At 37.7% G+C, this 108,074-nt stretch overlaps 2 protein-coding genes and 1 non-coding gene across 5 annotated transcripts; all 3 read right to left on the reverse strand.

Moving 5' to 3' along the window:
* Positions 1 to 2,044: 2,044 nt before the first annotated feature.
* On the reverse strand, positions 2,045 to 68,873 carry LOC134747271 (torso-like protein). Of its 3 annotated transcripts, XM_063681891.1 has the most exons (8): positions 68,417 to 68,873; positions 10,846 to 10,964; positions 10,453 to 10,677; positions 8,423 to 8,545; positions 7,662 to 7,836; positions 5,904 to 6,038; positions 3,645 to 3,779; positions 2,045 to 2,437 (listed from the first exon to the last, which is right to left on the reverse strand). In XM_063681891.1, the coding sequence occupies exons 2-8, from the start codon at positions 10,941 to 10,943 to the stop codon at positions 2,177 to 2,179; spliced, it is 1,152 nt and encodes a 383-aa protein (XP_063537961.1). In that variant the 5' UTR covers positions 10,944 to 10,964; positions 68,417 to 68,873; the 3' UTR covers positions 2,045 to 2,176. The 3 variants fall into 3 exon arrangements, with proteins under 3 accessions (XP_063537961.1, XP_063537960.1, XP_063537959.1); XM_063681890.1 differs by lacking the exon at positions 5,904 to 6,038 and having other exon boundaries at positions 2,046 to 2,437; positions 68,417 to 68,872; XM_063681889.1 differs by lacking the exon at positions 3,645 to 3,779 and having other exon boundaries at positions 2,047 to 2,437; positions 68,417 to 68,865.
* On the reverse strand, positions 11,972 to 12,086 carry Trnal-caa (transfer RNA leucine (anticodon CAA)). The gene is made up of 2 exons: positions 12,049 to 12,086; positions 11,972 to 12,016 (listed from the first exon to the last, which is right to left on the reverse strand). It is a non-coding gene; the product is annotated as a tRNA-Leu (tRNA).
* Positions 24,292 to 76,176, reverse strand: LOC134747167 (uncharacterized). The gene is made up of 5 exons (XM_063681746.1): positions 76,085 to 76,176; positions 75,069 to 75,112; positions 73,174 to 74,547; positions 71,310 to 73,068; positions 24,292 to 24,309 (listed from the first exon to the last, which is right to left on the reverse strand). Exons 1-4 carry the CDS (start codon positions 76,097 to 76,099, stop codon positions 71,364 to 71,366), a joined length of 3,138 nt encoding a protein of 1,045 aa, XP_063537816.1. The 5' UTR covers positions 76,100 to 76,176; the 3' UTR covers positions 24,292 to 24,309; positions 71,310 to 71,363.
* Between the last annotated feature and the right edge of the window lie 31,898 nt (positions 76,177 to 108,074).

A 108,074-nucleotide genomic window follows, 5' to 3' on the forward strand; every position in this document is an offset into this window, starting at 1 on the left:
CAATAATATGTTATCCTTCGAAGGCCGCAAAAATATGTGACCCGCTGTTATGGCTACAAATAAGATCGTATCAGATATTTTTGCGGCCTTCTCTGTGTAACATTTTATTGCGGTGACTGTACTACTCACTTTCGATGTCACTACGGAGATATTACTTATATTAAACCTAAATGAGTGTAAAGCATGAAAATTAAACAATTTTTCGGTCAAAATCAATTTATTCCTTTAACTTTTTAATTAATTACCAAAAAATATTTACATCCGTTCCTTACTGCACTAATTAAATAGTAATTATACGTAAAAATAAATGCATTCTCAAGTTTGATCCCGCATTGCGTTACAACACTAAATTGCACGATTTGCTATCTTAGTCTATCTTTTGGACGAATGTGAGAAGGAGTTCTGATTCTCCTAACTATTAATAATTTCAAGTATAACTTGTGATGAACGTTATATGTTAACAAAAATCTTTCTAGGTAACTTTTTACATTTATGATTGCATGTCACATGACTTTAAAATATTTAAATCGCAAAATTGTTGAATATAGTAGGTACGTCACTCGTTCGTCACACGTCAGAATCATTACAAAAATATAATAGAATGACTATAAGTGTTACATACCTGCTGTAAAATTTAAATAGGTATTAGAAGAATCTATGTCAGGTTGAATATGTTTAATATACCAAGTTATTGTTCTACCATGCAAATAAGAAATAAATTAAGTGATGTTTTGTCAAGCTGTAGTGCATTACCTTTTGGTAAGTATTCGCAACTATAAAGTTACAAATATCAATTTGCAGGCACATTTTACAATTATTCTATAATGTCTTCACCTACAAACTTGAGCAAAAGCTCCATAGCAATATTGAGATGTAGTGCATAACTATTTTCTATCGTATTTTCACGGAAACGTACGAACGTGTCTTGCTATTTCAGTCAGTCTCGGTACAAAAAGTACTGACATTGACTGAAGTAGCACGACAAATACGAACATTTCCGAGAAAATACGATGGAAAACAATTATGCACTACATCTGTATTTCAAATCGACCAAAACATTATAATTAACTTATAGGTATTTCGTATTTTGTATTTAGAATGGCTTAATAGTGTTTTACTTATTCGAAATTGATTTGACAAAATTAAATTACTTACAATAACTAAAAATTAGTTAATAAGTAGTTCGTTCAATTCACTGCGTCTACATTGTCATTTTTATATCTATAATCACATTTAATATTATATCTAATTTGTTATTATATGTAATGCTAGGAAAAATTATAATTTCATAAATATATCGTTCAATATAGTCATTATTTGGTAAATTCGAGATTTGATCACAAAATAGGAAGATAAGATTTTAAATTTTATTCCAAGCACAATTACGTTTAAATTTACGTCCAATGAAAAAAATGTTGCACTTAATCATGAAATGGCAGTTAATATGATGAGCTAGCAGAATTCCCTTTCTTAGCAAATTGCGCTAAAATGGAAAATGAGCATACATATACTGTCTTCGCAATAACAAGACAAAATTGTATGTAAAATTAATATAAATTGCATAATTCCATTTTCAATTTGGCCGGAAGGTTTTTAGCACCAATTTAATATTGAATTATTTCTATTTATTGCATACGTATTAAAATACATCGTTCATTGTCTTACAGTTAAAACCGTTTAACATTGTTTAAAAAAATATATAATTCACATTGGTACATTTTATTGATTTTGTTAAAAATAATAAAAGGGTGGATACGTTGATACATAAAATTTAATTATAAAAAATAAAATAAAACACCTGCCACTAAGGCAAAAAATATTAATGATTAAAAATAACATGTAATAGGATAAAAAAATAAAATTAAAAATATGTATCAAAAATAATAGAAGAAATTAAATTATTTTCAGAAAATACCTACCTACACTACCTACACACACACCTACTAAGTAGGTATATAAATTATAAACTGGAATCGAACCAGCGTCCTCTGTTATCGCGGCAGGTGCCTGTGCCTTAGTTTATGACATTTATTTCAGGTTGAAAATATGTATCTCGAAATAGTAATTCATTCAGTATAATGTGTGCGTAGGAATAAATGGCTTTTTCAAAAATCAAACCAAACTAAACGACTTTAACTGCAAACAATATTTTATAATAACCTAAAAATACCATTCATCACATATTACTCTCCCACAATTTCAAATAATTGTCTATGACCTCCTCGAACCACCGTTTCTTCCTGACGTCTTTGAACGCAGGGGATAACGTCTTCAGTTCCAACTGCAATAAGGCCTCGTTGCCCAGCAACGAGTCCAGGTTGCGGAGGAGGGACGGCTCGCCGTGCAGTTTGAGCAGACTGGGGTACGAGAATATGTAGTAGTGCACCCGGAGGCGCTTCATGGCCCAGTTTTCAACTGTTTTGTTGCCGCTGGCCACCTGGAAAAATAAGTTTTCGAATTTAAACTATATACATACATACATACATACATATAATCACGCCTATTTCCCGACTATATAGTTTTGTTTAAATTTACTTTTGCTAAAACTTTCGCATGGGATAAACTTTTTATTTTGAAGAACGATTAGGTACCTAAACAAAGCCCTTAGGTTTCTTTTATCAATATAAAACATAAACATCAAGGAATATTTAAGTGATATTATATTCATAATCATAATATTCAGTCTTTTTAGAATTTTAAACACGATTACTTACTGGGCAAAGTTGCGTCATCTATCTAAGTTCAATTATATATAATTATGCGTCATCAATAAATGACGAAAAAATAATGCAGATGTAAGAGTCGATAACAATGGAATGATAAGATAAATTCATTAGATAAATAAAAAGTATAATGCTTAGTTTAGTCAATGGCAATGAAAAAAATTAAGACACATTTTTCAATGACGATAGGTAAATGATAAATGCAAACCGAAAATATGATTGGTCGTTTCATTTGTTTGATAGAATTTATTACTCAGTTCTCTCATAGGTCAGATTTAGCCAACTGGCTGATAAAGCAAAATATATAACACATAAGAATTTCCTCTCTCCTGGTTCGAAAGAAACAAGCAAGACAACATAATTCATGCTAGCATTGTCGTAGCAGTTATTATGCTTGACGCCTACATACTTTTTCTAACAGAATTCTATTAAACAAATGAAAACAGGCGTGAGATCTAGCAACTTTGCCAACGGATGTTTGCATGTAGGCGATAAGCTAAGCTTCATATGTAGGTAAGTACTCTGAAATGTAGGCCAACTTCTAAATTTTGTATGATAGCTGAATAATTTACTAAACAAACACACACAATCTTCAAAATTAGCAGTGTTGTTATTGGATTTATTCCTTATTAGAATTTGGATAAAAGAAGTTGAACGGTAGGTACTCCACCAAACATAAACCGTATGTTACATTGGAAAACTCATTTGTCACTCTCATTTCTACTTGTTTGTCAAATGCAACATACCATTATTATTTTTATTTATTTATTTTATTTGAAAATATGTTTACATGCCCTTACAGATAAATTATAATGCGAGGGTTAAAATACTGCCGCGTTATTTTTGGTTAATTTTACGTCAACCCTTATTTTAAAAACAATGTGGGTAAAGTTGCAAGCTCTGACGAATGATGACGGTTACCTTGATCTGTCCAATATGCTTGGCATGCCAAGGCGAAAAGTAGCCCTCAAGCTCCTTCGCAGTGATATCCGCCACGCCTTTGAGTTTAAGTCTCTCTTTTATCATAGAGTATGCCGTTCTAGAGAACACAAACACCTGGAGTGAGAGCATAGACAAGATTCACGATTTTTATTTTATAAAAGTTTCAAATTTGGAACGTGTACTCCGTTAGTGGGCAAAGTTGGACTGAAACTTCTTTTCGTGTTTCTTTGGTTTGTAAATAACTAAGTTTAGGCCGAAGTATTGTGTAATAGGTATATTATATCCAACTACATCATTCATTACTTTTACCAAATTTTACCTAAGAATAATATTCGAATTTAATCATAAACAATAAAAATAGGGACGACTATTGTCTGTAAGATAGCAAAAAAAAGATAGCAAAAATAAACAGTTACCTATTTGGTTTGGTTTGATTCTTATTTAGGTTGATACTTTTTAGGGTTCCGTACCCAAAGGGTAAAAACGGGACCCTATTACTAAGACTCCGCTGTCCGTCTGTCTGTCACCAGGCTGTATCTCATGGACCGTGATAGCTAAACAGTTGAAATTTTGACAGATGATGTATTTCTGTTGCCGCTATAACAACAAATACTAACAAGTACGGAACCCTCGGTGCGCGAGTCCGACTCGCACTTGGCCGGTTTTTTTTATTGCTTATATGAGTAATATTTCCTCTTTCATTTAATTTTTACCTTTAATTAGGAATACAGAGAGGCGAGAACGGCAAGCGAGCTGCGATGAATTGCTGATTGCAATGGTAAGAAGTAATGATGAATGTCCTTTAATGTAAAAGTGGTGTGGCATGTGATGGGTAGATATATAGTTTGAAATATTTGAATGGCCAGGCTCGAAAATGGTCAGAAAATGATGAACACGGAAAAGAAGTTTTGATGACGCTCATGATGGAAAGCATCAAAGAAATGATGATGATCCATATTTTAAAACACTTGAAGGAAAATTCTATCGTAACTATTATCATAGAGTAACTTATACTAGAGCGGTACTGTCATAGTAAATTTTGTAACCACTGTAAATTCACTGCCATCTATCGACATAAAACTAAAAATGAAGATTTATAAAAATACGTTAAAATATATTTAAATATGGATAAATGATTTTTTTATTTGCATTAATTATTTTTATATGATTTTGCCTATGTTCTTTCACTGATATGCGTTAAAATAATAAATAACAAACGAAACCGTCAACGCCATCTATACGAGAGTAGGCCAAAACTAGTGGTGCCATCTGATCGAGAATCAAATTCTCGTGATTTTAGAGGCACGTTTTTTCCTTAGACTGTATCCATCTATTACGGAGTTATATCTATCTTTTGTTAAAATAAAAGCACCAAAGGTTGCTTTTCCAACTTAGTATGACACCCAGGGACCGGACAACCCTTTCCGCGATAAAACCCTTTCAATGGGCGACACTTAAACACGGCTAACACATTGAAAGACTTTCCCTTTTGAACTGCAAGCCCATTCATACCCCTACCTTTGACTAACCCTTACCGAAAAGCTAACCAAAAATAAGGCTAGCCCTTAATAAGGGTTACCCTTATCTTTAAGCGGTTTTTATAAAGGTTTCCCTTTGCGTAAAAGAGACAGGATTAGTATATATCTACGGTAGTGTATGAAAAGGAAAGAAAATACGTGCCTAGTCAAAGAACGCCGCCGTCGCCGCCGACGATCGCTCGGATTCGAAGTAATGTGTGCTTTATGAACAAGGTAAACGACTTAAATTAGCACGCTTATATGCTAAAAGTGAAGCCCTTTATAAGGCTAATCCTTATAAGCAATATGCAAGGTGTTGGTGAGCGGATGATAAGGGTTTTGTAAGGGTATTTGGGCTACCGATTACTCAAATGTGGTAGCTTTATATAAGGGTTTTTAAAAGCAAAACAAAGGGTTTCGTCTGGCAAAGGGTATGGTGAGTTAAGCCTTATGCAATACCCTTATAAAACCCCGATAAGGGATAGCGGGCCGGTCCCTGATGACACCATCAATCAAGTAAATTAACTACAGCGCCATCTTATACTACCAGTAGGAACTATCAACAGATGTACTAATAGTTCTGCTACTCGCCGCACGATGGCGCTGCTGGTCATTGTTACTTATCAGCCACACAGATGGCGCTACTGAGTCTGAACAGTTCAGAAAGTGTCCGATAGAATTTTCCATTATTTCAAGTGCATGTGACAGCGTCCGTCCAAACCTTGACCGCGCCGATGTGTTCAGCAAAAAACGGCGAGAAGAAATTGTTGATCTCCGCCGGCGGGATGTTAGTGACGCCTTTGGACTTCACACGGTCTTTGATACGGGAGTACACGCTCCGTGAGAACACGAATACCTGGGCATAGTGATAAAAAGGTGAGAAGCTAAAGTATTAAGCACACTTTATAAATACAAGTTTGCATTACAAAAACTGGTTCCGTAATTTTCTTCATGGCGAATACTTTGAACTTCTCACTACACGATTATACGAGTAGCTAAAAAATTGTATTCCCGTTGCCAGGGAGGTTTTGGGATTATACTGAGCAACTTCTACTATGGGACCAACCACGAAATCGCGAAAAAAAAATTTACCTTCCCATAGAAAATGGACCAGCCAGAATGTATGAAACGGCCAAATTTTTTTTCGCAGTTTCGGGGTCGGTCCCATTGTAAAAGTTGCTAAGTATAATCCCAAAACCTCCCTGGCAACGGGAATGCACTTAATTTTTAGCCTCCGTGTATAAGTATGTTTTATTGACATAAAATGTGGTATTTTCTATAAAAAGGGACCTTATTGTCGATGGCGCTTACGCCATAATAAAAGATGCTCCGATGTAAATACAACGCCGCGCGACGCTGTGCGGCGTAAGCGCCATCGACAATAATGTCCCTTTTCTTAGAAAATGCTCCAAATAGTTAGGTACTACTAAGTATTCCTCCAAATTGTAGCTTACACTTTGGATTTTTTTGATAAAGCCAGGCAGTCGACTTTTGTGAAAATATAATAAAAATCGCTGTATTTTTGTTTTACTATGGTATCTGAAGCTATAGAAAATAGACGAGGCAGAATGGTAGGTCACTTGATAAGACACGACACTTTCTTTAACACTATATTAGAAGGCAAGATAGAAGCGAGAAGAGGCCGCGGAAAACCACGAGCAAGCTACACACAACAACTGAAAGCGAAAGCAAATGTCGTGTCTTACAGGGACCTAAAGAACCTGGCCGAGGACCGAGAAAACTGGCGCATACTCCACCGACAAGAGCCATGCTCTTAAATTATGATGATGATCTGAAGCTACATAAACTAATTTCAGACCTAGATATACCTTATCCTATTGTAAGCACCTGCACCTACTAAGTCTAGCTAGTCGTTTTAAAATGAGAGCGTAACTACGTTTGTATGGAGAGCCGAGCTTGCCGGAGCCTTAAGAGCCCGCATTAAACTCGGTCGAAAATGCAAAGACGCGTTTAAGGATTGCAAAATGTTGTGGCCGTCAACTCAAATAGATGTCGCTAAAGGAATTAGGTTGTTATTACCGTTAGACACTAGCTATCCCAAAAAGTATGGGTGTCGAAGATGGTTTTAAGGATGACTCACGCTAGACCGGACCGGGGCCGGGCCGGAGCTTCGTTTTCTATGGAAAGCACCACGTGATCACCGATCAGCCGTCATAGAAAATGACGTGTTGGACGCCTCGACCCTAACCCGGCCCGGTCTAGTGTAAGTCATCCTTTAATCTTCAGCTACAAAATTTTGCATTTTTTTACACGTCTTTCATTCCTTTTTCTAATGGCGTTATTCATAAACGCGCTACTGGCCTGAATTAGCTATGAATCGTTTGTCTTTATCTATCATTTTGACTTATGTTATTTGTAAGAAAGGGACAAAACATAATTTAACTAAATTAGGCCCGTAAAGTTTTATGAATAAGGGGTAAGTCTTTAGTAATCATAATCAATATCAGTGATATCAGACCTGATACAGCGAGTTGCCCGTTATGTAGCTTGATATGTAATGCGAGCCATATTTCCTGATGAAGTCCGCGATGGAGACCGTGTCCCCGATGGTGGAGTCCTGGATCGCGTCGAAGACCACGTCCTCGACCGGTACGTTGGTGGGTAGGTCACTTAACTTGGCTGTTTCTCGGTATCTGGAAAATGATAGAATTACATTAAAAGAACATAGTGAAAATAAAGTGTCACGAAATGGCCCCATCTCAGCATGCGGTGGCGGTGGTGATGTGTGTTTTATAGAGAACTAGCCCGACGGCTTCGCACGGGTGCAATACTGATGTATTATACATATAAACCTTCCTCTTGAATCACTCTATCTATTAAAAAAAACCGCATCAAAATCCGTTGCGTAGTTTTAAAGATCTAAGCATACATAGGGACAGACAGCAGGAAGCGACTTTGTTTTATACTATGTAGTGATGTAAGGTCACACTTGGAGTTGCAAGTATCCTAGGGTACGGAGACTGCGGCATCAGGCGGGCCGTATGCTTGTTTGCCACCAACGAAGTATAAAAAAACTCCGGTCGACTATTTTTGCGCCAAAGTATGTAGGTAGATACAGGTAATGGATGTTGGCAAGAACTCTTTTGAAGATTTTTTTCTAACTAATTGTCGTAAATTGGATAGATGCCTTAAATATGATGGTATTACGTACCCTGTTTAGTACCTTAACTTTGGGAGTTAGGACTGAAAGGATACTTAGACAAGGGGCAAGCTTAGTACCTGGAGACCCTGACGAGCACGTAGCAGTGGTCGCCAGTGATGAAAGAGGAGTTGATACCCAGGTTCCTCGCCATGATGTCCGTCGGCCAGCCCGCTGTGAACGCTCGCCATGGTCGCTCTAACCTGGAACCAATATAAATTTAAATTTATTTGTGACACTATAAATATTACTACACAGAAGAAAGTCAAAGAAATGCTGCTGCTGTGGTGCTGATTTTTTATCCAAAACATTTTTTGTACAAATTAGGTGAGGTCTCTTGTCACTATGAGTAGGTGATAAAATAAATAAATTTAATATAAATAAATAAATATTATACGGACATTCTTACACAAATTGTCTAAGTCCCACGGTAAGCTCAAGAAGGCTTGTGTTGTGGGTACTCAAACAACGATATATATAAATACTTAAATACATAGAAAACATCCATGACTCAGGAACAAATATCTGTGCTCATCACACAAATAAATGCCCTTACCGGGATTCGAACCCAGCCAGCACCAGCGCAGCGGGCCAGGACCAGGGGTTTTTTAAGGTAATACTTAAAAAAACATAACGATAAAGTATTGTTAGTATTTAGTAGATTCCCTAAGTTTGAAAACCGAAAGGCAAAAAAGCCGAGAAAATGCTAAGAAAAATGACTCGTTTTAATTTACTGCACCAGCCGATTACCTAAGCTGTGCTACTTCCAAAACTGAGGTCTTGAGTTCGAACCTCCGCCTCCGCTCTCGTTCCAGAATTTCTCAGCACCTACCTACGACATATTATATTTTACCCAGCGCGCATTATTTATAACTAAAATAAAAATAATTACAGACATATACCTTATCCTAATGTAAGTACAAAGTTTCAGAGCAAACTAGGTACTCGTTTTAAAATGAGTGTGACTACGTTTGTATGGAAAACCGAGCTTGCCCGGGGACCTATTATAAGAGAAACATTGCTATCCATTGAAATCAACTGCAATCAACGGTCCTTCAACCTCAAACATAATAAAATTGCAAACCGAATTCACAGAATTTCACAACGACACAAATCAATAGCAATCATTACAAAAGGATCGATTGATTCAGTTTACATTTTCACAACATTCACCTTCGTTCCAGAAGGGCTTAATTTACTTGTTATATACAAGCACAATGACGTTATGCATTTCCTATTTTATCGACGCTAATGTTTTTTATTCGATTTAGTAATGATAATGAGTTCCTTTCAACGACTTATGGAAGCGTTATAAACGAGAATCTATATTGTACATAAATCGACAAAGCAGTACGTAGATGTTTATGAAATAACTAAATCCTGTTTGATATTAATAACAACAGTAAATAATACTAGTTAGTGTTCCTATGTTCTAATAAATAGCTAGACTATTAACGATCATCGGTGAACCTTATGTGTTTGCAATAAGGTATAGGAATTGTCAATTTAACTGTGTTTACGATGGTTCAATAGGAAGTCTTAGTTAGGAAACAAACCGCTAGTTGTTATGGTTACCTCAATAGTTTACCTCATAAATAGGATGAGACATGACATAGAAGTGCAGCGCGTGTAATAATAACAGTGCACAGTGCACAGTGAAGTGAATGATAATCTTCGAGAAAACCTGGGTGAATTGGGACCTAATTAACTTACCTCATCGAAATCATAAATATGATACAGTTAAGTATCGGTTCATCAACAGTGCTAGCGGTTTCAAAGAAGAAATGTCAACGATAAAAAATATTTATAGAATAGAATAGAATATATTTATTTGCTTGAATACGTAACAATTAGATCTTATAAAATAGTTAGAAACAGTATTCAGTCGACACAACATCAACATGCAAAATATTTACAAAATGGTACATTAAGGTACATTTACTAATTACTAACATGCAATCATTAAAACAATATCATATTAAAACAATGTCAATGAGATTAAATTGAAAAAAAAGAGAGCAATGGTAGATTAGTCAAAAATAAAATAAAATAAATATATATATTAATGCATATATATATATATATTAATGCATAAATGCTTAAACCTTACCTCTCAAAGCTAAAATCCCTAAAGTACGCCTGCAGCAACTGCTTCAGGTTATCGCAGAACTCCATATGGAAGTCTCCGTCGAACAGCGTCTTGGCCTGCCGCGGCTTCGGCGCCACGGACAGACGCTCCACATCTCGAAACACGCTGACGGTGGGCTCTCGGAACACCCAGCCTTCCGTGTCGTTGCGGGGGACCACTCGCATGCAGATGCTGAGATAGCCATATCTGAAACGTGACGTTTTGAGGACAATCTATGAAGTTTGCTGAATCTTATAAATAATATATTGGCTGCCCTGCCGACGCCGAACTCGGAGTAGCGTGACGGCGCAAAAGACCGCTAGCCATAAGTTCGATACCTACCTCATTTATCGTTACCTCATAATTGTGGGTTACCTCATAAATATATTGATGGCCTTGCCGACGCCGAGCTCGGAGTCCAGCGTGCCGGCGCAAAGGGCTACCGCCAGCAGCGCGGTGAGGCCCCGCAACATGCCACACGACGATGGGACCGCCTGCAAAAAACAAATAACAGTACATATTATAATTGTTTGTGTCACATCACGCCCCCTGAAGTAGTAAGGTGAGACGCAAAAGGCTTAGGTCACTTAGGCCCACTTGCACCATTCCACTGACCCGGGGTTAACCGGTTAAACCTGGAGTTACCATGGTTACAAATACAATTTGACACTGGGTTAACGGTTTAACCGCTTAACCACGGGTTAGTAGAATGGTGCAAGTGGGCCTTATTGTGACAAGTTCTGTACCTAAAAGATGACCCATATAGTTGTAGGTAGGTAGATATTACTTCGAGTGTGTTTTTACATAAGCGCTATTATTGCACGAATAGGTACAAAATTACAGATAATCTATTCAAATTGTTATACCTAAGAAATCTCAAATAGCCTAACCTATTTTATGTACTTACTTATTATGAGGCATAGGCAAGCATTGTAGAAATTACTTGATGTTTCAGATATAAAAAGCCATAATTAATGGAGAAAAAACATTACAACCACAATATTCGACAACAAAATATTCAGTGGTTAATTTATTTGTTTTTTAAATACCTAATGATTTTTACAACTAAACTGACATTATTGTAAAAATTTGATGAAGAAAAATTGCCTCCGGCGGGGAATCGAACCCCGGTCTCCCGCGTGACAGGCGGGGATACTAACCACTATACGAGGATTACGTCATAGGGGGTTGAAAATAAGGGGCAGCGACCTTGGTAGTTTGTTTCGTAATTTAGTACTGTTTGCAGTATTAAGTATAGACTGTTTCCGTAAAGGAATATTAGGACCTCTAATAATTTATTAAAGAAGATGATAACAATGCTGGATAGCCAAGAAATTATATCTTTAAAAATGTACAAAGTACAAGAATATACTTACACATTTCGAAACAGAAAAAAAAAACAACCAAATAATACAAATATAAGAAATCATGCCATTTAAAAAGCAACTAGCTGGACATAATTATAAAACGCAAAAACAAAAATTAAAAAAGTAAAAAGTATTGTCAGAAGTGGGATTCGAACCCACGCCCTCAAAGAGGACCAGAACAGCTCATACCCGTACAACAGGCAAGGTAAACCTTGAGTCTGGCGCCTTAGACCGCTCGGCCATCCTGACAGTTGCAGTAGAGCTCGAAATTAGCCAACACGTTCGCGCGCACTAGTTTATACGTCGTTGCGATAGGTAGCGTTAGTAGTATATGAAACTGATTAGTCGAGTAGCGCCGTTGAACTTTTTTGCTGTTTGTATTGAATGATGTAATTTTATAATTCGTTCTCATATCACGTTTATCTGATATGAAGGGTACACGGAAAGAACATGTCTAGTCACTTTAGTAACATTTTGAGTAATCGCGGTTTTAAATGTAATAACCTTAGTAAGATAAGTTAATCATTAAATTTAGATTAAGGTACTAACATTGAAAATGAGTGCATCATTTCGCCGTTAAACGCAAGTTTGGCGAACCTAGTATAAGTTAAAAATGTGTTATACTTTTTTGAAAAAAAAAAAAAAAAAATTTGGAACCATGTCAGGACGTATGGTAATTCCGTGACCCGGTCTTTTTTAACGAAAAATAAAGTGTTACAAATATTATACAGTGGTACCAAAAGACATAACTAATAGTTTATTAGGAGCTCTACATTTTGAGATGAAAATCTCATTTTCCGAAAAAAGTGACTAGACATGTTCTTTCCGTGTACGCTTCATACGGACTAGAAATACTAAGTGTGAAAATATTCAATAGAATATTTTTGTTCGAAAATATACTGCTCTGCTGTGTACTAAACAAAACCACAAACGAAACATTTTCGTCATAATATTTTGACCACAGTGAAATACTTTAAATCGGGTTTCATGAGATAAAATCTGTAGGAAATGCTTTAACTACTTGCAGACTTCATAATGAAGCTTTTTACTTCATAATGAAGGTGTTAAAGTTTATTTATTTTTGCTATTTTATTAGCAAAGAGAATTTATAGGATAGAGGGGTATTGTCATAGTAAATTTTGTAGTCACAGTAAATTTGCTGCCATCTATCGACACACGATTTTTAAAACTAAAAATATCAAAAAAAAAAAAATATAAAAATATAGATATGGATAATTGATTTTTTTATTTGTATTTATTATTTCTACATATATTTGTCCCATGATACACTGATATGTGTTAAAATTGTTAAATAACAAACGAAACCGTTAACGCCATCTAGCCGAGAATAGGCCAAAGGTTGGTATTGGTGGTAGCGCCATCTGTGCGAGAATCAAATTTTCTTGATTTCCGAGGCACGTTTTTTCCTTAGACTGTATTCATCTTATACGGAGTTTTCAACTAATCATGATGCTGTCCCTGTCACATTACTATATTAATATAACAGCCAGTGTGGGAGCACCATCAGGTCCCTTTTTGTTTGATACGACACATTTGAGCCGGACACAGCAGTTGCAACTGCACAAATGCAACCTAACCCCACCGGCGCCAGAATCGATTGTTCACTTGAACCAATCAAATTGTCATCTGATTATAAATTGGCTAAGTGCGAGCCGGACTCGCTCACTCGATACACTTACTTTAAATATAACGTTTGTAGAATAATATATTGGTTTTCTATTAGTTACATTGTTTTATAGCTATGATATCTAAAACATTACATAATCGTTAAAACATGTGTTCACGCTTGCAATAGGAACCTAACTGTAAAATAATAATAAAACAGGTGGATTAATTGTGATATCTTACAGGTAATTGGCATTATAGTGTAATATTTACTTATTATTTATTTATATACTTTAGTTAAATCATTGCTCGGTGCAGAGCAAGGGCCTGACACTCTTTGATAGAGAAAGATAGTCTTATTGCGATTCCTATAAGAGGAAGGAGAAAATAGCGCCATGCTTTGTCCTTATCACCGACCGGGTAGCATCATAGGTAGGAGGCGATGGCAAAACACCGAAATTAATAAGAGTGAAAGAGAAAAAATCCTATGCTGCCTAATTTTTATATGAATATTCTTTCTCTTACCCCCGGTCACTCGGTGGCGCGTCTATAACTACTTGTATATACTATGTCTATGGTGCAGAGCAATATGTTGTCTGACATTGACACAAAATTTTATTTCGCATATTTGGCAATCCTAATACTTTAGTTCCGGCACAGATAAAACATTAAAAAATAAACGTTGGAACAGTCCTTGGCCTACAATGCAGATAGCAACTTTTAGAGGATATAGGTAACCAAACGGAGACGCCTTGTCTGTAATTTTCTGTACAAAAAAGTAGCTGCAGGCCGATTTTTCGGGGGAGGGGAACGTCAAATGTACGTAACATAAAAATAGCCATGTCAGATAAACGTCAGTCCATACATTGTACATGACCATTGGCCGACTATTTTCGACAGAGGTTATATATTATCCTCTAAGTAGCAACTAACCAAATTGAAACCAAATCGTTTAAAAATCCAAGCAATCAGACGATCGATGATTATTGATAATTACCAGTACCAGTTAGCCTGGGATAAGTATAATTTCATTGTCATTGACTAGCTAGATATGAGTAAGCGATAGAACATGAAATGAACGCGCCAATGACAACAGCTACCTAACTGATATGATTATAATTAAAAAAAAACCGACTTCAATGGGGGATGCCGCTGAAAGTTCACTTATTGTTGATGGTGCACTCTTAGATTCCAGACAATGAAATGAAAAGGACAGCATCTTTTGCCTAATTATGTAGAAAAGGAGGTAAAATGACCCACTTTTTTAGTAGCATTTCGTTTTTGTAAGGGTCGCAGTTCTAATCTAACCTAACCTACTTTTCTGATAGCATTTCGTTTCTGTAAGGGTCACAGTTCTAATCTAACCTACTTTTCTGATAGCAGTTCTGTTCTTTGAGAATCGCAGTTCAAAACCCACCCACCCACCTAACCCACTTTTCTAGTATCATTTCCGGGTCCGGGTCTGGGTCCGGATCCGAGTACGGGTCCGTGTCCGGCTGTCCGGGTCCAAGTTTGGGTCAGAGTTCGGTCCGGGTCCGAGTTAAGGTCCATGTTCAGACCCGGGTCCGGGTCCAAGTTTAGGTCTGGGTCCATAAGGAAGAAAACAAATCGCCAAACGTGAACTATGTGTCATTGAAGAGTTCCATTCTGATCATCATCAGCAGTTCCACTTCATAATGTCACTTTTTTAAATGTAAATGCTGGATTTGTTGATGAAAATACAAAAATCACTATATGTATGCCTTTCACATTTGAGGAGTTCCCTTGGTTCCTCGTAGGTCTCATCATCAGATTTCGAGCTTGACAAAAATATGTCTTAAAAACTTAAGTAGCTTAATAAACATAAAGAAGAGGACAAATCGCCAAACGTAAACTATGCGTCATTAAAGAGTTCCATTCTGATCATCATCAGCAGTTCCACTTCATCAAATGTCACTTTTTAAAATGGAAGTGCTGGATTTGTTGATAAAAATACAAAAATCACTATATGTATGCCTTTCACATTTGAGGAGTTCCCTCATTCCTCATGGATCCCATCATCAGAACTCGAACTTGACAAAAATGTTTCTTAAAAACTTAAGTAGCTTAACAAACATAAAGAAGAGGACAAATCGCCAAACGTAAACTGCGTCATTAAAGAGTTCCATTCTGATAATCATCAGCAGTTCCACTTCATCAAATGTCACTTTTTAAATGTAAGTGCTTGATTTGTTGATGAAAATACTAAAATCACTATATGTATGCCTTTAATATTTGAGGAGTTCCCTCGATTCCTCATGGATCCCATCATCAGAACTGCTTTTTGACAAAAACGGGACCAATCTGTATGAATATACTTATAATCAAAAAAATATTTTTTAAAATCGGTCCAGAAATGACGGAGTTATGGAGTAACAAACATAAAAAAAAACAACCGAATTGACAACCTCCTCCTTTGAAATCTTGAAGTCGGTTAAAAAATGATATCGTTTTGATGTCAGGTGCATGTTCGAATTGGCGTGTTAGTTATCGTGCATTTCTGTCAATCATTCGTGATTTTCTATCAATCAATCGCGTTATTAACTCGGAATAAATTCGCCTTTGTTCTTCTCCAAGTCTGTTCATTATATATATGTATACCTACATATTCTGTGCAAATTATTTGTTATGGTAGAAATTTTGATTGATGTCACGGATAGATATTTAGTTCCAATATATTATTTAAATTATAGGGTAATTTAATTAGGTCGTAGATAGACAAACTGCCTTAAAATGTCTGAAGATCCCATCAAGATGTATTTGATAATAAACTGTTTCAGTCAAGTTTTCAGTGTATTTCAGTTTATAACTGTTTAGAAGTTTAGTTCCGGCACAGATTGAACAGCGAGTAAATAATGGCGACAGATTACTGACTCGAATGCTGAATGGCCGGTGACCACAGCCCTTGGCCTACTTGCAGATAGCAACAAATCTAATTATAGAAACGCGACTAAACGTTTACAAACTTTATTGTAACTAAACATAGATAGTATAAATATTTACTAATAAAAATGTTATCATAGGTCTTATTCTCAAATCTCAACCCCAGGTGCAAAATGGTGTTTTTTATACAAGTTTGACGCCAATGTCTGTCTGTCTGTGTCAGTCCTTCGGTGATTCCTAGGCCGTAACGTTCAAAAAAATAGCACACATTGAATATAAGTTCCGACGCAAAAGGGCGTATCGTACACGAAGTTGGGAGTTACGCCCAAATGTCTTAGGACAATTTTTTAAGTGGTGGATACTGCAAAATGCGTTGGAAAATTGAGTTCAACCACCATTTTTTCGTAGGGCGTAACGGACATCTTTTTTTCAAGTTATCGAGACGTTAAATATACCATTCGATAGAGAAAAAAAATCTGAGAATAACTGCATTCATAACACATTTTCGCCATTTTGTCCCTTACGCCCTTTGAGCCTACGGTAGTCGATATGTCTGCGGTATAATTGCCGCGACTCATACTAAATTTATGAAAAGAGTCATGGCAATTAGACGCAACCGCAGACATATTCTCAGAGAATGACCTGAATAAACCCTAACCTATTTATTCGCAAAAGTTAGGAAACCCGTTCTTAATTTAGTTTCTTAGTAATAGACACAAATTGGTTATAAGATTTTGACAGACGTGTATGAATAATGCCATAGTCGCTTTAACGCTGCGTCTCACTCGCGAACGCGAAGCGAAGCGGCGGGCCCAAGGCGTTCGCGTTCGAACGAGATCGATCGCCCACGTAGGACACTTCTATAGGTATCAAAGGATTGATTCACCCCGCGCCGCGTCGCGCCGCGCGCAGTACGCTGCGTAAGATTGTACACGCTTATCTCGAAGTCCCGCTTACCTATGATTAAGCCATTTAGTCGTTTACACGATCCACTGCTGATGCACCATGAAGTGAGCCAAGGCTCGCATTCGTTGCGCTGAATAAATCACGTAATTGGGCAACCATTACCAATATTACCATCCAGCCGCATTTCGATTTTTAAAACAGCATTATGTATGACATTTATACAACATTTATACGTCATTATGACGTCGCTGACGTATAAATGTTTTTTTGACAGAAAATGCGAACTATATCAGTCATGGGCGTAGCCAGCATTTTTTAAGGAGTGGGGCAGGTACGGTTGAAACAGCTCGAATGTTTTCGATCTACAGGAGAGTGAGGGTTAGGGGAAAGAGGAGCGGATAAATAGTACTATGCCTTATGGGAAACGGTCGAAGAGATAGTTCAGATCCGGAAACCGCCATCAACTTTTAGTATGTTGTTGGGCATGGTATTGGGTCTCCAAAACTTGAAAATGACCAATTTAGATTTTTTTATACTTTAATGCAGTTGTTCTGGCAAATACCTATATTTTGGTACAATTTTTTTTTCATTTTTGGTCTGATTTTGATTTTTTGATATCTGTGTATGGCTTGAGACATCTTTAATATTGTAATACATCGCTTTAACGTCCGACTTTTGGTTTGGTTGTAAAACCCAAATAATCGAATTTTTCTTTTTCATTTCTTTTGTAAATTGCTCTTAAACTACTACAGTGTAGAAATTAAATATAGAATATTTAATTGGCTTTCATTTAATACCCCACATGTGTATGTGCAATGCAGTTTGGGAGCAATATGGAATATTCGCAAAGAGGCGGGAGTCATTCCGCTGAAGTAGATGGCCGGCACCGCTGTCTCCTGGCAGTTTTGGAAACCCAATACTAAATAACATAGTAAAAGTTGAAAGCGGTTTCCGGAACTGAACTATTTATATTCCCATAAGGCAAATCATATTACGATTGAAAGATTTTTTTTTCGAGTCGATACTTTTACGGAGTATTTCAATTATTAGTTTTAGTGTACGTAGGCTGTTTTGTTTCGAACCCTGGTTTATTTTTATTGGTAAACCAGGGGTTGAGTGCAGTAGTAACAGAAAAACATTTTTCCTTACTATCTTGTAGTTGTGAGAATAGCACAAGACTAGGGTAGATTTAATAATTAATAGGTACTAACAAGGAAGAAAAAAGCCTGTAAATAATCTAACTTCAGGCCTGTCCAGACGGAGACAATTTTTCCCTAATCTGATTAAATTGTCCGGTCAAATCAGGCCGTGCGGATGCAAACGCCAATTTGGCTTGCCGATTATGACCGATATTACCGATAAAATGGGGTGCGGACGCAGGAAAACCAATTTGTGACGCTAATATTTGGGGGGCATTTTTTAATCGATTAAATATTTTTTATTTTTTAAATATTTGAGCGTTCTAAATTGAACAAATGCCCCCAAACGCGAATACTAGCGTCATAAATTGGTATTCTTGTGTATGCACCTCAATTTTTTCAGTAATATCGGTCATAATCGGTGGTCGAAATCAGCGAGCCATATTGGCGTTTGTGTCCGCACCATCTGATTTCATCAGACAATTTAATCAGATTGGCGAAAAATTGCTCCCGTCTGGACTGGCCTTAACTTTGTCCGGAATTCGCAAATAACTCTAATAGACAAAAAACTATAAAAGACACGATCTCTGCATGCGCGCTCGATTCGCGGAGTAATTTTTAAATTACCTAAATTAATATTTAATTTTCTGGTTAGAGACCAGAAGCGGTCAGAGATCAGGGTGGGGCAACTGCCCCACCTTGCCCCACCGTGGCTACGCCCATGATATCAGTCGCTCAACTTCCAACGGTAAATCCATCTGTCAGATTATGCTATTTTGGTATTAATAAAAGGTAATAGGGTAGATATTTGCTGAGAGGGTCGAATGGATTTACCCGAGTTTGAAGTTAAGCGACACATAGTTCCCTATTCTGTAATTCTGTAAAATATAAGCGCAACTTTACTGTATGTAAGTCGTTGTCTTTGTCCTACGAAAAACGTGCAGTATTTACGTAACTCCAAGTCCCAAATTGGACTATCGTATTTATTCAGCCCAGAAAACTTACCAACATTATCAAAAATCTGACGAAAAAAATCTGCCTGTTTCAAAGATTTGCACGATCCACCGACGTTATCCAAGATGTAAGCCAAGGCTAACAGTTACTAGCTGAATGAACAACGATAATATAGCAACCGTTTACAATAATTACAATCGGGTGCCGCGCTCGTGCCGTCAGTTGCCGTGAGTTACACATTCATTCATACATACATTACATACATATAATCACGCCTATTTCCCGGAGGGGAGGCAGAGACCACGGATTTCCACTTGCTACCGATCCTACCTCTTTCGCTTCCTTCACTTTCATAATATTCCTCATACACGCTCGCCGGTTTAGGGTGCTTTTGACCTGGCCTTTCTTCAGGATTTCCCCGATCTGATCAGAAAAAGTCCGCTGAGGTCTACCCTTTCCAACTCCCGCTTCCACTTCTCCCTTATACACTTTCTTTATTAGCCTTCTTTCACCTATTCATTGCACGTGTCCAAACCATCACAACATACCTTTCTAAACTTTTGTCACTATACATTTCGACGGTATGGAAATTTCAAATATCGTAAGGGACATATGGCCGTATGTCCCTTACGACATTTGAAAATATCCATCGTCGATCTTCGTTTAGTCCATACTTAGTTATTTAGTGGCATTTGTAAAGCTTGATATACCCTGAGGCAAACGAGCAGACGAGTCGTCTGATGTTAAGTTATTACCGTCGCCCATGGACACCTGCAATATCAGAGGGGTCACAAATAAAGTTGGTCAAACCAAATTGTCAGTAAATAAGAACAAAAAATACTATATTCATCCTTTGCTTTTGGGTGCTAGTACTAGTGTAAGACAAAGATAGATTCTCACTGTCAATGTTTGAAATGAGACAGTCCTTTGACAAACTATAAATTAAATGCTGAATTCATTTCGTTTTATTAACCCCCGACGCAAAAAAGAGGGGTGTTATCTGTTACGCCAATGTCTGTCTGTCTGTCTGTGGCACCGTAGCTCGCAAACGTATGGACCGATTCAGATGCGGGTTTTTTTACGTGAAAGCGAGTTTCCTTGCGGTGGTTCTTAGCTGTTTGATAAAAATCGATCCAGCAGTTTAAAGAGTATCAGCTCTTTTCCAAAATTATGTAAAGATTATATGTAATAGTATTTTTGGTATAAAATGGATGTTTTTGGTATAATGTGTAGGGTTTTTAATTTAATAGTCATTACAACCAGCCAACAGGAACAGCAACCAGATGCAAACAGCAACGAGATGTGAGTCAAGGGCCTCGGCACGGCAGTCGCAAAATGAATGAACATAGTGGTTGGTTAAGTTGGGCAACCGTTTACAATCGGGTGCCTCTGCCTCGTACTTGAACGGATGTCATTCATGTTCCTTGGTATTTGGTGTATGCTAGCATTTATAAAGGCCAACATTTATGGTTGCTCAGTAAGACAGGCTAGGCTAAATGCGGATACGGTTTTTAGTCAAAAGTCCTTGCTTTGATTTACTGTTTAAAAGACTTCGGTAAGGGATTAAATTGCGCTCGGGGACAATTCTCATAGGACAAGTGGAAAAAGAGAACCAAGACAACGTGCCAAGACTTTCACTGGATAAAAGTTTTATCATAAAAGCCGTGGCCTGGCGGATACGGTTTAGTTGTCATACTATTCATATGCCTTACGGGAAACGATCGAAGAGATAGTTCAAAGCCGATAGTCGCTACCAATTTTTAACTAAAGACCAATTCGAGTTTTAGTTATTCGATCTGTTTCCGATATGATACTGATCTGTCAGTGTCAAAAGTAACGTTTTTGGATGAAGAAAAGACACTTTTGACACTGACAAATCATATCGGAAACAGATCGAATAACTAAAACTCGAATTGGCTTGATAGTATGTTGTTGGATGTGGTCTTGAGACCCCAAAACAAGACAGTTGCGCAGCCGCAGGTAGACTGCGGGCGGCCCCCATTTTGTATGCGGAATGATACCGAGCGAGAAATTTCCCCATATAAAATGGGGAATGTTACCGGGAACGGCACAACTCTTGCAGAGTAATACTGAGTACTGACGTCATCAAAATGGTTCCCGCCTCGTTGCGAATACTGTATATAGTGCGTATTGCACCCACATTATGTATTGCACATATACACGTGTGGGGTATTAAATGAAAGCAGATACCTCATTTGAGTCCTACATTAAAGAAATCAAAATGTTGTAAAAAAAGCACTGTTATTTGGGTTTTACAACCAAATCAACCAAAAAGTTGGTTCATACCAAAAAGATAATCTTTTGAATTAATCTTTATTGATAATCATTTACCAACAAAGTAGCAGTAATAAACTTTCCTATTAAACCACTTAGAAACAATTACCGTCCGATTCGCGTTATCTAACCGTAAACACAAAAAGCGACTAACCAGCTGATTTAGAAGCAGTTTGTTTTTTTATAGCTGCATTATTATGACAGCTCGTGTCGGTAACTACACTGTAGTGGGTAATCGGTACGAGGTTGGGTCATGAATTAGATCCATCGATAAAATAACTATAGCTTTTATAATTATTTGCAATTATTTGTCAGATTATTTTATTAATTGTCTGTAAAAAAGTTGTGATTGGAGTAAGCATCATTATAAGTAGCGGATGAAACGACATGCCAAATGTATAAGCCACCCTGGAATATTTACTTTTCAAAATAGAGATATATATATCTCTACAGTTCGCGTATCAGAGTGACTATGCGTCAAAAGTATTGTAATAGCTTAACCATGGAGACTATATAAAGGAGTCAAATCTCTATATATGAAAAGTGTCCATCAAAAAACAGTAATTAGGCGGCGCCACCATACACCAAAATACTACCGAAAACAACCTACGTAATTTGGTCGGGTTATTTGTTGCCTTATATGGTTCATGTTATACTCATGTCCCAGAGCCTAACTAGCGCCACCGGAGAGATTAGGAACTATTATTTAAAGCTGAAAGCGGTCACTTTTGCAACAATTCTGCCATAAGAGATTGGCATCCTTTCTATACCATCCATAAGCTTAACAAATAGAAAGATGTCCATTGTCTCTACATGTAAAACAATTGCACATACTTTTGAACGCGTTATATAATGTGCATAACTATTTGGAAAAGTAAGTAAGTAAGTAAATACACTTTATTGCACCACAAAAGAAAAGTCAATAACATATTTACAAAGTAAATAAAGAAAAAAAAAGTATTCGTGGGTGGAGATATTTTGGTGTGTTGGGTGATCCGCTACTTTTGATGCTGACCATATCACCATACATAGTTTTATACCCCTTACGTACACTACTATGTATAGTACTAGTATATCTTGTGATACAATGAGTTGACAATGGTGCTTGCAAAAGGACGCTCGAGTTGACCCAGCCTTGCCCTCGAGAAACAAATTGGATTACGGCCGGTTTGCTCCGGCGCGGGGCGCTCTCCGGTACACAGTGTAATGATTAAATCAACTCTCAATAATGATACTAGACTGCGGGCCAGGAGCATACGAGTATATCGTCAGTCATCGCCTCCCGGCTGACACTTTGTCAGATGATAGTTTAGATGCTATCAGGGATTGAAAAAAATAGTCAGCCGGTTGTATCGCGGTGGAAACACCGTCAGTTAATGATGATGAATTTTTTTTTCAGTCATCGCCTCCCGATTGATATTGTGTCAGATGATATTTTCTTTATTTAAAATAGCATCTAAACTATCATCTGACAAAGTATCAAACGGGAGGCGATGACAAAATGTCTTTTTTTTTACGTGATTCGGTGGCTGCCACTCCTCAACCCACCAACGGAGCGGCAGCTGACGTCCACGAGGGTTTATCATTTATAGCCCTTAACCACTATACGAGTAATCGCCCGGGAGGCGATTGGTCATGGAAATCTGTTCCTGGCTCGCGGTCTATACGTATTCCTTTTATCACTGCTAATAAGTAATAACATACATAACAAGTTTGTACTTACGGACAACTCGAGGATTCGAAGGAGATTACAGGGATTCGAGGAGGAGGAGGCCCATCAACGGTGTATGAACGGTAGACGGTTAGACATCTATAGTTTGTCAAAGGACTGTTTCATTTCAAACATAGACAGAATCATACTATCTTTGTCTTACACTAGTACTAGCACCCGAAAGAAAAGGATGAGTATAGTTTTTTTTGTTCTTATTTACTGACAAGATTGACCAACTATATAAAAAAATTGCAATTGACGCACTCTTTTGGTTGGGCGCAAGAGGACGCACGATTCTGATCACTGAGGCCCTACTGACGAAAATCGAATTTTCGTTATCTGCCTCTCTATCGCTCTTGCATATTCGAGCGATAGAGAGGCAGATGAAGAAATTTCGTTATTTTCACCCTCACCATAGTAGGTACCCGAAATGTTAGTTGACATCAAACTAAGTGAAGATTATCAGTGACTTAATATACTCGGTTAACAAACAAGTAATAGAGCGTTCTGAGTATGTAAATTTCTTCCTTCTTCTAATTAGTTTTATATTTAGATGAAGAAAGTTCACAGAAAGTTTAAAAATCAACTAAAACAGGTTAACACAACAAGTTGTGCAGCAGGAAGGCGCGGGCGCAGGGTGCCCTGATTTAGGAACGCCGTTATGTAACTATACTTTCAAACTTTCTATAACTATAACTACTGTTTGATTTTATCCAGGCTATTTAAATGACTCAAAGTAGGTAAGTACATATAGGTATATACAGGTGCATATATAAAAATTACAATACAATACAAAACACATATATACCTACAAATTTGTAAATACTTGAAATATATCGAAAATACCATACTTTATCCAAAAGTAACAATATTCGCTCAGAGTGCTCAACCCAATCGCAGTTTAAGCAAATGGCAATCAAACTTTAATAATCTAATTAACCTCAATCATAGCTTCTTCATTTTAAAGGGCGTAACCGCCATAGCTCACCATAGAACTTGTGCCCTTTTAAGTAAGGGGAATCTCAAGAGCACTCGAAAGCATAATGCATTAGCAGGAACGCATTAAGATCAGTACTCACTGTACTCAGAAGCATAAACAATTTGATCGTTCATTGAATGGTTTTTCAAAATGTTTAAATGCTTTTGCAAAATGTTTCAAATTTTGCACAATATTTCCCGCCCGGATAACACAGAATAATATTTTTTATGCAAGTGAACAAGGTTATTTTGTACGAACCCCGATATGTCTGATTTTCTAAGTCTTTTAGGCGGACCAGTCGTGGTCATCGTTGTGATCAGCATTGATGATGATGACCCGGAAGCCAGTGCCCTCTACAATACTCTACATGGCAACGCAAGTTACGTTCCTTCTATTTATAGAGGCAACAATTCCACTCCGGCCACTCCGGTGCATCTGGGGGTAGCGATAGCATGTAACGGCTTCTAGGATAGTAAATGAAACATAGGATTAGCTCTCCACTGGGTAATTTTGCTCCAACAGATATACACACATTAAAACTATATCATAACTTCATTTAAAAGTGTTACAAGTAGTTATGTGCCGTTACCGGGAATATTTCCGAGGTGAGTATTTTCTCAGTAACATTCCCGGTAATATTCCCAAGAATCGGTAATTTACGAAAATATTCAAATTTTGTGCAAAAAATCAACATAGGTTTACTTTTTAAGTAAATTTCCAATACTACTGGGAATATTCCCAATATTACTCGGTATTTTCCCAATCTTACTTGGAAGTATTCCCCTTGACTGGGCATACTCAAAACCAGTTACTATTCTCAATCAATCTCATCATAAAGTAATAATACATTGTAATTGTCAAAGGACATTCATAAATTATGCAAATAAACTGCACAATCTTGTTTGACAAAATACCGGCTTTATTTTATCTTAGTTAGGTATCATTTCAATTTCAATTATAAACGGTCAAGTCTCGTTATGTAATTAAAATTTGAAAAACCGTGTCAATAATTAATACTAATCAATTAACAAAATGATTCCGGTTACACGAAATCCGATTGTAGTGATTGCAATTTAATTAAATAAATAATTTAAATAGAAATAGTGGTGGCAATTGCCAAAAATTAATAGGTAACTGATTCGTATCGGGGTGTGGACTCATTTAATTGATTAGGTATATTATTCTGCCAAATCTGGCATGATGAATTCCGGATACAAACCGGTTTTTTAGTAGCTGTTACGCCTGTTATGCTATTACTATGAGTTTTTGCCGTTAGATATGGGGCAAAATAGTATACCTACCTAGTCCTTCGTTTTAGAAGTCCGTAGTAAAAACTGGTCTATGGAAAAGTTCTATCGCAACGCTTATAGAATAGTAAAAAAATAGAAAAGTGCATACTATAAGTACATATAATTTGCAATGAATAATTTTGCTAAGGGTGATATGCCATACCTGTCCAATGTATTTGTCCAATGTCATTGTGTCTCACTTTCTCATTAAGCAAAATGTGAGACGCAATACACATTAGACAAACAAATTGAATAGGTGGAATACGATCGTTATGCGTGCTCCGCTTAAAATATAAAATAATTTTGCTATCCGTACACAAAGATGTTCTCGAGCCGGATTTGACGCGTTAGCATTTAAGTCCTAATTGGATCCCGTGTAAACACGCTTCAAAGGGATAAAAATATACCATAAAGACCTCATTTGTCATAATAGGGGCACTGTGAAATCATTTTTAATTGGGTAGTAAATAAATTAAGATTTAGTTCACTAATCGTTTTGGGACCGTTCAGAAACGATGGAATATCAATTCAATAAAACATTGCGTAACTAATATTTGGAATAATCGTTACTTTAATTCTATTATGTGGTTTATATTAATCAGATCATGGAATTAAACATGTACTGTACATGCACTGTCAGTCAAGTGTAAAAATATGGATGCACACATCATACTCAAAAATATGTCCCATAACTGCGAATTAAGAACTATATAACATTTTTTTGAGTAATTTATATGCACCCATATTTTTACACTTGACGACTGGACTATATGTTTGTGGCATCGTAGCTCTTAAACGGGTAAACCGATATGCGGCATCCGTTTCATTACGAGTTTTTTTTATAGTTTTTTCTTTTTTAAAGTCTCTTATTCTTTCGAAATATTCAAGCAAGACACAATATTAGATTGTTCGGCATATAATTATCTACCTATATAATCTAGGAAGGTTTAGGAATTATAAAATGTTTTACTAATAAGTACTATTTACGTAATAAGGATAAAAACAAAAAAATATATATTTCAAGTTAACTAAGTTCACATCATTTTTAAAACTTCTATACATCGTTTTGATTGAATAGGTTTCGCCTCCCGATTACTGAATAATTACTGTGACGAATACTCGGTGCTAATGGTAGCCTTGCTAATGAGTCGATAATTAGTTTCGTCATGGGTTAACTCGTTCGCATGACGAATAAGACGACGAACACAACCGTGGTAACACATATCAGCCGTAGCGATGTTCGAAAACTCGTTCAATTGTTTACGGACTTTACGTCACTAAAAATTCAAACTACATTAATTTTAAATCAATCATCAATTAATTTTAATGTTAGTATGTCTCACAACAGTTTAAATTCGATTACATTAATTTTATTACTTTCAAAATATTCTCCTTTAGCTTTGGTACACAAACACAAACGTATGTCAGACTTATCAACAATATGCTGCAATAAAAGAATTGGCAACGTAGTTTGGGCCAACCTATCCTGTAAAATAACTAAAGTGTGACAAAGTACTTAAAATAAGGGAATAACAGGAACTTTAAAAACTATTTTATCTTACTCAAAGACTAAGATTGACATTCAAATGCATGTGTAAGGTCGAGACGAAAAGATAATGACATCGTTTTACTTTTGTTTTTTCTGTCTGCGCTGTACAAAGAGCTGTGACGCTATTATGTAAATTATTGTTTTTTAAAGAGCAAGAACAAAGGACCAAGCATTGCACAGACGTGTAAAAAAACTATGAAACGGATATCGAAAACTAATATGTACGTGTATAGCAGGTATTTATCGTAAATACTCTCGTCGACGGAAAGACGAATACTAAGTACTGGGAGCCCAATTCATTTAAATGTCAAAATGTTATCTAAATGATGGAATTTTGTTATCATTTGCGCGTGCATTTTGCTCGTACTTAATTGTTCCTACATGTATTGGAGTAAGTGAGACTTCAAGACCGAGTGAGGAATGTCGAGATCCGACGCCGCACCAAGGTGCAAGACGTCGGATACGTCATTACTAAACTTAATCGAGCTGGGCGGCCTGCCAGGCAGGTTGGCCAAAATGTTAACGGAATGGTGGCTGCTTTCAGACGAAAGAAGTGCCTGACGTCCGTTGGCTCGTTGGCTGGAAGACATTCGGAAGATTGCGGGTCACTTCTGGATGAGATTGGCTCAGGACCGGGATAAGTGGCGTACTCGAAGAGAGGCCTATACTCAGTAGTGGGCTATAAAAGGTTGATATGATAATGATGATGACGAAGTGAGACATCGTTTAGATATAATTTTGACATCAATATGTAAGTTTGAAGTGGCCTCTGGGTATATTGGATAGTAGGATATGCTCAAAAACTCCGTCAAGAAAATCTACAACGACTGGGGGTGGAGCCTTATATACGCAGCTGTTTTTACAGCCTGGTTCCTGCACATTAGAGATCCAACGTTGAAGTCACATATCAGCTGTATACAAGGGACAGTTTCCAAATAAAAGTAGATATTCCTCTTTGGCTTATCTTATTAGTGACATAAACATTATAATAATAATAGAGCCTTTTATTCCTTAAGTATACAATTCATTTTACTTATATTTATTTTTTAATTTAAGGACCCCTTCTGGGTATAGGCCTCCTCCAACTTTTTCCAATGTGTTCTGTTTTGTGCTTTCTTCATCCAACTTTGGCCAACTATTGGGACAATATCATCTATCCACCTGGTATTTGGTCTCCCTCTGTGTCTTTTTCCATGAGGTCCCTGCCATTCTGTCACCACTTTGGTCCATCTCTGGTCTTCTAATCTGGCTAAGTGGCCTGCTGCAGTGGGTGACATAAACATTATTGAACCGAAATTCCCAATACAACTGAACAATTAAGAACGTTATACGTTACGTGTGAACCATATGAATATCACTTGATCTATAAATCATTGCTATTAAGCGACAAGCGGATATGTAAAGGCATAGGTAAATTCTCACGTGGGTGGACTAATGGCTCTGGCATGCTACCTATACTACCCTGCAAAAAAACAATATGGAATCATACTCCGGGGTAAGGGATTTAAGTGCTTGTTGCGGTGTGTTGAGAAATGAACTTTATCGCTAGCTGCTTTTGGTTTCATTTTTATGCTAACTGCAAGAGAGCACTAAGGTACATTTTATCACAGCAAGATATGAGTTACATTGACTATTGGTTTCAGGCCATTGTATACTTTTATAACTATTAAAGCAGAGTATAAACCTAAGCGTAAATGGCATATCGCCGCTCTACTTGCTCAACCTCGTATCTGCAACACTCATTTGATGACAAAATCACCCGTATTCCGAATGAAAGAAAAGCGACATTTCCATCAAATGATTGTTGCAGATATGAGGTTGAGTAAGTATAATAGCGACGATATAAGCCTTTTAAAGTATGTTATGTATTCACAGCACGTGCCTAGTAGGATATGTTTTGCATATTGACTGATAACGAAAATGTCCCATTGCCTATATGATAATTAATGTGGTGTATACTTTATAAGCGATTAAGATTCCAAACAGTTGATACTCTTTGCATAAGGTAAACTAGCAACTTCCTTCTCGATGACATAGGTTGTTAAAAAAGATACCGATACCATTCTTGAATCATCTACTCAATTCATCCATGAAGTCCATGGGATGAACAAGATGCATGTAACTGCGTCAAAATATCGGGGGCTCGAAAACAATACAAAAGGTAATCAACTAATCACGGTTCATATCCCGCTAGATATAATAAGTCTAGTGATAATTTGTTTTTGCCCATTTCAGAATGTGGCTCTTGTTGAATGAATCGTAGTAACGAAACATTTAATATGTAAAACACCAACTGTAAAAAAAACTCTAGACAAACCTTGGGCCAGGTCAAAGTGCTAGAACAAAAACAATGTGTTAATGTTAAGGCGGTTCCCTGAGCCAGAAGGCGAAAAATCTCCTTACATGATCAAGTTTTTCTAAGAGGCGTTGATTTTCGTAGACGTGAAAAAAATATATGTAGTTCTTGACTATTTTATCTTTAATAACATAGCTTCCGATACACGAATTATGACACTTCGCTCGATACAATTAATTCCCAAAGTAACCTCTAACTCGGACTTTTAATCCAACTTTACTCGGTCATTTATTATGTGATACTATAAAGAAAAAAAGAAGAATAAACAATCTTAACTTAAATAGTAATTTCATAGCTTTCGAATTTCGATATTGTAAGGTAACATTTTTAAAATAAATAAAAATCGTCAAAATTCGATCAAAATTGACACTTGGCGTGCATTATCTTTCCCGTTCTTTTTTGCGAAATGAGACAGTGACAGCGGCAAACCGATGGAATGGCCTTAAGCAAGCATAACCGACTTATACCTGTTCTTTTTTCATTCTCACGGTAAAAGCTACATGAGATTCTGGTAATTGTTCTGTATTTACTAAACAAGAGTTGGAACGTCTTGGTGTAACTGCTATGCGAATGTAAACGTTAAATCCTTGATTTAGAGACGAATTTGAAAGATAATAAATTAAGATTTCTAGAATCGCTTACAATGTGAACTGTTCATAAATCAAGGAAATGTATGTTGTTTTAGAATTTGCGATGAATTTAATAGCTTCAATTCATCGCAAATTCTAAGACAACACATAGATTTCCTTGATTTATTAACAATTCACATTGTCAATCAAACAATACGATAAATATTAAGTACTTTGACAAATAAGACATCGAATATAATTGTAAATTTTTTGAATTTTTCGTTACAGTTACTGATGATAAACGCAAGAAAAACTTTGCCACATAAACCTATTCCTAAATGTCCAACTTTTTGGTAACTATAGAGAAAGGAGGGTTTAAACAAAAACGAGATATCATAAAAGCACAGAGATTAATTCCTCATTACAAAATTTTATTATAAAATCATAAAATTTTAGGGTTTAGGAAACGTTTCAAACATACTTCCTATAGCAGTTCCAAGTCATACATATAGCTATCAATATGTACGTTAAATGTATGAAGTGCATCACAATTTCCACAAAATGGCGTCACTTGGTTCAATGCCCTGTATAGCTTGATCGTCGATATCCTGCGATTTATGAACTTCTGTTCCGCTCCGCTACAATGTAAAGTTTTCGCAGGGTGTGACCAGTTTTCGTATTGTATTTGATGCCACAAATTAACACATAAATGTATACATATTATGTGTTGTATGTTTGACATGTGTTTTTGACATTAAAGATTGATTGATTGATTACGTCCGGTCTGGTCTAGTGGGTTGTGACTCTGCCTGTGAAGCCGATGGTCCTGGGTTCGAATCCCGGTAAGGGCATTTGTTGATGAACACAAATATTAGTTCCTGAGTCATGGGTGCTCTACCTATATATATATATAAGTTTGTATTTATCTAAATAAGTATGTCGTATGATCGTCGCCTAGCAGCCATAGTACAAGCTTTGATGCTTAGTTTGGGGCTAGGTTGATCTGTGTAAGACGTCCTCTAATATTTATATTTATTTATTTATTTACCTTTAGATACTCGTCTGTTTTACGGTCAAGTAGCTATGACGTAAATAAATATATTTCATGAAAGTAAATCTTGTAAACGATTCCTAGAAAATGATTGCTCAGATCAATGAAATGCGCTAAACTGCTTATTATTTTGCATGCAATGCAATGCTTTATACAAAATATCGAACATATTCAACACTTAATACAAAAAATGCAATTTTGGCTCGTTACTCTACCGAGCCCATAAACCTCCAAAATACTCACAAAACAGAACTTTTGTCTTTTCTAATTGTTTTTACCATTGGTAAGGATTACATTACAAAGCTGAGTGCTCATTATTGTCATTCCAATCCCTCACCAAGCTAGAACGAGAAGGCTTAGTTAAAACCACTATACTACGCTCTTGAGATTACGTAAGCTTTTTACAAAAGTCAAGGTCATTGAGCAGGCTCGCTTGCGCTTGCGCATGTATGTAGTTAGAATACGTGTAAAGCACTGACATTCCACATTTAAATGACCTAATTAGTGACAGGAGTTATCTAAGAGTCTAATGTCAGGCTGTTTACTAGCGAGGCAGTGCGTGAGTACTATCTTTGGCTATCTGAGACGCCAGTGCATTACTCATAAACATAATACACGTGCTTGTGACTATACTCTGATTTGTAATTAGATTCCAAAAAACTAACCTCACTCAGATCCTTTTTCTTTCATAATAATGGAAAATATGTAAAGAAGTAAACTCAAATTTCCCTTTTGCATACTCTAGCATTTAAAATAAATATAGATGTATTCTTTTAGCTTTGTTTAGTTTCTTAAAACATGCGGAAAAGAGAAAAAGTGAGGTTAGTTTTTTGGAATCTAATTACAAATCAGAGTACTTATATGTATAATGTTTTAGTGTATTTATTTATGTTTATCTTTTGCCGCATTTTGCAGCCCAAATGGCTTAGCCTTATATTTTTTTGTGTCGTATTTTAATTTTATTGAATGTTACCTAAACTATTAACCATAAGGGTTGGAACTTAAAATAAGTCGCCTTGTTTGAGGATAACTGACGCTGTGGGGGGCTTTTTTGGGTTGTTTTTAAATGATTTAAAGCAATTTTAGCCGCTGCAAATAAGGTTTTTACTTTATTAAATATTACGTGAAACAAAACGCACGGCGGCCTTATTTTTTTGATTTCATTGAATATTTTGTGGCTACTTTAAAGTTCATCAGTGTTTCATAATATTGTATTTTTCACTTTTGTCAGTTCAATTTTTTTCGATTTTGGGATGAATATTCATCCAAAACAGTTAACTAATTTGAAGCCTAGTTTAAATCCTCATTTAAAATACATGAGAGGTTCATCATATCAGCAGCAATAGGCACAGGCCTCCTCCGAGGATATTCCCTGCGATATTTACTAGATCGTCGATCCTCCTTACTCGGAGTTTTCTACCCTATGGTTCACGGTTCGGCTCGCAATTCAAGAATACAAAATCAAAGTTTAAATATTTCACAAAATCTTTACACGCCTCATGATCCACAATGCACTTATCTCCCGCGTCCCGACATGCAGTAGCTCATCTCATGTCGTAAGCACAATGTTGCATAACAATCGAGTCAGACCGTGTATCCTAACTATTGTTTATTGGAGCCGACTCTATTGCTCGGGTCGACCAGTGTGTCTTGGCCTTGGCCTTAAGTTTCGCGAGTTCCGTTCAAAGAATAGATTGTTGATTAAAGTTTAAAGTCTACGAAGTAAATCAGTTTTTGCAAAAATTTCATTGCTGGTACAAGCTGTCGATGACTGTACTTTTCTTTCAACATGCAACTAATACTCATCGAGACAATTCTAAAAAACCCAAACACAATTAGGCTGCGTTGTTTTATCACAGAGTTCCTATTTGCCACCTCCTGTCTCCATCATCAGATCAGCTCCATGTCATCATAATATTGAATTGTCATCCGATTTACATATGTATGCAAGATTTCAGCTTAATCGGATATCTGGAAGTGGTTGAAAAATGGTTTGCAAGATTTGAAAAAAAAAAGTTACATGCGAACTTGTCAAGTTAAATAAAAGCTATAAAAAAATGGCGTCCCCCGAGTTGGACAGCTGAAGAAACGCCTTACAATTTGTCAGCTTTGTTAACCAGTCCAGCATAATATACGGAGCCGTCCAGCAGCGCCATCTTCATTACCTATCAAATGCGAAGCACGGATTTATCTTGGAATTTTATCTTTAGTAACGATTTAGACATTTTCATACGTGACACATATGGAGCTGCGATCGTATTCGTGTTAAACTTCACATTTTTGATCAAAACAAATCATTTCGCAGAACTTGGCTGTGGAAGTAACTACTAATTAGTTCTGACACAGACATTTACACCTCTAAATAATTACAGTTTTTTTATTCGACATCAAGAGACTTTATACATATCTAAGTAATTGTAATACTTTAGTTTGAATCGATATTTGCATTTAGTTGTATTTAATAATTTTTGATTTGTTTTTTTTTGCTTGTATGTAAATTCCATGTTGACGTGTAAACATGCCCTTGTGGCCTATTTAAAAAAAATGTGCTAATCGGAATACATAAATGAATGAATAAAGCTTTATTAATTCCATACAAATTGAATATAGCGAAAATTTATCACATATACCTTACATGCTACATGTAACTAATAAGATGTACAATTAAAATCATGGATAGAATAATATATTTGAATAGTTATATAATTTAAATATGACAACAGCAAATCGGAATACATACTAACATATAAAAAAGGCAAGTATTTTTTCGTCTACAAGAGGTCCGCTTTTTCATACAAACGTAGTGCTCATTTTATTTGGATCAATATTATTGAAAATACGTATGTTTACACGATTTGATGTATATGAACCAAAGCTATGCCCCTTCGTTTAATTTTTTGGAATAAATTTATATCGAATTTGTTTTTCGCTTCTAACTCTTATAATAATCAAAAAATCTAAAAAACTCAAACGAACCCCTTTACCCCCTAGCTATGGTTAATATATATTAAATTGTGTTAAAATATTTTCCGCAGTGTTAATATCCAGAAAGGAAAATGGTGACTACGTTTGTTTGCGGCAGAGGTTGTCCACTGGTCAGGTTTGAGCGTTTGGAATGAATCAGAGTGCATCTCGAAGGTCGTAAATTAAAACCCGTAGTAAATGATGTCCGTCCATCACTATCATTGCCCCATATGTTATTATGTTATTAATGTTAACATTAACGCGGTTTCGTAAGCGAGGATAATAGTCGTTTTGTTTGGTTGTGTGAGCTTGGCTTTACCACTTCATGGCCCGTAAATCCCGTAATTACCGACTATTGGTGCACATTATTGGTTCGGGAAATACTTCTTTTGTAGGTTTAGCGCTTGACTGTGTTTATCTGAAATAGATATATGTACTAACAAAATTTTATTTGGCCTACACCATGTTGCGGATTTGACAATGACAACAGAGCAACAGACTTGAAAATCATCGAATGTCACCGATGCAAACAAAAAAGATTTCGCAATTATAAACGATTTTACCACAAAAAAGCCAAAAAAATATTGTCAAATAGGTGCAAAAATATTTTGATTACAATAAAACATTTACATGAATAAAAGAACGAAGGATTGGGTAGCATTCAATGTTCTGAAAGTAGTCATTGACATGAACGCTACTAAAAATTTATTTGAATATATTATACTTAGTCGGGTAAAACATAAGTTGTGTAACAAGGATTTTTACTGATAAAAAAGGTTGCAAAAAAAAATTTGGCTGTTTCATACATTTTGGCTGGTCCATTTTTTATGAGAGGGTAAATTTTTTTTCGCGATTTCGTGGTTGGTTCCATAGTAAAAGTTGCTCAGTATAATCCCAAAACCTCGGTGCCAACGGGAATGCATTTATTTTTTAGCCACCCTGTATATGGATTGAAAGCTTATTTAATCCTGAATTACTTACAATATAATTTAACGTAATTTGCTGTCTTAGTTTTGCATAATTCTGTGTAATTATTAACCAATAACAAATCCAATTTACATCACATTTAGATTCGATTATATGTATATCTTTACTGTTGAAATACCAGGAGATTTATTGATCTATATAAAAAACAAATAGCTCTTTACGAATACATAATGAATGTATAGGTATTTTTAAACACAGGAATGACTGAAGAGACCTTGTCATAAACTTTAAGAAGTCACGTTTATTCGTGTTGGTGGTTCGAATTCCTGCACATAATAGATGGTTTATGCGAAACAAAAGGTCTTAGGTTGATAATGTTGATATTTGCATTCATTACGCTTATCTGAGTAAATGGGTTATTTGTTTGTTTGGAATGAGGGCAACCACCCACCAAGACCATTTCTAAGTCCGGCCATAGATAAATTAGTAGGTAAGTTTAGAGTTCTTATTCCATAGAGTCACATAATTTAATTTCCGACCCATTTCGTACCTTATCACAGTGAAAAACAATATAAAAGTCGCTAGAGACCTCATACTATTGTCACTGTGACAAAGTACAAAATGGGTAGGAATAGTAGATTGTTAACCAAGGGATGAAAAGCACTCATTTCTGCTGAGGTGTTTTGGCGCTCGAACGCAGTGAGAGCGCCAATAGTCCGAGGCAGAAATGATGCCTTTCACCCGAGTTAAACACTCTACTTTTCATTTCGAATATGAGAAAAGTAAAATGCATGTATTTTGTTAAAAACATGGCTAAGTATACATTTTTATAGTATTTCTTGAGGGTACTTTCAATTAACAATTCAGGCAAAAGTATCGTTATTTATGGAATGGAGAGTCAAACATCAAAATGGAAATTTTATAACAAATCCATTTAAACTCAAATTTCAATTGCGTATCGTAACAAAATTAAAAAAATCGTACTTCGAACGTGAAATGCTCTAGTGCAGACACGTATCATTTTCTGCGCACCTTTTAGAACAACAATGACTCTCTTTCAGAGCATGAGAAATGAAAAATAAATTATTTGACTGTCCAGGCTGTAAGCTTGAATGAATGAACGAAACGTTTTCGAACGATGTTACAAAAAAAAATTAAATTAAAGGAAAATCCTTAAGGCGTCGAGGGAAGGGATAGAAAAACGTGCACATCTGGTAGGCCTCCGTGGCTCAGCTGACAGAAGCGATTGGACCGGTGTTCCAATGGTCGCAGGTTCGAGTCCTGCCGGAGGTGTGAATTTTTCGTTTTCCCCTTTAATTTTAAACATTAAGTAAAGGAAAAAAAAACATTGCTTTGGACAAGATTAGTAAAACTAAGTTGTGTCATATATGTTGGGTTTAAATAATTTCATTTCGCATAAGAATTTTTGACCATTCTCAAGTCCCCGGCAAGCTCGGCCGAATATCACCTTCCCATACAAACGGAGTTTCGTTCTTATTTCAAAACTACGTGTTGGATTGTAATGAAACTTTGCACATACAATGACATGATGTATATCTAGGTGTGTAATTAATCTATATAGCTCCAGTTTATAAAACAAACGAAATAGAGCAAAAACAAGTTTTGTATGGAAGCAGAGCAAACTAGCTACTCGTTTTAAAATGAGAGCGTAACTACGTTTGTATGTAGAACCGAGCTTGCCCGGGGACCCTTTTGTCCAAGTTATTATTTCATAATATAAAGTATTTGGCTCTAAGGCGAAATGGGTTTAAGCTGATTTGTTGCTATAAATATTTGAGTCGATTTTTATAGATCGAACTTAAAATCAAGTTACCATTTTAGTAATGTAACTTATTTATTTTATTTTAAAGGTCTCGCCTTTCGGAATGTAAGTCCGATTTTCTTTTAGGTATGTTCATAAAGCCCTAAGAGACCGTTTTTATTACGGTTTTTCCCAAGCAAGTCCGATCTTCCACCTCAAAAAATATTGTTTATGACCTACATTTATTTCGCGACCTACACGCAATGCCTTGAATCGCCGCAGGAAATCCCGCGACCTTGCGCCGCGTTTGCATATTTCGGCCGCGTCCGCGCAGACACAATCAACTACAATACTCAATAAACAATACTCTCACTACGTGCTCGAATTGTTTGGGCGATAGTTCCACCGCCGAAGTTTAACAGTGGTAGGCCGTACAGTTACGGACAGAGCTAAGGTGTGTGAGTGTGACTTCTTCTTTGTCGTATCCTCATGGCAGAGGGACGTGAAGACTGTGGACTCTCTTCACTGGTGCTCTCCAAGCCGCTCTAATATCTCGGGCCCAGTCGCGTAGCGTGAACTACTAACCTTGGGCGATGACGCATCTGCGAGGCCATGGGCGAGGGTCAACTTCACCCCCGCCTAGCTACGCCACTGCTCGGGCCCGTTATATGCTAGCCTGGTGGCTTTTGTCTCTGACGTTATTCTGTCCGCCCGACGCATGGCCATACGTCCATCCCTACGCTTCCTTGCCATTGCCACTGGCCAGTGATCATGAGCTTGTCCAGACCAGACTATCTGAGTGATGTGAGTGAGACAGCACTATGCAAACTAATTTTAAATTTTAACTTGTTGTTCAACTACCATTGAGTCATGGTTTGCTCGATTGAACGTGGAATAATACCTTAGATTTTGAAATTATAGCAGTCACATTGACCTAGTGGCTGAACCTAACATCAGGGGGGAAACAAAAGCTCACAGACTCCGTTGGGTGGGCTGTCTTAAAAGAATGGTTCGGAACGTGAAAAAAGCATACCTGGGCCGCCCAGCAGGAAGACGTCCTATCGGACGCCCCAGGTATCGCTGGTGCGATATGATGGAGGCGGATCTGCGCGAGCTTCGAGTCACCAATTGGCGAGAGAAAAGTGGCGCTGTCTTGTGTAAGAGGCCAAGTCTCTAATTTCAGGTTGCTGAGCCAACGGAGTAAGTAAGTAAGCAGTCACATTGTATGACACAACTTTGCCAAAAGCAGCGGAGCAAGTGTAGAACGAGTACGGTAAGGTATGTGTATAATACAAATAAAATGGCTAATGTTATAGCCCCAATGAAACATTTTGCAACGTGATAGTGAAAGGACACGCTGTAATCTATATCTGGTGTGGTTTAAGTTTAGTTTAGGAGCGGGCGTAAGTTGTTTATAAGGAAGAGAGTAGGTTTTGTAATGGAAACATATGGAGTATAGTAGTTGAAACTAAATTACCAAAGCTGTCTTTTCCCCCTCATTTTAGAAGGAATCCAGTAATTGGCTTGGCTGTATTGGCATTAAATTAGATTATTATTAGCTTAATTCATTAGAGAGGACGGGTACAAATTATTGTTAACTTGGGGACCAGTGATTCACATGTTAAAACCAGGGGCTCTATCTTCGGACTAGCGCACGTATGTTGTGAGTGTTGTGTGTCATGCCGCAGAAAATGAATGAAAATCTTTATTTTTATGCAACTATTGGCCCATAGATAAATACCTTAAAACTAGCATACATATTATACAAATATATCTTAAAAAAGAAAGAAAGCTAACAAAGAGAGTGTATAAAGGAGAGGTAGAAACGGGAGTTGGAAGGGGCAGACCTCGGCGGACTTTCTCTGATCAGATCGGGGAAATCCTGAAGAAAGGTCAGGTCAAGAGCACCCTAAACCGGCGAGCGTGTATGAGGAATGTTATGAAAGTGAAGGAAGCGAAAGAGGTATGCCAAGATTGTAGCAAGTGGAAATCCGTGATATCTGCCTACCCCTCCGGGAAGTAGGCGTGATTATATGTATGTATATCTTAAAAACTAAAACGTACACTATGGCTTCGATGCATTTCGCAACCCCGCTGTGTCAGGGACCCGCCGCGGAGCCGCGGAACGGCCGGTCACTAGACGTTTAGAATTAGATTGTGACACAAGGGAGCGAAATGACATATTTACGGCGAGGGCGTACATCGAGTCCTAAACGAAGCGAAGGATTCTAAAGTAGAATCCTGAGCGTAGTGAGGGATTCAAGTGTGTTACGCCCAAGATGGAAATAATTTTGCTACCACGTGACGTGACACATACTGCTTTTCACATCACCTATGACATAATTATGATGTTTAAAAATATCATTTAAGTAAAAAAATAATGTGCAAAAAAAATTAAAAATTGTGTCCTAGAACAGAAAAGTGTTACCTACTCCCTAAACTACTCTTACTCTTTAAAAAATTTAAAAATTGTGTCCTAGAACAGAAAAGTGTTGATCCCTCCTGAAAGAAAAAAAAAGTGGCACTGATCCCTCCTGGCAGGGAAGAAAAAGCCCTTTTTCGAATTGGTGATGTGAAAAATACTGTAATGACAAGCTTTAAAGGTTGCCTACTTTATTTTACGTTCAGTAGGTAAAAAGTAGCACTAACGCGTGAACACTAAAATATTTCAATCATTTTAGAACCTAACTTGGAGTAGGTAACCGACGCTCTCCGGCTCAAGACTAGTCCAGTAATAACATATACTAATCTATGAACTAGTCTTGACATAAATATGACACATATTAGAATCAATGGAAAGTTAAACCAAAGAACATTAAATTGTATACATATTATACAGCAGGCTTAAACTTTTTGCAGTCACGGACCATTTATATATATTATATATATTATAATAAAAACCCTTATTTATATTGACTTTTATAATAAGTTTCATTACTTAGGTAAACTTTAGGTCTCGTCAAGTTTACTACAAAAAACCGCATCAAAATCAAAATCATGAAGGTATTACATATTTGGAATAATTGGAATAACTAGATTATATCCATCTTATATTCTATGAATGTGACGGTATCGATGATAAACATTGTTATATATGTATCATTGACTTATATATTACTTTATAAAGACGGGGCTTACGGGCACTATACGAGGTGGGCCAGTTCGTTGGCACGCAAATCGCGTTTGTGCACACGTTCGTTGGTGCGCCTGTTCGCTCGGCATTATATCTTTTGAAATCTTTGGTATGTATCTGACGCATGACAACGTTTTTCATACTTTGTGGCCCGCAATGCAACGTTGCCAAACCGATCCATATCGTTGGGGCGTTTTCCTTGACCGAATGCATCGAAATATTACAAAAGGTTTGAAATGTATGTTAAGAAATGTAATTACATATGCGCGTAATTCGGTTAAGATAGAGTTATTAAGTATTATGCTAATAACCTATGTGTATGTTACATACGAAGAGTCTAATGCAGTATGCCAGCCATTCTCAAAGTGTGCTCTGCGGACCCCAAGGCAAAGCCTCTTATGGGGCTCCGGGAGAATACGGGAGAAAAAAAAACAGCTCTTCTTTAGGCATCTAGTCCACAGTAACGAACGATTTTTTAGGGTTCCGTACCCAAAGGGTAAAAACGGGACCCTATTACTAAGACTCCGCTGTCCGTCTGTCTGTCTGTCACCAGGCTGTATCTCATGAACCGTGATAGTTGAAATTTTCACAGATGATGTATGCCGTTTTCTGTAATGGTACGGAACCCTTCGTGCGCGAGTCCGACTCGCACTTGGCCGGTTTTTATTTTCATTTGGAGCTCCGTCAAATATTTCGCTTTCCAAAAGGGTTCCGTCACCAAAAAAGTTTGAGTATGCAGTCATTGTATAGAACATAATCATTCTATAAATAATAGATCTGAGAACAGATAATGACAATTCTTGTCAAAATTCGTTTCTGCAATAATGAAAAACGCCTTTTTGGCTGCGACGCGTGACCCTGCCACCTGCCACTAATATGACTTGGTTTAGACATATAGCTACTGACGGACATTAGTTTTAAAGGAAACCCGCAAAGATTATCAAAGTTGTAACGTTTTATTTTTCGCCAAGATGTAAAAAAAAATACCGTGTCGACTGTCGTGTGCAGAAAGAAAACACACACACACATTTTTTTTGCGATTTAGACCAAAAGTCATATAACATTTTTTACTTATATGACATTTTGCGCATTCCTGATAATGAGTGATTAAAATCTGTCAGATTACTCGAGTTTACGGTGTATGTTTAACTATATGAATATGACGTATTATATTATGGTAATAAGTATTTACATAGTCTAGCACGAGTAACGCACGCAGCGTCTTGCAGAAGCGACCAAATCGCGAACGCGAAGCGGCGCGGCGCGACGCGACGGGCCCACGGCGTTCGCGTTCGCAACGAGATCGCCCACGTAGGCCACTTCTATAGGTATCAAAGGATTGATTCACCCCGCGCCGCATTGCTTAGCGTCGCGTTCTCGTGTTCGGCGTAGTACGCTGCGTAAAGCGACAACCTTCAAGCGGAGTCAGGGGATCAAGTTCGTTCTGCCGCAAACATAAATGTGTTGCATCATATAAATAAATAATATATATTCCTGTTGCATCTCTTATATCTCTATCTTTAATATAGCAGCCGTAGTCATTGTAATCCATACATTGGTTCGATTACGTTCTTATCATCATCATCATAGCGTTTGTCCCATACTGTGACGGGGTCCGTTTTCCTATTTTTCTCCTTCCATTTCGCTCTATCCTGGATATCGGTTTCCGCTAACCCGTTTAAATTGGCGATGACATTACGCCACCGCTGCCTTGGTTTGCCCCTCCTTTTGGACCTGGTAAGGCAAAGGCAAAAAGGGGCTCTGCCTACGTATTAATGCGGCCTTCTTTTGATATGCCCAAACCACCTCAGCCGACTTTCTTGGACTTTCTTGGCTTTCTTGGTTCGATTACGTTCTCATAAGCATTTACAGCTTTTTAACCTTAGACTACTTATAATAGTTAGCCAGTTAGCTATACTTTAGCACAAAAGGTAAAGCCTGTCTCGGTATATTTAGATTCAATAAATGTTTATATCAATTTATAGATATGTACAGATTGTGAATAAGACAGCCTGTACGTAAATCGAAGACGTTTTGTATGTTGCAGTGTTACTTCAAATTTGGGTTGATTTCGTATTCCTAATACATTACACTCTTTAACAATACCAATTTAAAAGATGATAAAAACGAATCCTAATATAATAAATATAGTAAAATACCTACGCTAGCACTTCTAGTTTGCGCCGACGGATGTCGCAACTGCGGCGCCGCAAACGGATCGTGGGTAAATTGTTATTATTTGCCTACTTTAATGAAGAAAGGCGGCTAAGTATGCTGGTTAGTGCTTACTGGGTTCAGTATAACCACAGAATAACTAATAGTACTATAACTAGTATAAGAATAAGATAACGTAACGAGTGCCAATGAGACGTTTTTGTGCTCACCAGTTGGCGCCACTGTAGATGTAGGTCCAGAAAAAGAGATCTCAAAATTCTTCTATGCTTATTTTTATAAAATCAATATACACAAAAGTATTTTAACGTCTAAATGTGCCATTTTTTCAACCTGTTTAATTTTGCATATATTTTAGTTGGCACTTTTTTTTAAACACTAATATTTGTAGAGCTATATCTATTGTTTACCATGATTAATCAAAGACGGACAAAGATTTACCACAATTATGAATAAGAATATATAAGATATTTCTTACCTTAAGATGGTATCTACGTATATAATATATTGACTATATCAACTCTATCACACCATTGCCGTGCGTATTACCTGAAAATAAAAATACAAAAGTTAGTACAACTCACTTATATGTTAACTTATTTTTTGACGTACTACACCCCTTTTAATATTTTAATATGTTTTCCATTAATTTACTCTCTCAACTTTACAGTGGTGAGTGGCGAACTCGACCGTCGTAGACTAGCAAACACATATAATTTACACAGCTGGAAACTAAAAGACTAACTTGTGGCGTATTTAAGTCACAAAATAGTATACATTAAAATTAAACAAATACTAAAAATAAAACTAATATCCACCTAAGACAAATCCCCAGGTCTGTCCCCCGCGGAAGGGTGCCCAATGACGGGCTACATTTCCATGCTGAATAGCAAAGCCTATTTTGGCCTAGGAATGAGCCAGCCTTTGGGTCACTCTTCGTTTCAAGGAGTCTTTTTTTAGGCCCTAAAAAAGGTTGTGACCGACACGACTCCACGGCCCTAGGTGTATATATGTTACTTTGGGAATTAATTGTATCGAGCGAAGTGTCATAATTCGTGTATAGAAAGCTTATAAATTGAAGATAATATAATCAAGAACTACATATATTTTTTCCACGTCTACGAATATCAACGTCTTTGAAAAATATGATCATATATAAGGAGATTTTTCGCCTTCTGGCTCAGGGAACCGCCTTAAACTTACCTCTATTTGCGGTGCTTGGTTTTTGCCGATACCGCCGCCAAGACTGACAAAAAACTAGTATACTTAGTCAACAATAGCAGCGGACTATGCGTCAGAAGTACTTATCTACCATTCGTAATAATTTTATAGAAATAGATAAGTCTCAGTTAGCAGTTTTTCTTTTTTCGACGCGTTGTTCTAAGCGTTAAAATTGATGTTGAGTCAACATCAATTTTAAAATCTTTCTGTAAAATTATTACGAAAGGTAGAGGCAATAATGAAACATCTAGTAAAGAACCCTAAGTTCTCCGTTCCAGTGGCCTGATATTGGCATGAACCATAAAGCGGGCCCAACTAGCGCAACTTTATTGCCTGGGAACTAACGGTACAATGAAGACGTGTGGCTTGACAACGATCCCATCAGCTCTAACAAGCTAGCGGTTCCGACACGTTATGAAAATGAGTTTGGCGAGAAAATGGAAGATAAATCAACAAGCTTAAGACTTCGCAAGCAATACCAAGTAGTTACTTTATACGTCAAAAGTAAATAGTATTGTGGAACATCCAACTACTCCACCCTTACTCGATCAGTTTCCATACTTGTTAACTTTGGCGGATTTGCCCTAAGGCAAAGTAGGCCCGGGCCTAGGGCGGCAAGACGTTAGGGGTGGCAGCAAGCAAGATGAGTGCTGAGAAAGGGGCGGCTAGTAGTTACTACAAGCCCTGGGGCCTAGAGCGGCCAGGACTGCAAATCCGCAACTGCTTGTTAATATTCATGTCCTATGGGCGTGCGAAAGAAGAAACAGGTGAAAAACTTAATAGGCACTCTTTCGATTGTAAAAAGTCACAATGCCTTGGCAATTTATGACGTTATATTCAGAACAGCGGGCTATTTAAAATGTTTCATGAAACGGTGAAATCCTTGAGAAAAAAGTTCATATTCAGACAAGAATTAGTAATGGCTAAGGAACTTTTTTGGAAGCAGTTTTTACAGGTGCACTTTAGGTCCAGTTAGTAGGTATAGGTATAAGTCTCAAGTTAAATAACGCTGTTACGTTGTTATCAATTATTTCATTTAGGTGTCTAGGTTATGTAGGTTGAATTATATTCTGTAGAATGAGGATCGGTCATTAACGACATTGGCCGAAAATAAAAAAGGCTGCTGCTAAGCGAGGTTTAGACTAGCAAGAACTTGCATGCAATTTACGTTACATTGCCGACTACTAAGGTAAACTGCATTCAAAATGTTTATCAGATACCGCAATGTAATGAAAATTGCATGCAAATTCTTGCTAGTCTAAACCTTGCTTATAGGTTGGGTCTCTAACTAGGTACATATAGGAAATCTCCTTAAAAGAACCTGTAGGTAACGCAATAAAACCCCTCATTGAATCTTAATTTTCAAAACCACTTGGGTACAACAATGTCATCGTCGTATCAGATGCATTTTTCCTGGAATATGACACCGTAAGATATCGCCATGAAGGCTCAACCGGTTCGAACCGTGCTCAAATAAGCCCAGTTTTTGTACTTCGGCCTTCACTTGCCGCCTTTTGTTACCATAGCTTATTTACCATACTATCTGCAAACCAAAATGACGGCCGAGATCATATTGCTATCTTTTTCACTCCTGCTACAAATATGCAAGTGTGAATGAGAAGTTCTATGACCCCGGTCGTCGGTTTGATTTGCGGATAGTATGGTTTTTGTAGCTTCCCTTGCTTCTCTTGGTACAGTGTCCAACAAGGTTCGATATTTCGAGCGTTTATTTGATGCCAAAACGGCAGCAATTCATGGCGCAAAATACTGGTTCTCTTTCTCTGGGTCGGTTCTATACGTTAGTAATAATAGTTCAATGGCTTTATCACTAGATATTGTTTTTATCTAAAATGATTCTGCCAAATTCTGCTAAGTATGCTATGGTATGCAGAGCAACGATATACAATTGAACCGTTTTTGACCCGTCTTAAGGATGACTCACGTTAGACCGGGCCGTGTCCGGGCCGGAGCTTCCAGCGCTTACTTTTCTATGACATGACAGGTGATCACGTGATTCTTTCCATAGAAAACGAAGCGCCGGAAGCTCCGGCCCGGACACGGCCCGGTCTAACGTGAGTCATCCTTTATTCCGATGAAAATATGGCATTTAGTGGGACCACCGGATTTTTTCGCTGCCACCCTTCAAAGTCCGCAGCCGGCCGAATTTCAACTTCCCATAGAAACGGAGTATCGTACTCATTTTAAAGGGGCCCACTGACTATCAGTCCGCCGGACGATATCGGCCTGTCAGTTGTTCGGAACTGTCAAATTTTTGTTCTAACTGACAGGCCGATATCGTCCGGCGGACTGATAGTCAGTGGGCTCCTTAAAACTACGTGTTACATTGTAAAGAAACTTTGCACACACAATGACATGAGGTATATCTATGCTTGTAATCAGTTTATATAGTTCCAGCTTATAAAACAAACGAAATAGAGCAAACACAAGTTTTGTACGAAAAACTAAAAATCGCTGTATTTTTTTTATGGTGTCTTTTTATAAACTAATTACAGGACTAGATAAGATATATCTTATCCTATTGTAAGTACAAAGAGCAATCTTAGCTAGTCGTTTTAAAATGAGAGCGTAACTACGTTTTTATGGAGAACCGAGCTTGCTGCGGACTAAATGGACTTTAATTTTTAACAAGCAGAAACGTCTGCGATCGATGCTATTAAGCTTAGAATAAATTTAAAAGTGGAAAAATTACTGCCTTGGGTGAGACTTAAACTCACGGCCTCTGGATCGATACTCCAGCGCTCTGCCAATTGAGCCACCAATACCTCATCCATAGTCAGCAAATCTTCCCACTATTATATCCCCTAGACCCATATATTATTCTAAGCTTAAATGGACTTTGCCACCGCTCTTGTTAAAAAAATCTTAAAGTGACTTATGACTCTTATGAGCTATATGAAGCAAACAGCTTGTTGGAAGGTTATTAAATCCGGAAAATGATGAGCATGCATTTAAAACAAACATTACGGAGGTGACGCCGTGACCACTTGTGATTTATTGAAGGTTGACATGGTGGAAGGAAAATGTATAGCGTGATGTAAGATTCCACGTATTGGAATTACAATTTTATGATTTTTACACGCTACGAGTATTAGCTTGCATGATTGATTTCTTAACGTCATTGGTTTGACGTGTGTGTTTGACGTGAATGGTTAGCGTGGTACAGTCGACGTCACAGATATGTTTACATTTTTCGACTTATTACAAAAGAGTAAGGTGCAAAAGTGTTAACATATCTGTGACCTCGACTGTACCTCGCTAGGCGATTTGCTTCTGATGCGAAGGTACAACTTTTGTTACAATAACTTAATAGTGTTTTATACAATCGTGATATAATGAAGAGCATTTCAGTCCAGTACCGTGCTGTTAAGGCCACGAAGCTTGCTGAGTGGCCTTATTGGGTATGAGATTCAAAAGCTTGATTATATCGCTATTGTAAACTACTTTTTCTACGAGTCAACAAAAATAATACTTTAAACTAGTAGAATCATATAGGTAAACAAACCAAAAGTATATAGCTAAGATACGCGATCAGTCGCGGTACTTTCATACTAGTACACGCCCCGGCCGCCGGGGCCGGGCGGGTTGGTTTTTTTTTAATGATATAGCAGGCAAACGAGCAGACGGATCACCTGATGGTAAGCGACTACCGCCGCCCATGGACACCCGCAACACCAGAGGGGTTGTAAGTGCGTTGCCGGCCTTTAAGATGGGAGTATGCTCTTTGGTCAACGACACCTTCTCACTCATGAGGCCCTGGTACTTGCTCTTTACTAAATTCAATTTTTAGACAGCTTTTTTCTCGATTTTAGCCACCATACTAAATTGATTCGTCCTCTGGACCACGGCGAGCTGTGTTTGGTCAATTTCATTATAGTTGACTAAACCGTTTCGAAATGAATATTATAGTTGAGTTGGGACTTGGGAGCCCATACATGATAAGTACCCAATTACAGTTTGCTATACGAAATCTTAATTCAACTATTACAGTCAACGAGTAGAAAAACATAATTAAAAGTCTCGCAACTACCTAATACAGATATAGTGCGCAGACTAAAAAATATACAACTTCAACTGACACTTAAATACAAGTGGTATATTAGGAAGCATGATGGAAGTGAGACTAGCCTTGGCAATAAAACTTATAGCAAAATTTGTTGTTTTGTTTTCATTTGTAAGCATTTCGAAAGCGTATTTTTGTTATATTCGAACAATAAGCGGTCGCAGACCAATTAAGAAATTCGCCATTGTACGAGTACCTACCTATTGTTTGTTAATGTTTCTGAATCTTCATTTCATAAGGCTCTCCTTGAGTTCGCTAATTGAATGTTATCACTTATCACGTTATCAGGCAAATATTTAATTATATTTGCACTATATGATTTCTGTGCAATCAGCTAATTCACTGAAACTCTATCGTCTGTGCAGGTTGTTTGAATATTTAAACGTTATGATTAATAATAACTAAACAATTTCAATTGCTGATTAAAAGCTTTATAGCTATTTGTAAATTTTTCGAAAGCGTATTTTCTTCTTTTAATGAAAACTGAACTTCTTTGCTTCTTTTAGTAGGTGTACGTTAAAAATCGATGCTACATATCATGCGAATCTGTTGTCATTTTATTTTCCTCCTCCTCCCTCTTTGCATCGGTTTCCTCTCTGAGAGTCCTGGCCACTTCTTGGGAACAGCTTCTCATTGTCAATCTGCCGCCACCTCTTCCTGTCTGTCGCCGAATGTAGGACATCATGGAGCGTAGTCTCAAGAGCTGAGCGAATCTGGTCTGCCCATCGCATTATTTACCACATATATACACGCATGAAAATTGTTAAAGCTCTGGTTTCGTAGGATAATCTAATAAGTCTCCATACAAAATACTACTCCATCCATGTTTAGCCGTATTATTTTATATGGAGATGGCCGGTTTCCAGAGAAAACAGAGCTTAAAGGATGACTCACGTTAGACCGGGCCGAGTCCGGGCCGGAGCTTCCGGCGCTTCGTTTTCTATGAAAAGCATCACGTGATCACCTGATATGTCATAGAAAAGTAAGCGCCGGAAGCTCCGGCCCAGACACGGCCCGGACACGGCCCGGTCTAACGTGAGTCATCCTTAAGAGTAGACAGTGTTAAGTGGAATAAATGGAAATACCGAATGACAATGAAGACGTATCTTACGATAGAAATAGTCGTTTCGTAATCAACAGGCAAGCTTTAGCAAATTACTCAATCAGCATTTTGTATGGCAAAATGATCAATAAATGTCCGTAAATTGCTGATCAACCTATTTTTTGTGTGATTCCATTAAATCAACATCAATATTGATGAAGTCAACTCACGTTCGTCTCTGACGAGTCAAATTTCCGTGTTTTTAAATAGATATTTCGGCGATCGAATGTCAGACGTGACTTGACTTGGACATTTTAAAATACCTATGTATAAAACTAAAAATAAGTCTTTAATTCTAAATAAAATATGTACTTATCCCCAAAATGCAGTTGAGATTCGGATCGTCTGGATATACCTAAGTGGTCCCACGAACTAAAATAAAGTCGCTTAGCTAGGCTAGGTGATGTCGGTTAAAGATAATCAAAAACTTTACTATCATCACATGTTACCTAATACTCGGACCCGGGTATGTCCTTAAACTACGTCCAAAAGAGAGGTATGGGCACTGTGAATGACATCTCGCTTTGTGTGGTAGGGCACAGGACAGCGGATGTCATTCCAGATCTAGAGCAGAGCCCAACTGGGGAGGTACCTCCACCTTACAGAAAACCGCAGCCAAATAACACTAGACCCTACTAATAGTGTTGTGTTCCTGCCGGTGAGTAAGGTTGCCAGAGCTCGAGGGAGAGGAGTGTTAGGGTCGGCAACGCGCATGTAACTCCTCTGGAGTTGCAGGCGTACATAGGCTACGGAGACTGCTTAACATCAGGCGGGCCGTATGCTTGTTTGCCACCGACGTAGTATTAAAAAAAATATATATATACCTATGTACTTGTTACCAAGGTTGCAACAATTATGTGGCTTTCCAACAGAATTTCTGATAGAAGCGTCCTTATTCCAGATGAAGCATAAGGAAAGCTACATACGTTAAATCATCGTTAAATGTATTTTAACTAACTGAAACGTGCCTAATCTAAAGCTAGTACTAAAGTCCAGGCATAATGTGACTAATCGAATTTAAACTGTTGTGAGACATACTAACATTGAATCATTTTACGGTTTAGACTCACTTGTTTTAGTCACTCGCGCGACATGTTTCGGAGAGCCTAGGTCTCCTTTCTCAAGCACTAATAGTGCGAGCAGCGTTCACGACCACCGTGTGTTGCGTACTGCCGCTGCCGCGCGCCGCGTCGCTCGCTGCGCGCGCGCCGAGAAAACCGGTTGGGGGAGGTCTTACGCAACACACGGTCGTCGTGAACGCTGCTCGCACTATTAGTGCTTGAGAAAGGAGACCTAGGCTCTCCGAAACATGTCGCGCGAGTGACTAAAACAAGTGAATCTAAACCGTAAAATGATTCAACATAATGTGACTATTGTAATCAGCTGTCAAAGAAAATAGTCACCGCTGCGTCCGCTGCACGGTGGCCGTAACCATCCTTTATTATGTTCGTTTTTAACTAGGTATGTTTATTATAAACTGAAATAAATGTCATATACGATGTCTACTTGAAAAAACACAAATTAAAATATTTTACAGTACATATGGTGCTACTTTCTCGCACTAGTGCGTAAAAGAGCACTTTTCGTGCATATGTCGAAAGTTTAAAGGGCCATATGTACTGTAAAACGTTGTACGATACACGTACGAATAGGTAATTCGCAACTCGTGTCGATTTAAAACACTCCCTGCGGTCGTGTTTTAATTTATCGCCACTCGTTTCGAATTTCCTCTTTTCCGCACTTGTATCGTAAATAACTAATTCATAGAAAATAATTTAATTTGTTCATAGAGGTATGTTTACGTTTTGTATTTAGTTGCGGTCAAGGCAATGTTAACATCATAGTCATCATACAATGATATTTATAAAATATTTGAGTGAAAAACTTTTTTTCTGACGGAAGTAACGCTCAGTGACACACGCACAATAGGACACACGTCAAAGTGCCAACATAGCGATAAACGTCAAAGAAAAAAAAGATACGGCAATTTTGCCGCAAAAAACGTATATTTTGAGTGTCGAATGGAATCAAAATACAAACACTACAAATACAGGGAAAAATCTGAAAACCACATGACTTTGTAAAAAAATACTTAAACATGTACGGAACCCTCGCCTCGGTGGGCAAGTCCGACTCGCACTTGGCCGGTTTTTCTTTATATAGAACCCCAGCTTGTAAATGTGAGACAGGTTTTGCGTGTATTCGCCATTTGTTGGCTAACATCCTCATTAGCATGACGGTCAAGGCAGGGCGGCATGCGGGCTGAAGGCTTCGGATCATTGTGGGTAAAAAAAAACCGGACAAGTGCGAGTCGGACTCGCCCACCGAGGGTTCCGTACTTATTAGTATTTGTTGTTATAGCGGCAACAGAAATACAGCATCTGTGAAAATTTCAACTGTCTAGTGAAAATTTCAACTATCACGGTTGATGAGATACAGCCTGGTGACAGACAGACAGACATACATACGGACAGAGGAGTCTTAGTAATAGGGTCCCGTTTTTACCCTTTGGGTACGGAACCCTAAAAAGTATTTTAGAGTTCCTTTGGTTCAATGCAAAAAAAAAGTTTTTTTGGAGTCAAGACGTCAAGCATGGCGCTCTTATAGGATATGTATGCATACATTTCAAGCCATCTGGTTAAATTAGCCAGCGAATTAGTCACCTAGTTTATTCATTCAACGCCGGATCCAATTTGATGCCTAGGCCGATAGTGGATTGAACTAGATTTACTTAACGTTTAACAACTTGGCGTAATACTACAATTAACCTAATCTAACTGACTGAACATCATAAATTCATCAATGTCCAAATTAACTAAATGACTACACGAGGTTCAGCCATCTGGTTAAACATTGCTATCAATGACGTGGCTGGTTGTTCTTCAGCCCTTAAATTAGATGAACGGGTTAGACGACTGGCTAATTTAATCAGTTGGCTGCGACAGATATCGTCATCAATGCCACAAGTATATGTTTAAGTACGGGGGAAACAAATTGTGCAACAAAGTGATCATGATACTGGTTGAGATGTGTTGACGGTCAAGGTAGAACGACGTGATACAGATGTGTTGCGTCTCCATAAGAAGGTTACTTTAAGATATTATGACTTCGCTTACTGTGATACGGGCAGGGTTCGAAAGGATAATTATCAATGATAGTTATCTTAACTAACTTTGCGGTTTCACTCACGTATTTTTAGTCACTCGCGCGACATATTTCGGAGAGCCTAGGTCTCCATTTTCAAGCACTAACAGTGCCTCAATGAGTAGCGGTCACGACGGGTGGGCGTCAATGATAGTTATCTTGATAATTATCGTGATTTTTATGCCTGATAATTATCGATTTCGTAATAACCAAAATTTTACGAAATATAATTAGATTGTTACATGATACAACATGTTACATGATGATGGTGCTATATTTCAATGGTTAATGAAAAACTAACAAATTTTTGGTCAGTTTTTATTTGTACATAGCAAAAAACGCCCCAATCATTATTTTTTACTATCAAAGAATTAAAATAAAATAAATATAGCACCATCCATAGGTACCTGGGATAATTATCCGATATTTATCGGATAATTATAGCCATATAATTATATAATTCAAATCGATTGATAATTCAAATTATCTGGATAATTTCGAAACCTGCCTCTCGTACTTATTAAGTACGGGAGGAACAATATTGTTTGTGCAACGAAAAGTGACCATGATACTGGTTGAGATGTGTTTGTGTTAACACAGCATGACGGTCAAGGTAGAGCGACGTGATACGGACAGACAGAGGTGTTGCGTCTCCATAAGAACGTAAAGTTACTTTAAGATATTATGACTCCGTGTACTGTGTTAATGTGTAAATACGGGAAAATTACTCGTAAAAACTAATAACGTGCAAGTCTTTTTTATTACCTATCTATTAAAATACATTTAGTACCGTAAAATGGGGTGAATAAGAGTAAAACTGACATTCAAACCTCGATAACATTTCATTTTTACATACTATGCAAACTGAATGGTGTATATAATAAGTGTTCCGGACGTTTGTATTTTAGTTTTTATTTTATTTTGGGTAGTTCCATTTCATAACTTTGACGATAAACAGGAAATCCCACCTCACCCCGTAGTCCCTCGTAATTGGGGTGAGATGGGTTTTCATACAAAGGTGATTTTGGAAGATTGTTGGATCGATTTTTTTTATTATGAGTATTTCTATAATGGAGCTATCTCCATTTTAAATTGGAATACATTATTTTTGTAGCAGTAGCCTTAAAATCCCATCTCACCCCCCTTTCATCCCTTCTCTCCCCATTCATAACCGAACTCTCCCCGCGAACCCTACTCACCCCATTTTACGGTACTAAACTATTTAATGTCGTAAAAAATATAATAGATTTTGTCCCGTTAATCCTAAGAAAGATTAAGCAAGGTTTTTATTCTCTACCAGATTATCACATGACCTTCCATTTTATAAAACTCTCTTAACGTAACTTATAAAAACCTATGTTCATTACGATCATATTTTAGTATTGTATACAATAACAGAACATAATATGAATACATTACGTCGGCAAAAAACGTCACAGAATGATACTTGTTGACTTGAGAATTTGCAACAATTTGGTTGTTCAAAACTAAGATAAGAGCACAGAGAATAGACTTATTATATATTTGTAGTCTGTGGTGATTCAAATATAATATGTAGTTATTTACAATTACTCACGTTCCATTTGTTTCGGGTTTTGCGGTCTATTGTCTTGAAGATAACTAGATCATTTACAAAGATAGTGTACCCGACCTAGTTATCTTATGAGTCTTATGACTAAGTTAAGTTTTAAGAAAACATAACCAGGACATAAAAGATACAGTGGTTAAAATGTTATGATTTAGATTTTTTTTTATTTAATTTAGAAATTGCTTGCTCGATGTGAATAACATTTGATTCGATACCTACTTAATTAATCACTAGCACTGTAAATTTTTGAGCTTTTGCCCCCGAGAAACCAGGCTATGGGATAAAAATTCCTAGAAAAGGTTTTAAAATAAGACAGATGTTTAATCCACAGTGCAAATTAAACCAACAAGTTTACCAAACTTGACCGTATTATTTCTAAACCTCATATAACGTAACTCATTGCGCTTGTAAATACCCAATGACATAACCCTTGGTATGACCTGCTTCTTTTGTCACTGGCAAAAATCCATACAGAATGTCATACTGTAGCATAAAATTACTGTCAGTTACGCTCTTCTTAATACACAAGGTGTTTGTTTATGAAATTTTATTGACAGGTAATATGTAATAATTTCTGTTGCACAAAGTTGTTTTGAAGTTAGTTACTTACGCAGCGTACTATATACGTATTAGGCGAACAACACGAACGCGAAGCGGGGCGGCGCGGCGCAGCGCGGAGCGGGGTAAATCAATCCTTTGATACCTATAGAAGTGTCCAACGTGGGCGATCTCGTTGCGAACGCGAACGCCTTGGGCTCGCCGCGCCGCGCTGCGCCGCTTCGCGGCTTCGCTTCGCGTTCGCGAGTGTTCGCCTACGTAAGACGCAGCGTTATATCGAGTTTTAAGTGCAATTTAAAGGTTTTATTCGAGTTTCATATACAAAAGCTTGACCTAGGATGTCACAAACAATACAAACATCGGGACAAGAGAAACACTTTTAAGGAATCTTAGTGTTTCTTCCGTACTTAAAATAATCTATGTTCCCTGTACTCCAGTATAATAAAAATATACTGCGTAATCTGAACGGACACGAGATTCGAGTAGGACTGAGTAGGTAATAAAATTCACTATTAGAATGGACTTCTTAATTCATATTTCCAACGTTATGAATAAGTAAATCAATTATAACCTACTCACTATGCTGATCCACACTACGTGACGCGAAAACGTGACGCACAGCAGGAACTGCCACAAAACGTGTCTCACGGCGTTTAAAAAAAAACCAATTGTCTCTGGCACAGCACTTTTGAACGACCTCCGTGATTTCAAGTTTCGAACGCACGTGACCCGGCAAACTTGTCTGTGATAATGGTCAAATGAGGACTACACGCGTTCCCGTATGTATCTCTTAGTGATTTTAAACAACAACGACTCAGACGATGGCAAAGATAAGTTTGTCATAAAATGATTCATCGGTGCCTTCGTGCATTAACCTGTTACAATTTTATTGTTTTGTTGCAATACGATAATAAAATTGAACTTGAATAGGTTCTTGAAAATAAGCAGTTTTTATCTAATGGAGATGTTTTTAGCGTGGGTATTACTACAAAATATAGCAGGTTATACAAGTAAGGTTAGCTGATTAAGCAAAAAGGTCAAGTAAAAACGGTAAGCAAAAACACGAACAGAGGTAGGTATAACTAACGTAACTAACTACTCATGTTGAACGAGCTATTAAATGTGTAAGTTATTATAATTAGCCATTTATCACGCCTATTATGATTTTAGATTTAAGTAAGTAGATTTAAATTCATTTATTTCTCAATATTAAATCATTTTACCGTTTAGACTCACTTGTTTTAGTCACTCGCGCGACATGTTTCGGAGAGCCTAGGTCTCCTTTCTCAAGCACTAATAGTGCGAGCAGCGTTCACGACGACCGTGCTATTAGTGCTTGAGAAAGGAGACCTAGGCTCTCCGAAACATGTCGCGCGAGTGACTAAAACAAGTGAGTCTAAACCGTAAAATGATTTAATATTAGTATGTCTCACAACAGTTTAAATTCGATTATTTCTCAATAAGTATTAAGTAGCTACTGAAGTAAAGGATATTGTTTAAATAAATAAATTATATTATTTATACCATTCGAAGTGATACATGAAAATAAATACATGCTTTGTGAAAAAGGGAGTGACAGTGATTTTATTATTCATAATATAATTTATTAATATATTTATTATTATTTATTTATTTAAACATCATCATTCATTATCATGATTGAAACATTGTTATAATTGAAACTTTAAACTATTATATGAAACACAATTTTATTATGTATTTATACAAAAATTCCTAATCGTCATATCTTGTTGTTGCATTAAAACACGTTTGATTAAGCTATATGTATAAGGTTTTTTTTATTTATTTTTTATTTGGGATCACAATACATCATGAAACAATTATCTGTAGCAAATCTGTAGCTATTTTTTTGCGAACTTTATTTGATCTCATTGAATACCTTGATTAGTTATTTAAAAATGATTAGATATAACAAATTCTCTTTTATTTTGCCGACTATATTAAGGTGTTTTAAACGTCCCCACATAGTGTTTCAATTAACACCTATGGGGTCAATTAAACCACTCATGTTCTGTTCGCTTCTATCATAAATATAAGGATATACGTTGACCAAGATCTAGTAAGTTTTTCTTCAACTATACGGTTCCTTAAACTCCACTTTACACGGAAAAAAAAGTTGACTTGAACGAAGAAAACAATTCTTGAATCAAGAAAATTTAAACTTTAAATTTTCTTGATTCAAGATTTTTTTATTTCGGTCTTTAAATTTTAGAGAAAGACCGAAATTATCTTGAACCAAAAAAAAACTTGGTCTAAGAAAAAAATTATTGAGCCAAGAAAAAATTTTTTGAGCCAAGAACTTTTTTTCTTGGTTCAAGATTATTTCGGTCTTCCTTAAAATTTTCTTCGTTCAAGAATATTTTTCTTGGTTCATGTCAACCTTTTTTTCTGTGTAGGGCCGTAACTGCGACGTGAATGACCGAGGACCGTTAGTATGCATGTCGGGTATCCGTCAACCGCTGCCGGTTCATAGTTTATCCCTCTCAACGCCACGCTTATCGTGTGCGGCTAATGGTATCAATGGTACTGGCTGGCGCGCGTCAGTTGACGTCTTTCGGGCCAATTTGAACAATGATCTATTTATCAACTAGATATCCACTAGATATGAAACACAAAAGGTTAACGAGATATTTAAGAAAGTCATGTCAAATTTGACATTTCCGCGATTCCGAATGTCCTCTTGAAAGATCTCTTTAAGATTTGCTTGAGATATTACTTAGACATCCAATGGATATCTAATGGATATCCCAAAACGTCACAATAATTGTAGCGTGAAATGACAATTGGTTTCTCGAATCGAACTGCAAAAGATAACTAGTTGAGAACTAAACTATAACGTACCTATTAGATCTCGTATTGTTCTCGTATCTAGTAATTATCACGTTGTTCGAATTGACCGGTTTGGCGGTCAAAGGGTTAGGCAGCTTTACATAATAAGCAGTTCTAGTATTGTATGTATGTATGCACTTGAGACCTATGAGGCGAGTCAAAAGCACCCGTGTCAAGGCAAGGCTCGAGCTCCTACTTTTCGAAATGTGACTCAAAAAGACTAGTTTGTTGCTGACTGCGATGTTTTAAGAATCCACACGTGTATTTTGAAGCGTTATTCTAAATAGGAGTATAGGAGCAAAGAAAGTCGTCGGTTTTGAAAATAATTTTCGTATCTCTCTTGAATTGAATGTCAAGATGTTTCCAATAAATTATTTAGTCAGTAACAACTCCAATTCATAAATACATAATTGATTAAAATAGGAATACAGAATGTTTTTGAAGCATTATGACGGTAATGACCATTGCAAAAGTCGGCGTCTGACCTTTGCGAAGCAATTATCTCACGTGCGTCGGTATTTCCAGAACCTGTAGTGATCATCATCCTTTGTTACACACACACAGTTACACACAGAACAGTTAGAAGTTTTATTTTGTAAAATGTTTAACTGTAAATGCAAATTGAGTAAATAAAATAAAAAATATTTAGTTAACTACACTGCTACCTATACAATGATATTTATATTAATTTTAGTTTCATTGAAAACCTCACACACACACACACACACACACACACACACACACACACACACACACACACACACACACACACACACACACACACACACACACACACACACACACACACAACAATTACACACAGAACAGTTAGAAGTTTTATTTTGTAAAATGTTTAACTGTAAATGCAAATTGAGTAAATAAAATAAAAAATATTTAGTTAACTACACTGCTACCTATACAATGATATTTATATTAATTTTAGTTTAATTGAAAACCTACCTGGTTTTACACGGTTCTTGCAAAAGTAATTAGGGTTCCGTGTTCCGTACCAAAAAGGTACAAAAGAAACCCTTATGGTGCGACTGTCGGGCTGTCACGATTAAATATCTCGAGAACTACTAAAGATCGATTTGAAATTTGGACGCTAACCCAAACACATTGGAAGTAAGAAGTGTACTTTTTTATTAATTTTTATTAATTATAGCAAATGCCCAATATAAAGAGGGGGCAAATTTTTAAAGTCTAGTTACTAGGTCGAGTGGGAATTGGGATATCATTTGAAAGAACTTGAATTGAACATTACAAAACAATGTTTTTTTTTATTGAAAAAAATGAAGAAAAATGAAAAAAAAAAAAATACCATTGCAAAAAATGCAGGTATTGAAGAGAATGCTAACAAATAATACCCCTATTTTGAATTTTAATTTTAATGTTTAAAGCTCGTTATCATGAAAACCCCAAGCCACCCCAAGCGGACCCCAGGCTGCTATGAGCCGTGGCAAAAGCCGGGACAACGCGAGGAAGATGCTGATCATGAAAACGAATTATATAACAATGATTTGGGCTAATGATAGTAAACACTAGAAAATGACATCAAATTAAAAAAATACAGCGTATTACAACAATGTGTTATAGGTTATATGCATTAAAACAATATTGAAAGAATAACTTTACAAAAGCAAGCAGGTAAATTCCCATTTGTAATTATTAAACGTCTTATTTCTGATAACTAACTGTGTACAATCATCCTACAATTAAATAGTCATCAAGCAATTAGCATTACAAAAGAACACTTTAACTGTATAGCATCGTCAAATCGTAAAAAAAGGACTGTTATCTGAAATAATGATCTTACTTGTCTGAATGCCATAAACAAAACTAATGTCAGACCTAGACCTAGTGTAAATTTCATTCGATAACGTGACGATGACGATAGAGTTTGCGTTGTCTATTATTTTGAACAGCGCGCCAAGCGGGACGTTTTGGAAACTCAAAATCCCACACAAAATGACACTTAACGCAAACGCGTACGTCGTCACGCTATGGAATGAAATTTACACTTAGGGGTACTGAGGGCCTACCGCGAACCACGTTCGACGTGTTGCCTCTCTGTCGCACTTGTAAATTCGTACGTAAGTGTGACAGGGAGGCAACATGTCGAACGTGGTTCGCGGTAGGCCCACTGAAGTTTCACTATAGTTTTCTTGACATGAGCTCTTGGGGGTCTACCGCCATCGCCATTCAACATCTGAACGTTCGTTCGCCTGATGTTTGTCTAGGTATATCTCTGACTAGCGACCCGCCCCGGCTTCGCACGGGTTAACAAATTATACACCTAAACCTTCCTCAAGAATCACTATTGATAGGTGAAAACCGCATGAAAATCCGTTCAGTCGTTTTTGAGTTTATCGCGAACATACAAACAGACACGGCTGGAGACTTTGTTTTATAGATGTAGTGATATGTGCGCTATTGAATACTAGCTTTTGCCCGCGACTTCGTCTGCGTGGACTTGGTAACAGCAGCTAAAGTAAGTATAGCGCCTGGAAAAATTCTCATAGCAATCATTCAATTTGAGCATATTATGCACACAAATTAGCAGGCACTTCATTAATTATCTCAATTCCACCCCGCTTTTTACTTTCTTAAGGGATGATTTTCGGGATAAAAACTATCCTATGCCCTTCTCAGGGACTCAACCTATCTCTATGCCAAATTTCAACTAAATCGATTCAGCGGTTTAAGCGTGAAGAGGGAACACACAGACAGAAAGACAGACAGACAGACTTTCGCATTTATAATATTAGTATGGATTTGATAGGGGTGAATATTAGATAGACGAACAAATAATATTAAATCTAATACAATAACGCTTGCCTGTCATCATTTAATAGAATAATCGCGATAATAGACATAAGCAGAGCACGGAAGCCCTCAGTAACAACGTTTAAGGTAACAAGTTAGAACACGGCGACGTGTCGCGACTGCAGACATATCGCCGCGTCATGTCGCTGTGTTAAAATTGCGCATGACTACTGATCTGCGGTCGGGCGACGTGACTTCGTGTCGCTGACTTCGAATGGTATTTCATAGAAATACATAGTAACCATTCGTGTCGCCGTCGCGACACGTCGCCGTGTTCCAACTTGTATCTTAATCGTCAAGAAACATCGACAACATTTGTCTACAAATAAGTCTATCAAGTTCCTCGTTAATGCTGGTTCGTCAAATCCCTCCAATTCGTCCCAATCCAATTGAGATCCGAACCTAAGTCAGTGCGCAATTGACCTCATAAAAGATTACTCTAAATTGGTCCTTCCCGTCTGGTAGCTGTAATGTTCCGAGTACTAAAAAGGCAGTAAAGCTATAATCTCAGATTTACATAGTATCTTTTTGAAAAGGATTATTGGCTGTTCATCATTCGACCCATAAATGGACAGGGCTAGTACGTAGCCCAATGACACTCACAAAAACCCAAATGATGTGTGAACGCGTGGCCATTGTACCACGCGCTCGCACAAAAGAAACAATGGCTTTTGTTTAACATATTAGGGTCTTTGGCGTAAAAATCATTTGAGAAGATCCAAATCCAAACTATATATGGTTTTAATTTCAACTCGATACTTCCACGCGTTCCGGAGATAAAAGGTCTTGACAGACAGAACGGACACCAAAGTGATCCTATAAGGGTTATTTTTTTTCCTTTTGAGGTACGGAACCCTAAAAAGGGCTAAATCATTTTCACCAACATCGCTGACTCAACTGTACTTTTTCACAATCTATCCAGTTATTGTTTGGCCCTTCAAGTTGTTTATACTGAAGAATGGAATCAACAGTGTTTACTATAACTGACTCACGATCAAAACTTTACGCAGCTATAAAACGACTTATGTGCCTGTAAAACTTAATCCATTTACGACTTTACAGTCTTACATCGTCCAGTGCGCAAATTTAAGCCATAGCGCGATTATCGTGGAACTAAAATGTCATATGTGCAATGGTTGAATGAGGGCTACCGTTTTTGTGCTCACCAGTTGGCGCCACTGTAGATGTAGGTCCAGAAAAACAGATCTCAAAATTCTTCTACGCTTATTTTTATAAAATCAATACGTTCTAATATAAGTACACAAAGGTATTTTAACGTGTCATTTTTTCAACCTGTTTAATTTTGATATTGTTTTCGGTTACTGCGATAGTTACTCATAATACTCATGAAATAAAACTATGAAAACGGATTATATCGCGTATATTGAATTTACACTTTTTTTAGACCACTAACATTTATTAAGCTAAGTATAATAATAATAATATCTATTGCTTACCATGATTAATCAAAGATGGACAAAGATTTACCACAATTATGAATAAGGAGTGATAATTCCCGATAAATAAGCTTGAAACCCATGAAACCCCCCAAACTTGTATGCATTTGACATTTTGAAAGACCTCCATCTACACTAGCGCCCCTAGCGGCGAAATTAAAAGCGGTAGCCCTCATTGGTCTCAGGTTGATTCTTTATAATAGGGCAATTATATGGACTAGGACTAGGACTTTAAGGAGGCGATGAGGCATCGTGGATATTTAAATCTTGACCGTTAAAAGGATAAATTATACTGTACTTACAAAATAAATTATGTATGAGATGATATCTGCGTAGGTACTGTTGGTATATGCCTAGTACTTACATGTGCAGTCGGGTTACAGTTGTTTCATTCAACTCAAAAAACCGGCCAAGTGCGAGTCGGACTAGCGCACCGAGGGTTCCGTACTTTTTAGTATTTGTTGTTATAGCGGCAACAGAAATACATCATCTGTGAAAATTGAGATACAGCCTAGTGACAGACAGACAGACCGACGGACAGACGGACAGCGGAGTCTTAGTAATAGGGTCCCGTTTTTACCCTTTGGGTACGGAACCCTAAAAAACTAAACTTAATATTTTGGATATAAAGGGAAAAAGGTTACGCTGCGTCTTACGTAGGCGAACACTCGCGAACGCGAAGCGGCGCGGTGCGGTGGGCCCAAGTCGTTCGCGTTCGCAACGAGATCGCCCACGTCGGACACTTCTATCAGGTATCGAAGGATTGATTCACCCCGCTCCGCGCCGCGCCGCGCCGCTTCGCGTGTTATTCGCCTACGTAGTACGGTGCGTTAGGGGCTTAGTTAGATTCGAACTCACAGGGTTATGGGATGCGGACACCGGCCTACCACTACCAACCCAAAGAAATGGGTGCGTAGCCAACACGCCAACAGCTCGTAGGAGACGAAACAACTGTTACTATCGTGTCGCACTAATATGAAAGGGTGAGATGACTAGACTACGCTACGGAGCGTTAACGATTGGCATGTTAGCTAAGCACCCTCTGATGAATTAGCTAAAACAAATTCTAATTCCAAGTTTCTTTATTTTCGTATTTAAATTCGTTTTTAAATATCAACATTTGCAGATTCAAATAATTAGATTTGCATTTCAACTAAATTTACTACGCTAAAATTGGAGGTGCATAAGACTTTTTGTGAGTACGCAGCAGAAATGCCGTGGTTCACGGCCTGGCCTTTCAATTTGACGCCATTATTATTTCTATTATCGGACAAACAACTGATTGAGAAATTACTTGATTTCTTCAATAGTCTTCTATTGATTCATTTGTAAAAATAAGAGAAACTGATTGTTATTGTACTCCTTCACATTGCGATAATCATTAAGGTGCAGTGTTGCAAAGTTTTGAGTTATATTATATACATATTATATATTAACACTTTAAATTGGTTGTTTTATTTTACGTTGTTTTATGTTATGTTGTTTTAACACCCCCTGGCACTGACTAAAATAACCGACTTGGTTTCACATTCTCATAACTTTTTTGTATTAGAAGGACGTGCGTTGCGAGACTTGCATCTTTTTACATGCAATGTTTTGATAGGATTGTTAATTACACGAAGAACACAGGTAGGCATACGGCAGGATTTCCCGTCACATGTCAGGACTTTCGGTCCTTCGCCAGCATTACGGGGGGAGTTGGCGAGTGTCAGGGTGTTTTAAAACGTTTGGAGTTGGGCAGAGGGAAGGAAAGGTTATGCTTTAGCTACAGCATATAGTGGCAAAAACGAGTGCTAACCAAATTAAGAGATTTTTAAAAACTTCTAAATACGGAGGTCTAATTAAAGAGACTAGGCGAGGGGGGATTTTTTGGAGAAATGAAATGACTGTCCAGAAAATGTCAGGATTTATAGGATGATGTCCCGACTTTTGTCAGGGTAGTACATATTCCTATGGTAACCCAAAACACAGGACGGATCATTACGAACTGGTATCAGACGTTTCGGTCCTCGAGTTAATTTTCCAGTCAACTTGAGATCTCTTAAGTGGTGTTCAAAAAGTAAGATTATTTTGGTTTTAACTTCTGTTCGCTAAGTGGCGTATAAAAAGTAAGCAGCTGGTTTTGTTACAAGTGTTTGTCAGGTTTCTTGGAACAATGGAGTGGTCGACAGATTCTTGAAGAGGTATCAGGTTCGTGCATGGACGGTAAAACAAGATTTTGTAATAGAGTAACTTAGAAACTAGATGTTTTGCATATGAATGAGAATTTAATGAAAATTATAAATCCGTACTAATCCATACTAATATTATAAATGCGAAAGTGTGCCTCGTCTGTTACCTCTTCACGGTTAAACCGTTGAACAGATTTAGTTGAAATTTAGCATAGAGATAGTTTGAGTTCCGGGGAAGGACATATGATAGTTTTTATCCCGAAAATCATCTCTTAAGAGGGTGAAAAGCGGGGTGGAATCATGGTGGAATTGAGATAATTAATGAGTTGCCTGATAATTTGTGTATAATTTGTATTATGCTCAAATTGAATGATTGCTATAAGACTTTCTCCAGGCGCTAAACTTGCTCTAGCTGCTGTTACTGACTCCACGCAGACGACGTCGCGGGCAAAAGCTAGTAATATTATAAATGCGAAAGTGTGTCTGTCTGTCTGTTACCTCTTCATGCTTAAACCGCTGAACCGATTTAGTTGAAGTTTATCCCAGAAATCATCCTTTAAAGGGCTGAAAAGGGGGGGTGGAAGTTTGTACGGGAAATCGATAAAAAGCATATTGGATAAAAATAAGCTACCTAAATTACTAACTCCACGCAGACGAAGTCGAGGGCAAAAGCTAGTACATTAAAGATATTTTCTAGAGATAATGACAGCATTAGGTATTCTGTAATTACGTAAATCTGTATAAGTACAATGCATTTAATTCATTGAATTCATTATCAGTCAATTCAGCCACGATAAGGAATACTAGTGTTTATTAAACACAAGTCCTTGATGAAAAACATTAGCGATCGGAGAGAAAACATTTAGTGCTTAGCACGTGCCCGTTAAAAACAATTCTGCATGAGGCGTCCCTGTCGCTCGAATAAGCAAGTGATAGAGAGACAGATAACGAAATTTCAATTTTCGCGGTGATTTTTTTGCCGTTTTTTGCGTAGTGGTACGGAACACTTCATGCGCAAGTCTGACTCGCACGTAGCCGGTTTTTTATACAACCGAAGAACTGCACCCGCTCTCGGAGCGTCGGTTTACCTTATTAAATTATTCGAACTTAATAAACTTAACCACCTTAAGTAAAAATGTATGTTATATACAAACCGGGCAGCGAACTTTGACCTGTCTTAGCCTTCATTACGACTCAGACACTGGTTCATTAAGCAAATGTCTTATTCAAGGATGTTGGTAGAATTGGTTGAATCTGAATGAATTTACCCAATCCCTTGCGCAAGTAATGACGACAATCATCGCAAAATGAGTTCGATGTCAAGATCAGCAATCTGTCACTTTCATGAGAACTTAATATCGTACATCCTACGGATGGTATAGAAAGGATCGCAATCTCTTATGGCAGAATTGTTGTAAAAGTGACCGCGTTAAGCTTTAAATAATAGTTCCTAATCTCTCCGGTGGCGCTAGTTAGGCTCTGGGACATGAGTATAACATGAACCATATAAGGCAACAAATAACCCGACCAAATTACGTAGGTTGTTTTTGGTAGTATTTCGGTGTATGGTGGCGCCGCCTAATTACTGTTTTTTGATGGACACTTTTCATACATAGAGATTTGGCTCCTTTATACAGTCTCCATGGTACATCCTCTTTTTGTAATGATGGGTCAAACACATTTTAGAAAAAGGTCGCTTCTGCAAGACAATACAATAAAAGTTAACGACTGGCACATTATATACATCCCGTTTTCTTATTTGAGTCTTAAGTACTGAAAAAATTATCCCGCGTGTACCTAAGGGTGTAGAGTAAAAATGGGGCATTTTCTATGAAAAGGGACCTTATTGTCGATGGCGCTTACGCCGCACAGCGTCGCGCGGCATTGTATTTATATCGGAGCATCGTTAATAATGGCGTAAGCGCCATCGACAATAAGGTCCCTTTTTAAAGAAAATACCTCAAATTAGCTTTAGATTCCCTTTGCCATGTCTACAGGAAAGACGGGAACAAGTTAAGCATTCTATAAAATGTGTATGACCCTGATGACAGACGGACAGACGGACAGCGGAGTCTTAGTAATAGGGTCCCGTTTTTACCCTTTGGGTACGGAACCCTAAAAAATGATTGAATGTTAATTCTTGCAATGTTTAAATTTTACGTCATTGCATTTTTTTGGACAAAGTTTGTTAACAATTATAGCTACTAATTTCCAAACCTGTTAAACCTAATTAATTAATAGCAGCAGAGAACCTGTAAAGGCTAACAGGTTATACCTACTTAATGTAACATTACAAAACATTGCACGTTTACATTACTTACACCTTACACCTTTTCATGTCACACTGTTTTTGCTATTAGGGTTTTCGGCAGTACCCGAAATGAGACCAATGGAACCTTACTACCTAGCTCCCTACGCCTCCGAAACAATTTTTCGAAACTCTGTCTTTTATTTGCGTTAAGTGTCATTTTGTATGAGATTTTGAGTTTCCAAAACGTCCCGCTTGGAGCGCTGTTCAATATCCCACACAAAAAAAGACATAACGCAAACGCGAACGCACGTCACGCTATCGAATGACATTTACACGAGGAATTTAGATAACTTCACCAACTACGATGACAGAATTGACTAACCTACTATTCAATCAAACTATTATTGTAGTACAGCTGCAGAGAAAAGGCACCCCCCCCCCCTGCATACAAAGTTCTGTAAATTGGTATGGACGTAGGCCCACTTTCACCATTCTACTAGGGTTAGGGATGACTCACGTTAGACCGGGCCGTGTCCGGGCCGGAGCTTCCGGCGCTTACTTTTCATGACAGGTGATCACGTGGTGCTTTCCATAGAAAACGAAGCGCCGGAAGCTCCGGCCCGGTCTAACGTGAGTCATTCTTTAACCGGTTAAAACTGGAGTTACCATGGTTACCAGTAAATTTGACACAGGGTTAATGGTTTAACCCCGGGTTAGTAGGATGGTGCAAGTGGGCCTTAGTAATTTAGGCAAACGAAGAGTAATGTTAGTAGGCGCATGTAGGCGGTTTTGGGGTAAAATGCGACCTAAATATAGTAGCGAGAAGTTTTACGCAGCGTACTACGTAGGCGAACAACATGCGAATGCGAAGCGGCGCGGCGCGGAGCGGGGTGAATCAATCCTTTGATACCTGTGTCCAGTGCCGGCCCGAGTCCTTGATCAGGGTAGAGCGAAATCGGGTTTTGGCGCCCTTCGTTGAAGCTTTTTGTTTTTACCCAAAAGCAAAACGAACCGTATTTTGGGCCTGCGTCACACTCGCGTCTTTTAAAACTATTTTTTTTTCTGATTTGCCATTTTGGCGCCCCCTTTGCCATCCGGCGCCTAGAGCGGCCGCTCCACTCGCTCTACCCTAGATCCGGCCCTGCCTGTGTCCTACGTGGGCGATCTCATTGCGAACGCGAACGCCTTGAACCCGCCGCGCCGCGCCGCTTCGCTTCGCGTTTGCGAGTGTTCGCCAAGACGCAACAACAACGTAAGACAATTTTTAGCAACGAAAACTAGCACCTGAGATAGATATAAAACATAAGTTACTTAAATGTTCATGCTAAGTTTGAGCGTAACTGTGATTGTATGATAGCGGCTTTTTGGCGGCGTGTTCGTGACTCTCAAGGTGTTCAAAAAAACCGGCCAAATGCGAGTCGGACTCGCGCACCGAGGTTTCCGTACTTTTTAGTATTTGTTGATATAGCGGCAACAGAAATACATCATCTGTGAAAATTTCAACTGTCTAGCTATCACGGTTCATGAGATACAGCCTGGTGACAGACAGACGGACAGACGGACAGCGGAGTCTTAGTAATAGTGTCCCGTTTTTACCCTTTGGGTACGGAACCCTAAAAATGGATGGTAGATAGATAGTTTACGAGTCTCTTGAGATAGATTAATCTTGAGTCGAATTTGTCTTTTTTTTTCGTCTCTGGAAGTAGGTCGATACAACGGCTTTGTCGCTGTTTTGTCACGATTGGGTTCCGCGCGACTAATGATAGATTTGGGTTCCTTTTAGCAGAAATAGAACTTAACTTAAGTAATGGGGAGTCAACTTATTTGCTAAATTGTCTCTTAGTTTTTATTAATCGTTATATTTTTTGCTATTTCTTAGGGTTCCGTGCCCAAAGGGTAAAAACGGGACCCTATTATTAAGACTCCGCTGTCTGTCTGTCCTTTTGTCCCTCTGTCTGTCTGTCATCAGGCTGTATCTCATGAACCGTGATAGATAGACCGTTGAAATTTTCATAGATGATGTATTTCTGTTGCCGCTATAACAAATATTAAAAACAGAGTAAAATAAATATTTAAGTGGGGCTCCCATACAAGTCATACAACAAACGTGATTTTTTTCCGTTTTTGAGCGTAATGGTACGGAACCCTTCGTGCGCGAGTCCGACTCGCACTTGGCCGGTTTATTTCTGTATATTTCACTGGTGTATCTATTATATTTTATTTTAGTAAGTATACCTACTAATATGGTGCGTTGTCGAGTTGTTATTAGGTTTAAGGTGTATTCGGGTCATTCCAAAGAAGTGCCGAAGGTCAGGTAACTCCAAAAATGGAATCTAAAATGATGGAGTTATGGGTGAGTTTCGGAATTACTGACCATTTGGAGTAGTCGGAATTGCCCGAATACACCTTAATGCCTAGTCAGAACATAATTATTTTATTTTTGGTAAATATGTATTTAATTTAAACTATTTAAACCTAGTATAGTATTTAAACCTACTTATATTTAATTTATTATTTTTAATCAATTAAACAATATATTTTCCATCACACTTGCTCAAACAAAATCTTATTCCATGCAGGTGTACTAAAGGACAAAGGCCTATATATATTATTCCCGCTGGAGTTATGGATTGTGAAAAAAAAAAGCTATAACTCCCTAGGGACTTACAGTTTTATTTTGAACCAAGTGGGTATAAAATAGTGACGTTTATGATTTAATATTTTTGTTTATGTTTAAAAATATTTACAAGTAATTTAATAGCCGGTTAAAATATTTTACACAATTTTCCTGTCAAAAAATGACAATACCTATGGCGGACGAATATTTAAGAACTATTTCGCTTTAGTTTTTTATTCGCAAGTGTGATGAAAGCCTGCGGCACAATGTACTATTATTTCAAATAGGTAGAACATTTAATGAATATAAATAGTACCATAAGCATTCCACTTAATAATTCTTAAATTAAAGCTGTCGTCAACTGTCGTTCAACTCTCATAAGAAACTTGTTAGGTATATAGCCAGTTGTAATATAAATTAACAAACTTACCTGAGATTACAATTCCATCAAAATCCAACCAGAAACCGATTTCCTAGGAACATGGACGATATCGAAAACATCCTCTTAAAACAACAACATCGGTAGCTTTCAACAATAGAACACGATACCGCGAAATCACAGCAATTTACAAAAAAACTAACCGACCGAACTAAACACAATCACTACAGACTTTTAGTGGCACAATACTGCTTAAAAAAGTTGATCTTTGATACAGTCTCATTTAGGAAATTGTTTTTTAAGTTTTTTTTCGTCCGCGCGCATCTAAAACTCGCGTCGGTGACGACAATCCGCACGGCGGCCGGTCACTGACTGAGCATTTGGCATTTGGTCTAGGTATTTGTTTTGACTTGCGACTGTGGTCGGGCAACAAGTTGTTAAAATTACCTGTAATATTACATTTCTTTCATCGCTATTGTTACTAATGCTTTAGTCCTTATTAATTAATTTTTCACGATTAAACTCTTATTTAAATATTATAAAAATATTCATAGATTGCCAATAAAGTCAAAACTTTTAAGTTATGCAGTTTTATTGCCATCTATCCTCCATTATGGTTACAACAAATATGCTTGTAAAATGTATACATATACATTTTACTAGATGGCGCTTAACCATGTAAAAGCGCCATCTTACGGGTAGTAGCAGAACTAATGCATGCCCTTGCGAACTACAAAATGTTGACCCCCTTGGATATCGTTATGATTTTTGGTGTTATCAATAGATGGCGCTAAATTAAATATTTTACGTGTAATCATGGACTAGGTATTAGTTTATTCATAGAGTAACTTATACTAGAGCGGTACTGTCATAGTAAATTTTGTAACCCCAGTAAATTCACTGCCATCTGTCGACACACTTTAAAACTAAAAATGAAGATTTATAAAAATACGATAATATGTATTTAAATATGGATAAATGTTTTTTTTATTTGCTTTAATTATTTTTATATGATTTTGACCCATGTTCTTTCACTGGTATGCGTTAAAATTATAAATAACAAAAGAAACAGTCAACGCCCTCTATACGAGTGTAGGCCAAAACTAGTGGCGCCATCTGATCGAGAATCAAATTTTCGTGATTTTCGAGGCACGTTTTTTCCTTAGACTGTATCCATCTATTACGGAGTTATATCTATCTTTGGTTTATTGCAGAATAAAAATAAGTACAAATGGCGGATTTAATGCCTTAAGGCACTATACCAGTCAACCATAGGGCAAAACAGAAGTTCTCGATTCTCGAACGTGGGAAAAATATGGTTTATAGGTTTATACGAGTAATCCATACAACTTCCATACTAATATTACCTATAATTGCGAAAGTCAGTCTGTGTGTGTTACCTCTTCACGCTTAAACCGCTTGAAATTTGACATAGAGATAGTTTGAGTCCCGGGGAAGGACATAGGATAGTTTTTATCCCGGAAATCATCCCTTAAGAGGGTGAAAATTATCTATTTATCAAGTAATAAATAAAATTACAATATTATAAAATTAAAACTAACCTATTAAACCTAAACTGTATACACTTACTAGTATATAAAAACTTATTAATCACAAACTAGTCCCGTCAAAAATTTCCTTTTAAGTCCCGAACTGTTCCCTACCTGGCCCAAATGTTCCAAATATGCCAGCTGCGTTGCCACGCTGAATGGCTAAGGATATTTGTTGGACCAGGTAAGATCCAGCACGGGGGTCACAGCCTCTGTCCCTCAACTGACGCCCGATCTCCCTGACCAGCTTTTTGGCCTCGGCGCACCATGGCCCAGCCGTTTCGACAGCAACCGGAATGAAGTCATACACTGGTCCAAGGTTGGCGTATTTGCTGTGTTTGACCTTAGCAGCGGCCTCAGCCGCTGCACCTGCCTTTTTAAATGTGTGGCCGACATGAGAGGGAGCAAACGTGCACACACATGTGGCATCCCACAGCAGGCTCCGGCCTTTTGCCCACGGGACCAGTGTAAGACCGTCCGGCCTTTTGCCATCTGTACGGCTTAAGCCAGGAGGCTCTAAAATGCATGGTATGTTCGCCGAGACTAAAGCGCGTCGAAGCAGCTCGTTAATGGCTTGGTGCCTAGGTATTCGCCCTACACATCGGACGCAACTAAGCCCGGGTTGCCCATTAACCTCGACCATTACCCCGCAAGGGCATCTGTGGGGCTCACATACCCTGCTCCCAAGACGTAATGCGACACTCACCCTCACAGTGTCATTGTCCAGCAACGTTCCTAAGTGAGGTGATGGCAACGCGTGCAGCCAAGCTTCTGATTCGGGCTCCGCAACGGCCTTCAAACGGGCTGCATCTGCCCCGAATGCGCCATCCAATAAACTCGCATGTACTTGTTTACAAAGAATGTCGTCCCAAAGCCTCTGTGAAGCAGGATTCTCGGGTTGTAAGCCTTCTGGCGAGACAAACGGACAACAAACGGAACGTAGGTACTGTCACCGTCCATCTTAGCGACAAGTACCGACGACGCGTGAGCCGAGGCAAGAAAAGCGACAACCCCGAAATTTATCTCACTTCCACCCCGAAAGTGAGATAAGATAATTGATGCATGCCTAACAATTATTAAGTATTATGCTCAAATTGAATCCTTGCATTTACATTTTATCGAGGCGCTAGAATTGTCTCTCAAATAAGGATATAAGGAAGTTGGTATAGGGATTCCATAAAAAGCAGTGGATAAAAAAGAAGCTACCCAAAATACTAATTCTACGCAGACGAAGTCGCGGGCAAAAGTTAGCAGTGGAATTAAATGGAAATAAATAACCTGCTTCTGGGATCCCTTTATTATGCTTCAAAAATAGTTTTGGAATAATACGGATAGTAGCCTGCGTCGTCAAATAACCTAAAATGCATAATAAGCATTTCGTAATCTAATGTTACTTAACTCTACTTAATATTGACACAATTAGGGATATTTTTCCAAACTTAGCTTATTTATCCATATAAACCAGATCTACCCTTCCATTCTAATGGAGTACCACTGCTGGTTGCAGAATTACCTCCTATTATCCTCCACTCTGGCATCTCAGGAGTTATAATTCTATGAATACCATCCTTTCCATAATCCATGTACTTTACTTGTCCTTTTCGTTGTTTCAATGTTGTTAGGGATCCCTTTGCGTATTGCGGTTGCTGTATCTCTGACAAGGCTTGTCTCAGTAATGCAGCGTCTTTAAATTTAGTTTTGCTTGAGCCCTGAGGTCCTTTAGGTTTGTTTTTGCTTGAGACCTGAGGTTTTTTTGTCTTTGACTTTTGGGAATCTTTTCTAAACGATACTAGTTCTTCAATAGGCAAAACTCTCAATAATCCATTTTCGGCTTTGGAACTACGCTCATTGACACTAGCCTCAGAATGATGTTTGTGTGGAGAAATGGACAAGGGTACGATGCCTAAAATTTTTGCAGGCTGTATCATTGTGAGTAACAATCCTTCTAAATAGGGTACTTTTGATGACGTTGTAGACTCGTGTGTGCTTTGTTTCATAAAGCGATCGTAAGAAAATGGTTTTCCCACTAAAATAGGTCTGAGCTTTAAGTTATCAAGGCTTGATATTTTACCGCTGCCATCTAAAAGAGTTCCCTCACCAGTAACAATCCAACCGTTTTGCAAAAGAACGTTTCGTATTGCTCTGTCCAATGCTATGATATCTGCTGTGCTTGTAGGTATTCTATTACCATTGAGAGTTGTGATTCTGAGTTGCTCTCTAAGCCAATGGCCGAAGGCTGGATCTTCTATATATTGATGATGGTAATTAAAAGGTTTGTACCTATTTATTCTAAATTTCTCCCAATTATTAGGGATACGTGATCCCCCTTCCCAATAAGTTTTGATGGTCTTGTAAGTCCAACCTATAATTCTGCCATATTTATCTTTTCTAGGCACTTTCATTCTTTGGAACGTTGGAGTTTTAATTTCTTTATCACCCGAAAACTGGAATCTCTCGGTTGGCGGAGGTCTGATATGAATGGAATGATTAGCTTCGTCTAAAGAATTCTGTTCTTTATGCCAAATCGTTTCAATTCCGCCTGGAGTGTGTTCTGGGCTACTTTCTTCAAACAGATTTTGAGGTTCTAAAGAGTCCAATAAGGTTGAATCTTTTGAAGGTTTATCCAAATTAAGATCATTATCTATTAATGGTTTTACAGACGCGTGGTTTGTGTCGTGAGAATTTGGGTATTCTTTGCCAGAAACAGGTATGAGTTCTGATGAAACGTCTTGTGTTGGAGGCTTAATATTATCAATCACAATTTCTGTCTTTGTTTGGTCATTTCCTCCAGGTACAAGCTGTGAAATGATATCAAGTTCCATTTGCAATTTCGGGACTTCTATGTCAGTTTCATCAATTATGATTTCTGCTTTTTTGTGATCATTTGGATTAGAAATAAAAGCTTCAGGTTTAACATTGTTTTCATCAAGTTGCATTTGCAATTTTGGGATTTTAAGGTCAGTGTCAATCACAATTTCTGGCTTTTTGTGGTCATATTCTCCTGAGATATGCTGGGCATATGAAGTAAAATGTTCAGGTTTAACTGTACTCTGATCAATTTGCATTTGCCACTCCGGGAGTTTCATCCCAATATCATCAATCATAATTCCTGTATTTTTTTGGTCATTTGGATGTGAAATAAAATGTCCAGGTTTAACTTTGATTCCATCAAGTTGCATTAGCCACTCCGGGGTTTTCATTCCAATGTTCATTTCTGTATTTTTGTGGTCATTTGGGTATGAAATAAAATGTCCAGAGTTAACTTTGATTCCATCAAGTTGCATTGGAAACTCTGGGATTTTCATTCCACTGTTATCAATCATCATTTCTATATTTTTGTGGCCATTTGGATGTGAAATAAAATGTTCAGGTTTAACTTGTATTCCATCAAGTTGCATTGGCCACTGCGGGATTTTCATTCCACTGTTATCAATCATCATTTCTATATTTTTGTGGTAATTTGGATGTGAAATAAAATGTTCAGGTTTAACTTGTATTCCATCAAGTTGCATTGGCCACTGCGGGATTTTCATTCCACTGTTATCAATCATCATTTCTATATTTTTGTGGTAATTTGGATGTGAAATAAAATGTCCAGGTTTAACTTTGACTCCATCAAATTGCATTGTAAACTCTGGGATTTTCATTCCACTATTATCAATGATCATTTCTATATTTTTGTGGTCATTTGGATGTGAAATAAAATGTTCAGGTTTAACTTTGATCCCATCAAGTTGCATAGGCCACTCCGGGATTTTCATTCCACTGTTATCAATCATAATTTTTGTATTTTTGTGGTCATTTGGATGTAAAATAAAATGTTCAGGTTTAACTTTAATCCCATCAAGTTGCATTGGCCACTTCGGGATTTTAATTCCACTGTTATCAATCATAATTTCTGTATTTTTGTGGTCATTTGGATGTAAAATAAAATGTTCAGGTTTAACTTTAATCCCATCAAGTTGCATTGGCGACTCCGGGTTTTTCATGCCAATGTCATCAATATTAATTTTTGTTATTTTGTGGTCGTTTTCAGGTATATCTTTATTCTTTATTTGCACTTGCCATTTCGGGATTTCCATGTCAATGTCATTGATCATAATGTCCGTCTTTATGTCGTCATTTTCTCCTGATATCTGCAGTGAATATGAATCAATATGTTCAGGTTTTACCTTGTTTTGATCAAGTGACATATGCCATGTCGGGATTTTAATGTCAGTGTTAGAATATTGTTCATTAAAGTTCAAGTCTTTAGGTATTTTATCATCAGGAACTATAGTGTTTTCTTTACCTTTATTACTGTCATGCTGTGGTACAGGTTCAATATATGTTTTATGTTCCCGTAAATCTTTACTCGGACTGATTTCAAATATATCTCTAATCGACGGATTTTGGTCAATATTATGAATGTGACCATATGTGTCGGGGAAATCGGGAATTTTTCTCTGATGTTCCTTTTGGGGAATGAAGCTGATAATTTCGCCTGTGTCTGGTTTCTTGTATACGAAAACAACTAGTCTCTCGACACCTAAATGATCTGAATCCAAACTGTTGATGATCGTGGGAGTTTCCGTAGGACACACACAATTTTCATTATATTCTTTTACGTACTGTGGGTCAAATCCTGGTAACCTGAAATTAAGTTAAGTGTAAATTTTTGGGTATACAAATGGTAATACCTAAATAGTTGTATTGTCTTAGATTCCATATGTACTTAATCGTGAGATACGCATGTAAATGGATTTAAATAGGTATTTGGAAGTAAATACGTATTTGTTTATAATTGAATTAAGTTTAAAGTAAGTTTTAAGAGTGGTATGGGCATTGTGAATGCCATCTCGCTTTGTGTGGTAGGGCACAGCACAGCGGATGTCATTCCAGATCTAGAGCAGAGTCCTAGGGGAATAAGTACCTCCACCTTACAGAAAACCGCAGCCAAATACCACTAGACCCTACTCATAGTGTTGTGTTCCTGCCGGTGAGTAAGGTTGCTGGAGCTCAACGAAGGTGCGGAGAGTAAGGTTCGGCAACGCGCATGTAACACCTCTGGATTTGCAGGTGTCCATAGGTACGGAGACTGCTTACCATTAGCTGTATGCTTGTTTGCCACCGACGTAGTATAAAAAATTTGATATTTAATGCTTAATACTGACCTTAGTGCGGATGCTTTCACCATCAAGTACATCAACGGTAAAACCTGAAACCAACCAGTTTCTTTCAGTGGCAATTATCGTATGTCTAAAAACAACGTAAGGATGACTAGTAGATAATAACGTCTACCTTTCGTAAGTAGATACTACGTATCTAAATGTTTATTTCTTTATCTCAATATAAACAAGTTTTTTTAGCCCAGTATACATATACATGGTATATATACAATCTGTATGGCACATACAGAGATAGTAGATACAACAAGGGCATAAAGAGATCTATTTTTATCCGAGACAATTTATTGGTTCGAGCGAAGCGAGGACGAATATAGCCGAGGATAAAAATTGTCATTTATGCCCTCTGCTTTTCACTTCGATTGTGAGTAAAATATACAAAAATATCATACAGTATTTATTCAAGACTAAAGAAAATTGTAACCGGGCCGGTCTGGGGCGCGGGGCACGCCGTGCCAAACGGAATCGCGCCGGTCGGGGGCGCGCCGGCAGGGCTGGCAGTTTGTATGGCAGATTTTGGACTTTATTGCTAAGTCAATAACGGTCGTAATAGATGATTTTACTTTATGCTCTAGAACATAATAAGCAACTTTATGTCGTCTAAGCACGACTTAAATCGAACTTTACGAGCATGACAAGTGAAAATAGCATTTAATGGAGTAAGGAACTTGAACTTTATATTAAATATGTAAAATGTCTAAAGGCTCAATCTTGGTGCCAACAAACAACAAAACAAAACATAACAAACAATAACAAAAAATAGAATAAACGACCTTAGACAGGGCAGAAATGACTTAAATTCGACACACTTTTCTTAAGGGGCCCACTGATTACAGTCCGCCGGACGATATCAGCCTGTCAGTTGTTCGGAAGTCGGAACTGTCAAATTTTTGATCTAACTGACAGGCTGATATAGTCCGGCAGCCTGATAATCAGTGGGCCCCTTTAGGCATTATTCTGATTGTTAATATTTTTTGTTAACTAATATGATTGTAGGTACTTACCTTCAATATACTCATGATTACACAAAAGCAAACACCTATCAGCAAATCTCCATCTCTCTGAACGTTCTTAGTTCGGAAAACCCGTTTTATAGCAATAAGCAATTAAAAATAATTAGTGCACCGATGGAAAAGGGAAAACGCACTAAATTAGCGAAGATAATTCACTTTTCTGTCACGGTTTTCTTAATTTAGCAAATTGTACCTTAATTTAGCTAATTGTAATATTAATTTTCGACGTGGTTCCGCGCTATCGGTTTTGTCGTCTGGGTGTTTTTAAAGTAGGTAGGTACCAACTTAGTACTTACACAGCACAGTACCAGTACTACCAGTAGGGTGTATATATGCATATTTTTCATGACATAAAAACAATAATAAATCGGTCAAGCGTGGGTCGCTCTTCAGATTTAAAAAATATCGAAAGCATCGGCGCGCACTCGCGCTTGGTTGAATTAATAACACATAATACCTATGCGATACTTACTATAATACTTTTGCTACGAGTTCTATTTGCTGAATAAATGTTTGATATTTGTCTTATAACTCGTAAATTAATAATTAGAGTTTTACACATAATTAAAATAAATATGTCATCAGAGTAAGAATAATTACTGAGGTATCATGATTGACCGCCCTCCGCAAGTTTCAGATTAATAAGGCATTTCAAAATATTAAAAATCAATCAGCTTTGTTAAAAATTAAAACTCATTAATTAAGTAAATGAGTAATCGCTATATTGCAAACATAATCAGTGTCACAATTTTCTTAAAAGTATACCCACATAATGAAAATACAAAACTTAGATTCTTCCAAATCACTTGGGTATTATCATAAATAAATATCTAATTACTAATAGTTTTTCTGGTAAAAGTAAGAAATTCATCTTTTTCGGCACAGGCTTCACGGGATCAAACGGACATCATTTAATAATCAAATATAGTATTAGTATTACAATAAATATTAATAGGTAAAAGGGTCATATTAAAGTGTACGTATAATCAATCAGTTTTCGGTTTCTGTTCAACAGGAGCATCCTTTTGCGGCTGACTCTTTAACTTCTCCTTTATTTTCTTCAACAGCTCAGTTTGTTTCTTATAGAAATACCCTTCTTCCTGAGCAACCCCGTATTCCCCCAACGCCCCTCCACTTTGCCTGACCGATCCACCCCCTCCTCCACCCCTTCCTACTCCTGATCCTGGAGATCCGGACCCCTGGATTAACCTGAACGAGGTACAATACGGAGACTTGACATGAGCACGCACTGCAATTTTAGTGAACATTTTTATTTATATGTTTACGATTTTGATGGTTCACTGACGTTTGACTTTTGTTTTTTTTCTTTGGGTATATTACCTATAACCTTATTTTAGTATTATTATAAAACCAACATTGTAATCACGAAACACAATTTTTAATGCGTATCTACTTTAAACATTTACCGTAAAATACATGTAATATGCTACAATAAGTGAAATAGTTACTGACCTATTTGGCTGTTTAGGCTCAGTATTGGTTCGTTAAAAATAGCATAAAAAGTACACAATATAGAACACTGACGGGGCTCAATGTCACAATGACACAAAATGTCTTTAAACTAAACAAACCATCAATAGTTTTATTATGATTCATCCAGTCCATATATTTTAACGCAACAATTTTTTTCTAAATTACCAAAATCATAGTCATGAGTTCCAACAGTTTAATCCGTAGTGCTCTAACCTACAGAGTGTTCTCAAGAAGACAATCGCCAATGTGTGCTCAAGTCCGATATGTGGACAAGTCAGCAAAACCCCCAGCGAAAGCAGGAACAATAGATAAACTAAACATGCCAGGTTTCGTCACTCCAGATAACGAAAAAGAGGAAGGGTACTTCACTCAAAAGGCGAAGCGTCAGCTAGAGGAGCTGAAGAAGAAGTTAGATAAACCTAAAGTTAAAGATTATGAGAAGAGAGATTAAGTGCACGATTGAACGCGTTACACGGATTTTTACAACTTATTTTCATAAAATAATACATAAATATTTTTTTAAACTGTACTGTATTTTGTCAATATACTTACTAGCGATCCGCCCCGGCATCGCACAGGTAGTAATTATACACATAAACTTTCCCCAAGAATCACTCTATTGATAGGTGAAAACCGCATGAAAATCCGTTCTAAAGTTTTTTGAGTTTATCGTGGACATACAGACAGACAGACGAGGTGGGGTTATTATGTGTAGTGACAATGACACAAACTAAAGCTGAAACAACACACTGGTCATTAATTAATTTATTACAAAATTTAACGCCCATTTATTGCATCCTCCGGATTCTTAATAACTATTTCTTTCATAACACCTTTATTTCTTAATCGTTCTTTTTCTTTCCTCAATCTTTGCTCCTCGGAGGAGACTTTGTCTATCTCAACGCCAAAATAGCTCTTCGCAAAAGGAGACTGTTCTTTTTCATTGGCAAAATTTCTAGCATTCGTATTTGTAACATAATTGATATCACACATTAGAATATTTTTTGCCAAATGATGAACGTTTAAGGAGTTTGGTGTACCATGAGTCAGTTCCAGTCTCCTGTTCCATTGGAAGAACGGTTTCATACAATTTGAAGAGTGTACAATGGAATGTTTACTAGTCCAGATTAATGGATAATTGGATGCTGAGAAGAATCGCCTTTGTAGACAAGACTTTACGAAATCCTGATTTTTATACGATGTGCAAAACTTCTTCATGAATAAAATCATGGTAATTAAGAGAGAGGTTTATTTATTTAAGCTTTCTGTTATAATTTTACATAACAATTTTATTACAGTGAATAATTTTAGAATGACAGAATGACAGTTAATTAGACGATTAACGAAAAAGGATAACACCACTATGCACTATATTTTCTGTATTAATTTACTGTTGGATTACAGCAAAGAGTAGTATAATACAGTCTTTGTTACTCGTACTGAAAAACTTGCATCAAGAAATAAGTCCCTGATATACTTTTGTCCTCATCGACAGCCCACCGAGTAAATTAATATATTATACGGGAAAAGTAATCTAATCTTATTTTTAGCCAAATTCTTAGCAAATAGTTACTAGGTACCTCTAGAACTCATTTTTCTGTCTATGCTCTTCTACAGATTTTGACATTGATTGTGACACTAAAAATTGTCTATCGCGTTTTACATTTCATTCACGGTTAGCTTAAAATTTTATCATGGCATAATTACATAGTCAATATCACTCATGAACGATGGCTTTATACAGGAACCTTCGTCCCGTTAAGCAGGCTTTCAAATATGCTTGCATGCATCGCTTCCTGAGCAATCAAGCTTCACCCGCTTACCTTCCTTTGAAGCCTTCGTTCATCCCCTGGAACAACTCCCTAAAACGGAACAACCTTACTAGTACGTACTCTTCGATGGCAACTTTCCATCACTTGGCAGAACATACTCTAAACAGTAACGTAACCTACTGCATGAATATCGTTAATTGGATGTCTACAACTGTAAAGAAAAGCCCCAATTCATACATAAAGAAAGTAAACTATACCGACATCGTGTGGCCCATAGAGCAGATACTAAAAGAAGTGAAGATAAACAGAAGTGATCGGATCTTTGCCAAGTCTACAGATTACAAGAAATTAGATGGCTTGGATATAAAAGAGATTTATTATACTAATTCTCAATGGCCAGCCGAGAAAATATTAAAAGAGACAAAATTAGCGAAGAAAGAACCGAAAGTACCGAGAAGAGAAGAGAAGCGATAAATTAAAGGTACCCATATGGACAAGTGAAAGATTATTTTTGGTTTAATTTCGTCGACTAAATATATATTTTTTATCTGCTGATCTCAATTAAACCTGTAGGTAAATTTACCCTACCCGTACCCTTACCCTTTGGTTACAAATTCGCTTTGATTCATTTTTAAATAAAATAAATATTAAAACAGGTGACTTTTATTTACTTCTATTTTTAGCGCAAAGATCAGAGGCGGTCTACATACGTTTGTCAGGATGACGTAAGTACCTAGTACCTAAACATAATATTTATCCAGAGGCATGATCCCGCAGCCCCCGTACTCACCCGTATTGAACTTATAGTCTGGTGGCTGGCTGCATGAAACCCACCTGGTAAAAAAATTGAAAATGCCTACTCTGTGGTGGCAGCTGACTTATAGTAGCTTCAACCTATAGTATAGTAGCTTGGTCGGCCTCGGCTTAACTCGGCAAATTTTGCGCAATTGGAAAAAAAGTGGTACAAAAATTTATCAAGAAAACCTTATCGAAAAATAGAATGAAACTTGTATGGTAAGATAGCCCTGCCCCTGCCCTGCCCTGCCCTTGAGGACAGTAAAAAAAAAGTGGTCGGCCAAATCCTGTGTTGGCAAGTTGGCACATTTTTGTTTACTGTCCTCAAAGGCAGCTATCCTACTCGTACCATACAAGTTGCATTCTTTTTTTCGATGAGGTTTTTTTGATGAATTTTGTACCACTTTTTTGCCATTTGCACAAAATTTGCCAAGTTAAGCCGCGGCCGACCAAGAGCAGTTGAAGCCACTAAAAGTCAGCTACCCCTACAGAGTAGGTATTTTCAATTTTTTTATCAGGGGTTTCATGCAGCCGGCCACCGGACTATTACTACAACTAATTATACAAATGGGCAAATAAATAGGTCTACTTTTCTTCCACACCTAGCACAAAAAAGAAACATTCATCATTTATGTAAAATATTTATTAAGTATTATAAGTTTACACAAGATACAACTAATTGTTGAAATAACTTATTAATTCATCATTCATATAAAGTGTTTATTATTTCAGTTTAAATAAGGCATTAAAATTACTTGTCGCTGTGAGCGAGGCGACTATGCTCGCATCATCTAATATGTCAACGTACACATTTTATTTAGGTGTATATTTAGGGAATTTATCCTCGTCCGTATCTCTTTTTAATTTCGGATCGTTCTTAAGTCTTTCCAGTTCTTTCTGCTGTTCCTTCAAAATCTTCTCATGTCCATGCTCCCCTCCTGATGGGTGGCTTTTATCTGGCTCATACAACAGCGTCGCAAGCTTCTTCAATTTCGAAATCAGGGTGTTTTCACTCCTAGCTTTAGGACAAAAAACGACGCCTTTGCACACCGTGCTTATGATAAAGGAGGAGTGGCGAAAGGACTTTAAATACCCACCTGGGACCACCTTTCTTCCTGGTGGATATGTTAGGGATTTGATTTGACAGAGCTTGTATGGAAACATATCGCTTTGCTGCGTGGAGGCGTTTCTGTATGATGTTATTGGCAGAGTATTGACTCGGAGCACTAGCCTTATAAATGATATTATTAGTTGCTAATGTCTTAAACACGTTGTTGTTGTAAACGATAGCTTTAAAAGGTAGGAGTGATTACATTATGGGCTCTTTATCGTTGTTTCTATATTATATTTGAACTGACTTAACTATTCTGCTATGTCAAATGACATCGTAGTTTTTTTTACTGACAGCTGTCGTTGTAGCTGACATATTATGAAAGGAGTTACGCGCATTCAGGTTAACCCTTTGAGCGGCAAAATCGGTATTTGAATTTTACAGTAAGTACATGAAATTAATGAAATAAAACTATGGAAACGGATTATATCGCGTATATTGAATTTATAATACATCCCGACGTTTCGAACCCTTTACAGCGTTCGTGGTCAACGGGTGACTGAGGAAAAATTACAAAGTGCAAAAATACCCACATACTAAAATAATGAACAATCATAGACTATAAACTTTAAGGCTGGTTGTACATGCAAAATCGGTTCATAAGGTTTAGTTATACACTACAATTATTTTTAAGTAAAGATATATATATATATACGCGATAAAAACTACGCCGGCTCCAACCCTACACCACGGACCCGAGAAGATTTAATTCCCTCCTAAATTGTAGGAGGGTATCCCAATATGGGACCGGCAACAAACTCGGCGGGACACATCTTTTCAAAACATATTATACTCAGGATGTCCAACATCATCCAACACTAAGGTCTCACAGTCTATGTCTCGCTTGCTCCCTTATCAGATGGACTACAGGATCCCAAGCTGTTATCAGCTCATGTCATGTCATGTAGTGTGTGTGTGTAGGAAAAAATTTAGTATGTGGGTATTTTTGCACTTTGTAATTTTTCCTCAGTCACCCGTTGACCACGAACGCTGTAAAGGGTTCGAAACGTCGGGATGTATTATAAATTCAATATACGCGATATAATCCGTTTTCATAGTTTTATTTCATGAGTAACTATCGCGGTAACCGAAGACAATATTATACATGAAATTAAAATTGTTTTTTTTTTTACATCAGTCCCACCCAACGCCACTAAGTTTAGGTACTTATTAAGTCAAGTTTTGTATAACTTTCAACTAAATGAAAGATGTAAAACACACCAAATTTCAACTAAATCGATTCAGCGGTTAATTATTCCCCATACAAACTTTCACTTCACTTTTCACCCCATTAGGAGATGATTTATAGGATAAAAAACCGGCCAAGTGCGAGTCAGACTTGAGCACGAAGGGTTCCGTACCATTACGGAAAAAAAACAGCAAAAAAAAACACGTTTGTTGTATGGGAGCCCCATTTAAATATTTATATTATTCTGTTTTTAGTATTTGTTGTTATAGCGGCAACAGAAATACATCATCTGTGAAAATTTCAACTGTCTAGGCTATCACGGTTCATGAGATACAGCCTGGTGACAGACAGACAGACGGACAGACGGAATGACAGCAGAGTCTTAGTAATAGGGTCCCGTTTTTACCCTTTGAGTACGGAACCCTAAAAACTATCCTATGTCCTACTCCTAGATCAACCGTTAACCCAGTGTCCAGGTTTAACCAGTTAACCCCGGGTTAGTGGGATGGTGCAAGTGGCGTTTATACGACGCTCAAGCTGCACTAGGTATACCAGCAGCTATAACTTGCCTACGCGCGACCAAAGAGACTGTACAATTTGTACAATTCAAGCGCTTTAATTTTGGAACGCCTATAACCTATAATATCATTGCATCTATTTATGAATACAAAGGCACGATAACGAAGTATCAGGCTATTTACAGTTGGAGTGAAGTTGTTAATTTGTTTTTATCCCACTGCGTACGGATTGAACTGTGCTCCTGACAGCCGAGCATCCGACCACTGACGGACGGATAGCAAAGCAAGTCCAAAACGAATCCTTTTTCATAGCTCGACGTAATGAAGACTTTATTCCTCTAGCCGGTGCCTTTCTGGAAGAAAAAATCTTTGGCGATACGATCGCCCATTATCCCTTCGTATGCCCTTGTCAAAAATTTGCTACTGAATGAATAACCTTAAATGGTACATAATGTACATTACAGACGAAATTGTCTGGGACATATACGGGACAAGACATAGCCGCCGCCATACAATCGAAGTTACGCTCTCATTTTAAAACGTCATTCTGAAAAATCTGAAATAACATGAAATTTTTCATAAACATTCAAGCATTATTACCGCGAGTCAGGGCCCGTAACCGGTTTTGAAATACCTGCTAAATATCGTTCCAAAACCGTTATTATTATTTCGTTCATTAAAAACCGTTAATTGATGGAACGCGAACTAAAAAATTACGTTCACTCTTCTAACGTCGAATTACCGAACGTCGAATTAATAATACCGGTTTCTCTCGGCTTTCGGAGACTCTCGGTTAAACTCGTTGTCATACTTGAAAGAGACAGCAATTACTAACTAGTTCTATCTTGCTTCGATATCATCAATTTAACCGGTTAATTTCGTTGCACAGAAACGAAAGGCGAGCAAATTAGTATAAACAAAGAGGATATAATAGGATAGAGCGGTTCTGTCATAGTACATTTTGTAACCACAGTGAATTCATTGCCATCTATCGATACACTTTAAAACTAAAATGGAGATTTATAAAATACGTTAAAATGTATTTAGATATGGACAAATGATTTTTTTTTATTGTATTAATTATTTTTATATGATTTTGATCCATGTTCTTTCACTGATATGCTTTAAAATTGTTAAAAAACAAACGAAACCGTCAACGCTCTCTATACGAGTGTAGGCCAAAGGTAGTGGCGCCATCTGATCGAGAATCAAATTTTCGTGGATTTTCGATGCACGTTTTTTCCTTAGACTGTATCCATCTATTACGGAGTTATATCTTCTTTCTTCTCTTGTTATATCTTTGGTATAAACTGGTACTTAACTCAATAGAACAGTTCTTTAACCGGCGATTGTTCCGGACACCATATCTAGTTTAGTTTTATTTGTTTTTTTTGAGACGTCATTCTATATATCGTAAAATGGAACACATTGATTAGCGACAGTAGGTAGGGTAGTTTTTCGAATATATTTGACGTTTATAAAAAGCCAGTTGAAGGTAGATCGATTTGATGGCTGCTCATTCTCGTTTGCGCAAGCTCATTTGTCGTGATAAATCAAAAATGTGTTAAAACTGTCGATTTGTGTGCTCAAAACCCTCGCCGCAGCCCCTACAGCATCAGCTCGCCTTTGGAGAGTGTCGGTACCGACCAGCTGTTCGACATGCAGACACGGGGTGAGTTGGCTTTCCATTGATTCGGTTTCACTGGCAGTAGATCGTTAAATTCCTCTCAAAATACAATTTCCCTATTTGACTATTTCGATTTCGAGGGCGATTGTAAAACCGGTAACCGCAAATGGAACCTAAATTCTTTTCGTTCCCGGGTGAATAAACGAAACCGATTTGAAAAAAAAAATGTTTTCGAGCCCTGCAGCGAGTAAAGGTTTTACATACAAAACTTCTACTCGGTCTATTTTCTTTCCATAATAATTTTTAGAAACGAACCAGACAGATATTATTATTTATTAGGTATTGATTTAAACTTTTACGATTTTTACTCATTCTGTCAGATCAATTATCAATATTATCATAGAGGCTTAAAAGCCACACTAAAGGATAACTCACGTTAGACCGGGCCGTGTCCGGGCCGGAGCTTCCGGCGCTTCGTTTTCTATGGAAAGCATCACGTGACCACCTGTCATGTCATAGAAAAGTAAGCGCCGGAAGCTCCGGCCCGGACACGGCCCGGTCTAACGTGAGTCATCCTTAACCCGTCGTTAATAAGCCGCTCCCATGCAATCATAATAATGCTTTTATTTTAAAATGCTTAAATTACATAAAAACTTGGCACGAACAGTTACATAACATTCCCACATGCGCTTAATTATACGCGATTAAGCCTGCTTTTAAGCCATATCCAAGCAAAACTGTTAGTGAAATTAGAATCAATTGTACCTATTAGAAAATATATTTTTTTGCTGCTGTGCTGGCTGTATGCGCGCGCGCACGGGAGCCGTCGGCTGACGAGCGCAGCATGAGCCCGCCCGAGATAATCTCGCTGTCCGCCGCGCCGTGACCCCACTCACGAGACAACGAGCCAACATTATACCACACTGTTATAAAAAATACTTAACCTGTAAGAGAAAAATTAAACGTAAAAAATCCTGGGAGCTTTGGTTGCTTGAGGATGATTTTACCCAAGCCATTTTTTAGGGTTCCGTACCTCAAAAATGGAACTCTTATAGGATAACTTTGTTGTCCGTCTCTCTGTCTGTCTGTCAAGACCCTTTAACTCTTACCAAACTGTTATAAAAAATACTTAACCTGTGTAAGAGAAAAATTAAACGTAAGAAATCCTGGGAGCTTTGGTTGCTTGAGGTTACCTGAGGACGATTTTACCCAAACCATTTTTTAGGGTTTCGTACCTCAAAAATGCAATTCTTATAGGATAACTTTGTTGTCCGTCTCTCTGTCTGTCTGTCAAGACCCTTTAACGCGGGAAATTACCATAAACCATACTCAGCTCCACTCGATACGCCGAACCGAAAAGTTTCGTAAAACATGAATGTTCCGATATCAAATGGCCAGCCGATGTGTCCGTACTGTCCGTCCGCATTAAACCTCCATTCTGTCCGCTTCAAACGGGCCGCCATCTTTGAGTCGCCGCTTTGTGCGCTACCGAGTTGCGTATGCGCAGGTTACAGCGAACTTATTCACAGTCAATACACTACACACATTATGAGAACGTTGATAACTTTCATAAATAGTCTGAAGGCATGTTTACTCTGGGATGCCTGTATCAGAGATCTTTATACTCTATGAACTGTTGTACACAGCAGAGTTGATTGCTAACAATATACATAATTTTTTTAATAAAGAACAAAAAAATGCCGCTTCAGACGACCTTCTAGACCTGTAGGTCTAGAAGGTTTATATTTTACCATTACCATTACTTCAATTTTTTTGTGAGTAGGTCCTCCTTTGTTCATAAAAACTTTTCCAGTGGATATAAACTCAAAAATCATATAGTAGGTAAAGTATCATACGTTAGTGTTTCATAGTTTTCTTAGAAAGCTTGGTTGCGTTTTACTCAAGGATGCTTTGGGCTGTTTTATGCTTAAATGCCTGTGACCTTAGAGCATCCTGTGATCAGTAACTACCTACAAAAGGAAGTCCGACGACTAAACGACGTGCTACGTTAAAACAACTTAATTAGCCTTTCGCTTTTATAAGAGGTAACAGGCGTTTATAGAATGTACCCTCTGTTCGTCTCACTGCGCTGTGTAAAACGGTATTCATTTCAAGATTTTCAATTGATAATTAAGTCCAGATACACAATGATACTTTCTACTTGTCCGATCAAAGGAATACTTGTAAAAAATAGTGAATCAGACTCTTTTGTTGCTACTCTGACACTAGGCTTGAGCCTGTAAAATGATATAGGTTATTAGTTAGCTTTGTATTGACTAGTGTACTGTTATATTTGCGATTATTGTTACATTTATTATATAATTTTCGAACCTTACGATTCTTGGGTATTGATAGTGAGTTTAGACATATATCTAGTCACAAACGAATAATTGCTTATTCGACTTTAGAATATTCCCTCTGCCGAGTACGAAATCAAAATTAACATGCTTCTCTTTCCATACCTCTCTACCTCTCTATCACTTGTCATCTCATCATTTCACATATCATCACATTTTTAATTTTTATATCGTCTCTCACACAGTCCGCCCACCTTTTCCTTGGTTTGCCTTTGCCTTCACTCTTAGGTACATTCCTTTACAATCCTAAAATCCTTTTTTATTTATTAGCCTAACTTAGTGTCCCACTTCTGGGCAAATTCTCTCCTCGTTTTCTTTACTCGATTGTGTCGTTGGTATTTTCCCTCCATTTTAAGTGGAAACAATTTGGACGCACCTACTCCTTCCGCTATCTCCTTTTCGGTCTGCCTACACCCCGGCTTGCACTATCTATGGTGTTCCGTGGGTCCCACTCTTCTTCTCATCTTCCTCAGCGAGTATGAGCCCATTGTTGGGCATACGCCTCTCCAAATATCCTCCGAGCAGCCCGGTTTGCTGCTTTTCTCCTCCAGATCGGGCCTGCAATCTTTTTAATGTCATCCTCTCATCTTGTTATAGCGGTCTGTGGTCTTTCTGAACGAGGCCTCCACGCTAGAACACGCTTGTTCCATATTCTATCATCTCTGCGACATACGTGTCCGGCCCTGTAGCCTGCAGGCCCATTTCAGAGTAGCAGTGCGTCGGCCGATGTCTACTACTTTGGTCCGCCGTCCTCCTCATTTCGGATTTTATCGCAGAGAGATATACCGAGCCTACTGCGTTCCATAGCTCTTTGTGACTTTGAGCCTCTTCCACGTCTCGCAAGCGTAGATCATAGCGGGCAATACACACTGGTTAAACACCTTGGTCTTCAGTGATTGTGATATTTTGGCTTGGAACACATTCTCCAGTTTACCAATGGCAGCCCAGCCCACTCAGCTAAAAGGAACCTTCCTAAATTGCTTATCCTTGTATGAAAAACAAAAACTCAAGACCTCTTTAGTATGAAATAAAACTATGAAAACGGATTATATCGCGTATATTGAATTTATAATACATCCCGACGTTTCGAACCCTTTACAGCGTTCGTGGTCAAAGGGTGACTGAGGAAAAATTACAAAGTGCAAAAATACCCACATACTAAAAATAATGAACAATCATAGACTATAAACTTTAAGGCTGGTTGTACATGCAAAATCGGTGCATAAGGCTAGTTATATAACTAGCCACGACCACGAACGCTGTAAAGGGTTCGAAACGTCGGGATGTATTATACATTCAATATACGCGATATAATCCGTTTTCATAGTTTTATTTCATGAGTAACTATCGCGGTAACCGAAGACAATATTACCTCTTTAGTACTTTATCACACATAGTCAAAGTAAGTACTATATTTACTTTATGATTCCAAAATATATTATGTAATAGACAAGTCTCGGTCACTAAGTGTAGTAAACAATTTTCAAATTAAATACCCCAACAATGCATCTATCATCACATTCATCTCAACTTGGGAGGCTGCGGTCCTTTGATGGATTATCCTTACCAAAACTTGCATTTGCCAAAACGCCGACTCTCTTCTTGTTACTTTTAAAACAGCTTGAGCGCCGAAGCATCTCATACTAACATAAGCCTTTTATAGGTTTCAAAAATGTGATAAAAGATTTTTGTTGGTTTAATTCGCCTTTGTTGGTTGTTACGATGGATCTGAGATGCCGACGGTTATCAATATTGGCGCAGGTTTCGGCGTTACTGATGTTTTGGGATTAAAAGCGGCGTTTTTACTCGCAAATGTAAAAAATATTTGAGGCAGCATAAACCATATAACGCCGTAACAGTTTCACCACCACTATATGTATAAAGTTATAAGCGAATCAACTTTTGGACAACCTTATAAAGCCTAACTATACTACAGTAGGTACTACTACTATGAACCACAAGTTTAATACGTAATTAATAATTATCAATTCCAATATAGTCACATCTGAACAAAGACTTTGGAGTAATTTTGGACCATAATTAAACGCTTTTGGACTACTCTTACTTATAGTTAGTTGGATGGACCGAATAAACATTGGTACATTTAGGCGTAGCCCAATAGCTGAACGGACCTCCAAGTAACATAAGTACATCCTACAAATTCCACAAAGAAATTGAAATCGATTCTAAGATGTTTGTGAGCTTACACCGTATGCACACCTATCTAAGTACTTGTGCCTTTTACCAAGATAAATCGATTCAAGATCATCAGACGGAACGAAATCACGAGAGAACGCCCGCGTTTAAAAACCTACACACTTCCAATTTTAAAATCGCGCTAGCGGTCACTTTGTTTTTTTTAGACTTAGGCGGCCAGAAATCTTAAGAAGGATTTAAAATAACAATGCTAGTTGTAATGGATATGCACTAGAGCGCAAATGGGCTTGTTTGTTTGGCTGCCGACACCTCAAAAACGTATTGTTGTTTAAGAGTTTTGAATGCGGATCTTAAGAGCGGTGACCAGTTGCCATCTGTGTCCATTAACTGATGGTCTGCTGCGCACTTTCAAGGGTCTAGTAGTTGGTATTGGTACAACACTTTAGTTCAATAAATTTGGTGACAATTCTTCTGCACATGCATTTTTCACTCCGATGATTAGATCGCAAAAGTGTGTCTTGTTTGCCTGCACCTTTTGTATTTTTTATCCAAGTTGTTGATTTTTTAAATGAATTTCTTACATAATCGAACTATTCTCACAATAAGCTTAATATGGCTTGTATATTTACTAGAAATACTAGCCGACAAAATGTAATAAATATACTAAAATACATAGAAAACATCCATCCATTACTTAGGAACAAATATATTCGTGATTCGAATCGGATTTCATCATTTTGATCTAAGAAATATACCGATCAATTTACCAATTTGCTTTTATGGATTTTTAGGGTTCCGTACCCCAAAAGGGAAAAACGGAACCCTTATAGGATCACTCGTGCGCCTGGCTGTCCGTCTGTCACAGCCTATTAGCACAGATTAATAAATAGTTACTCTATTAGTGCTATTAGCTCAGAAACTACTACCTATATATAGACCAATTAAGTTGAAATTTGGTACACATATGTAAGTATGTGACCTAAAGACGGATATGTAACGTTAACAAATGAATTTTAAACACTGAGCTACTTTTGGGGGGTAAATGAGAAAATTAAAAAAGAAAGTTTTGCAAATTATATCTTCTTATATATCTAATGAAAGGGCTTATTTAAAATTTGCAAGCGTTCTTGTAATATGGTGCGAACTTTGAACGTCACATTCCTAGCTATATTCTATTCATTGGTTACATTAACTTGTTTAAATGTAACGTAGGACTTGTTTAAATAATATGGACCACACTAGCTACGATGATTACGCAATGATCTTATCAACGATATATAACTTACGTATTTCGTATACGTCCGACGTATCATGGAAGCCTCTATTTCTCACTTCACTGATTCATGACAAGTGTACCTACAGGTAAGAAGTTATAAGTTATACTTATCATTCCAAATAATACAATTTATCAATTATAGACTATAATGTATGGTTAGTAAGGTTCAAAATAACTTAGTTTTAATAGGCTAAGTGAAAATAGTTAGCTCGTTTAAGGGTCATTGCGCCTAGTTAACTTTTTCATTTGATAACTGAATATTTGTGGCTACTGTTCGATTTGCTATTTAAATTTTGATTAACCGCTTATAGAAGTTAATTAAATTTCATTGTGGATCGTGAATTGGTCATTGAATCAATCATTGGTGAAATTACATTAACGGGGTGTTTGGCAATATTATAATAATATATTTTCAGGTGTATTTTGTATTTACTAGAGATGCCACGAATATTCCGCAATTATTCTGTACTCGACCTATTCGGCCACTTTGCCGAATATTCGGTAACCGGCCGAATTTTGCCTACTATTCGACCGAATACCGAATATCTGTTGCACGTACAACCTAACCTACTATTTGTTAAAAAAGGCTTGTGTTGTGGGTACTAGACGACGCTTACCTATATAATATATATAAATACTTAGCAGCAGCAGCGCAGCGTGGGAAGGCCCCAGCCTAGATGGACCGACGATCTGGTTAAAGTCGCGGGAAACCCTTGGTTGGTGACCGTTCGTTGTGGAGATCCTTGGGGGAGGTCTTTGTCCAGCAGTGGACGTCTTTCGGCTGAGATGATGATGATGATGATGATAAATACTTAAATAAATAAAAAACATCCATAACTCAAGGACTAAATATTCGTGATAAACACAAATAAATGTCCTTGCCCTAAAATATATTTGAGTTAATTTTGGACCATTGTGGGGGGCTTTTGTTCTATAGCCTCCTGAGACCCAGAAGCATTTGCTTTGTATTTGAATTTGAAACCCTTAGTTCAATGACAAGTTCAAAATAGATTTTGGAATATGTATGTAGGTACAAAGATTTGTACTCAGGGTCTTAGGAGGATAGGATTATATATCCCATGTATACAATAATTTTGAGCATCAAAGGTCAACAGTATTTTGACTGTAAATTGCTACAGTAGACCGTATCGGAATGATGTGGAATTAATTAAATTACAATTCGACCTCTGCTACCGCGGGATAATTGTCTGTGGTCGAGCGGGTGCACCTGTATTCCCAAACTAGATGAGCCTTTTGGGCACTACAAGCTTAAGGAATCCGTGAAAAACGATGACAGTACAAAGTCTAAAGTGCCAGTACTATTATACTATTTTCATTCTGTTGTTACCTTCTGTTGTACGCCATTGAGCACGATTTGCGGCAACTGATCCAGCTCTTGCCAGCCGCCTAGTTTCTCTAGTTTGAGGGCGTCCTACGCTACGTTTGCCGATACGCGGTCTCCACTCGAGAACTTGTCTACGTCTACCCCAACGGTTATCGGTTCTACGGCTAATATGACCGGCCCACTACCACTTCAGCTTGCTAATCCGGTGGGCTATGTTTTTTTTATACTACGTCGGTGGCAAACAAGCATACGGCCCGCCTGATGTTAAGCAGTCTCCGTAGCCTATGTACGCCTGCAACTCCAGAGGAGTTACATGCGCGTTGCCGACCCTAACACTCCTCTCCCTCGAGCTCTGGCAACCTTACTCACAGGCAGGAACACAACACTATGAGTAGGGTCTAGTGTTATTTGGCTGCGGTTTTCTGTAAGGTGGAGGTACTTCCCCAGTTGGGCTCTGCTCTAGATCTGGAATGACATCCGCTGTCCTGTGCCCTACCACACAAAGCAAGATGTCATTCGCAGTGCCCATACCTCTCTTTTGGACATAGTTTAAGGACATACCCGGGTCCGGACGTAGTTTATGGACATACCCGGGTCCAAACGACGACGAATGTTGACGACTTTAGTTCTCTGACGGATGACCATTACGAATACGATCCCTCAGAGAGACTCCGAGCATAGCCCTTGACTTGAGGTGTAGTGTTGGGCTCGAATCATATTCTTCTACTTACTCCGATCCTGTGGGTAGTTTGAGTAAACTCTTACCACCCCATCCCCCTACAACACCCACAAACAACTTCTACCTACTGCAGCTTACTCTGAACCGCACGGAATACGGTACTACTGTATCATAATCATTTATAAACAAAATGGGTAACGTATGTCGCGCGAGTGACTAAACATACGTGAATGAAACCGCTAAGTTAGCTAAATGGGTACGAAGTAAATTTTTTGGAATAGCAGTAGGTATACCTAGATGTATTTATTATTGAGAGAATAAGAGCATATGTAGATCTTCTTGGATTTATCATCCATCATTTCTTCTACTTTTGTATTAAACTTTCATACCAGCACTCGGAATAAGCCTGCTCCTTCCAGCACTTTACCTGTCAGTCCATAGGTGTCGATAGATCACTCACATTGACAGCGATATATGAAGCGAGCGTCGACCCCTGCCCGACGCATTTGTTCCTATTACTAACATACCTGACCATAGTTGTACCTTCTGTCGTTGCTATAAAGCTTAGAATTAGTCAATAGCACTGGTACAGTCGCCATCAAATATATCGGAGCGGCCAAGGCGCTGACAAATATCTGAACACGCCTTTATTGTCAACGCGTTAGAGTGCGTGTTTAGATATTTTTGAGTAACTCGGCCGCTCCGATATGTCGAATGGCGACCAAACATGTTCGACAACGCAATTGTTCCTATTAGTAACCTATTTGACAAAAGATGGACCTTCTGTTTTTAAAATAAGGTTGAGAATTAGTCAGTAGCAGTGTGGACGATGGTACAATGTGGTACACGTCTGGCGCTGCGCGGGAGCATCTCGCTAATTAGGCTTTACATTTATAATGCGGTGTTATAGAAAACCAGCTTTTGCTCGGTCGTCAGAGACGCGATGGACAGGCACCGATGGAGGCAGATCACAAGAACCAGGTGTGGAGCATCCACGATGACCATGATCCTCAGCCATGAGAGAGCGACCACAGAGAGAGAGTAATAGAAAAATTGAACACATATAACGGCTAAATATTCATCGTCATAATATCAGTTGAACTGCAGGGACAATTAGCCTTTCCCGAGTTTTTTGCGATTCAGACCATCTTGTGGGGGCTTGGAAGGGTTAAACTAGATGTATGTTTTAGGGTGATGGTCAGCATATAAAAAAATATAAAAAGACCCGAAATCAGCCGAACAGATAACTTGATTTTGGAAATCGGTTAAATCACTACACAATTCTTATTATTTATGTCATCAACATCAGCACCACTTTATATTTTGCTGGTCTTAATGTTTTTCAATTCATAAAATTCAAAATGATAAGTATTGGACAGGTAAATTAAATACCTAAGTACACTCGACTGTTTTTCTAGCACTAAAACTCTAAAACTGTACTAAGACCTAATTGTAACGTATTCTGGCATATAAATATTTCTATTTCTATTTCACAAAACGTTTAGTATTTACATATACAACTGTTGAGTCCTGTATGTTAATTTACCTATCTACCATTATCTATCATTGATTTAACGAAAATGATCATGATAAAAAAAATCCCCTGAAAAATCGAGAATAATTCAAGAATCCCGTATCTCAAGAAAGCTATCAGTCACTTACTATCAAATTAAATAAATGCAAACCACAAAACTTGACAAGCGACCGGCAGCAGACCGCCCAGTAGCAGCCACATTACCCACCCTTTGTCAAAACTTATTGGCCAGAAGTTAATTTCAAAATTCGCATAACTTCGCAAAACTACCCCTAGAAAACCATCTTTATTTACAGCTTACAATCACAAGCAAATGCTCTTAAAACCTAAGTCATAAGAATCATTTTTAATTTGACCAGATGTAATCAATAGGCAAGTTTAAGTAGCATTTTTTGTAGAAATGTTTTTATTATAATCCCTTTTCGGATTCATAAGTTGTTTGTTTGTAAAATATTGTTTGAAAGGGAAAGGATGCGTTCTAAGAAATGGCATTATTATAATTTTATAAACTTCTTAGTTAGGACACCTTTTTGATGAGTTCTTTAGAGTATGTTCTTACTAAAGTATGTAGGTAATTGGTTTGGAGGTAGAACAGGTAAATATGAGCAATATCCTAGGGGAGCAATAGGAGAAATGCGTGCAAAAACCGTTTTTATTATTTTTCATTTCTCATGCTCTGAATGTGGGTAGTTGTTGTTCTAAATGTGCAAAAAATCGGGGATAAAAACTATTCTATATCCTTCCCCATAACTAAACCTATCTCCAATATCTCCATATCAAATTTCATCTAAATCGGTTCAGCGGTTTAAGCGTGAAGAGCTGAAGAGGTAACAGACAGACACACTTTCGCATTAATAATATTAGTGTTTAATATGGATGATAATTATTAGGGAGGGAGTACCTTAGTAGTGGGTAGGACCATTATTATTATGAGCCCATATTGTCTCACTGCTGAGCAAAGACCTCTCTCTTATTCCTCCACGTATCCCTATCCTTAGAAAGCTCCCACCAGTCTCTGTCAAAGGCATCAAGCTCGTCCCGCCATCTCCGACGAATTCCACCGTGACCGTATGTAAGTACATAGTTATTTTAAAGGGTCTGAAAAAATAGAGACCTTGGCGGGGTGGCCTAGGGGTTCATGGCGTTAGCCGCGATAGCTAAAGACGCCGGTTCGAATCCGGCCTTCACCACTGGAGGGCTTCGTCACTTTTTCTTTAATATATGACATCTATTACAGTTTTTAGTTTTTTAGAGACCTTAAATTAGCTTTTCAGGATGTCGCCGTCGACGGATACGTCCGGGAAGACATCATCATATAGTTATTAATCTAACTTAGGTAATTTCCATCATCCACTATTATCCACGGCTGCTGTTCGATCCAGCCCATCACACATCAAATTAAGGCCAGCCCGCAAAGCATCACCGCCTTTGACAGCATCAACCCAAAACGTCGAACATTCTTCACCATGCCCTGTCACTTACGTCCTTTTGTTAGTCGTAGAATGCTCGTTGCCGATTGGCTGAGTATGTGGGTTGTCGCGGCGCCGGCGTCGGTGGACATCTTTATAGCGAAGTGGACGTCAAACTTTGCAGGCTAACGTTTTTATTTTAGAACTAGCGACCCGCCCCGGCTTCGCACGGGTTACACAAATCCTTTACAAATTATACACTAAAACCGTCCTCAAGAATAGGTGAAATCCGCATCTAAATCTGATGCGTAGTTTTAAAGATCTAAGCATACATAGGGACAGACAGCGGAAAGCGACTTTGTTATATACTATGTAGTGATTTTAGTTTGAAGCGATAGGTGACTCCTCATTGTGAAATGTTAGGGCCACCCCGCACTAGCGTCTTCCGAACGTCTTTTAGTTAACTCTATGGCTGCTCGACGCAACGTTGGCGTAACTGCGCAGCGACGTCATTTTCCATAGCGCTGACTAGACGACGACGCTCAAAAGACGCTAGTGTAGGGTGGCCTTTACAGTACTGCAACGCTCATCATTCATCATGGCATCTTGCGTACTGTTGCTGCAATAGACAGTGCTGCTAGTTTTAGTAGATATCAATTTTCACAATTATCCCGCTTTCGAAGTAAAGTTATCCTAATATTCCCAATGCACCTTAAGTCCCCGGCAAGCTCGACCGAATTTCACCTTCCCATACAAAGTATGCAAACGGAGTTCGTTCTCATTTTAAAATTACGTGTTGGATTGTAATGAAACTTTACACATACAATGACATGAGGTATATCTAAGTCTAAGCTCTAGTAACCTATACATAAAACAAACGAAATAGAGCAAAAACAAGTTTTGTATGAAAAACATATATTCGCTGTATTTTATTAACTATGGTATCTGAAGCTACATAAACTAATTACAGACCTAGATATACCTTATTCTATTGTAAGTACAAAGTTTTAGAGCAATCTAGCTAGTCGTTTTAAAATGAGAGCGTATAACTACGTTTGTATGGAGAACCGAGCTTGCCGGGGACTCTTAAGCAGTCTGTGTAGTAATTTTGTGCTGGTAACTCACGTTTTTACTGGCGCCAAAATCAACGTCCTTTTTTTGACTTGTAGGTCCACTGGTCGACTTCTACTGATCGATTCACCGAATCACTGATTAGAGAAACTTATTGTAATGGACACAACCTACTGATACAACCTAAATATATGACGAATAGATGAATTACCTATGAATGTGGCGAATACTTGGATTGAGGGTGAGCAAAAATAGTGAAAATCTTTGATAGCTGCCTCCCTTGACACGCAATTTTATCGGTATTTTTTTGTTCACGCATGATAAGATTTCGCAGAAGTCCAGACCTTCCATCGCCGCTAATCAGTCCTTTGATGAGGACTCGTTTCGATTACGGGACTTCTCGACACCTTCACGGGTTCGGCCGATCCATCATCATGCCACGTTGAGGCGGTTCTCAAACCTTAACCTTGGGACCCATAAATCGACTGTTAACAAAGATGTCCAGACTGGAAAAAATAAAATATATATTATTCAAAATATTACGCACGTGTAAATTGGTTTTATAAAAAAATATTATGATTATGATTATTTTAAGTTCTTGTGTTATAAACTTAGGTTGAGTCCGTCTAAACTAACTGTGTACCGACTTGGCAATTTCAAAGATAGGCATATTCATATTAATGTACATAGTGACAAAAATTGTATTCACTTGTATCCTCAATAATGTACCTATTGTTAATAAGAAAACCTTAATCAGGATCTCCGTGATGCGACGGACAGGGCGATAAATGTCGCTGCCTTTTGGTCCCGCACAGTCTGAAAGTCTGAAACCATCGACACGAGAAGAAGAAGAATAAGAGAAGATCTGTAAACTGTGTTTAAAAACTTGTGGGATTTATAGGTCCTGTAATGCATAAATTTAACAAAGTAGGTACCTAAATTCTTATCTAACTAGTTCCAATGTCTGCTAAAAATGCTGAGCTTTGCACTATAAAGGATAACTCACGCTAGACCGGGCTGGGACCGGGCCGGGGCTTCCGGCGCTTCGTTATCTAAAGAAAGTACCACGTTATCATCGATCAGCCGTCATATAAAATGACATGTCGAACACCTAGGCCCGGGCCCGGCCCGTTCTAGCGTGATTCATCGTTAACCTGAGTAGGTATTTAAAAATCTGATAATACTAACCATACCACTATTTATAACCACTCACATTCAAACAATAAATAATTTGTATTTTATTGTATTGTATTGTACTCAGCAGTAGTGGGTTGGGTTGACTCCGTATAAGAATATTTATTATTATATTATATTGTTATATTGTTTAATACACTAGTAGCGAAAGCTAATGCGTGTATATCACTGCACTAGTTTTTTTAAAACTATTAGTGTTTGCTGATTTCGCCTATTTCGCCTTTTGTGGGCGAAATCAGCAAACACTAATAGTTTAAAAAAAAAAAATGGAGTGACTGCGCTATGCGATTCCGGCATCGAGGACCAGACCATGGAGCACATTATCCAGCGGTGCCCACTCCGCGCGTACTCGGGTAGCCCGGATGACCTATAAGACCTGACGGCCGATGCTGTGCAGTGGTTGCAAAATTTGGATGTTGCCTTATAAAATAATATACTGTACATAATTATATCGCCATACGATTAAATAGTGTTTGCTGATCTATCATATTTCTTTTGTACAAAGCAGCATCTAAATCGGTCGATCTGTTTTAAAATAAATGGGCAAATGTATACGTTCTCATATGCCTTCCCTTGCGTTAATTATAGGTAAAAATCCAAGTTAGCCTTCTAAAGTTTGAGTATCTTCACGGTCTTGGGCGGTCGCTCGTTGTCACCCGACTAATTATGGCTACACGACGATTATTCCGAATAATTAGGTCGGCGCGCTCACAAACAGGTATATCTAATATCTAATATAGCGTTCAAACGAGGCGCCATTTCTGAACGTACCCCGAGGACCGTGCCAAGGTGAAAATCGTTGATTGGAAACGCCAATTGAAACTGAAATTTTAAATTTATGGAAACAGTCACGTGATTGTTCGTAGCATTTCTCATCCCAATACATTTTTAGGGTTCCGTACCTCAAAAGGAAAAAACGGAACCCTTATAGGATCACTCGTGCGTCTGTCTGTCTGTCTGTCCGTCTGTCACAGCCTATTTTCTCCGAAACTACTGGACCAATTAAGTTGAAATTTGGTATACATATGTAAGTTTGTGACCCAAAGACGGACATGTAACGTAAACAAATGAATTTTAAACACGGGGGCCACTTTTGGTGGGTAAATGAGAAAATTAAAAAATAAAGTTTTTCAAACTATATCATGTTACATATCAAATGAAAGAGCTCATTATGAGAAGCTCAAATATTTATTTTTTATAATTTTAGGAAAAACAGTTTAGAAGTTATTCAAGAAAATAGGCAAAAAAATGACCATGAAAATACACAAAATATATCTTTACCTATAGATCACAGGAAAACCTATTAGAAATGTGCAGTCAAGCGTAAGTCGGACTTAATTACTTAGTTTTCGATCCGACCCCTACGGGTTTTTTAAAGACATTTCACTCACGTTTCACATAAAAAATACATTGTTTAAACTGTGTAATGTACGGAACCTTTGGAACGCGAGTCCGACTCGCACTTGGCCGGTTTTACGTTTTGTTTTGCATTTGTCGATGTAGGTACCAATGTATCAGATCTGTACATAGGCACAGTCAGCTGCAGATAAATCAATCAACAATACACAGTCTGGTACAATTATACAGGCTGGCTAAAAAATAAGTGCATTCCCGTTACCAGGGAGGTTTTGGGATTATACTGAGCAACTTTTACTATGGGACCAACCAAGAAATCGCGAAAAAAAAAAATTATCCTCTACTATAGAAAATGGAGCAGCCAAAATGTATGAAACAGCAAAATTTTTTTTCGAGATTTTGGGGTTGGTCGCATAGTAAAAGATGCTCAGTATAATCCCAAAACCTCCCTGGCAACGAGAATACACTTATTTTTTAGCCACCGTGTATATGCAAGGAGCCAGATGTATCTGCAACTGACTCAAGGTATAGAGCGACATATGGTTTTATTACTTATAGAGTACGTATCTACTCTTTATTGTACAAAACACAAATATGGCACAGGACAGGCAGTACAACGGCGAACTTATCCCTTTAAGATATTTCTTCCAGTTAACCTTAGTCTAGAGTTTGTCTCATCCTAAATCTCCTTCTCTTTAATCCAGTCCTATATCTTCCTTCTACCTCATTAATCAAAGGAGCATTCCACGGGCTGTCCCGTAGTACAGTCGCCATCAGATATATCAGAGCGCCCGAGGTGCTCAAAATATCTGAACACGCACTCTATCGCCTTGACAATAGAGGCGTGTTCAGATATTTGTGAGCACCTCGGGCGCTCCGATATATATGATGGCGACTGTACAAACACATTTTATTTCATGTTTTACAATTTTAATAACAAAACTTCCGTGAGACACAGAATTATTAAACATATTAATAACGGGCGTCGGGTGTAACATGTCGAGCGTTTTCGACTTCAACGTCAACGTCGTTCAGAAATACGTGAGTGACCCGTTATTAATATGTTTAACATGTATTACAACTTTTAAATCGGCGTTTAAAGCCGACGGTTATTTTTATGTGCATTCTGTACATTTGTCACAGAAAGACAAACTCCTATACCTACAAATCTTCAGAAAATTCGCGTCTGTAATAGTCTGTATACGGGACAATAATGGTAGACAATGTCATGGAAAGCTTCGAAATAGGTAATTTTGCACAATTAGTGCTGCTCCATATTCCATAAACGTGCCATTTTCAAGCAAAAGGATAACTTATTGTCGGTTGTCAATAAGGCGCTATTTCCATATAGCTTCAATTCGAAATCAACCTTATCGACAAGCGACAATGTGGTACCTTTTGGTTGAAAACGTCACAAATACATATGTAAGCGTGACGACGATGTTCGTATTCCGTAATATTCGTATATGACAAAGATATAGTTAAGAATTGCCGAATAAAAACAAGCCTTTTAACATTGTGTCGGTCTGTCACCTACAACCCTCGTTATCTCCAAATATTAAATAACTAAAAATCATTAAATACTAATTCCGAACCATTTCTTATCATCATCATCTAAAAGTTTTCGTTACCAAAATCCCTTCTAATAATGCAAAGGAAATTGAGCTTTATATACTCGGTATAAAATGCATGGGAGTGGCACAACTGTCAAATGTGAGAAAGTTTTTTATAGGCGGTGATTGGTCGACACATTGACCATTTTGTTCTCTAAAATGTCAAGCAGTTTGAAGACCACCGTCAAGTAAGATTTTATGATAACTTTATTGGCAATCTAATTAGTGAAAATGTATTTGTGAGTTGTTTGTAAGAAAATCCTGTCAAAATGTAATTAAAGTTAGGTTTAGTTAGGTATGTCTTTGTAAGAACTTTATGTGTCAAGAGGAATAACTAACAAAGAGTTAGAGCATGATAAGTCAATTTTCAAGTTTCAATGTTTCAATTTTTAATGCTTAATTTTAATTTTTGTTTTTAATTTTTTATTTAAGTTTTATTAACATAATTTATTGATAATTGACATTAACCGTAATAATTTTTTCAGCATGAATATTTAATTTTAATCAATTAAGATATTGATAATCATTGTACATACATACAATCTCTAGATTTAAGTATATGCCGTGCCCTACCAGGGCCCATGTGAGACCAATTATTATGTAACACCTGTGTACAGTTGCCGTCAGATATATCGGAGCGGCCGAGGTGCTCACATATATCTGAACATGCCTCTATTGTCAAGACGTTAGAGTGCGTGTTCAGATATCGATATATCTGATGGCGACTGTACCTACCATGGATGCAATAAATATATGAGTATGAGTATAAATCTGCAACGATTTTATTAGTCATAATTTCATAGAAGTTTGACGTTTAAAATAACACTTGCACTGCGTGTGCATCGTTGCAGACTTATCTTGGTCTAACTCTATAATACTAATTATATCTACTTCGTGGAACTTCGCAGAAGTAAGCTTGTGGTTCCAAATCGGGCACTTTTTGCCGTAAAATTTTGAAGAGAATTATAAGATGAATATAGATACAACACTTCAAGTTACTGATAAGTTTGTTAATTAATGATAACTTTGTTTTCCGCTTACTGCTCCTACACTATAGCTACTTTAGATTAGAAATTACCTATTTAATTAAGGTAGGGCACTCAAGGGTGTTTGTGAACAAATGCTTAAGGCAAATCCTTCGCATCTTTTGGCCTAACTGGATCACAAACGCTCACTTATGGAGAATAACCGGACAAACACCCGTGCACAGGGAGATACAGACGCGAAAATGGCATTGGATTGGACATATCCTCAGGAAACCTGACACCCACCTATCCAAAGTGGCCCTGACCTGGAAGATGCCCGGCAAGCGGAAACATGGTCGCCCTAAATCCACTTGGCGTCGTTCTGTGGAGCAAGAACTGGGTGTATTGGGGATGGGGTGGGAGGAGGTTACCCAAGCTGCCCAAGACCGTAGTCAATGGAAAGACAAGATTCGGGCCCTACACCCCAGCAGGGGGTAACAGGAAAAGAAGAAGAGAAGAAGAGAAGAGGGCACTCAAGGTCTATTCACACATTGCTTATTATTACATCATTTTTGTATATGACTGTTTGTTGCCTAAAAAAAAAAGATTTGTAAGTATTGACATTGACCATGCTACATTAGACAATTCCGTTATTATTAATTATATAGCCTGATAAAAACTGCACGCTTACTTCTGTGGAGTTATTTCTAATGCTACAAGTATAGTTTTCACAGGAACGTAGAAGTTGCTATATAAAAATTGCTCAACATAAGAAATAGTATTTTATACAATCGTGATATAGATCGTAGTATAGGTAGAGCTTTTTAGTCGAGTACCGCGTTTAGGCCACGAAGCTTGCTGAGTGGCCTAATGAAGGTACGAGGTTGAAAAGCTTGATTATATCACTGTTGTATACAATACTTTTTCTACGAGTCATCTAAAATAATAATTTTTCTACTATAAAACCTAAATAATTTAAGAAAATTAGATGAGCATATAAGTAGTACAAAAGACATCAACGCGTGCATAATATATGAATAGAGTACCCATGAAATAGTCGCGTAGTTGGTTGGTGTCTTTTCCACTTTATCGCGGCGCCACGTGATTGGTCAAATTCATTATAGTTGACTAAACCGTTTCGAAATAAATATTATAGTATTTATAGTTGAGTTGGGAGCCCATACAGGAAAAGTACCCAATTATAGTTTGGGATACGAAATCTTAATTCAAACATTACAGTCGACGAGTAGAAAAAATCTTCTTAAGCATAATATGTATTATCAAATAATTTCATAGGTACATAATTGTAAACTTAAAAATAACTCAAGTAGAGTTCGTATAAGCTAACTTTGCTTCGACTTGAACAGAACAAAGTGAGGGAGTGTCATATACGTCATATTGCCACAGATGACATTAAGACATCGCCACACTTTGTCATTGCAAATGCCACGCAGAGTTAGCTTGGTCCGACTTTACAAATAACAAATATCATAGCGTAACTCACACCATTAATAAAATTTATCTGAGTAAAGCAACAATGAAATACCTACATCCATAGCGCACAATCAACCCATTGAATGGCAGTAAACATATAATTTCAACAAACACCTACCTCTAAGAGCCCGTCAAAGCGATGCCGACAACATAAAGAAGCTTTAAAAAATAATCCCCCCAAGTATCAAATAATAAACTTGGTAGCAAGTGAATTTTGGGGATCGGGTTGCGTTCCCGCGACGCGGCACGAATAAAATACCTTTTTTTGGGTTCCAAATTCAAATATGAGGACGAGAGCCGGTAAAAAAAGGATAGACTTTTACTTTCGTTTTAAATGGTAGTGTAATAATAATAGATGTTAAAATGTAGGTACTTGTTTACTTGGAGTTTTTTTAAAGGTTCAGTTTCAGTCACCTTAAGGGCCCTCCACACTCGTGCGCAAATCGCGGCGCGAAGCCACGAACGCGAGTGTTAGTTCGCTATTTCGCTAATCAGCGAAATCGACTCCACACTCGCGTTCGCGGCTTCGCGTCGCGTAGTCTGGAGCGGTTTTATAGTTCATAATGTTGTGCAGAGGACGGAGTTATATATATAGTATAGTACTTATATATAGTTGGTCAAACCAAATTGTCACTAAATAAGGAAAAAAAAACTATACTTCCTATCCTTTTCTTTTGGGTGCTAGTGTTAGTACTAGTGTAAGACAAAGATACTATGATTCTTTCCGTCTATGTTTGAAATAAGATAGTCCTTTGACAAACTATAAACCAGTCACCAAACTACTGCCAATATATTATGTCGTATCTTGCTTGGTTCCTATCAGTATCAGTAATATTTATCACATTTTAATATTCACCTTGCACAGCTAAACTGTGGAATGAAGTGTCGCCCGTGGTATTTCTGTCCCGATACGACAAAACCTTCAAGAAAGGAGCGCATTATGGGTGCATTTTAAAGGCCGGCAACACAATTTAAAACCCTGTATTACAGGGTGTCCATGGGCGACGGTAATCGCTTACCATCAGGTGATATGTCTGCTCGATCGTTGGCCTCCTCATGAAAAAAAATAGATATGTCCATTTCAAAAACTACTTACTATTTATGAAATTGAACTTGAACCATGCGTCACGTGAAGTATGACGGGGTCGGATTAACAAAATCATAAAAACGCTTCCACTTAATTATGCATTCATCGCGTCCGATGCAAGAACGAAACGAAATACCCCACAACAGGCCATCGAGATAACCGGCGATTAAAAATTAAATTCCAATTTCGAAACAACCCATTCGAAATGCGAACATAGCCTTATGGAATCTAAGTTTAAATTAGGAACGCGCCGGCCGGTGATTGGGCACGGATAAAGAAAAAAAGGCGGTGTTTGAATAACGAACGTCACGTCAAGTGAAACGTCAAATTGTGACAGTTTCTGCGCGGGCGAGCGCGAGCGTTGCTCCTGAGTTCTCGGAATTGCAGTGTTAAAACAATTGGAGATGCTTTTATGTGAGATATGGGCAATTGAGAACGATGATGCGAGCCCATTATTATTGCTTGAATCGTGATTGTTTTAAGGCCCATTTACACTGCGCGTAAGCTTGCATGTAATATTCGATACATTGCGAACTACAGAGTAAAATTAATTCAGCCAATCGACCAGATACCGCAATGTAACCAAAATCTTGATCCGTTATGCAAGTTCTTGAACCGTCTAAATTGGACTAAAACAAGCCAAAGCCATTAATAAGTACCCATCAATAACATTTTAATTTAGATTGCTAGGTGTAACAATGTGTTAATAATATTGTCTCCGGTTACCGCGATAGTTACTCATGAAATAAAACTATGAAAAACGGATTATATCGCGTATATTGAATTTATAATACATCCCGACGTTTCGAACCCTTTACAGCGTTCGTGGTCAATGTGTTAATGTTTTTTTTAATCCGACTTTTATCATGCAATAGTAGGTGGTGGTGGTGGTAGGTGTAAGTTGAAAGCGAGCGAACGAGCCGTCTGATGGGAAGCGGTCATCTTACGTCTGGTCGGCTTTCGAATACCCTGAATACCTCCTCGCTTCTTGAAGAACCCCATGTTTAAGGTTCTAAATAATTAGATGGAGACGGACAGACAAACAACTTTGTTCCCTCATCTAATGAGGGCTATCGTTTTTTTGCTCACCAGTTGGCGCCTCTGTTGATGGTGGTCCAAAAGACTAAAGAACAGCTGTCAGTCATTGAAGTGACAAGTGACCCGGTCGGTGAGTGGTACGTGAGTGACCCGGTTTAAAATAATATGTTTGAGTCTCACGGGAGTTTTATAGTTAAAATGACAAGTGACATTTGACATTTCGAACTATGGAAAAAAACCACCATCTACACTAGCGCCCCTAGCGGCGAATTCATACGCGTTAGCCCTCATTCCGTTTTTGCTAATTTTGGTACCAATGCCCGGACGTCCTACCCGCACTTACTTTTAGGTAAGGTAAGTAAATTCTACCAACGAAAAAAAACAGTTTCCCATAATTATAGACCAATAACGTGACAGATGATATTTCGCAGCCCATTACCCGCAAGTTATTATAGATTTGTCTACATGATCACACAGACAGGCCAGCAATTGTTAGATTACGCACTTGGACGGAAACGAATTAAGTTTTCACAATCCATATTCGCAGGTGAATGGTTTTTGACGGTTTTTACGTGACGTTTCTTCTAACAATGTTTTTTATTTGACAGATGACATTTAATTGATATCATATAATAAAATCTATTACAATCAAATAAATGACACATATAAAGTCACACATATGGATGGTATAGAAAGAAAGGATGCCAATCTCTTATGGCAGAATTGTTGCGTGTAGCGGCTGTAGCGGTTACGAAGAAATTAACAAATTACGATTTTTTACTTTGGAGCAGCCTGTATGTGTTAGCTTCTGAGGTAATACATAGTATGAAACCTTTTTCGACCTTTTTGAATATCTTTCTTATTTATGACAATAATAAGATTCAGACTATGGATGGTATAGAAAGGATGCCAATCTCTTATGGCAGAATTGTTGCAAAAGTGACCGCTTTCAGCTTTAAATAATAGTTCCTAATCTCTCCGGTGGCGCTAGTTAGGCTCTGGGACATGAGTATAACATGAACCATATAAGGCAACAAATAACCCGACCAAATTACGTAGGTTGTTTTTGGTAGTATTTCGGTGTATGGTGGCGCCGCCTAATTACTGTTTTTTGATGTAAACTTTTCATACATAGAGATTTGGCTCCTTTATATAGTCTCCATAGTCACACATAAACACGTCAAGTCCACTTCTCAAAATTTGTCTAGCTGTGGTTTGTGGTCTCGTGTCAAACTGTAACTTTACTTACTTACTAACTAAATACCTACATAACCATAAGGCTGCCTATTGTATAAATAAAACCTTAACTTTAAGGGTCCTTCCCACCGAGCCTCTGTTTAAATTGAAAATATGAAATAACTTTGTAAACATCTTAGAAGTTTATTTCTCTTGAAACGTTTTGATACTTGATCGGCAAGGCGTTTTATACTTCGCGCGTCCAATGATGGTCCCTATGACAGTTCATTTTTAGGGTGCCGTACCCAAAGGGTAAAAACGGGACCCTATTACTAAGACTCCGCTGTCTGTCTGTCTGCCAGTCTGTCCGTCTGTCACTAGGCTGTATCTCATGAACCGGGAGAGCTAGACAGTTGAAATTTTCACAGATAATGAATGATTTCCTTCTTTAAAAAAAGGTTACGTACAATACGTGAATAACATGATGGGATTTTGTACAATACAATACAAATCCTCTTTATTGCACAACCTCAGAAAAAATGTACATGGAAACACAAATAATACATGAAGACAGAGGTGACAACAGGCGGCCTTATCGCTAAAGAGCGATCTCTACGCTTTTCTTTTGATGCTATCTTTCATTACCTGATTATTTAGGCTATCATTGGAACTATTTCAAACTATGGAAACTAAAAGCGTTACATTGCTTTAAATCGGTTAAAGTATATTTTGATTTAAAGCTTACGCTCTGATTCTTACAGTTCCAAATAGCCCTAGAGATTTCAAATAACTCTACCCTAGATAGAGTCGGACCAATTTAACTCTGCATGGCATTGCAATGACAAAGTGTGTCAATTTCTACATTAATGTCAAATTTCTATGGAAATATCCCGTTCAGAATGGCACTGTTCTATTAAAGTCGGTGCAAAGTTAGCTTACACGGACTCGAATTGGTAGACCTTGCAGGGTCATTCTCTGAGAATATATCTGCGGTTGCGTCTAATTGCCACTACTCTTTTCCTACATTTTGCATGGGTTGCGGCAATTAGACCGCAAACATATTCTTTGGGAATGAACCTTCAATGGGATCGCTAGATCCCCATTTCTTACAATTATCAAGACTTCCCGTCACCCTATACCACAGGAGCCCAATGCAGCGAAGCGTACTAACAAAGTTACGGCGGTTGGTGAAGTGAACTATGAAAATAGGATTTCTTCACCCCCTCCACCCGGCGAGGGGGGATTAGGAAGATTATCAAGAATTGATATCCGGCGGCGTTGTTACTTGTTACGTAGTTTTTAGGGATTTTACGGGGGCAATCAAATTGTCAACGGAATATTTTAATCACGTTGGTTTTTCGAAGCCAGAGAGTTAAAATTATGATTATCTGTGCACATTCTTGCATTTCATTGCAACCAATCATAAAGCGCCCTCCACACTCGTGCGCGAATCGACGGCCGCTCGGCGTTTTCCCGGCGGTTCCATACTAATCCGACGTGTATTGTGTATGGAGACGCCGAGAAAACGCGGGGAAGAAACGCTTAGTGCGTACACGCCCTAAGCTTCCTTAATATTTCCCGCCAGGCCAAACAGCTAGCTTGAAAACACAGTGATTTTCTACCAAATATTTAGTTGTGTATTCTATCAAATATCTAATAAATAATCGTTGCCTTTCTCAAGCAGTAACCTTACGATTTTCATGTGGTTGTTTACCTAAAAGTAT

Source organism: Cydia strobilella, chromosome 14 (genome assembly GCF_947568885.1).
Source record: "Cydia strobilella chromosome 14, ilCydStro3.1, whole genome shotgun sequence".
Lineage (NCBI taxonomy): Eukaryota > Metazoa > Arthropoda > Insecta > Lepidoptera > Tortricidae > Cydia > Cydia strobilella.

Bases quoted from the DNA above. Each gene is read 5' to 3' on its own strand.
- LOC134747271 (XM_063681891.1), bottom strand. From the start codon at position 10,943: ATGTTGCGGGGCCTCACCGCGCTGCTGGCGGTAGCCCTTTGCGCCGGC. The intron at 7,837-8,422 runs GTACTAAGCTTG...ATCATTTTCCAG, and splicing joins GTGCTCGTCAGGGTCTCCAG to ATACCGAGAAACAGCCAAGT. The intron at 3,780-5,903 runs GTTTGGACGGAC...CTCTCACTCCAG, and splicing joins AACACATCGGCGCGGTCAAG to GTGTTTGTGTTCTCTAGAAC.
- LOC134747167 (XM_063681746.1), bottom strand. The intron at 74,548-75,068 runs GTCAGTATTAAG...ACTTAATTTCAG, and splicing joins GTGAAAGCATCCGCACTAAG to GTTACCAGGATTTGACCCAC. The intron at 73,069-73,173 runs CTCTGGACATTT...AATCAAAGTTAA, and splicing joins CTTGATGGAATCAAAGTTAA to ACCTGGACATTTTATTTCAC.